General features: G+C 41.0%; 9 protein-coding genes, 1 long non-coding RNA gene and 3 other non-coding genes across 17 annotated transcripts in view; 5 read left to right on the top strand and 8 right to left on the bottom strand.

Annotated features, from left to right (window-relative positions):
- LOC139310159 (uncharacterized) overlaps positions 1 to 18,423 on the top strand; it is a 27,222-nt gene extending 8,799 nt beyond the window's left edge. The window contains exons 7-16 of the mRNA XM_070934320.1: positions 2,484 to 2,648; positions 3,032 to 3,077; positions 3,269 to 3,429; positions 8,051 to 8,421; positions 8,962 to 9,072; positions 10,886 to 11,104; positions 11,588 to 11,610; positions 11,869 to 11,984; positions 13,654 to 13,791; positions 16,395 to 18,423. Of these exons, the coding sequence (XP_070790421.1) occupies positions 2,484 to 2,648; positions 3,032 to 3,077; positions 3,269 to 3,429; positions 8,051 to 8,421; positions 8,962 to 9,072; positions 10,886 to 11,104; positions 11,588 to 11,610; positions 11,869 to 11,984; positions 13,654 to 13,791; positions 16,395 to 16,918 (1,874 nt within the window). The 3' untranslated portion in view covers positions 16,919 to 18,423. The remainder of the gene's footprint in view (positions 1 to 2,483; positions 2,649 to 3,031; positions 3,078 to 3,268; positions 3,430 to 8,050; positions 8,422 to 8,961; positions 9,073 to 10,885; positions 11,105 to 11,587; positions 11,611 to 11,868; positions 11,985 to 13,653; positions 13,792 to 16,394) is intronic.
- A 1,553-nt stretch (positions 18,424 to 19,976) lies between these two features.
- LOC139312148 (zinc finger protein 79-like) lies at positions 19,977 to 23,771 on the bottom strand. The gene is made up of 2 exons (XM_070936711.1): positions 23,703 to 23,771; positions 19,977 to 21,137 (listed from the first exon to the last, which is right to left on the bottom strand). Exons 1-2 carry the CDS (start codon positions 23,710 to 23,712, stop codon positions 19,999 to 20,001), a joined length of 1,149 nt encoding a protein of 382 aa, XP_070792812.1. The 5' UTR covers positions 23,713 to 23,771; the 3' UTR covers positions 19,977 to 19,998.
- A 2,249-nt stretch (positions 23,772 to 26,020) lies between these two features.
- TRNAK-CUU (transfer RNA lysine (anticodon CUU)) lies at positions 26,021 to 26,093 on the bottom strand. The gene has a single exon. It is a non-coding gene; the product is annotated as a tRNA-Lys (tRNA).
- A 339-nt stretch (positions 26,094 to 26,432) lies between these two features.
- On the bottom strand, positions 26,433 to 26,505 carry TRNAV-CAC (transfer RNA valine (anticodon CAC)). Its single transcript has one exon. It is a non-coding gene; the product is annotated as a tRNA-Val (tRNA).
- A 3,939-nt stretch (positions 26,506 to 30,444) lies between these two features.
- On the top strand, positions 30,445 to 43,077 carry TRIM41 (tripartite motif containing 41). The gene is made up of 6 exons (XM_070936698.1): positions 30,445 to 31,674; positions 32,236 to 32,331; positions 33,241 to 33,471; positions 36,158 to 36,180; positions 37,811 to 37,938; positions 41,604 to 43,077. Exons 1-6 carry the CDS (start codon positions 30,763 to 30,765, stop codon positions 42,122 to 42,124), a joined length of 1,911 nt encoding a protein of 636 aa, XP_070792799.1. The 5' UTR covers positions 30,445 to 30,762; the 3' UTR covers positions 42,125 to 43,077.
- A 4,378-nt stretch (positions 43,078 to 47,455) lies between these two features.
- RACK1 (receptor for activated C kinase 1) lies at positions 47,456 to 55,437 on the bottom strand. Its single transcript, XM_070936714.1, has 8 exons — positions 55,213 to 55,437; positions 52,878 to 53,049; positions 52,301 to 52,448; positions 51,457 to 51,552; positions 50,702 to 50,812; positions 49,645 to 49,785; positions 48,919 to 49,029; positions 47,456 to 47,592 (listed from the first exon to the last, which is right to left on the bottom strand). Exons 1-8 carry the CDS (start codon positions 55,319 to 55,321, stop codon positions 47,527 to 47,529), a joined length of 954 nt encoding a protein of 317 aa, XP_070792815.1. The 5' UTR covers positions 55,322 to 55,437; the 3' UTR covers positions 47,456 to 47,526.
- Positions 55,438 to 61,466: 6,029 nt separating this feature from the next.
- Positions 61,467 to 72,391, top strand: LOC139312155 (histone H1.1-like). The gene is made up of 2 exons (XM_070936717.1): positions 61,467 to 62,331; positions 72,382 to 72,391. The coding sequence occupies exon 1, from the start codon at positions 61,467 to 61,469 to the stop codon at positions 62,037 to 62,039; it is 573 nt and encodes a 190-aa protein (XP_070792818.1). The 3' UTR covers positions 62,040 to 62,331; positions 72,382 to 72,391.
- Positions 71,364 to 80,794, bottom strand: LOC139312153 (ohanin-like). The gene is made up of 4 exons (XM_070936716.1): positions 80,436 to 80,794; positions 77,996 to 78,090; positions 76,339 to 76,434; positions 71,364 to 72,606 (listed from the first exon to the last, which is right to left on the bottom strand). Exons 2-4 carry the CDS (start codon positions 78,066 to 78,068, stop codon positions 72,125 to 72,127), a joined length of 651 nt encoding a protein of 216 aa, XP_070792817.1. The 5' UTR covers positions 78,069 to 78,090; positions 80,436 to 80,794; the 3' UTR covers positions 71,364 to 72,124.
- LOC139312145 (butyrophilin subfamily 2 member A2-like) lies at positions 76,381 to 103,785 on the top strand. 5 transcript variants are annotated; one of them, XM_070936703.1, is made up of 8 exons: positions 76,381 to 76,467; positions 90,472 to 90,606; positions 91,721 to 92,068; positions 94,784 to 95,059; positions 95,508 to 95,612; positions 97,919 to 97,939; positions 99,662 to 99,694; positions 100,851 to 103,785. In XM_070936703.1, the coding sequence occupies exons 2-8, from the start codon at positions 90,540 to 90,542 to the stop codon at positions 101,363 to 101,365; spliced, it is 1,365 nt and encodes a 454-aa protein (XP_070792804.1). In that variant the 5' UTR covers positions 76,381 to 76,467; positions 90,472 to 90,539; the 3' UTR covers positions 101,366 to 103,785. The 5 variants fall into 5 exon arrangements, with proteins under 5 accessions (XP_070792804.1, XP_070792802.1, XP_070792801.1 ...); XM_070936701.1 differs by lacking the exon at positions 76,381 to 76,467 and adding an exon at positions 89,703 to 89,836 and having other exon boundaries at positions 94,817 to 95,059; XM_070936700.1 differs by lacking the exon at positions 76,381 to 76,467 and adding an exon at positions 89,703 to 89,836.
- Positions 103,786 to 109,644: 5,859 nt separating this feature from the next.
- Positions 109,645 to 110,118, top strand: LOC139312157 (histone H2A-like). Its single transcript, XM_070936719.1, has one exon. It carries the CDS (start codon positions 109,645 to 109,647, stop codon positions 110,116 to 110,118), a length of 474 nt encoding a protein of 157 aa, XP_070792820.1.
- A 13,194-nt stretch (positions 110,119 to 123,312) lies between these two features.
- On the bottom strand, positions 123,313 to 125,117 carry LOC139312149 (uncharacterized). The gene has a single exon (XM_070936712.1). The coding sequence runs from the start codon at positions 125,109 to 125,111 to the stop codon at positions 124,044 to 124,046; it is 1,068 nt and encodes a 355-aa protein (XP_070792813.1). The 5' UTR covers positions 125,112 to 125,117; the 3' UTR covers positions 123,313 to 124,043.
- Positions 125,118 to 125,201: 84 nt separating this feature from the next.
- LOC139312158 (uncharacterized) lies at positions 125,202 to 129,612 on the bottom strand. The gene is made up of 3 exons (XR_011599976.1): positions 129,518 to 129,612; positions 127,380 to 127,493; positions 125,202 to 125,416 (listed from the first exon to the last, which is right to left on the bottom strand). It is a non-coding gene; the product is annotated as an uncharacterized lncRNA (long non-coding RNA).
- A 10,318-nt stretch (positions 129,613 to 139,930) lies between these two features.
- TRNAY-GUA (transfer RNA tyrosine (anticodon GUA)) lies at positions 139,931 to 140,018 on the bottom strand. The gene is given in 2 exon segments: positions 139,931 to 139,966; positions 139,982 to 140,018. It is a non-coding gene; the product is annotated as a tRNA-Tyr (tRNA).
- Between the last annotated feature and the right edge of the window lie 2,223 nt (positions 140,019 to 142,241).

Here is a 142,241-nt window from a genome sequence, read left to right as displayed (position 1 = left end):
ATTACCGTGTTTCCCCGAAATAAGTGCTTGGCCTTATTTTTGGGGATGTCTTATTATTTTGGGGCACATGGAGCAAGATGGGGCTCTTCTTGCCGTCTTACCTGATTTCCAGCTCTCTCTCCCTAATCCTAACCAGAGGAAATGGCGGGGACCAACTGCGCATGCATTTAAATATTTTCAGGGAGGGCTTATTTTCAGGGGGATGCTTATTTTACCAAGAGCCTTGGTAGTACAGTGGTCTAAAGCACCCTGTTATTAAGACCAGCTGCCTGCAATTACTGCAGGTTCAAATCTCGCCAGGCTCAAGGTTGACTCAGCCTTCCATCCTTTCTAACGTAGGTAAATTGAGGACCCAGTTATGGGGGCAATAAGCTGACTTTGTATAAATATACAAAAGGATGAAGGCTATTGCTTATTGCTTAGCACATTGTAAGCCGCCCTGAGTTTCCGGAGAAGGGCGGCATATAAATCAAATTAAAAAAAAAAAAATTAGTGCATGTGCTCAAAAACCCGATTGGGCTTATTATCAGGGGATGTCTTATTTTAGGGGAAACAGGGTATTGAAAACTGGTATGAAGGAAATATTTTAATCTCCTTAAATATTGAGACCAGAGTTTACAGGAAAAAAAAGTCATAATAATTAGCTCTCAGTGGGGCTTTGGGTGCTGCAAAATAAATCCATAAGTTTCTACCTACTTTCTAATGCTCTTTTGTCTCTTTTTTGACTAGTTAACATGAAGAAACATCAAAAACCATCTCAGTGTCCACTATCCTAGCTGGAATTATGTACAAATTTTTGTAGCGATTTTTCAGCAGAAGCAACACTTCCACTGTACTAGCTTCTATAATCAGATGATGTCAAAAAAGCCCAGTGATCAGTTGATATTGCTGATAGTTCTCTTTGATGTATCCTTGCAAAGTGTCCATGGAGATTCTCAGTCAGGGTTGTCCCAAAAGTGCTTTTTCAAGAGGCAATTGGACTTTCTGATTTTTCTTTGAAGACATTTCACTTCCCATCCAAGAAGATTCTTCAGCTCTGACTGGATGGTGAGGAAGACTCTTTGCAGACAGCTAGTCATTTGCCTCCTTTTAACCTTCTTTCATTGAGGAATTGGAGCTGTGCTTTCTGAAGGATGTTTTCCGCTGAGTCCCTTCACTGTTGAAGACAGGCGCAGCCTGTTGGGGGATGAGTCTATCCTGTCTGCGTCTCAGACTGAAGCGAAAATATTTCCTGTAATCTGCAATTTTTCTGGAAATCCATTCATATTCCCTCACCATTTGAAGGGGGAATCATCCCAAAGCATATCGCTAAATATCTATGGAGATTCTCAGTCATCCAGGTCATGACAGGTGGGGACCCAAAGAAACGTCTTCAAAGAAAAACCAGAAAGTCCAGTTGCCTCTTGAAAAAGCAACTTTGGGATATCCATGCAAAGCCAAACAACATGCTTGGACTAAATTCAGTAATTGTTAAAACTCACTTGCTGTCCTAAACCAGCTTACTTTAAGAAAAGTGAGTCTGATCATGTGGTGACCTGCTTTACAACCATCATCAAAACTTACAACTGTAATAGGCAGGCTTCATTACGCTTGAAAGTCAAGGACTACCTGTACATCAGAAGAACAGGCTGGTTTGGTTTTTATGAGCAGCTTAATAAGAACTATGAATCCCAGTAAAAATGTGTATTTGTATACAGTCCATTATAGACACAGAGATACACTAGCAAGCAAACCAAATGTACACACCAAAACAAAGAATACTATTCTCCTTTATCAGATGCATGAACAGCAGCAATGTGTGGAAAGGATGGAATTGGAATTAAAGGAGAAAAGGAAGTCATGTTTATGTAGTTAGATTTGACCTGGATTAATGGAAGGGGTAAGGAACTGCAGTGGACAGAGGTGGGAGGTGTAGAGAAAGCGAGAGTTATATACATATATGAGATATAGGTGGATGGATGGGTGGATGGATAGATGACAGATAGACAGACAGGCAGACAAACAGATACTATATGTATGCATATTGCATCAGTTCCAGAAGAGAGTAGGCTTTACTGTCTACTTATATAGCTTGTCTTGTCAATGTTGGTGGAAGTGTTCTTGATAGTTCCTTGATTAGGCAGTTGTTTACTGGTAGCTTGTTTGTCTAAATTAGTACTTTCTTGATTGGGGTATTGTTGATTTCTTGATTGTTGGTGGAGTGTTAATATTGGTGTTAATCTCTGGTCATCTGGTGTTGATTGCTAACAGGGTGGTGTGTTTTGCTCTTTTTGTTTCCTTTTTGGTTTTTTTATTGTCTCTTTCAAATGTTACGTAGATGTTGTCTATCTCTATGTGCCTATTGATAGCTGATTTGTCTGAGTGCCAGGCTTCTAGGAATTCTCTAGGCTTTTGAGATTTGGCTTGGTGTATTATATATATATTATATAGATATATTAACCCCCTGCTCCTGTTTACTGTTGGATTTTTTTTGTTTCCACCAGATGTTCTAACACCTGTTAGGAAGAAGGAAGATTTGAGCTCTCTTATTGAAAAAAAGAGGAAATCAGAAGACGAAATAGCCAATGATGCTTTTGATTATAGCCCAGAGAGCAGAATGCATTCCTCATCATCTCAGCAGCCTGATAAAAGAGCACCAGTAGGAGATAGTAAGTGTATGACAATGGTTTCTCTCTGTATTTTGTCCAACTTTCTCAGTTTTCATTTTTTTAAAAAAAGAAAAAAATCTTACAAATGTTCCTTTGATATAAACAAGGGGTACAAAGGCTAAATTCCCCATTTTTGTTATGCCCTCATCCCTCTTCAGCTTAGTGTGATTGCCTATGGTAATTATATCTGCAGACATTAGCAGCTGATACTATTATTGAAAGCTGGTATGAAGGAAATATTTTTATCTCCTTAAGTATTGGGACCAGAGTCTACAGGGAAAAAAAACATAATAATCAGCTTTCAGCGGGGCTTCAGGTGCTGCAAAATAAATCCATAAGTTTCTGCCTACTTTGTAATGCTCTTTTGTCTCTTTTTTGATTAGTTAACATGAAGAAACGTCAAAAATCATCTCAGTGTCCACTATCCTAGCTGGAATTATGTACAAATTTTTGTAGCGATTTTTCAGCAGAAGCAACACTTCCACTGTACTAGCTTCTATAATCAGATGATGTCAAAAAAGCCCAGTGATCAGTTGATATTGCTGATAGTTCTCTTTGATGTATCCTTGCAAAGTGTCCATGGAGATTCTCAGTCATGCAGATCATGGTTGTCCCAAAAGTGCTTTTTCAAGAGGCAACTGGATTTTCTGGTTTTTCTTTGAAGATGTTTTGCTTCTCATCCAAGACTTATCTCCTCAGCTGGCACACCTCCAGTCATTTGCAATGGGCCACCGGCCCCTGCGTCTCACACCCTTCAACACGGCCCATTCGCAGAAAGAGGGTTCATCCTGGGTGTTCTGCCGCCCCCCCACCCCCGGTGACAGTTAGCCCCCAACCAATCAGCTAGAGGGGGTGTAATAGAAATCTAGTGAAAGGAGAGAGGTGTAAAAGAATTTGCCAAAATGCCTTCCTCCCCGCTCTCCCCCCCTCCTCTCTCCCCCCCCCCATACAGGGAAGAACAGTTGGTTTACTCAGAAGTAAGTCTCACTAAATTCAATGCTAGGATTGCAGTGTGAAATATTTGAATTTGAAATCACCTAGTATTTCAAATGGAACAGTTTGTTTACTTGGCGCAGTGGTTAGGGTGCATTACTGCAGCTACTTCAGCTGACTGCTAGTTCAGCAGATCAAATCTCACCAAGGCTCAAGGTTGACTCAGCCTTCCATCCTTCCGAGGTGGGTAAAATGAGGACCCAGATTGTTAGGGGGCAATATGCTATTTAGTATACTGTCTTTGATGTAAGCCGCCCAGAGTCCTCGGAGAGTGGGCGGCATAAAAATATGACTAATAAAATAAAATAAAATAAAACTCTTTAGAGGACAATTAATAGAAATTCAGCTAAAGGGGAGAGGTGTAAACATTTGCCAAAATGCCTTCCTCCCCACCCCACCCCCGGCCATCCTTGAAAGCATATTTAGACTCCTTGGATGCATCGGGAAAGGTTACACTTGGGAGGAAAGGGATGAAGAATTGCCTTCAATTAGATTTTGACCTGCCCAGGCAGGTTCTGTCTTGGACAAATGGCATTTTAGCAACTTTACCTGGCTGGGTGTCTTTTTAAGAGTCATAAAAGAGTTCAGACAGGGACGCTGTTATTGAGCGGGTGTAACTCAGTTTTTTCAGTGCTGTTTTAACTTAAAACCGTCACTAAATGAACTGTTTTAAGTTGGGGACCACCTGTATTATGCAACTCTCCCCAAACAGGTCAGCTCTTATCCAAGCTACTTTTGAGCATAGGTTTAGCATTACTTTGAAATAACACCAAAACTGCGTATAAAAGTGACTTTAGTTTGTTTTGTGCAGTCACTTGGACTGAGTTTAGTGGCGTTTCAGAATACTGCTAATCCAGTATAGCACTTTCCCACAGTAGCGCTCAACCAGTATCTCAATGAAAGTTTGTTTTTATATACCGGTAGTCGGTGAAAAATCATAACAAATTTGACCATTGCAAAAACAAAAGACTGATAGAAACAAGGGCTCCTGTTCAAAATGAGAGTCTATTCTATAGAGTTAGAATAAAAAAAAAAGCATTAAAAACATTTAAATATTGTTTCTTTATAGATTTTTTTTTCTTAAAAGTACTGCAGTCAATACAATTCTTTAATTACGGCTCACCTTCTATTCTTCAATAAAGATTACCTATTACGAATTTTGGGGAATTTGTCTTATTCATTCATGTCCTACTTATCAGATGATCTCAAAAAAAGCCCAGTGATCAGTTGATATTCCTGATAGTTCTCTTTGATGTATCCATTCAAAGCCAAACAACGTGTTTGGACTAAATTTAGTAATCGTTAAAAGTCACCTGCTGTCCTAAGTCAATTTACCTTAAGAAAAGTGATTGATGATTGTTTTCCTGCTAGCTGCCGAATTGGGTTAGTAAAGGTGAGAGATGTCATAGGAATCTACCTGCCATTGATATGCAATGTTCTCTAGAACAGAGGTTCCCTGACCCCCGAGCTGCAGAACCGTACCAGTCCGCAGCCTGTTAGGAACCAGGCCGCGCAAATGAGCAAAGCTTCATCTGCACATGTGTGAGATCTGGGTAAAGTGCAAAAAAACTCGCGCCCCCCCCCACCTCCAGTCCATGGAAAGATTGCCTTCCATGAAACTAGGCCTTGGTGTCAGAAAAGGTTATTCTTATATCCATTCTGATGATGGATATAAAAACAGAAGACAATAAGAAGGGGTTTAATATAGAATAGAAGGGAAAATTGGAATCTGGTTAAAATTAGAGATGAAAATGAAGGGTAAAATTGGTAAAAAAAATAGATGAAAATGAACACTATGGCAAAAAGGAGGTATAGAAACGGTAATTTTAGTTGTAAAGATTAAAAATTGTTTAAATTTGTTAACCGGCCAAATACTCTGATCAGCAAAAATACATTGTATGTTTGTGTGTGTGTATGTGTAAAAAATAAAGAAAAACTTTTTACAAAAAAAAAAAAAAGAACTTTGTTAGGAGAGAAAGCAAGAAATTCCTAGACTGGATAATTCAGAAATGGTGTTAAAAGGCATTGCAGTATTTTTGTGGAGAAAACCAGAAATCAAACCTAATGTTACCTTGTTGCACAACTGATAAAACTACACAAGTCACATCTGCTTTTGCATTTGATTCCTTAATGCATCTGCTCTGATATTTTTCTTCTGTTAACAATGAACATTCATATTCACTGCTTGCATTTAGGCCTCATTTGGCTGTTCAGGATAATTTATCTTAAACTCTTTGTGCTTTAGCAAACTTTGCAGTTCTTCCAGGCCTCCTGATATATCATCTTGTGGGATAGGTACTGTTATTTGTGTGTATACATTCTTAGACATTGATTGCCATTACTATGTAGGAATTAAAAAAATGCATTTCTAATTCCACATTTTTAGAGAAGCTCTTAAGCAGGAATCTGTTTACTATTCCTGAAGAGTAATGCCCTTGACATAAATTTATATCTCAGTTTTAACTATATTAAGCCAATGTTATCTGTCTTCAGTTGCAAAAAGTTAGCTAAGCTGGGGTTTTGTATATTCCTTAAATGCAAAGTCTTCTTTCAGTTGTGGCAGTCCCAAATCTGAGCAGTTAAAAAGGATCTTCTAAGGGACGTCATAGGTCTATAGGCTGTAGCACGGGTGTCAAACTCGCCGCATCACATTGCCGTCACATGACGTTTTGTGACGCTGGGATGGGTGTGGCCTGTGTGTGACGCATCCAGCCCACAGGCCACCAGTTTGAGACCTCTGGGCTATAACATATGATATGGCACCAATTCAAGTCTACATAAATTTGGGGTATAGTCTAAAGCGTTAATGTCGAGCCGGCTGAGAATTAAGTTTTGTTCCACCTTTTCATATTACTTTGTACAATAAAAGTATTGGTGAAAAACCAAAAATACACAACATTCTATATCAGGATCACTGCCCCAAAGCAAAGGACCCACTGATGAGTTAAATAAATAAAGTCAAGAAGTTGGTCATTCTGCTTTCAGCAAAGTTAGCCCTCCTGCAGCACCATGCCCACAAGCCAGCTGGGCTACATTTCTGGGCCTAACTCAAAATTACAAGCTTGAATTCCTTCTTGCCACAAAATGTGTGTGTTTGGAATCAGTTCAACTTCTTTTTCATAGCCTGCAGGGGCTTAATTTTTTCAAGCATGCTCTGGAGATGCCTTTCTAATGAACCCCCGAGAATGGAAGAAAATGACACATCCAGGCAGAAAGAGAAATTGCAGATTCTCCTATAGAAAGTAGCAAGAAAACAAGTCTTCTGAGACAGCGGAGTAACCAGGTTTTGTCTTCCCTGCCAGGAAAGTTTCAAAAATCCTATTTTATTTATGAAATTCATATGCTGCCCATCTTACTGTCAGAATGACTAATCCATCCACCGTGGACATAATTTCTATCAAACTTGCATTGTCTAGTGCAAGTAGCCCTTGTTTAGTGACTGCCTTATTTAGCAGCCTTTTGAAGTTATAATGGTGATGGACAAAATAAATAAATAAATAAACTTTATTGTCATTGTATGTGTATATATGGTATACACATACAACGAAATTTACTTGACACCCAAAGACCAGGTCCCACACACATACTCCCCAAACATACTCCCACCCACAATTCCCCACCCCTAAACCACCCAAACATCCACACAATAGACCAAGTAACACTGTCCAACAGCTCACTGATGGTGGCCCTTTAGTTCATTGTTGAGTGCAATTATAGCTCTGGGATAAAAACTATTCAGAAAACGTGTGGTCCGAGTTTTAATTGTTCTGTATCTTCTGCCAGAAGGCAACAGTCCAAAAAGATTGTAAGCAGGATGGGAAGAGTCTCTGAGAATGTTATGCAACTTTACAACCAATCCTCACATTTATGACTTCTGCAGATCTGTCTGAAGATCATAAGCACAGTTGTGTCTGTGTCATAAATATACATGTGGGTATAAGCCTGTAGAGATTCTCAATCATCCAGGTCATGGTTGTCCCAACTGGATTCTTCTTCTTTCTTCTTTCTTCTTTCTTCTTCTTTCTTCTTCTCCTTCTCCTTTCTCCTCCTCCTCCTCCTCCTCCTTCCTTCCTCCTCCTCCTCCCTCTTCCTCCTCCTCCTTCTCCTCCTCTTCCTCCTCCCTCTTCCTCCTCCTCCTTCTCTCTCTCTTTCTCAACGAAATTTAATTTTAATGCCGATCACTGACAAGAAAATTATTCTAAGTTGTCCAGTTGCCCACTGCGCACCGTTTCTCTGACATCCTTCAAATAGGGGCTAATATTTAGCACACGCTTTCCGTGCCGTTCACACACACCAGAGGGACCCATCCACCAATCAGACGCGAGAGGCTCGGGAAACGACTCCTCCCATCGCCCAGGTTGGTTGCAGAGGAAAACGAAAGTTATCTAGGAAATTTTGGGCGTTTTGAATGCGAAACGCTGCTCTTCGACCCATCCACCGCCGTTTTCGACCTCCGGAGGGTTGCAGTTGGAGCTGGTTGGAGGCGGAGGCCCCTGCCCAGGTGTTGTTGCTCGTCCAGAGCATGGGGGATCTGGGGAGACCCTGCTCTGGGTTTCAGAACAGCCCTGAAAAACGAACCTCCGAGTCCAGGACGTCGGAAGGGCTGCATCTGCAAGCAATCGAAGGGTTGTGGGGAGAAGCCCTCTGTGAAAAACATGGGGAGCCCCTCAAGGTTTTCTGTAGGGAGGACTGCGCCTTCATCTGTTTGGTATGCGACAAATCCAAGAAGCACCAAGGCCACCTGGTACTTCCCGTCGAGGAGGCAGCTCAAGATTACAGGGTAACAAACAAATTCACTTTTGCTGGCCTAGATGGGGCGGACGCTGCCACTCTTCCCTGTTTTGAGGTGGTGGACTTCTGCCTTGCTTGAGAGCCCTCCTTCTGAACTTGTGCGTTGATTGGATACTTCTAAAAATCTGGCATGGCACAATACGCTTAATTCTTGAGCAACACTATTACTGTATATGTGCTGTACAACCCAACCACCATATTATGGCTTAATGCGATGGTGATGGCAGCAGCTGGATTTCCCAGGACTACCTGTATTCCAGAGTATGTCTAGGGTACTTTGCAAACCCAGTTTAATTATTCTAGCTTTTCCCCCCTGAAGAAATCTAGATTGATGCCCCTTTTTACTTACTCTTTTCATGTATTCAAATTATGTTTATACTTTTACCTGTTATCTTATATATGCTTGACAAATAAACTTATGATTATGATTCGAATTGGTGTCCTAGAATTGGTTCCTTCAGTCCCCCAATAAAATCAGCTTCCAAAGTGATTTAGCATTTCAATAATTGTTGGGGAATAATCCTAACAGATTTTGTTTGTTCAGAAAGAGATCCAGATCAAGCTACAGAAACTGAAGCTGGGGAGAACGGCTGCTGAAGGATCAAAGCAGACTCAGGAGAAGCAAACGGCTGTGTATTTGGTAGGTAATTTGTTCATATACAGTACTAAGGAAAATTGTAGCAGTTTCTCTTCCCTGAAATACATTCCCAACTTTGTTGTACATTTCGTAAAATAAAAGAGTTTTATTTTGAGTGTCTGAAAAATAATCATGAACAATTTTTGTCCACTAATGCAGGTTTATAGCCTATAGTTGCATTATTTTATTTTTATTTATTATTTTACTTTATTATTGTTGTTGTTGTTATTATTTTATTTTGCATTTGTGACATCATGGCTTAGCAGTTAAAGACACTGAGTTTGACAGCTGGAAAGCTGACAGCCCAGGTTCAAGACCTGAGCTCTGCAACTGGGTGAGCTCCCGTTCCCTGCCTCAGTTCTTGCCCACCTAGCAGTTTGAAAACACATGAATGCAAGTAGATGAAGAGTTACCACTTCAGTGGGAAGATAACAGCATTCTGTGTGCCTTTGGTGCATAGCCGAGCTCTCCACATGACCACGGAAAATATATTTGGACAATGCTGGCTTCCTCAGCCAAGAAACGGAGGTCAGCTCTGCACCCTAGAGTTGGATAGGACTGGACAGGGAAACCTTTATCTTTTCTTTTCTTTCCATTTTACATCTTGTCTTTCCATTAGGAAAGGTGGTTTGCTTGAGTTTTCATCCTGTGAAGTAGGTGAGGCTCTAGTGACTGATTCACCCAAATGAGTTTTGTAAATGTGTAGGAACTTGACCCTGAGTCCTTGGTATCGCATTCTAACCAAGGGGTGCTTGTCTTTCCAGTTCAATGTAATTGTAATATGTGTCTCTCTCCCCATGGGGAGAACAGAAATCTGCTTAATCGTCCCCCTCCCCCCATGCATTCAGGCACATAGAGGTAGTCCTTGTTTAACAATCAGTCATTTTACGACCATTTGACTTTTCAACAGCCATAGGTCAGGTGCTTTATGGCTTATGATGCCCCTCCACCCTGCGTTCATGTGACTGCTTGTTTGGCAGGCCAGCATTACAACTGGTCAGAGAACATTCTGCAGTAACATAACTGATTTGTAATGTTTTTTGCTGATCTCTGGCAATAAACACTCATTCAAATGAATGACTTCTCTTAATAGCCATAGCGTTCACTTAACAACTATTGTGAAAAGGGCTGGAAAAATTACTTTTGGTCACATGGGTGCCTCGACTTCCAACCACAAAGTCTTACAACCTAATTCTGGGCTCAGTTATGGTTATAAGCTGAGGGCTATCTGTAATGATAGGTATTAGCAATATATTGACCAATTTAGTATTATTTAATAATAGCAAATTATTAAATATTGAATTTAATATTTTTCATATTTAATAATATTTGAGCAGCGGCTCAGTGGCTAAGACGCTGAGCCCTGTCGATCGAAAGGTCGGCATTCAGCAGTTCGAATCCCTAGTGTCGTGTAATGGGTTGAACTCCCATTACTTGTCCTAGCTTCTGCCAACCTAGCAGTTCGAAAGCATGTAAAAAATGCAAGTAGAAAAATAGGGACCAACTTTGGTGGGAAGGTGACATTGTTCCTTGCGCCTTTGGCATTTAGTCATGCACATGACCATGGAGACGTCTTCAGACAGTGCTGGCTCTTTGGCTTTGAAATGGAGGTGAGCACTGCCCCCTAGAGTCGGGAACGACTAGCACATATGTACGAGGGGAACCTTTACTTTCACTTTTAATAATAGCAATATTGTGATATGGTGGCAATGCTCCCCAACATGACATAATATGCTGGTGCTGAAGTATATGGTTAATTATACAGAAACAACCTTTGTCTTGTTGACTTTTTATTTTCTTTCTCTGTCGACTGCAGGAAGACATCAAAGCAGAGAGAAGAAAGATTGTGCAGGCGTCCCAGGAACTCCGCTTGTTTCTAGAAGAGCAGGAAAGTGGCCTCTTGGCTCGGTTGAGTGACCTGGAGAAGCAACAAGATGAAAGTAGCACCAGACTTTCAAACAACATTTCTTTTCTCAGTGACCTAATCTGTGAGCTAGAGAAGCACTGTCAGAGGCCTGCGGGTGAATTTTTACAGGTGGACATTCTAAGGTGGTTTTTTTTAAAAACATAGATTGTTGAGGCTGTTTCTCCCTGAACCTAAGCATCTATGCAAATTCACAAAGCAGATTATCATCTTTGCAAAGATGCTTATGTGGCAAAACAATGATGATAATCTGCGTTGTGAATTCAGTCATAATTTCAGTAGGAATTTGTGACACTGGATTTTCCCAGAATCCTCCTGACAGATGTTCTTTCTTTACATAATAAATCCAGGGAGGTAGAGCTTCGAACCAGACCTCTTTCTCCTCAGTGGAATATTTCTAGGCATTTTAGGAGGAATTTTGCTTTTAGGAACCCCTTCTTGCTTCAGATTATCTCCTTTAGGTCCCTTGGTTATATGCTATTTTTTTTCTTAAAAAAGAAAAAAAGAAACTTGTGAAATCCTCCTGAACAAAATTGTTCTCTGATAATTTTTTTCCTCTTTACAAAGTAACTCAAATGTCTCTGGTTTCTCTAGGATATCAAGGAAACTTTAAGCAGGTATGTGATTTATAATTTTTTGGGGCTAATAATGAATTTGAATGGTTACAGATCTTTTTTTAAAAAAAATCTTTATGCTCCTCTGTGAGCTCTGTCTAGCAGAGAGGAAATCCCTATTCTTTCTTTTAAAAAGGCCAGAATAATTTGAAGACAGTCTGCCTGTTCTTCTGATTTTTCTCTTACCAGATGCTTGGAGGCAGCCAGACATCAAGGGAAACCACAGAACTAAAATAGTTTGGGATTTCTCTGATTTCCTAGGTGTGAAAAGGGTGAGCTTCTTTGCTTCCAAGAGAAACCTGTTAACCCGGAAAAAGATCTCAGGGCCATCTCTCAGCAAAGTGGTCTATTAATGGAAAACTTCGAGAAATTTAGAGGTACGGAAGCTATATAAGAAATACACATTTCTGTAATTGTAGGGTAAACCTTGTTCATATGAAATGTTCTCCTCCAAATAGGGAAAAAGTAGAGAGGGTGGAAAGAAGGAATAGGTTAATTCTTAGGGCTTGCTCTAGATTCGATGAGAATTTCTACTTCCATGAATACTGAAAGAAGTTATGGAGGAATAACAGAAGTATTTACATTGAAATGTCCATCTCACATCGTCCCAAAGTATTATGATAATGTTGAGGGCAGTGTTTCTCAACCTTGGCAACTTTAAGATGTGTGGACTTCAGCTCCCAGCCAACAAGATAGCTGGGAAATTCTGGGAGTTGAAGTCTACAGTTCTTAAAATTCCCAAGGTTGAGAAACATTGGTTGAGGGTATTATGGAAAATTTAAATGGCAACTCCTGATATTGACTTACCATTACCCAAGACGTTTTGCAAAAGGTCCATTTTATGGATGGATCTGCTGTTTCGACTGTGAAAATGCTGTTTTAAGCATTTCAGTACTGTTCTTAGCCTGCAAGAAAGAGTTTTGACGCTTGTTTTATACTCAGAATATATCCAAGAAAAATATTTTGCTCAACCTGAGAACTAACTCCTTGAAAAAGATGATTGGAACAGCAATTACAAGAAAAAGAGAAATTCTAAAAGAGGAGTGGGTCCACGGTAGCCATCTCCTTGAGGATGATTTATGAGGTCTTGTTATACTTGGGGAAACAGGAGATTGTACATGTCTTACTAATGATCTTGTGGCAAGCATGTGGCAAGATGTTGTGCAAACAAATCTCAATTTTCAATTTTCCTTTTCTGGAGCAGAGACAGAAAAAATTAAAGCCAATCCACATGTTGCTGAATTAAACTTCCCAGCAGCATTACCCAGCATGGCCAGTGATGGGAAATGCTGGGAGTCACAGGTATCCCCACTTCAGCTCTGGAGCATGGTTTGTGGGATTATGCTATCTTTAAACAAGAAGTTTAAAGACATGCGCGGGGCTCCCGATGCCACATTTGATTCTTAATTCCATTCCCCAAACAGCTAACAATATCTTCTGAAGAACTCTGGTAATTTTTTGAGCAGAAATTCTCTGAATCTTTCTAATTTTTAGATTCTTTCTAGGCCTTTATAAGGGGACGCGGTGGCTCAGTGGCTAAGACGCTGAGCTTGTCAATCGAAAGGTTAGCAGTTCAGCGGTTCAAATCCCTAGTGCCGTGTAACGGGGTGAGCTCCCGTTACTTGTCCCAGCTTCTGCCAACCTAGCAGTTCAAAAGCACGTTAAAAAATGCAAGTAGAAAAATAGGGACCACCTTTGGCGGGAAGGTAACAGCACTCTGTGCGCCTTTGGCGTTTAGTCATGCCAGCCACATGACCACGGAGACATCTTCAGACATCACTGGCTCTTCGGCTTTGAAACAGGGATGAGCAGCGCCCCCTAGAGTCAGGAACGACTAACACATATGTGCGAGGGGAACCTTTACCTTTACCTTTTAGGCCTCTATGGAGATAGATTTTTAAACTCTTCCCACTGGGAATGATGGATGGATTGATGGATGGATGGACAGACAAACGTGTGTGTGTGTGTGTGTGTGTGTAAAAAATGCAAATTCTCCAGTGTGCTCTTGATAGCAGGACCAAATCTTCACCCTTTTCTCTTGTCTAGAATCACTGATGGACGAATTGCCGAAAAGCAAGATCCAAAGGCTTAATGCTGTCCTCCTGAGTCAGACTGATCAGCCTGATCAGCCCCAGACTCTCTGGCCAGGATTGCACAACGATGGCCTGAGAGCAGACAAGAAAGGTGATGCTGCTATCTTTTCTTAATTTGGTTTTTTTTCCCCCCTTCACTCTTGCATACCTTTGGAACTTGCAACTTGGGTAGGATTAAAAGTTTGCTGCTTCTAAATTTTGGAGAATCTTCATGTTGTAGAGATGCTCCCTGCAATGCTGCTTTTCAGTAACATGGCCTGTGGTGGGATTCAAAGTTTTTTACGACCGGTTCTGTGGGTGTGGCTTGGTGGGCGTGGCAGGAGAAGGATACTGTAAAATCTCCATTCCCACCCAACTCCAGGGAAAGGTTACTGCAAAATCCTCATTTTCTCTTGATCAGGTGGGACTTGGGAGGCAGAGAATAGATGGGGGCGGAGCCAGTGGTGGGATTCAAGTAATTTAACAACCGGTTCTCTGCCCTAATGATTTCTTCCAACAGCCAGTTCACCAAACTGCTCAGAAAGTTAACAACCGGTTCTCCCGAAGTGGTGCGAACTGGCTGAATCCCACCACTGGGCGGAGCCAGTCAGAGGTGGTATTTACCGGTTCTCCAAACTACTCAAAATTTCCGCTACCGGTTCTCCAGAACTGGTCAGAACCTGCTGAAACCCACCTCTGAACATGCCCCCCCCCCCGGCAATGAGACCCTACCTTTGAATGATGCAGTGGCATGAAGTCAAGTGACTGGATGGGCTCCTTGCAAAGAGGAGGCTAGGCGTGCTTTGAGTATTAACTAAAAGACGCTGTTTCTTGCAAAGCTAAATACATTTCTTTACAGGTAAATGAGCACACACTGTGCCTGGCCCCAAGGCAGGCTTCATTGGGAACTGCCAGATCTGGAACTTGATGTAGAAAGCCTCTGATAGCTTAAGGCCATGCTTAATATATCTTTGGGAGGAGCTGGAAATGACCCGGCTTGTATCACACTTTGAGTCAGCTTTTCTAGGGAAAGTTTAAGGTGGTTAAGAAACAGAAGGATGAAGTTACTGATTTCTTTGTTGTTAAGTTTATTTCTGTGTTGTGCTTAACACTATGAAGCTGCAGGAGTGATTTGTATGTATTTCCTACTTTAAAGGGTAAGCAATTTAAAAAGTAGGCCTATTTAACAGTGGTGAAATCCAATTTTTTTTACTACCGGTTCTGTGGGCATGGCTTGGTGGCATGATGTGGCTTGGTAGTCATGGCAGGGGAAGGATACTGCAAAATCTCCATTTCCTCCCCTCCTGGGGGAAGGATATTGCAAAATCTCCATTCCCACCCCACTCTGGGGCCAGCCAGGGGTGATATTTGCCGGTTCTCCCAACTACTCAAAATTTCCGCTGCCGGTTCTCCAGAACCTGTCAGAACCTGCTGGATTTCACCCCTGCTATTTAGTCAAGGGGTTAAGGCACCAGGCTAAAAATAGGGAGACTGTGAGTTCTAGTCCTGCCTTAGACACTTGGGTAGCCTTGGGTCTCTCACTCTCTCAGCCCAACTCACCTCACACAGTGATCGTTGTGGGGAAAATAAGAGGAGGAAAGAGTATTAGGTGTATTTACCGCTTTTCAGATAGTCCTCGACTTTCAACCATTCAGTTAGTGACCATTTGAAGTTAAACACACCCTGAAAAAGAGAGTTGCAACCCTGATTCAAAGTTCTGACATCTGTCCTTACATATCACATCACCATATTTTGGACACTCAGCAACTGGCTCCCATCTATGGCCATTTGCAGCCACATGTTTGTGATTTATGACGTTTTAACCGACATTTGCTTCCAGTATCCAAAAAAATGCCCCATAACGAAAAATAGGTTCATTTAATGACTATGGCATTTGCTTAACAACTGCTGCGTTTGTTTAATGATCATGCAAGAATTGTAAAATTGGGTGCGGTCACAAGTTATGACCCACTTTACAACTGAAATTGCAGGCTCAATTACGGCTGTAAGTCAATGACTATATCTGTTTATAAAAATAATAAAGGCAGGATAAAAAAAAATCTTTAAAAATCACATGGTTTATTTTTCGCAGAATAGAATAGAAATAGAAAGAATGGAATGGAATGGAATGGAATGGAATGGAATGGAATGGAATGGAATGGAATGGAATGGAATGGAATAGAATAGAATAGAATAGAATAGAATAGAATAGAATAGAATAGAATAGAATAGAATAGAATAGAATAGAATAGAATAATGGATTGGAATAGGAATGGAACACTTATTGTCACTTTAAATATACCCTAATCAGTATACATTAAAATGAAATTTCATTGCATACAGCTCTCATAGGCTCACCACCTCCAATATACACTACATAAACATGACTAAATAAATAAATACAAAATTATGCATATACCCACATATATTATTTGACTTGCAGAAGGGTTGCAGGAGCCTCACCCTGCTTAAGAGATGATTGAGAGAAAGATTAGAAGATGCAGAGGTCAGTAGGTGATATCCAAAATGACAACCGCATGCCAAGATTGTGCGGTTGATACTGAGGCTAAGCTGTTGGGCAAATGAACACTCACTGTTGCGTGTGAGCATTTGCGTGGCTTTCCTGGCAGGAAACAGCGGTTTGGATTAATTGGATAATTGAGAAGTCAGGTTGGAGCCGAGAAGACACCATTACCCTTTCTCTCTTTCTCTCAGTCTCCCCAGTCAGCGTGACCTTAGATCCACGTACGGCCAATCCCCATCTCTTCCTCTCCTTGGATCAGAAGACAGTCACGCACCTGGATCAAGCACAGGCCTTGCTGGACATTCCTGAGAGATTTGATGCCGAGTTCTTTGTGCTGGGCTGCGAAAGCTTCTGCTCTGGGAAGCACTCCTGGGTGGTGAACGTCGAGCAGGGGCAGAACTGGGCCATTGGCATCGCCCAGGAGTCTGTGAGGAGGAAGGGGAGCCTCAGCCTCAACCCACAGCAAGGCATTTGGGCAGTACAGCAGTGCTGGGGCCAGATGCAAGCCCTGACTTCTCGCTGGACTACCCTGTTTCTGCTCAGGAAGCCCAAAAGGATCAGAGTACATCTGGATTACGAGGGAGGGTGGGTGGCCTTTTTCGACGCAGAGCTGGATGCTCCCATTTTTACTTTTCCACCTACCTCGTTCAAGCAAGAGAGGATTCACCCTTGGTTCTGGGTGGCATCTGGATCTCAGCTCACTTTATGCCCCTGAGATTATTCCAGGCATTTGGGATTTCAGCAATTTGAGTAATCTTGTAGAATATTCAGTGTTGGGTTGCTCCCGGTTCGGTCCGGTTCTTGCGAACCGGTAGTAATGGCGGTGGTAGGCTCCGCCCACCTGCCCTGATGTCATCACTGATGATCGCATGCGCAGAACCCGTTGCGAACTGATAGTGAAGTGGAACCCACCCCTGATAATATGGGACATAAAGCAGCAATGTGACAATGGAACTACTTTGGTTAACTGTGTCAGCAGACAAATGATTACTTTTTGAATTTTTAGTGAAGCATTAAAAGTCACTGAAAGCGCCACTCAGGGATATATTTTAATGGAAGGAGTTGCAATTGTATAAAAGGGCTTTTGACTAGCAGAAAGTTCTGATGGAAGGGGAAAAAAATAGCAATTTGAAAATTCTTACATAGTTGGACACACTTATCTCCCAGGAGAGATAATACCACTCTGTAGCAGAGTGCCATACCACTCTGTAGCAGAGTGCAAAATAAAATAAATGTGCTGGAGTGGATGCCTAGTCAAAATACAAAACATATGTTTCTAGTCCTCATGGCTGCGCTTTGGAAAAATTGCGAGATGGCAGTTTTAATTAAGAATTTAGAATCAAACTGATGGCTACCTGTCTTTTTGGCAAATCTGAAGTCAAAGCCTTCAACAGAAATTTCTGGGACATTGTAGATAATTTATATACCCATCTCCCCTTCCTCATGTATTGGGGGCAGAAGAGCTTTGTGTCTTGAAACTCCTACATCCTTCCCCTCCACTCATTTTCTTCTGCTGTAGAGGCTTCCTATATCTATTCCAATGCTGAGATTTCTGTGTGAAGTAAATTGCATCTCAACTACTAGTAGAATTTGCTTTGTTTTTTTCTACCTATTTCTAGGAAGTTATCTCCACATTGAGTTGGAAATAACATGTAAATTTTAAAAATGAATCATGCAAACAAATACAATCATATATCCATTTATGTGAGGCTATTCCATTGCACAATGCATATATTCGGGCTGTACTGCCATACAGCTGATGGGAGTTTTCTGGTTACAACGTTTAACATTTTTTGTTAACTAATCTGGCACACAGACATACTTACTTTAAAACAAAAATCCATGTCACCACTGTGAATAACACCAAATTGCTTCAAAACAGCTACTTGTGCTTCATTTTGCAGTGTTGATTCACTATTATTTGAATGACTATTTTTGTATTGCCTTGATCTAAAAACATGGAACGGAAAATGGAGGAGGAAGGGAAGAAATATTGTGTACTGCACAGTTTATATATTGCAACATCTCTTTCTAAAGAGGGTCTTCTATAAGACCAATAAAAATTCAGATGCATCGTCACTGGTTTCATACATCAAGTAATGAGTAAGAAAGGCTGACCTATCTTAAGTGCAAAATACAGTGCAATAGAGTAAGGTTTGGATTTTGCAACAGATAATTTAATCCATGAGATAAAATCATAAACATATATATTCAAAACAACATTCTCCTTGTATGTGTGGTTATTTTAATGCATTGTAAAGGCTCTCCAGTCTTGACTATTGTCAAGAAAAACACCATTTAACTAAAACTCTGATCCAATGGATACTTAATTGGGCCTAGCCATCTTTTGCAGTTGAAAGACTAACATATTTATTGCAGCATATACTCATTATTTCAGATATCTACTTTATCAAGAACAAGAAGCAGTCATGGAAGTGTATGTAGTAAAAACTTCTGCTGGCAAAATGAAGTCAAGATTAAGAAACAAAACAGCTCTCAGTTGTCACAGAGCAAAAATAATTATGGAACTCTAATAAAAAGATTGAAGTCAACCAGTACTTAAGACTAAATGGCAAGAACTTTTGAGTAAACTAGGACCCTGGAATAAGTCTACAATTTTAAACCCATGTGGCCTGTATTTCCACAGTGGTGGTGAGGTTTACAAGTTCAAAAGGCAAAATTGATGACTGAAGCCATGGAGGTCTTTGAGATATGTATGTTTCATACATGAAAATTCAGATGCCACAATTTTTAAGTAAGCCATCCAGAATGTAGTGCAGCCATCTGGATGATGGGAATTATTCATAACTGATCAACTTCTGTAATAATTACTACATCTCATAGAAGTAAGTAGCAATGAATTCAGCCACTGTATTTGATAAAGGAGTAACAAAAATCAGGGCACTCATACATTTAGTTAAAAATACAATAACTTTCCTTTAAGACTATTTTTCAGCTTTAAAGTTTTATTAAGACGAGGGGAATGTGGTAAATGGAATGTTGTTATTAAAAGCCAGCTGGAGTTCTATTTCTTTTGAAAGTAGATAGCTGATAGTACATTTGTATGTGATCTATAGAAAATAGGTGGATGTCAGTTCAAATTATTTCTCTGTACCTTTGGTAGGCAAAAAACAATTAAAGCTCTTCCTTCCCACTTCAAGGAAAGTACGTTGTCTTTCAACTTTAGCTTCACCTGTAGATTTTAGCAGCTCAAGAATATAACTTGATTAAACAGCAACAATATCACAAGTTTATAAATCCTCATTGTTGCAATAAGCTTAAAAACGTGCTTCATAAAACAAATAGAAGTCAGAAGAGGGCTAAACAATAGCCAGATAATAGTATCTTGGTGTTGCAGCTGTTTTTGCTCTTTCTACAAAAACAGCTCCAATTACATCAACAAATGTATACCTTAACTTCCATTAGACATCCTGGCCATGTAACCTATTGTCATTTAATGAATCATTTGAAATCTCTTGGAGCGGAATTTTCTTTTGTTTTCATGCGTGGCGTAAAAACCCACAACAGTCTTACAGGTTTATTACCTGTAATCAATGAAGTCCCAAAGGATGGGATGAGATTTTACTCTCCTGTAAGGAGCACAAAATAATGGAGCCTTCATAATGTAGACCAGGAGTCTCCAAACTTGACAACTTTTAAGACTTGTGGACTTCAACTCCCAGAATTCTCCATACTGGCTGGGGAATTCTGGGAGTTGAAGTCCACAAGTCTTAAAGTTGCCAAGTTTGGAGACCTCTGATGTAGACCTTCAACAAAAAAATATTGCAAAAGAGCTCATCGGGAAGACACTATTTGTTGTCCCCTTGGAGCAGGGACATCTGTGTCAGGATTTTTCGCAGCGCTTTTCATGTGGACTCTCCGATGGCTAACCAGATGGGAGCTTTGGTTAAATCTCTTCCCACACTCCGGACACTCATAGGGTTTCTCCCCTGTGTGGATCCTCTGGTGTTTGTTCAAGTCTGAATTCCGGACAAAACTCCTCCCGCACTCCAGGCAGTTGAATGGCCGGTCTCCCGTGTGCATCCTCTGGTGTGCCAAGAGGGCTGAGCTGTAGCTAAAAGTCTTCCCACACAGGAGGCATTTGTACCGCCTCTCTTCCTGGTGGGACTTGCGATGGACCAGGAGCTGATGGAGCATGCGGAAGGTTGCTGGGCAGTCAGAGCAAGCGTGCAGCTTCTCGGTGTGCGTCTTCTGGTGGGAGACGAGATGCGACTTGTGACCAAACCGTCGATCGCACTCAGGACAGATGTATGGTTTTTCCCCCGTGTGGGTCCGCTGATGGGCCGAGAGGTTAGAGCTGGTGCTGAAGCATTTCCCACAGTCCTGGCACTCGTAAGGTTTTTCCCCCGTGTGAGTCCGCTCGTGGGCCCGCAGCTGGGAGCTCTGCCGGAAGCCCCTTCCGCAAATGGCGCATTTGTACGGCTTCTCCCCGGTGTGGATCCGCCAGTGCTTGATGAGCACTGAACCTTCGCTGAAACACCTCCCACAGTCTGAGCAGATGTAGGACTTCTCTCCGGTGTGGGTCCGGCGGTGCACAATCAGCGCTGAGCTGGTGTTGAAGCTCTTCCCGCAATCAGTGCACTTATATGGTTTCTCCCCAGTATGCAGCCTTCGGTGGGTTAACAGGCTGGAACTGTGGCGGAAGCTTTTCTCGCACACGTCACACTTAAACAGCCGGTCGTTTGGATATATCTTCCGAGGGCTGTTCTCGTAGTCAAAACAAATCTCTTCTGTGAAAGGATTCTGATGCATGTCCAGATCCTTCTTCAGAGTTTTCAGTGGTTTAGATTCCAGGAAATCTTCACTTTGCTCAGATAATTTTTTTGTTGGCTGTTCCACATCAACCAGCAGGGCATCCCTCGGGGGATGGAGAGATCCTTCGTTACCTTCTCTCTTGATCCAGTCTTCACCTGCTAAAAGGAAGAAAAGCTGCCCATCGGTCATTTATTCTCTACCGTGAGGTCAAATGGAATCTGGGATTTTGATCCCAGAGGAACAAATAGGGAGCCAATGTGAAAAAAAGAGGGGAACTTAAATCTCTCCCTGCACTCAAGGCTTTGTATGTCTTATTTGTGATGGAGATAGTCTTATGTTTGTTAAAATTATGTCAAAAGAAACATCACTGCCCTGAAGGCAGTTACAAAGTCTAGCTCCAGCATACGTATTCTATTTCTTTTCTCGTTCCTTTAGTACCAAACTGCAAGGTTGAGACAACTGTTGGACTGCTGGTTCTGTGTGTTCAAAGGGGAAATAAAAGCCATTTACTGTACATGTACTAAATCCCATTCTGGAGGTAGGCAGTGATTCATGTAAACTCTCAGACAGGATGGAAGGGAAAGAGCTGGCCATGCAGTGTATAACACAGACTAAAATACCATATAGCTATGGTAAAAAGAGTGTGCGTATATATTGTTCTTTTTTTTTAACATTTGTCTTACTTGATTTCAGGGTCTACTTGCCTAATTCACATGGCAAAGCCATGAATGCATAATGAGAAAAGGGTCTGTTCTTTAGCCACTGTGTTGCAAAGCCTGATGCTGTTTAGACCTGAGAGTGACTGGCCTATACTCACCCAAATGGTTTCTATGCTTGAGGGAGGTTTAGAATCTGGATTTCCCTATTCTTGATGGGGCGTTTTGCCTAGCAGTCAAGAAGTTGGGCTTATCGACTGGAAGTTTGAGACCTGAGCACCATGCGACGGGGTGAGCTCCCATTACTTGCCCCAGCTCCTGCCCACCTAGCAGTTTGAAACATACAAATGCGAGTAGATAAATAGGTACCACTTCAGTGGGAAGATAACAAGAGTTCCATGCGCCTCGGCATATAATCATGCTATCCACAAAACCATGGAAGCATCTTTGGGCAACGTAGGCTCCCTAGAAACAAAAAAAGATGAGTACTGCTCCATAGAGTCGGACATGACTGGGCAAGGAAAACCTTTACTTTCCCCCCCTATTTTTAGTCTAGCATCTTAACCACACCTTGCGTATGTGTATGTGATTGGCTTTGCCTATGCATGTATTATTTATTTATTTGGTTATTATTAAGCCTATTTGTTCTTGTTGTGTTAGATAACAGAAAGTACTGTATACCTTGCTAGGTACTCTCAATGTGTTAAACCAAAACAACCAAATACACAAGCTTAGTGCAATGCAGGAATTTAATGCAATTGTGATTCAAAGTTATCTGTGAGAAACTACTGTTATCAACTTCTCATGATTTAGAAGAAATATTGGATTGAGTTTACATATCATGTGACGTATTTGTTTTCAGCATGTTGTAAGAATCTCTGTGGGTCTACTATACTTTATGATGAGGGTAGCCAGCCCACTGTTCTACAATTGTTGTATAATAATTGTTCATGTTGCCAAAATTCAGTGGCAAAATTGCTGACTCTCAAGAGGGATGAATTTTGGCAGAAGAAGTCCAAAATAACATTGGAAAATCTATGACAAAACATACTTGTTTCTACACTTTAAGTCCCCAAACAACTTTGAAAATGGTCTATGATGTTGAAATGTAATGAGAAAACGGCACATTGCAACTTTATTTCTGGAATGAAAACATTGCAATATTGCTGGAAATGGATTCACCAAATCTCTGGGAAGCAAATCACTCATCTCCAAATTCAATCCCCATCTAATTGTATCAAAAATACGGGATTGATCGCTCAACCTATGGGGATTTCACTGAATCACAGGTCACCTTTGGCAGATCACTGTTTGAACCATTATGGTGGCTTGACATTTAGAACTATCTTAAATGGTTCTTTCAACAGGCTTGGGGTCCCAGGGAAGTAGGGAGCTCCCAAGGCAGCTATCTGTGTACAGCTGTAGGTCCATAATCCCGCAGTCTTATTTATACCTGTGTTTTAAATGCCTTAAATTTTTTAATGGTTATATTATTTACTTGATTGCGTTTATTGTATGACGCTGAGGGTCAGGTATGTGAGATAAACGGCTATATAAATTTAATAATCTTTTCTGTACACTGAGAGCATATGCACCAAGACAAATTCCTTGTGTGTCCAATCATGCTTGGCCAATAAAAATTCTATTCTATTCTATTCTATTCTATTCTATTCTATTCTATTCTATTCTATTCTATTCTATTCTATTCTATTCTATTCTATTCTATTCTAAACAAAGGATGATTTCATCCAAATTAAAAATTAAAGGAGCAAAACACTCTTGCAAGGGGAAAGAAACCAACTCCGGTTCTATTTTTCCTGAAATGGAAAAGCGAGCATACATGTCACAAAGAAAAGGCTCTCCCGGCTAGGTTTTTCACACTCTTTCCCCCAGGTTTTCAATCTTTTCTGCCTTCGTGCACACAGCCTAGAAGCCACCCCGAATCAATAAGGCAACGGCCAGCGCAATGCTCCATAATCATCTCTTTCTGGGCATCCCATTCCTCGGGAGGCACCCGGAAAGTTGTCCAGGCCCCTGCTTTCCTCTAGCCCCATCGCAGGAACTTACCGGGCTCCATGCCCAAGCGAGGCGCGCCGCTTTAGCAGACTTTCAATCCCGAGGCGGCTGTAAACCGCAGCGCCGGAGCGCCGATGCCCATCTCGGAGTCACTTTCCGTCCAAATTCTTGCGGCCTTTTGTGTTGCCCCGATAAGCATGGTGGGAAGTGTAGTCTGGAAAGCGAAAAAAAACGGGATGCCGCGAAAAGGCCCTCTGGGTAGTGTAGTTCTGCGTTGCCCAATTAACTAAGCAAGGGTACCAATACAACATTGCACTTTGCAGAGATGGGGTATCCTAGTATTAGGGATCCTATTAGGGGAAGATGATGGTGGTAATGATAGTGAAACGAGGAACTTGGGGACAAAGACCCATCTCAGCAAGCCGGTCTCCCAAAAACTGCAAAACTCGCTTGTCAGATCTCTCCCCCCAAAAAAGCCACTTTATAACAGAGAACCTTCCTTGCAGTCATTTAGAAAATTCCTTTTCTAACCTTTTCAGCATCAGCAAACAACAATTTGCCTTTTTTAAAAACGAGGAATGCCAATGACTTTTAAAAAATAAAGGAATAGAAGACAGTGTGGGGAAAGAATATTGAAATGAAAGCATATTTAATGATGTTAATTTTCTTTTCTTTAGGTATATTTTATGTATATTCAGGGTGTATCAAAAGTGAAGCCCTATAAACAATGTTCCACAGTATATAAAGTACAGTACATGAAATTCATCACATTTCTATATTGCCCTTGTCACCCAAGTGACTTTGGGCAGCTTACAATACAAACGTGTCAGAATAGAAAAGCATAACTCAGAACAAAAACATAATTAAACGGTAGGTTACAGCAGATGTTCAAATTGTTTGGCATTTTCTTCTAAACACTGCCTTATTGGTTGGATGCATTGTTACTTATTTGTAACTTACTTATTTGTAACATGCATGACCTTGAAATATTCCTAACTACAGAACAGTAACATTTCCTCTGAAAAAAATAATAAAATATATTGTGATTAGATCTCCCCCTCCCTCCCTCACACACACACATACTCTCTCTCTCTTTCTCTCTCTCTCTCTCTCTCTCTCTCTCTCTCTCTCTCACACACACACACACACACACACACACACACACACACAAACACACACACACATTGTGTGTCATTCGGTTGTTTTTGACTCCTAGCAACCACATACTCCCAGTAGATAAGATTTTCTCCATAATCTAAACCTAACCTGGTGCGCTCATTATCATGTTTATCCCTTGTTGCTGGTCATCTTTTTCTCTTTCTTTCCACCTTTTCCAGCATCAGAACCTTCTCCTAAAAGTTGGATCTTGGCATAATGTGTCCAAAATATGTGTGTGCGTGTGCAGATGTGTGTCAGTCTGGTGTGTTTATACTGTATATTGATTGCAATGGGCTGTATGAATTTGCATATGGGTTTTGCAGCCTCTGAAGGGAATCTTGTGAAAGAAAAAAAGTTTCAGCACTGAGTTCTAGGAGCCTGAGGTGTAAAAAAATTCACTTTCAAAAACAGGACAAAGCACGAAAAGAAATAAGATACGATCTTAAATACCTTTTTCCTCTCAAAGTTCATCTGCTGTGAGAGCTTATGCTAAATGTCTTCTAGTGATTATTTTCGTCATTTTGGAATGTGACATCCAAGGAAAAATCTACAAACATACATTGATAAGGTGATTTATTTGGTTAGCAAAATGGAATATAGATCCAAAACCTGTAGGATCCAGTTTTAAGGAAGATGACTCTAAGCAGTGTTTCTCAACCTTGGAAGCTTGAAGATGGGTGGACTTCAACTCCCAGAATCCCCCAGCCAGCGCTGCTGGCTGGGGGATTCTGGGAGTTGAAGTCCACCCATCTTCAAGCTACCAAGGTTGAGAAACACTGCTCTAGAGCTCTCTACCTCAACTTGATGTGAGCCATTTATAATAAAATCGTTGTGTATCTGCGGTGGAAAAGCAGGAAGTAATGTTGCATGATCTGCTCTCGTCCCATGTGCACACATTTCGAGCATTATGGGGGTTATATTCCAGAACTGAGGCTTGCACAATTTAAAAAATTCTTGAAAAACGATGAAGCAAGATTAAGTGCGGAGTCTAATGAGGTGTACTCAGGGCAGAATGGAAAAGTGAAGAAAAACAAAATATAGTAAAGAAAACACTCCTATAACGATCTCCTCGTCTCCTTTATTCCCACCGTTGTTGCCTGAGCTGCAAATGATCGAACTAGCTAGCCCTTTGGAAAAATAAAGAACGACAGTATTCATTTATGGTATTTTGCTTCTAAAAAGTAAAACGAAAAGAAAAAAAAATTACACTGCGCCCAACGTGGGGCTCGAACCCACGACCCTGAGATTAAGAGTCTCATGCTCTACCGACTGAGCTAGCCGGGCTGTTGGGAAAGTTCTTTTCCAAAACTTTACTTAACATAAAATGTATTAATTCTGTATTTCTGAGTTCGTTCTGTTATACTGTACTTGTACTATACTTTACTATTGTACTACTACTGTCTCGGTAGATGATGTGAATCTTGACCAATATTGCCTTCTTTGGAAAATTGCTTCGAAGTTTAGGATGCAGCGTAAAATCAGCAAAAGACTATTGGAGCATTTTGTTCTGAATTACCATGAATCATTATATACATTATGGGAAAGAAGAATTTCCATTAAAGTATAGGCATCCGAACTATTGTGTTTTTAAGTTTATGTAAAAATGAAAGAAAAGAACATAGCTGTTTCTGCCCGGTTTCGAACCGGGGACCTTTCGCGTGTGAGGCGAACGTGATAACCACTACACTACAGAAACCCGCTGCTTCCTGCCCTTCCCCTATAACCTACAACACTTTAGTGCTGGAACTAAGCCCTTCGCAAAATGTTTTTTGTTTTCTTGTAGTTATGGTCAGCTCCCAGAGCGAATTGATAGATACTTTTAAAAGTATCCTGCAAACCAATTCTGGGAAGCAACCAGCCAAGATGGAATATAGAGGCTATAATCATCTTTATTAAGTCTCCAATAAAATCTGCAGGTACCCACAAGTACTATATCAAATATAAACAAGCTATTGCTCTTCTCTGGCAACATGCCTATTTCTGTAGGATCAGAGTGTTCAGTTCCATTTTATTTTTTTATTCTATTTACAGGCTTTATTGGGCACTGATATATTTCTAATACAATAAATGCAGTAGAATAGAATAGAGTAGAGTAGAGTAGAGTAGAGTAGAGTAGAGTAGAATAGAGTAGAACAGAATTTTTTTATTGGCCAAGTGTGATTGGACACACAAGGAATAATTAATATTGTGATATTCAAGTCTAAAATACATGTGAATGTAGGAAGTTAGCACCCACCCCTTTCCTGGAAGAATGAAATATTTTAGGAAATATTAAAAAGGCAGAATATTATGTTCCCCTGGTTGAGAAATGGAGAAACATGTTTTAAAGACAAAGCAAACCCCATCTTCCTGCCTCCCCCCCTTTGTTAATGGACCAGAGGCAGAAACTCAATCTTTGACAATAGGACCCATCTGCAACACAATAGCAACAGAGACTAACACAATGGGACTCATCTAGGACAGAAACTCACCACATGGCACATGGGAAGATTACATCAGCCAGCAAGGACCCCAACCCCCTGGGAGTCTGACAACCAATCAGGATACTCTTTCGGGGCCCCAGGAAGTTCAAAGTCAGAGAAAGCATAAAACCCGGGGACTCGCTGTATCTCGTCCCTTTTCTGTTCAGGAACTCAAGCCATGTGATCCTGTCCACCATTAAACCATCTTTTCAAGCAGTCTCCATGTTTCCAGTGTCTTTTTCCCCACTTGGAGCCGAACCCAGAAGGATATTTCTTCCTACATGAAAAAATAGGTTAAAATAGGCAGCATTAGTAGAACAGTGATTTATAAAGAGTTTTTCATAAATTGACCGGATCCACTGGGCTTACGATACATAAGGGAGGGGGAATAATTAATTAATAATAAAATTAAAATGCCTTTTTTCCTCCTGAAAGTGCCAAAAAATATGTTAAATTTTCAAAGCACATACAAATAGTCCTTGACATACAATTTGTTTAGTGATCATTCAAAGTTACAACAGAACTGAAAAAAAATGACTTATGGCTGTTTTTCACACTTACTACGATACTGTTGCAGCATCCTGTCACATGATCAAAATTCAGATGATTGGCAACTGGTTCATATTAATGACGGTTGCAATATCCCAGGTGTCAGGTTTCAATGTCATCTCAAATAAATTGCACTCCCAGACAATTAATCTTTGCTGAAATATTCCATTTATTGAGAATAACAATCTGATACCAACTCTGTGCAGCCGATACTAAGCCTTTGACCCCCAAAACCTTCCCTTTCCGTTCCCCAATTCTCATCTTCTTATTGGCCATCTTCCAAGTCACTCTTCCCAGCTCCAGCCTCCAACCCCAGGAATGTCCCCCTCCCATCCTATCTCCTCGGAGACATTATCTACAGAGCAAATAAATAGGTTAAAAGTCAAGCCTCTTCTCCGTCTCTTTATGGCAGCATTTGAATGCTGACACCAGGGTCATGTGATCCCCTTTTGCAATCTTCTGACCAATAAACTCAATGTGGAAGCCAGATTCATTTAACAACCATATTATTAACAACTACAATGATTCACTTAAAAATGGTGGCAAGAAAGGTCATAAAATGGGGCAAAACTCACTTAACAAATGCCTGTTAGCAACAGTGAAATTTTGGGCTCAATTGTGGTCACAAGTAGAGGACTACCTGTCCATCTATATTTGTCTAGAAGGGCTTATATGCCATTCAAGCCTAAAACTTTACAATTCCTGTTGCAATACAAGCTTGCAGTAAAACAGGCATGTCATGATAATCATACATCAAGACGACACTACACTACCTCACTTCCATATTCTCAATACCCCTTGCAACAACATCCAGAGATATTCATACTATGTAATTAGTATTTGGAATGTGACAATTTTGTTCCTTCAACCTGAAACAACGTTGAAAGGCAGCATGCCAAGATTGTTGTACATATCATTAAAATATAATATGCTTTATTTCCATTTTTATTCATAATAATGGTCAGATAATATAATATACTACTACTTAGTGAAGAGAAGGACCAGGGGAGACATGATAGCTATCTTCCAATACTTGAGGGGCTGCCACAGAGAGGAAGGGGCCAAGCTGTTTTCCAAAGCACCTGAAGGCCAGACAAGGAATAATGGATGGCAACTGACCAAGGAGAGATTCAACCTAGAAAGAAGGAGGAACTTTCTGACAGTGAGAACAATCAGCCAATGGAAGAGCTTGCCTTTGGAAGTTGTGGGAGCTTCATCACTTGAGACTTTCAAGAAATGATTGGACTGCCATTTTGTCAGAAATGGTGTAGGGTCTCCTGCTTTTGGGGGGGGGGGTTTGGACTAGATGACCTATAAGGTCCCTTCCAATTCTGTTAATCTGTATCTGTATCAAGATCTGCCTCCATATGAACACCTATTGATGTGATTGTTAAGAATCAACATTAACTTTGTAGGACATAGTCAACCCATCTGCCTTAATATATGTGCCTTGTTCAAAAAATGGTGAAGGGAGATGAAATTTTAAAAAGAGAAAGATTTTGCCACCTAGATTTCTCTCTTCCACGTTTTCTTGCTCATCTTCCGTTTTTTGCTTTGTTGTCACATGCTACAACTTTAAGGAGACGTAATTGCCTTTATCTGCTAAATGAGTTGTTCTAGGATTAGGGAAAACCAAGTATAATACATAAAAAAATGTTTATACAAGAAGTTGTCTTTAAAAGTCAAACATAAATCTGTAATCCAAAGATAAAACTTTATTCGGAAATTTACCACTGGAAAGAGGAGGAAGAAGAGGGGGAGGAAAGGAGGGGAGGAGGCCGAAGAAAAAGGCGGAGAGGAGGAGGAGGAGGAAAAAGAAGAAGGAATGGAGCAAAAGCGTAGTATGCAATAACTATGAGCAATTGGAAGAACTTTTTAGGACAGGGGTCTCCAACCTTGGCAACTTTTAGACTTGTGGACTTCAACTCCCAGAATTCCTCAGCCAGCTTTGCTGTCCCAGAATTCCTCAGCTTTGCTAGCTGAGGAACTCTGGGAGTTGAAGTCCACAAGTCTTAAAGTTGCCAAGGTCGGAGACCCCTGTTTTTGGGGGGGTTTTTCGAAAATAACAGCGCTCCCGTTGTTCAGCGCTCTCGAAAGTGGAACCCTCCGCAATCATAGAGACTAGAGACTATAATATAAAGACTAGAGACTATTATAGAGACTATAATAATGATAGTACAGAGCGCACCCAGACTTCCGGTGCCTTTTGTCGGAAACCTTGTAAAGCCGGATCTTCCGGCGTGAGTGTGACCATAGCGACGTCCGACATGGAAACCTCGGGGTTGTCAAAACCCTTATGGGCTTCTTCTTCTTCTTCCATTGGGCTCGTTTAAAGCGCCGCGTCCTTGGCCTTCCGCCCGTGGCTGCGGGCCGCGGAAGCCCAACGGGGGCGGCAGGCAGATCTCCGGGCGCGAAACTCAATCCGGCGCATTCCTTAGGGACACCAGCGAAGGGGGCGGGGGGGGGGGAGAGAGAGAGAGAGAGAGAGAGGGAGGGAGGGAGGGAGGGTGCCGTACCATAGAGAGGAGCCGGCCTAGAACGCCCTCTCGGGCTTTCCCTTTCACTTCCGGCGTGAGTGGGGGGGGAGGGAGGAAGGTGATAGTTTTGATTGAGTTCGGTCGGTGGGGGGACGGGCGGAAGGACTGTCAGACTGTCTCCGGCGGTTGTGACTCTTGAGGGAGAGCGAGGAAGAGGAGGGCGCGAGCTCTTGGGGAGCAGGGAGGGGGGCCTCGCAGGACCGGCATATCCCGGGCTTGGCCGAGCAGGCTGCGGGGGCCGAAGAGAAGCGAGCGGGTGTGCCGTCGCCTCCTCCCGAGTATCTTTGCGGAGGGAACTTGCGGGCGGCTAGCAAGCAGGGAAGGGGGACTGGAAGCCCTGGTAGGGCCGAGGGACACACTCGGCCTGTCGGCGTTTCTTCTAGTCGTTCGGGGCGTGGAGGCCTCATGGCAGCAGCAGTAGTAGCTGCGGGGGGCTCCGGCGGCCCTCCGAACCCTGTGGCGACCCTCCACGAGGAAGCCGTCTGTGCCATCTGCCTGGATTACTTCATAGACCCGGTGTCCATTGGATGCGGCCACAACTTTTGCCGCGTGTGCATCACTCAGCTTTGGGGTTCGGGTGACGACGAAGAAGGCGACGAAGTGGCAGCCTCTGGCTCGGAGGGGGAGGCGGATGATGCGGGGGGGATCGATGACCTGGGGCCCGAGGAAGACGGGGATTACGACGACAACGACCTGGAGGACAATGATTATTTAGGCGATGATATGGGCGACGAGGAAGAGGATGAGGATGAGGATGATGATGCATCCAGGGAGGAGGAGTACGATGATGAAGATGACGATGCCTGGGACGATGATGACAGAGAGTACTGGGACCAGGATATCTGGGATGCTATGGAGAATGATTTGTTTTTTGATAATTACGATGAGGATGAGGAAGTGATGGATGAAGAGCCAGAAGAAGAGGCGGAATATACAGTGCCGGCAACTCCACCTACTCCGCAACGGCAGTCTTTCACTTGCCCTCAGTGCCGCAAAACTTTTCCTCACCGCAATTTCCGACCCAATCTTCAGCTGGCCAATATGGTGCAGATCATCCGACAGATGCATCCACAACCGCTGAAGCCTGCCATTACGTCAGCTGATGTGGTGGAGATGGCAGCAGCAGGGGATTCCTCCCAGGCGCCATCTACTTTAGCTGCAAGCCATGCTCCAAGAGCCCTATGTGAGAAACATCAGGAGCCACTTAAGCTCTTTTGTGAGGCAGATGAAGAGCCCATCTGTGTAGTGTGCAGAGAGTCACGAAGCCATAAACACCACAGTGTTATGCCACTAGAGGAAGTTGTGCAAGAATATAAGGTATGGAATGCAACCAGATGGTGTAAATGCTAGTGTGTAATCTTGTTAAATTGGAGCCTTCTGTGTTATAAAAGCGTTTATAGTATTATAAATTTTGCCAGGCTTTGACAAACATTAGTGGTGTTCTAGTATAAATATAGAGTCCCTGCTTTGCCTATAGAAAAACCCCTGGGTGATATGTTTATGCAAATACGTAAATATAAATAGATCAATAACAGATACTCTTTTGAAAATTCTCTTATTTAGCTGCCCTGTAATTTTCTGTCAAAAACAGTATATAGTTCATTTTCCCCTTTAACTGTAGAAGCTACAAATTTAGGTCATTTAAGAGAGAGATGGGATTTTGTAGAAGCTGTATTGTAAAAATAGGAAATCTGTTTGCATCGGAGGTATCCAAATACAGTGTGGGAACTATGTTACCAGGACATGAGGATTTAATACTTATTTCTCTGAACATTGGATCTGAACTTCAAAAAAGTTTCTGCCAGCTGCTGTTTTTATGAATGTAGAACATAAATACAATTAAGTTGTGCCATTCTAGTTATTCTGGTTTTTTTTAAGGCTAAACTCCAGGGCCACTTGGATCCATTGAAAAAGAAACTGGAGTCAGTTCTGAAGCAGAAATCAAGTGAAGAGGAGAAGATAACAGATATCAAGGTAACTTCAATATTCCCTTAATTCTCTTACATTTCCAGTCAGTCTCTTGTTTGAAGGATCACCTTATTCTTAGTGTATATTTTTATTAATGAAGTTTGGTGAAGAGGAAAATGTCTTGGTCTTAAGAACGGATGGTTGTCTTTGCATTAAGAAAATGATTCTTTTGGGATTATCCTGAAGTCAAGGATTTAGAGAAGTAGAAATCTCAGATTCCTAACTGACATACCCAGGATTCTATCTGAATTTTAGAGGCCTGGTTTTAACTATAAAGTATATAGATGGCTTTATCTGCCAGTCATGAGAATTGTGCAATCCCATTCTTCTAAATATATCTCAGAGGATCTGCTGATATTACCTCTCAGTCTGAGGATATATGGGTCAATCAGTATTAGAATTGGTCTCGTCTTCTAATTTCTTTAGTATTCTTCTTGGTCTAAACAGAGATGACGTTAAGTAGAATTTCAGGTTCTGCCTAGGACAATGCTTAAAATAGTTGAAATCAGCAGAGCTCTCTGCAGAGTCATTTTTATTTCTTTTCTTGTAAACTGTATAATGATTGGGATTGTTTTATTGATTTAAAACATTCATACAACATTTATGGAGAAAGGATTTTAATGAATTCAATGAGGGTTGAATTATTTCTTGTGATTTTGCCTCAAGCATGAGTTTAAAAGTGGGAAAAGATTTTCTGTCTTTCCACCACAGATGGGTACAGATACGCGTTTGCCAGTTGTATAGATTGGTATGATTGCTGTTGTTTATAAAACCAGGCAGGATTGTCTGGTCCTGCTGCCTGCTAAAGAAGCTGACATAGATTTAATGTTCTGTGCCATAAAGTGGCACAGTCCCAAATCTTGGCTGTGTACCCTCTCAGTATTGCCTTCTTGTTCCTTTCTTCATCTGCCTCAGAACAAGATGAAACTTGATATGAAAGAGTTTGAGTCAGACTTTGAGCGGCTGCATCAGTTCCTGGTTGGAGAGCAAGCTATGCTGCTTCACCAGTTGGAAGATCGCTATGAGATACTACTGGCCAGCCAGAGTAGCAACATCTGTCACCTGGAGGAGCAAGGTGCTGCCCTAAGCCGTCTTATTGCAGAAGCAGAAGACAAGAGCAAGCAAGATGGTCTGCAGCTGCTCAAGGTAAAATCTCTTTCCCCAGTTGCCCGGATTCCTTTTTGTGACTGGTCCCAAGCACACCTGCTTGTTATATATAATTATAATAATTAAGAACAAACACAAAGATATAAGCCCTCTGATTGCTTGATCTGTTAAAAATAAGAATTTACCCTGTGGAATATACATTGCTTTAAAACCTATCTGGCTGGTTATCTAAATCAAGCATGATTTTAACAATCCTGATGGTAGAATACGAGCATAGCAATGATCTAAAAGACATGCCTAAAGAACAGCAATGTTGACATTTAGCCTTGAGAGACTCAGAGAGTAGATTTTGAATTTAGAACCCTCAGATTGCATTATTGACATTTGGCAGCTGAATTTTGGCAGCCTGATTTCCGACTGCTTTTCAGAGATAGTTAAGGGTAGTAGCGAGAGTAATTTGTTTTCCAAAAATGTCCCACTTCCATTATTTCTAGCCTAACGAAAGGGCCCAAAATATGGCATAATTAAATAGCCTTTACAAAAAGTCCGACCTCTCGGTATTTCCCATCTTTATTTCAGGAGCATGTCTGGGCATCTTATCAACATCTCTTACTGTATTTGAACACTCAACTGTTTAGTAGGAAATGGTCTATAACATGAATACTAAAATGCCTGTGGATTTTAAGGAATTTTTTTCAGTTGTGTAGGACAATTTCCTACAATGATTGTTTCTCAAGTTGCAAATGTGTTGAATTTAGTACATGTGATACATTATATGTTTGAAAACTGGAGTCCCAAATGAATAATATATTTGGGGTTTGTAGATATTCAGATATTCACTTTGGAAGGGGATTTGACTAATATTCTGTTCAACTGGACAGAACTGGAACTCGGAAATCTGTTCGGATCATTGCATTGAATTAGATGCCCCACACATTAGTTTGTATGATTTGGATGGTATTACACACATGTAGAAATGGCTTTTTTTTTTTTAGATCTGTGTTTGAATCAAAACAGGTTGGTTAGGAGGCAAGAGCTATTAAATGTGGGAGATAACAAAAAATCATTTCCATGCTAATTCATAGAGCAGGTAAGTCTTTTCCAAAGCTGGAGCAGTTCTGGTGACAGAAGAGGGCTGAGAGCCATAAAGATTTTCGGGGATCCTCTCAGCCTTCCATAAGGCCTTAAAGAAATGGGGGGTCCAGAGGTGTAACCGAGCCTATGCATTTGTTATGTTGATTTATGATTTGAATTTCTTTTTATCCTGTCTGCTGCTTCTGGGTGTTTTTCTGTTCTTTTTGTTTCTTATTCTTTCTTTTCATATTGTCAGCTACCAAATTTGAGATGAGCAGCCATAGAGAGAAAGAAAGAAAGACTGGCTGGCTGGGTCCCCATGATTTATTGATTAATACCTATAAGTCTTATAAGAAGTTCATAAACGATGCTCAAAGTGTGCAGGCCAGTTTCCCAGGGGAGGGCAGGAATGCTGATTATGTCAACAGTCTACTGCTTCTGAGCACCATGAGAAGCACTAAGTTAGGTGTCTGTTAAGCTTAGGAAAGGTGGAAAGAGAACTTCTAGATTACAGTTTGTAGGAGGTATTTATTTAAATAATTTATACTTAATCCTCTCACCAAAGACATGCTGGATGACATATAAAGATTTTATTTTTTAAAAAAAAATCGCCAAATTCACAGTTTATAAAATCAGGATATAGTATAAGGAGAGCACTTAAGACATGGCTTTTTCCCAAGTGTTGGGATAGTGTGAGGTTAAAGTGGAAGATAACGTGTGGATTACCTCAGGGAAGTATGGCAGTAGCATGTTTTTTCTATTTTTTGATGGTTGGTTTTATTCTTTTTTATTTCCATTATGTACATGTTGTTTTATGTTTGATTATAAGCCACCCAGAATTTGATTTAGGATGGGGGTCTGCAACCTTAAGTACTCAAAGAGCCATTTGGACCCGTTTCCCACAGAAAAGAAAACACCGGGAGCCACAAAACCTGGGTGGGCATGGCCAATTCGATGTCACACACTTCCACCAGTCACATGACATCCCCCCCAGTCATGTCTATCCAGCCGGTCATTAGGGCAGAGAACCAGTTGTTAAAAAACACCGGGAACCACAAAACTCTTTTGACATATCTCTCTCCCCTCCCTCCCTCCCTCCCTCCCTCCCTCCCTCCCTCCCTCCCTCCCTCCCACTCTCTCTGTATCTCTGTATCTCTGCCCTGGCCGCTTCTCCATCCCCCGTTGCCCTTCTCAGACCAGGCAAGGAGTGACGGAGAGGGGAGGGCGAGGGACGGGGCCAGCTAGTGGTGGGATCACCTGACAGGGAGCCACAGCAAAGGGCCCAAAGAGCTACATGAGCTACAGCAGTTTCATACTAAGAAGGCAATCACCTGTTTAAAGTGAATCATCCTGATATGCAATATATCTAGCCATACAGCCATACAGCGTCAAGGATCTGGGTAGCATCAGTCACATTCAAGCCAGGAAGGCTGAAAAGTAGTATTTATTCAAGGAAAGCTTTTTGACAACAAACACAAGATTTGGAACCCCAAGAAATCATACACACACATCCAAAAAACCAAGAAAACCCTTTCCAGAAAAAGCCCACAGGAAATTGTACAGAAAATTGGTTGTCTTCTTTCAATCTATTTGTGCTGTTTTATAACATTTGGTGTAGAGCATCCTAACCTCTTTTCTTCTTTTTCCCTAGGATTTCAAAGGCACTTTAGTCAGGTTGGTTGAATTTCTTTTGGTTATTTCTGGTTTACATTCCTGAAATTTGTGCTTCACTGTTAGCCAGGTTGTATCTGAAAGTCTCTTTAGAATTTAAGGGCTTTTCACAAATACCTTTGAGCCAATTCTGCAAATGACAGGTTGAATACAGAATATCTGGAAATCTCATCATATTGTCTTGTCACTTGGTTTGAGTTAGTATTAGTTGAGGGATTTGTACTAATTTCCCATCAACAGAAAGACACACACCTCAAAAAAATGGTATGGAAACTTGGGATAGATCAACTTGTTTGAAGTTAAATAGCACTGAGGTTGCTTAATGCATGTATGGCAGTTTGCCTGGGAAACCTAGATCCATTTATTTATGCTTGGTCATGAGAGAAAAGTATATGTGGCAGTATCTTAATAGTTTCAGCTCAAAAGATTGTGTAACTGATAACATGCAGCTATAATTATTTTACTGAGTCTAGCTGCTGTATCTATTAGACTACATTAAAACATCATTAGCAAAGTTAATTTAAGAAGCTAAAACTGTGGCTTTCCAAAGATTTTGTTAGAATATTTACTGGAAACCTGCTCACTTATATCTTTTCTGTAAGTAAGGACCATCCAGAAAATGCCTAGCTAATCTAGGATCCAGGGGAATTGCAGTGTTTCGGTACTGCTCTCTATTGTGGTCAAGGGTGGTATTTGTGGCTGGTTTGTTAATGTGGTTTGTTAATGTGATACACCTGACAGTAGCCTGCTAATCAACTGATCACAGTCCTTTCTGACTCTTATTGGGAACAGAATAAGTAGGTCCAGTGAAAAATCTTCATATGCATGTGCCCAGAATGGCTTCATCCTGTTGCAATAGCAATAGCAAAGGAACTTAAGACTTATCTACTACTTCATAATTCTTTACAGCACTCTGGAGGGTTTACAATGTCAGCATATTGCCCCCAACAATCTGTGTCTTCATTTTACTGACCTCAGCAGGATGGAAGGCTTAAGTCCTGTCAAGATTGAACTTAAAGCGTTGGGCAGAGTTTGAATGCAATACTGCAAATAGATTTGATGAGGGCCAACAAATCTTCCCCATGTTTTTTTTTTATTATTCTCCTACCATTTTAATGAATTAATCTGCTTGCTTCTTGTCCATTTCTGTGTGAAAATAATATGGAGAACTTACACAAAGAAGAGGGAGTCAAACTGTTCTCCAAAGCACCTGAGGGTAGAACAAGAAGCAATGGGTAGAAACTAATCAAGGAGAGAAGCAACTTAGAACTAAGGAGAAATTTCCTGACAGTTAGAACAATTAATAAGTGGAACAACTTGCCTGCAGAAGTTGTGAATGCTCCAACACTGGAAATTTTTAAGAAGATGTTGGATAACCATTTGTCTGAAGTGGTGTAAGGTTTCCTGTCTGGGCAGGGGGTTGGACTAGAAGACCTCCAAAGTCCCTTCCAACTCTGTTATTTTATTCTGTTCTAAATAGAGAAGTACTACTGTAGCAGCAGAGTTACCCTAGGAATAGACTTATCAGGTCTCACCTAGTATGTTGCATTTTCTGTTCTTACGCAATGCTTTTCTTGCTGGTTGCCATTTATCTCGTCTTACATGTTTGCTCTCTATATGGTCCCTTTGTCAGGTGTGAGAACATCACATTCCAAGATCCAGAAATGGTGCCAGTGGACACAGGAAAGAAATACCGGAACTACTTCCTTATAGATGTTTTAATGAGGAAGATGGAGAAGGTCTTTAGCAAAGCACCTCAAGGTAAGGAGGTAACTGAGCTGATTTTCTCCTGCAGTTAGACATGCAGAGAAAAATACATTTGATCCTAACCATGTTGTAAGGACTTGCCTCTCCTCTCTCTTCAAGAAAGCAGAACTATCACGCCCTCGTTGGAGTCTGAATCTGCAGCAGAAGATGAGCTGGAACAAAAACTGACAGCAAATGAGAGGGCAGCTCCGTTGGCCTTGGAAGAAACTGGGGAAGGGCAGAGTCAGTCCAGGCAAGGCTGTTCGGAATTAGTTAGGCCTGCAGGCAGGGAGGAGAGGCAGAGCTCAAGATGGGGAGTAAGAACCACCCTCTCCTGATGCAAGGGCTCAGAGAGTGCAGAGAAGGCATGATCAGTGCAGATGGAGCAGGCCATGCGCGAGGAGAGTGCCCCACCCAGCTTCACCAGGCACACGTGGGGAATGAGACTTAAGGAGATGCCGTGGGGAGAGGCATTTGTCGGGAACAAACGCTGAGTTCCTGAATTGTTGTATGCCAACATTTGAACTTGCCAAGAATCCTTGCATTCCTTGTTGGTGTTCTAGGCCAGGGGTGGGCAATTGTGGCTCTTTTACAACCTGTGGACTTCAACTCCCAGAATTCCTGAGACAGCTTAGCTTAGCTGTCAGGGTTCCAAATAACACCCCCAACAAAAGATGACTCTGAGGCTTGAAGTTCCTCAAAGTTCCATTTTATTAGAGATGTCATATTGGCACATCTGGGAAAACCCGAATCTGAAAGTTTCCAGGTTTTCCCCACCCAAAAGAAAGTCCCTTCCCCTGCACCCACATGTCCATCACATGATCCAATCAATGCATCATCCCAACTGGAGATGCCTCTCAGTCACGCCACTCCAGGTGCAGGCTGAACGTCCTTGACTCCCAGAGAAAAGAATGTTATTATGGCTAGATATCTCTACAACTCCATGCAATCCTCCTTCCCAGTTTCCCACAGCACTAATTGTGATAGCCCTGAAGATCCAAAGAAAAAGAAGGCCTCCAGGGCTGACAGGCTGCCCCCGCCCCCCAACCAATGATCGTGTCCTGCAATGAGGAACATGGGTTAATTCAATAGTTCCTAACCACCTCTCTCTATTCCCCCCCACCCCCAGAGGACCCTTTGGCTTATCAGGGAATTTGTCATGGAATTGCTTCACTAATCTGTCGGTCTTTACATCCCAGCTTTTAACCCAAGTAGCCTCAAACAAAGGGTACCCTTTCCAATGAACTAAATACTGTACCTGACCTCTATACAATCTAGAGTCTAGGATTTTCTTAACCTCATAATGGGTTTCCCCTTGCACCACTGTAGGCTTGGGCGCCGGTCGGGTCTGTGGCCTCAACCTTGAACCGACTGCTGGCTTTAGCAAACTGCAGTGAAAGACAGGATGCACTTTCCCTAGTATGCATGGGAGGTTAAGCTGAACTGTCACTGGGTTAATTACTTTCACTATTGGAAAAGGTCCTAGAAACTTAGGTCCCAGCTTTTTATTGGGCAACTTCAATTTTATGTATTTAGTTGATAGGTAAACTCGATCTCCCACACAGAAGGGGGACTGGAGAGATCAGTGTTTGTCCGTTTGTTTTTTATACGCCTCAGTGGCTTCCCTCAGCACTTTTTTGGTGTCTTCCCATCCCTTCTTTAGCGACTCCATTTAGCTAGAGTCATGGAGGAAGGTGGTTCTCTGGGCAGCTCGGGCATGTACTGCGTTGTTGTAAGCCACTTCTGCGAACAGCAGCAGGTCTGCCCAGTTCTTTTGCTGGTAATCCACATAACATCTTATATATTGCTCCACCATTGCGTTCGCTCGTTCCACAGCTCCATTTGTACTCAGAAAGCCAAGCTAAGTCCCTGAGTAGACCCGACCGATTTCAGGAACTCACTCCAGAACTTAGTGGTAAATTGGACGCCTTGCTCTGAGATTATCCGGTGGGGCACCCCGTGCAGCTGGTAAATCTGCTTGATAGACATTTTTGCCAGTTTCTTGCTGAGGGTAATCCCGAGCAAGCAATAAAGTGGGCTTGCTTGGAAAACAAGTTGATTACCGTCCAAATGACTGTATTCCCTCCACTCTCTGGGAGCTCCACTATAAAGTCCATTGTGATTTCTTCCCAGGGCCAGCTGGGGTTAGCCACTTGTTGTAGGAGTCCAGGAGGTTTCCCTGGTCTCATCTTCATGGTTGCGCAAGTGGCACAGCGTTTTACGCAGTCCTCTAAGTCAGCCTTTATCATTGGCCACCAAAACTGTCTTTTGGGCAGGTGCAGAGTTTTCAAGAAGCCGAAATGGCCTGCCAGTCGTGAGTCATGGCTGCGCTGTAAGACTTCCAGCCTCAAGTTGGTAGGAACATATAGTTTAGACCCTTTCCAAGCTAGTCCATCTCTCATGGTTAAAACATCTTTGTTGTCTGTAAGCCATTGGTCGGCTGGGAGCGCTGATTTCAGTGCAGCTGTCAGTTTGTCTTGCATGGGATCGGGTTGGCGTCTGGCTTGGCCCTTAATGGTGACTTGCGCTGCTTGTTGTAAGTGGGGGATGATGGCGTGGACGACTTCTTCCCTCTGACTATCGACTTCCTAGAAACATGGGAGCATTTGGGGAGCTTTTGGAGCAATAAAGAGGTTGTTTGAACTGCCAGCTGTTTGTGTTATCTCTGTGCCAGGCCCTGAGCCATCACAAGAACTCTTGAAGCAGGCATTATTTCAAAAGGAAACTTATTGAGAGAAAGTGATAGCAAGTAAAGCAAGGCAGGATCTGAAGTTCCCGCTTAAAACCATTAGGGAGGGGTTTTCTGCAATGTTTAACTGGACCATTCCCACCCTATTGGCCTTCTGAAAAACGGTGAAGACCTGGTTTTTCCGGCAGGCCTGGGGCCGTTGATCTCGCTCTTGCGATCCAGCGAGATCCGGCCATGAATGGTGTGGATGAGTTTAATGTTTTTAATGTTTTTAATTTTTAAATGTTTTTTATAATGATTTTAAATGCATTGTGAGCCGCCCTGAGTCTTCGGAGAGGGGCAGCATACAAATTGAATTAATAAATTGAATTAATAAATAATAATAATAAATTAATAAACCTATGTCCAGTCTGAGATGAGCCAATCTACAGGTGCGAAGTTGTGAGAACAGCTCAAGCTGAGAAGGTTATAAGCTGTTCTCAGGTGCCTGCTTTGCCCATTCTTTCGGAGCTGAGACAAAGCAAATGGCCCCAGGCCAATCCCGCCTCCTCCCTTTCACAAGCAGGTACATCAAAGTGACAGGTAGACCAGAAACAGGAAAGAGTTTTGTAAAGGAGCATCCAGGGCTCTCCTCCCTGCCAGAATGGCAGTGTCCCAATAGGGATCTAAGGGACCTGACAGATGTATACATCCATTGTGCAATGGAAGCTAAGAATTTATTTATTGTAAAAATGTCATTAGAAGAGGAATAGAAACTGTGCAGAAATAGCAATTCATATAATTCATGCTGTGAAAGCCTTTTCTTTTTATAGACTTCTACCCCAGGGTTTTGCAGGAGTTCAAATAGATGAGTGTTTCTCAAACTTGGCAAATGCTGGCTGGGGAATTTTGGGAGTTGAAATCCACATATCTTCAAACTTTGAATAACACTGTTACACAGACCAAAGTTTTGCTCCCTACTTAAACTGTTTTTGTCTTTTTTCTCTTACAGCGGATTTGACTCTGGACCCTGAAACAGCTCATCCACGGCTCACACTTTCCTCAGACTGTCACAGCGTCCGACTTGGGGAACGTTGGCGGGATCTTCCGGATAACCCAAAACGCTTCGATTCCGACTACTGTGTGTTGGCCTTGCAGGGTTTTTCGTATGGTCGCCACTACTGGGAAGTGGAGGTGGGGGGCCGGCGAGGGTGGGCTGTAGGGGCAGCCCGCGAATCAGCCCGACGAAAAGAGAAGTCCAGCAGTGGTTCCCACCAGAAACGGGAGATCTGGTGTGTAGGAACCAATGGTAAGAAGTACCAGGCTTTGACTACCACGGAGCAGACATCCCTCTGTCCAGCTGAGAAATTACGGCGCTTTTGTGTCTACCTGGACTACGAACGAGGCCAGCTAGGATTCTACAATGCTGAAAATATGGCTCATATTCACACCTTTAATGCTTCATTTCGCGAGCGCATCTTCCCCTTTTTCCGCATTCTGTCTAAGGGGACCCGCATAAAAATCTGCAATTGATGCCATTGCAGCTGTTACGCATAGCTGAATTTATCCCTTGAGGCCTCTGCTTCATCCCATCCCCACACCTAATTATGCTTGATAAGAGTTTCTCATCATCCTTGGACTTTGGTGGATTCCTTATCTAGCTCTTATTTTGGATTCCTTTTGACAGGGATTCTTCCCTTCGGTGAATTCAGTTTTGCACAGTTCTACTTCTCTGGTGCTTGACCAGGTCATGGATCTGACTTTATCTTAAATGGGTTCAGATCCATTTTAGCAAAAAAAAAAAAAAGTGCTTTCTCTTGCTCTTTCCTTATACCTTTGGGGTATGCTCACATGCCAGCTGATTATACTGTTCTCAGATAGTTGAGCCCCTGACCTTCAGAAGAGAAATTAGACCTTATTGAGCATGCAATTATAATGGTTGGTGGGACCTCCCATGGCTTTTTGACTTGGGTTGAGCAATCCAAGACTTGTTTTTGACTTTCCTAAGGATATCTAAAACTTTCTAGTCAGGCTTTGACAACTTAAACAAAATATAGACCTATGTGTGGTAACTTTTCTCTGTTTTGAATTCCCCTGATCAGACAAGTTGACTGTTCCAATATGTTCTTGGGGTTGAATCAAAGTCCATGCTTTAAGCTGGGATGAAGAACATGTGGCCCTCCATATGTTACTGAACGACAGTTTCTAAAAGCCCCAGCAATCATAGCCTATGTTGAAGGATACAGGAATTGTGGTCCAGTAACATCTGGAAAATGAATAGCCCCAGTGTTAATGTCTGTGCTGCTTTCATCAGAGCCCGGATTCCTGTAGCGCTCACAATAGCTTTGTATTTTAAAGTAACGATATGGAAATATTTTGACGGATTCCTAATGCTATTATTCCTCTTCAATTGCTCCAATGCCTGTATTCTGATTTCCTGTTTTTGCAATTTACTAATAACATTTAAAAAGAAAACACAAATGCAAGTTCTGTCCCATGTTCTTCTTTACACTGGTTTCATGTGATGTTCCATTTGAAATGTCTCTTAATCTTTAATGCTCTTTTCTATCTCTCCTGCCATTTATCTTTTCTAAAATGTCATATGCTGGCCATTTGGAGCAATGACAGTACCAAGTGCTGTTGAGCTGTTGAATGTCAGTCATGATTGTAGATGTGTGTGCTATCCCATCAGATGCTAAGATCCCATTATTGCTGTCTTACTCACCCTCTCTTTCTCTGCCTTCCCACCATCTGCTTTAAATAACTTAGTTTAGTCATTCACTAGTTTTAGCCTTCACGGTGGAGTCTTGAACTTCTGAAGGCTTTACCTATTCCAATCATATGTGGTTTTCTAAAAATTCTTTTTGGCTTGACAGAGCTGCTTCTGAACTATTTTTTGCTAAAAATATTAAAAGGAAATCTAGTTTTTTGGGAAAATGTTGAGAGATAAATAAATAAATGATTACATGTTAAAAAGCTTTGCTGTTGTGGTTTATTTGAATACTGAAAATGAGAGGATTATTTGAAATTATTTAATGAAGCGGTTCAGGGTTGTTGCTTTTTAATGATATGAAGAATTCTTAGAATGTTCTTCTGGAAGGACTTCATAATCCAATAGTTTCAGTTAAAACCAAGCCTAAGGTCTAGAGTAGAATACTGTAAATCTTGTTAACAATCCTATGATGTAGAGCTGAGTCTCTGCAACAGGTTTGATCATTCACCTACCGGGCAAATCCCAGACAAGGGCAAATATTTTTTCAATTGCACCGAGCAAAACATCGACTAGAATGGTCCTTGGAGGCCTTCTAGTCCAACCTCCTTACTCCATCCTGGACAATTGGTTGTCCAATCTTTTCTTGAAAATTTCTCTGCTCCATTGATTGATTGTTCTGTCAGGAAATTCCTCCAAATTTCTAGTCTACATGTAAATCCGATCCACTCGTTGAATGTATGAATCTCAAAATACACACAATTGTTTATGGTGTTAAATGTGATCAGTGTTAGGTTGTCTCACAAGTAAATCCGTATCTCTTTAATGAAGCCATCAAATATTTTGATATGTTGGACAGTGAATTAAGTTCAAAACTCATATCCTAAATCTAATCAGAAAGTATTCATATCACCATTATATGCTTTATAAAAAAGGATTGGGACATACATTTACCATGAAGGTTTTCTGTAATAGAAAATCCTCCCACCTGCCCCTATGTGGAAAGAGGACCTCACTTCCACAGTTTTATGTAAGTGCAGAGAACTCCATAGGTGAAAAGAACAAGGCCAAACTGATAGGTCCTTTGTCACTGCATTGTAGTTATTTATTCCAATGTTCTTTCAGCAGTTGCTCCAAAGGCTTTCTGCATATTTTTTTGCTCACTGCTAATTTCAGTGCAGTGTAGTCTTCTTGTTGTGACCTAGGCTCACTAAGTCATTACAAGACACAATTAGTCTCAAACCTACAGTTGCAAGAAAAAGTATGTGAACCCCTTGGGATTACGTGGAGTTTTGCATGAATTGGTCATAAAATGTGCTCTGAACTTCCATCTAAGTCAGAACAATAGAAAAACCTTTCCCAAGACCCTTTGCTGCTCTTTTAAGCCTTATGGGAGGAGCCAATCATCTCCTGGCCTTACTTCTGAGTCGCCCCTTTTGCTTTAGCTGCTCTTGCCTTCTGGCAGCTCTGCGCATGCGTGCACTAGGAACAGGCTCTTCCTCTTCCTCTACCTCTGCTGTCCGATTCTGCTGGTCCCATCTCTGCCTCCGACACAGAGCCCTCATCCAGGCCTTCCCCAGACTCCAGGAGTGGCCCATGGTCCTCCCTCACTCCGACTCCAGCTCCGCAGGTTGCTAGTGGACCACAACACTTCTCTTCCCATGTATTCAAGATAACCCCAGGGAGCCCCTTGAAGTAGCCTTTTGGGAAGATGCGCTACCTTAGCAAACTTTTGAGAGGGAATGTTTTGTTCACAAGTTTACAAAACACCCCTTGGAATTTAATTTCATGATAGCATGTGTCCTCTTGAAGAATCAGGATCTGGCTCTTGTAATGGAAGTGAGCTACTAGTTTCATTACCCTTGCCCATACTCGTCAGGGATTGGTAGATTTGCACACTCGAGTGCAACTGTTTTTTGGATTCTTTTTATTAGGATGATGTAGTTAAAGATTTTTTGACTATTATTTTATATCAAAAAGATTAAATGGGGGGGGGAGGAGAAATGGACCGTAAAGTGGACTACAAAAAATATGGCTTTATATGAGAAAATAGAAATAATGGAATCTTGATCAAATAAGCCGTTAGGAGACAAATGGGCACTGCTGTAATGATTTCTGGGGGGGTTGGGGGAGTGAAGAGCGTAGTAGTGGGAAATGTGCAAATATATGAAAAAGAAAACTAGAATAGAAGGGAAGCAGAGAAGTCAATGTGAAGGATTACTGAGCTGATTTCAGCCTTGCACTGCCCCCACCCAGGAAAGAAATTCAGTGGGTTTAGGCTCCCCCTTGTACTTTGGATTGAATCCTTCTGGAGTCAGGGGGATCCTGACATTCTGGCCATTGAACCGAAGCCCCCGGAAGTTAATCATTTGGCTCAAAAGACTCTCCAATCCCTGCTTGAAATGAAAGGGAGGCCTCCTTATTCCCAGGGAATGGGTGCTACCATTAAATGGCCCTTATTATTAAGGAGCTTTTCTCAATGTTAAAAAAAAAAAAAAACCCTGCATCGGGGTGGGCATCGGATGGCACCAGAGCAAGCAGCCAACATTCTGGTTCTGGTCTTTTCCTTGGAGAAACTGCCTGCATGGGAGGAACTGGCGGGTCCTTGGGCATTTGCAGGGACTCTACAGGCCTGACTGCAGGTCAGTGAGGGTTGCTCGGTTCAATTGGACCCCATCCCACGATTGTAGCCAGGATCCAATTGCAGCTACAGAAAAAGATGGGGAAAGGAGGGAAATCCCATACCAAATTATCTATGCATCCTCTCCAGCCACCAATAGACTCCTTCAAGTCAAGCCTGATTCCTTTAGTCACAAGAATTTTCTTGTTTAATACACAAGATTTGCTACTGCTGCCTTCTGCATTTCCCAACCCCCCCAACCCCCGCCAACTTCGTATTCTAGCTTACCACTTTGTATCATCCTGGTACTTGGCCAGTACCAATCCTAATTTTATGATTACCCAAGGTTAACTACATTTCATCTGCTAATCGAATATTTGTAGCTCAAGTTTGAACTGTGGGGTCCTTGGTGCTCTCTGGTTTTCTGGGTGACATCAACAGTTTCGTCTAATCGGTCCCAGCTTGTGTGGGGAGAAGTGAGAAAAGCAGTGGAGCTCTGAACAGTATCTGCTATCAAAGCAACCTTCTCTTTTAGCAGGAACAGATGTTACTTCTCTTTAGCAGGGTAGGTAGGTAGTAGCAGTTATTGTTGGAGGCCCTCTGCTCTTATAAAAAACACCTTGGAGAAAAAGTGCACCCAAGCCCTTAGGATGTATCTTCTCAGACTGCAATTGCTTTTAAAAGCACTGAAAATGTGAGAGTATGACATGTCTAGAAAAATCAAGGCTATTTGTCCGCTTATCCTCTGTAATAGATACTATTTCCTAATAGTATCTAGGATGGCCTAGAGGTGAAGATGCTCACCTCCTACTCGTAAGGTTGAGAGTTCAGTCCTAGGTACTCCTGGCAGATGTTTCTCAGGCAGCAAAGAGAAAATAAGCTGCTTGGACTCCCCATAGGCATCAGGAAGGACATCTGGTCAGTAAACGTTGCCCCCAACTCCACCCCAAATAAAGGAATTAAAGGATTGTAAAATGAATTTTTTTCCCTAATTATATCTAAACAGAGTCCTTTGCCCTTTTTAAACTGCTGTTAACATTCATTTATTTTGCTGAACTTTTTACATTAGCTTGGAGCTTGAACACTCTAAGATTTGAGGGCTGTCTTCCCAACTGTAGGGATAACAATGGTGGTGAATAAAGGTGTCTGTACAATCCCAACACTTTCGTAAAATGGCAAAATGATTATATGTCACTCTTTTTGTATGTGTGTGAGAAACCAAACGCATATAAAAAGCGGGCAGACCTTTGTCTTGCAGATCTGGTTTTACCATTCACGCCTTTCAGGACAACTGCAATAGTAAATACAAAGCCTTATTCAAGCAAACATTAATACAGTGATTATGTGCCATCAAGTCAGTATCAAATTTTGGGGAAGACATGAATTTCCTCCATGATGATCTGTCCCTATTGATCCTTCAGATCTTCCAAAATACAGTAAGGATCAGCCAAAAAACTACCTCTGCGGGGGAAAAAGGAAATAAATGTTGGATGTGAAGTTCCCTATTAAAAGCATGTCACTTCCAGCACACAAATCCTTGTTTCTTTTTAATTGAATGATTTGTACATAATAGTTTATGTCTTGTGGGTCAAAAACTGCGCTCTCTCATCTGGTCCCAATAGTGACTTGCCAGACACGAACCAGGTTATCTGTGTAGCCAGCAAATAGAGTCTGAAAGGAGAGGGAAAGAGAAAAAAAAACAATGTTAACAAAAGGATAAGGAGGAAGAAGGCTAAATGATGAAATGAAGGGCTGATTTAGCATCCTTGTGGTACACAGCAACGTTAAATCCCTTTTCATGCAGATGTTGTGCATCAACTGCTTGTGCTAAGCCCAGAAAAATGAGTCAAGAGAATACACTGGGACACATTATTTAAACCTGAAAGAAGTGACTTCAGTTTTGGTTTTTTGTTTTAAATTTGATTTATATGCCGCCCTTCTCCGGAGACTCAGGGCGGCTTACAATGTGCTCAGCAATAGCCTTCATCCTTTTGTATATTTATACAAAGTCAGCTTATTGCCCCCACAACTGGGTCCTCAATTTACCTACCTTAGAAAGGATGGAAGGCTGAGTCAACTTTGAGCCTTGGCAAGATTCGAACCTGCAGTAATTGCAGGCAGCTGGTCTTAATAACCAGCTTAATAACAGGGTGCCTTAGACCACTGTACTACCAAGGCTCAGTTTGAAGGAAGGATTTTGGGGGGAATAAAAGTGCAATCCTTCCTCTTTCTTAAGCAGAGTTGAAAGTGAGAATAAAAACAAACACAACCTGTAATCTGCATCCTGTGTGTTAAACGCTCCTGTGGATTGGCAGCCTACAATATCCTGGATGTTTCTTGAGGTCTAGCTCCCCCACTCATCTCTTAAAACATAACACATCCAAAACTAAGGGAAACACTAAAACTGCCCATTTGTCTACCTCAGGGATGGGGACCGATGGCCCTTTTATGACTTGTGGACTACAATTCCCAGAATTCCTGAGCCAGCCACGCTTGTGGACTTGCTGGCGCAGGAATTCTGGGAGTTGAAGTCCACAAGTCATAAAGGAGACATCTTTCCCCACCTCTCATCTACATCAACAGCTGCATGCTGTTAGTGCTCTCAGTTATTCCTGACATTTGCAATTCCCTCCCAATAAGACAAGACATTCTAACCAAAGCACTCTGCTCTCGCATCTTCCTGGGTAACGAAGTTTTTGCATACAAGGTAAGCATGCTCATGATTTCAATCCTTGTTCAATGATAAACTCAATGATTTTATTTACTTAATCATAGAAAGCATACCAATGATTTAGGAATGCAGAGACCAAGCATCTGGGATTTTTATTCCCAACAACAGCCCGTCCCTTGAATGATTCCCTTTCAAAGAGGGAAAGATCCTGCAAGATCCTTGCGTGCAAGTTCCCAACTCAAAGGTCCAGCTGTTGGTCAAGCCTCGCCTAGTGGAGAAGGCAATTAAATGGTTCCCCAGAGGCTGCTGGGATTCTCATATCTTACCTGCCCATCAGCAGACCAGGCCAATGAGGTGCACTGAGGGGGTTCTGCCTTGCTGCTGGTGGTGATCACTTCCTGTTTGAGCTCATCCACAATGATTTTACCTTCCAGATCCTGTGAGAAAATAAGAATGGAGACAGATATCAAAGATAGGAAACCCTGGCCTCCCTCAATTTCCAACTATACTGAGAGCAACGGGCTCAGAAACAGCCTCTGGTTTTCCACATGGGAAGTAATGTCAGATGGCATTGTGTGTTTCATCACAGCAAAAATACAACTCCTTGCCCTTAAGCTACTGAACAGACAACATAGTTACATAGATAGGTCAGAAACATACAATGCTAACTCAAGAGATGGCTTTCCCCATCATCAACAAAAATTAAGTATCTATTCTGGTATGCCCATGTCCTCTGATAATCCTTCCTTCCCATTCTTCTCTAGTTGTTCCCACTATGTGTCCAATTTTTAAGCCTGGGACAAAATTTACAACACTCTTGGAACTGGTATGACAAATAAAAGTCTACAGACATCGGAGAGAGACATAGATATCTCTCTGAATATGACACTAAGTGTTCCAGAAGGAAAAATCTTCTATTAATGTTAAAATTAAAGTTCCAACAGGATTTTTTTGGCCTTCTGCTTCGTATTTATTACTTTGAAACATCGACCAGGAGTTGTCGTAACTGTTCTTTTCACAGCATTTAGAACATTTTGGCTGTTTCAACATACCCATATCTTGATGCTGGGACCAGTGGCAGCACACAGCCAGTAGCGGTTTGGGCTGAAGCATAAGGCATTGATGATGTCCCCACCATCCAGTGTGTAAAGGTGCTTGCCTTCGTTCAAGTCCCACAGCATTGCCTGCCCATCCTAGAATGGAGAAAAAAGTCAAGAGATAGAGCCCACTTCAACCAATCGTTCTTCTTCCTTCTTTATAAAGTTGCAAACTTTCTAATGCTTCTCTAAAATTTAACAATCATATAATCCATTTAAAGATTCAAAACGCACGTTCAGAAATAAAGCTGTTCACCACACATCATATAATCCCCCTTCATAATACAATAACCCTTGAAAAATTCCCTCTGATGCTAAGAGGGAATTTGGGCAGCTCAGAAACAAGAGTGTGGATTATCTGCATGGGAGTCAGATGGCGCTCGTGTGTTTCATCACGGCTGAGCCAGATTTCCTGTAACCCTCAACCACCAAGAAAACAGCTAGGATGAAAAATGTCAGAGACTTTGCAAGTCACTAATTCCCAGCCTTCCCCCTGCCCTCTTAAAGACAAGGTACCCTATACCCAAAATATCCCTTTCTAAGAAAATCATTACCAAAGAAGAACCCAAGAAACTAGTTTTGATCCCTCACTATTCTTAGCTAGGAGGTGGTTCTCGCTGCTCATTCTAAGACCACTATCATACTAAAAATAATTATTCACAAGAATTAAAATGTGATGGCAGACTGAGCTACATCAATGAGGATTCCTCTTTCTTTGTTAAGGGAAAGAAATGAATTGGTCCAAGTGAAGACCTAAATCTCTCTCTTAAGGGATTCAGCATCTGAGCCAATAATTGCAGACATCTATTCTAAGGATGCAATTAAAAATATTGGGAGGAGTACTTTCTCCTTACATTTCCCAAGTCAAAGAGGAACAGGCTGTTAGTTCTAGCCAGATTCTTCTTCTCTGCAGAAAGTATCTGTCTAACCAAATTGCATTACAATTCCCATTTTTAAAAATTGGAAAAAAGGAGAAAACGAGATGGTCTTTTAAATCACCAGACTCACTTACCTTGCCACCGGAAGCACACAACGACCCATCAGGAGAGACAGTCACTGTGTTCAGGTAACCAGTGTGCCCAATGTGGTTAGTCTTCAGCTTGCAATTGGCCAAGTTCCAGACCTACAGGTTGGAGCAAATATAAGGAAGGTTTATTCATATTTCAAGGCATAAACTGCAAATGCTAGATAGCAGACATGACGTATATTTTCAACCTTTATTAATTTTAATCATTCTGCATTGTCTTTTTAATATTTTGTAAGCCACCCAGAGTTGCTGCAACAATACAATGGGTAGCATATGCATTTAAGAAATAAAATATAAATGCCTGTCAATAGGTAAAAAGCATTTTGGAGATGCCCAAGTTGTGTCTTCATGAAAAAAAATGCAGCATCTTCCAAGATAATTTTCAAGTGAAGAAAATTGCACCCCAAAAATAGTTTCAAATTTATTTAAGGTTAACAAAAAAGGAGAATCTGTAAACATTTACTGCTGGAGGATAATGGAACATGCTATTATTTTTAAATTTTTGCTTTTTTCAAGAGTCCCTCTTCAACAGATCTGATAGATTTATAAGATCATTGTACTCTCCCACCTGTTTGTTTCCAGCCTCCCTTCTCTGATATATAACAGATGAAGTTAAGAGATTCTACATTGTTTATAAATCTGCAAGGAATCTCTCTCTTTCACGATTTCATGGGTTGGAAAGGGGATACCCCAAATAAAAGGAGTACTGGCTGAAGATCCGAGGCAAAAATTCCCCTCACCTTAACCAACTTGTCCCAGCCACAGGAAACAATGATGGGGTTGCTGCTGTTGGGGGAGAAACGTACACAAGACACCCACTCAGAGTGGCTTTCGTCCTATGGGAGAGAGAAAAAGAACAGGATGGAAAAACAATCCTTTGGTGCTAGTTCACTAGCAACGTAACAAAGCTATCGTTTTTAAAATAACTCCACCTGTTTCATTATTTTAAACTATATGTCTTATCAAGTAATTGTATTTCCACATTCTCTTCCCATTACATTTATCCCTGCAAATTCCTACCTTCTCTGTGTGGTAGAAATTTATAATGAATGCATTCCTCAAGTAGTAACACGTCTTTACCTATGAAATTCTAGTAAATATACCACTACACAAATACCCTGTTTTTCCCAAAATAAGACATCCCCTGATAATAAGCCCAATCGGGCTTTTGAGAGCATGGCAATAAGGCCAAGCGCTTATTTCAGGGTTCAAAAAAATACAAGACAAGGTCTTATTTTCGGGGAAACATGGGTATTAACTAAGATGACTGAAAATTAACTGAAAGTATCACACTTCTCCAAAAACAACCCACTTAAATGCCAATGAAATTTCTCCTCCCTAGGATATATCCCAGAGAACCAGAGCTGCCTTTGAGGAAATGTTGCAACTTTGCTTGGTTGATCTTGCATTGAATAGACCTGTTTCTATTAACAGCTAATTTTTTTGGTGCTTAACAGGTCAGACATGGTTGTGAGCCAATAGTAAATGTATCTAAGACCAACTTCAGTGTCACCTAATTTAAAGACTGTCACACTAAGTGAGCATTAAGAGCATCCAATCCAAGAACTGGAAGAAGAGGCTTACTTGCACAGTGTACTTGCAGACACCTAGGGTGTTCCAGAGTTTGATGGTTTTGTCCCTGGAACCTGAGACGATCTGGCGGTTGTCGGAAGAGAAGGCCACACTCAGTACGTCCTTGGTATGGCCCACAAAACGACGAGTGGTTGTGCCTCTGAAAGGAAGTCGATTTGACACTTTTATTTCCTTGCATCGGAATGTGCTAGAAGAGGAGCTCTTGATACACAAAACTTCTTTCTGTTCTTCACCATTTCGCTGTTAAGAGCAAACCTGTCCTAAGTGAACTCATCCCTAGGGGTTTTAATTTATTATCAGTACATTGGACCAGTATTCATTTCAGGCTACTTAGCACTTGAATTATGCAACATATATAGTCTTCAAAACAAACCGAAATTATTTTTTCCTATTGCTACAATGGCAAAATATATCAGTGAAGCTGAGTGGAGTCTTTAGATATGTACTATCAGATTTAATCACTGGGAGTGCAGGAAGCAATCAGAAAATAGAAATCAAGAAGTTCACAGGAAGCAAATTATCCCCTCCTGAAACACAGAAGCCATTTTTATTTACAACTTGCACTCACGTAGTAAGATCCCAGAGGCGCAGGGTGCCATCCCAAGAGCCGGAGAGGGCAAACTGCCCATCTGAAGAGATGACCACATCACTGACAAAGTGAGAGTGGCCTCGTAGGGCTCGCTGGGGAATCCCATAGTTAGTTTCGTCTCTTGTTAACTTCCACATGATGATGGTCTTATCTGTAAGAGGACACAAGGTTACTCCTTATATTAAGTCTCAAACCAGGAAAATGCCCACAAAAGCAAAACAACTGATTCCCCCCCCACAACCTTCTGTATCTACAGTCCTGAATGCCATCCTGTTCCCAAGCTTAATTCTCAGGGTAGTGACAAAGCCCATGTGAACTCCACAGCTCAAGTTGCTAGTACAGCGGTTTTAGTTGATTAAGAGTTCCCCCTTGATCAGCAAAGGATTTTTCCTTCCACACATTGCTAGTAGAAGGCTAGTTAAAAACAATTTTCAACCCATTGAAGGGGAAGTTAACCCTTTGATGTAGAAGTATATTCTACATATATGATAAGTCATCACACAACATATTTTACACCAGTCTTTCTCAGCCTTGATGTGTGGAGTTCAGCTTCCAGAATTGGTTTGGGGCATGGCTGGCTGGGGAGTTGAAATCCACAAATCCTAAAATGGGCAAGGTTGATAAAACACAAGACATCTGCCAAAATTTTCCTTCTAAAAGTAAGCATCTTCAACTAAAAATGGTGTCACTTTAACCATTTAGGAATTTTCTAAATAGAGCTATCTTGATCGCATTTTCAACAGCAATTAATCAAGGACTTTCATATTCAAAAGTCTTTGCACATCCCTACTTATTCAATCAGCAAACTTAACATCCAGGACAGAAGAAACTCTCATTCCTTACACTGCAGCGTAAGTGTCCCCTTTTTCATCATCTACTTGTGCATTATAAAAACATAGAAATACACCCTCAATAGCAGTTTTTTGGACTTCCATCGTTGCAGCTTTCTAAACTTGTTACTTTATTTTTATCCAGCTTTTTGAAATATACTACTTAAGGTTGCAACCCATCTAATTTTTCCAGCAACCTATTTTCTCCACAACAAACCCATGGGGTGCGTTAAGCTGAGAGTGACTGTCCCAAAGTCATTGAGCAAGGTTTGATGCTTAAGGGGGTTATGAATAATTATTATCTCTGCTTCTTGGGCAGTATAATAGTGTGTTCTCTCAACCATGTCTACTTCAAAATTGTGTGGATTGGTCAATTCCCATCATTCCCCAGCCTGGAGAATTCTGGGAGTTGAAGTCCACACATTTTCAAGCCATCAAGGCTGAGAAACGCTGCTATAACCTAATGTCAAAGAGGCTAGACTCCTTTTGTTGGTGGAGGCATCAATATCATAAAACCTCCAAGGATGTAATTTCAGTTGCTCTCAAGCAAGAAATGAGTTACCCTAAAATGGAGTTGCCTAATATGAAATACTCACTGGAGTTTTCCTGTAATCCAGGACAGGACAATAGACACGGTGATCTCAGTAAACACTTGTGATCCCAGTTGTTTGATAATTGCTAGAACTGGAAAATAAAGCTTTCTATAGCAAACCACTAAGAAAGTTACTATATAAGACTTGGGTTTTTTTGGGGGGGGACGGACATCTGGAACACATTTGTCCATGAAAATCGTTGTTCTGCACATGATCACAAATTACTAGGGCTAAGCACATGCTCAGGCTTACCTGGCTCACCATTTCACATCCGGATTTTGCTGATACCCCTTGGAATTCCAACTTTAAAAAAATGCTTTGTAAGCCCAAAATCTTTGCTCCCTGCACTAATGCACAAAACCTAAGATTTCTAACAGCCACATCTTCCTGAATTGTGGGCCACTGCTAGAGTTTAAGCATGCTGCTTTGAATGTTGAGCGAACAAAACCCTAACAAAAACTTCCATTTTCTTTCTTGATCCTCTCCTGTCCCATCATAATTGCAGGACGTGTCTTCAGATCTCATTGAAAAGATCAGCAGACAATGTCAGATGTAATCATTGGGACGGATGTCTCTTCCCTAAGGTTTTGCAACCATCCCGCATTTTGAACTCAACACCCCCCAATAATTATTCAAATATTGTTGTAATACTCTTCCTATCTTCCCATTCTTTCTCCTCTAAATTGCCTCTAACCGACCCCGAACAATTTTCTCCAAAAAGAAAACCGATTCACCAAGTCGTGCAATCCCTATTGGCCTCGCTGATCGCCCATGCAAAAAAAAAAAGTATCTTTCACGGTTTCTTCCCCGTCATGGTTTCTCCCAGTCTATTCTTTGGGCCACCCCCCCTCTGCCCCACCAAATGGACTGGCCCGTCTTGCTCCACCTTACCGCGTGAGGCGGAGAGGATCATGTCTGGAAACTGTGGGGTGGTGGCGATCTGAGTCACCCAGCCGTTGTGGCCCTTTAGGGTACCACGCAGGGTCATCTGCTCCGTCATGGCGGCGGCTGAGAGACCTCGAGCTCCCGCGGCGGACGGAGGATGGCGTCGGATTCAGCGGAGGCCCTTCGCCAGGACCTGCCAACTCGCCCAGGCCTAGAGAGAGAAAGGAAGAAGCCGCGTCTTCCGGAAGCGGAAATGGTTTCTTTTCACGCGCTCCGGCTGCCGGGACCGTACAATATGGCTGCCTCCAGAGATCGCCTGCATATTTAAGCTGGAAAATTTTATAAAAACAGTTTCTAAGAGATACTTCATTATTAGCAAAAAAAACCTAATGCTTCACAATTAGTCAAAAATGTGTACGTCAGTATATTTGATTTATCAACCGGTAGCGGTTGACTTGATTTCCTATAAAGCCTATAAAAGTCGTAGTCGGATACTTAGCGCGCGAGAATCTCACTTATCGCGATGTTTGAGGAAGAATTTCTCCGCCTGTGGCGAGATTTTGATCGCCTCTTAGGAACTCTTAACAGTATAAAATACTGTAATTGTAACTGGAAGGCAAAACTTCGGGAAACTTCCTGCTGCAGAAAAAGTTATTGTTTGTTCCTTCCCAGTTTAGGGACAGAAATTTAGGAGGGCTCATTTTGAAGAGAGTTCTCCATTGGGGCAGGGAGACAAAGCTTCTCAAAAAGTTCATCTCTTCAAATAGCATTGTTTATTTATTTATTTATTTTTATTTTCGTCAAGCATGTATTAGATAACAGATACAAGTATAAACATAACTATGAATACATGAAATTGATACGGATAAAAGGGAACATTAGGACAGGGACGGTAGGCACGCTGGTGCGCTTATGCCCGCTCCTAAAGGATTATGTCAGAAATGGGATTTGAACCCACGCCTCCATTTGGAGGCCAGAACACCCAACACTGGTTTGGATCTCTAGTGTCGCATAACGGGGTGAGCTCCCGTTACTTGTCCCAGCTTCTGCCAACCTAGCAGTTCGAAAGCACGTAAAAAATGCAAGTAGAAAAATAGGGACCACCATTGGTGGGAAAGTAAGAGCGTTCCGTGAGACTTTGGTGTTTAGTCATGCCTGCCGCATGACAACGGAGACGTCTTCGGACAGCACTGGCTCTTTGGCTTTGAAACGGAGATAAGCACCACCCCCTAGAGTCAGGAACGACTAGCACACATCTGCTAGGGGAACCTTTACCTTATAGATTTAATCTATGTTGTTTCAGAAGTAATGCTCAAAGAGGATTTGCAATCTAGTCTAAGGTCATTAAAATCCACAGGTACCTTCAAACATAAAATAGCTGACGGACTTTCTGATGGTGGCACCCAGAGGTGAAATCTACTTACCTTCCTTACCGGTTCGGAAGTGCACAAGCAGACCTGTGCATGCGCATGTGCAGAAGGTAAAAAAAAAAACTTCCTGGTTTAAACCAGGAAGTAATGACACCTGGGCGGGTAGGCGGAGTTTTGCTCCGCCATCACTACCAGATCACTGAACCAACGACCAAGATCGCTACCGGACTGGGCAATCTGGCCCGATCTGGGAGCATTTCACCCCTGGTGGAATCCCACATTCTGTTATTAAACTGTCTACCATGGACCTCACCCCATTCCTAAGAAGTCCATAAGGGGGCGTGTATAAGTGCACCAGCGTGCCTACCGTCCTTGTCCCACTGTCCCATTTATTTGTACTCATTATCTGTACTCATATCCATGTTTATAGTTATAAAATATATATATCTTTTTTTCGTAGAAGAAAAAAAGCCCAGAAACTAGTGAATTGTGATTTCACTGAACTAGGGCTGCATAATATCTTGGTTTACGTAGGTAGAACCTGGCTAAAGAGAAATACACATAAAACCTATGAAAAAGAAAGAAAAACAAATATTGTACCTTTGCAGGGAGGATACATGAGATGAGGGTGTGGCTAACTGATAAGGCCTTATAAGGCCGAAATAGATCTATCTTAGTCTCCCAATGGGCAGCAAAGGGTCTGCTGGCTGCCAGAAGAAAAAAAGCCCAGAAACTAGTGAATTGTGATTTCACTGAACTAGGGCTGCATAATATCTTGGTTTACGTAGGTAGAACCTGGCTAAAGAGAAATACACATAAAACCTACGAAAAATAAAGAAAAACAAATAAAACAACAAAGATATACATACATACATACAATATATATATATATATATATATATATTATGACTCATCCCTGTAAAGGTCAAATATATTTCATAAAATATGGGTGTGGCTGGCCGATGAAGTCCAAAAAGACAGAAATAGTGCTATCCCAGTCTCCCATAAGTCTCAGAACAAACAACACAAAATGTCTGACAAGCCTGAAAGTGATGATTTGAGATATCATCCCACTATGGCCATTTAACAACTTGATCTACATAGGAAAAAACCCTGACTCATATATATATATATTTTGAAGTATAGTCGAAGAAAACTATTTGGTCTCTAAGAGTTGACAGCCACTTGCACATAATTTACTTTATAACCTTGCTTATAATTCATTTATTTTACCCTAATTTTATTTTTTTACAACTCAAGGTGGCCTACATACATAATACACCTTCCTCTTCCTATTTTCACAACAATCCTGAGGTGAAAAAAAAATCAAAACAATAGCAATATTAATAAAGGAAAATATAACACCGAATTGAAATGAGGAGTCCTTGGTTCTGAAGTTGGGGTTTTGGGTTTTTTTGGTAGACATTTCATTACCCAAACTAGGTAACATCAGTGCTAAACACTGACATTTTTATTAATGGAGTAGACCTGTTTCCACTACTTTTTAAAACCGGTAACAGGCAGATTAGAAATTTTTCATTATAAATTTCCTATGCCTGCTAAAATAGATTTATCTACCTTGGTATATGTGGAAAACAGGCAGCAGCACCCCTGTCTTAAATTTGGGAGCTTGTCCATTATTGAAGTTTGACTTGGGAGGGGAAGGCCTGGGCTTCTGCACAAGCCTGAAAAGCAGATGCTCTTTTTAAGAAATTCACTGATTGAAGTTAAGGTGTCCAGGCTTTTGTTCCTCAGCCTGAAAAGGGTTGTGCTGCTCCAGAGAAGAAGTGGAGAGAGGTGCCATCAGACTTGGGTGGAATCTCAACTGTTTCTTCCAAATTATTTTCAAAGTACCCACTACTCAGTACAGCATTCCTGTGAGCATCCACCACTGTAGCTCTGGTAAAGTGATTCAGTTCAAGAAAACTTCTGCTGAGTTGTGGGATTTCTTCCATGCTCTTCTTATCAGCCAGAGCAGCTCACCACACACAGCATTGAGTTTCTGTAGTGTAGCAGTTCACCCAGCAGTGAAATCCGACCGAATCTATCCGGCTCGTGTGAACCAGTAGCACCGGCGGCGGGAGGCTCTGTCTACCTGCCGGGATATTATGTCCCATTTTTGACCCTCTGCACATGCGCAGAAGAGGTGTGCGGGCTCACATTCCCGAATAGGTAGCGAAGGTAAGTGCATTTCACCGCTGAGTTCACCTCACAAACAAAAGATCCCTTGTTTGAACTCAGGCATATGTGTATATACCCAAGAGTGTAATGCAGTGTAAGAATTGATCTACAAAAAGATGTGCCAGGTATTTAAGCTTCCATTTATTATTTCTTATGGTCAAATGTAATTAAAAACTTAGGGTGTATTTATATATCATATATTCATTTCTCATAATTTTGTTTGGGAAAGTATAAGTCTGCAATTTTATACCCACCTTGGAGTAAATGCTACAAAATTTGAAATCAGTAGGAATGTATGGAGTTGAAATAACTCCAGATTTTAGATTTTAAGTTTCAATTAAAACATTTCCAGAATGATGTCAGTTGTAGTCCAACAGTATTTAGAGATCCATGTTTGTGAAGAAGTCGAAAATGAGTTTAGTTCTAGTCAGACTTAGGCTATTATTTTGGGGTCCCTTTTGTTCAAAACATCTTTCTATTTTGTTTAATCATAGTTTTTGAAATGATGCCCATTATGTTTAGACATTTCATTATCTGAAAATCTAGAAAAACTAATGTTGAGCTTATAGAATATAGAGCTTTCAAACACTATGGTTGACATTAGACAGGTGACTTCATTTTAACAGGAGAAAATGATTTGCAAGGAGTAAGAGTTGGAAATAGTAAGGGAAAACAGACACATAGACTTTTGTCATTGTATAACAACATAAACAGAGGGACAGATACTTGGGCTTTATTTAAGGTTATTATTTTCAATCTTTCAATCTTCCTTTTGAAACATAACTTCATATCATCACTGAAATATTTTGGAATAGATCAGTTTGTTTGAATATTGGTTAACATAGAATAAATGTATGTTTGCGCTCTTGGGTATCAGCATTATATACTATAGGTCTGAAATAAAATTGTGCTACTCAAAAATGTCTAATTATCCTTTTGAATGTTCATGTTAATTTCCTGCATATTTACTCAATATTGATTAATTTTTATGCATTGTTATTTTATGTCAGTGTCATTTAATAGCATTCAAAGGAATGTCTGCTCTTCCAAAATTAGGCATTGTCAATATCATTTTGTAAAAACCAAGAGAGAAATATATTGGTAGTCAGAACTGAAGAAGCTTCTTGGATGAGAAAGTAAACATTTTCAAGGAAAAAGTCCAGTTGTCTCTTGAAAAAGCACCTTCGGGACAATCATGACCTGGATGACTGAGACTCTCCATAGACATATATTGGTAGTAGCAACTCAGATATCAGATTTTGTTAAGTGGATATACTTAGGCACCAAATAAAAATGAGTTAGCCATCAGTTTAAAACATTATTTTTAGGTATTTTATATTTCTTCATATATAGTTTATTGAGTTTGAGGCTGCACAAATTAAAACTTTCGGTTAAAAACTGCTTCATTAATTTTTCTGTAATTAAAACTGTCATTACTGATAAAATACAGAATATGAATATTTTAATCTATCTTCTCCCTGTGAGCAGAGGACGTTAAACTATCATTAACATGCTAATCTGTGATTTAATCATGTTTACTGGATAAACTGCAATTATCAAAATAGTGATTATAAAACAGCAACTGGGTCCACAGAAAAGGCTAAGTCACAAATAAGCCACTTTACTGTATGTTTTCCTGTCACAAATGGATCTGACTTTCTGGATCATCTCAATAAACTGTAGTATAAATTGTCCTCTGCAGAAAATGGGATAAAATGCTGCTTTTAAAACATAGAAGTGTGTCCAATACCATGTGATCTTCTCTACAATTTATGCAGAATGTGTGAAATATTAGAAAATACTTTTAGCGCTAATTTACCTAAGTGGGAGGCTAATGCCTCCTACTAAGGCAGCATTTAACATCCAGCTGTCTGCAATTACTGCCAGTTCAATTCTCACCAGGCTCAAGGTCGACTCAGCCTTCCATCCTTTCTAAGATGGGTAAAATGAGGACCCGGTTTGTGGGGGCAATAAGGTGACTTTGTATAAAAATATACAAAAGTATGAAGGCTTAACGCATTGTAAGCCGCCCTGAGTCTCTGGAGAAGGGCGGCATATAAAAATAAATAAAAAGAAATAAGAATAAGCTCCACTGACTGCAGTGAAGTATAGAGAATTATGCTCTTAGGTGTCAAGCCTGTACCCATAGTAGGATCTGATCCTTAAATACACATGGATAATATCCAGCTGTTAGATTACAACCCTATGCAACTCACTATTCTTGAAAATTGTTTTTTTACCAAACAGGACCATTCTCACTGAGGAGAAAACCGCAGGAGGGTGAGATTAGCGATATGAAGAACAAAACATAAAACGTAATCTCCCTATCCTATTTTCTCCATAGTGAGACAGACAGAATGAGTCTGCCTTTCAAGTTCGTGACAATTCTAGCCGTCCAATAGTGACGTAAACTAACTGGCTGAATATTACCGCCGCCGCTTAGTGCGACGCACCTCCTCTTTCCTTACACCTGGGAGAGAAAAGCAGTAGAAGGCGGTGGAACCCGCAAATTTCTAAACCTCGGGTAGCCTTTCGAAACAAGCGAATAGATAGCAATGGTATCAAACGTTATTTTTTAAAGACGGCATGAAAGCTATTGGTTGTTGGATATGCTGAGGAGAAGTGGACCTGAATGAAAACTGACTTTACGAGGTCCTCTCCTACGGTGCGACAGTTACCTCAGGAAACAGAGAAGAGCAGCGGCGTTCTATGTCGTTACGTCAGACCGAGGGCTGTATATATTTACAGCTCCTGCCCAACAGTTTTCAGTACGGGCTTTCGGTGCCTAGCGTGAGAATGGTTCACGAAAAGCGGCAGGGAACTGCTGCTGAAACTTCTACCGCAAGTACTTCGACGAAAGAGACGGAGAAAAAGAAACGTGTTTCGGGCTCGCTCTCGCAATTGATTCTTCAGGTTTTAGAAGCTTGCAATTCCCGAAAAGGTATCTCGCTGGCTGCTCTCAAAAAGGCTCTGATCGAAGCTGGGTATAATCTGACTAAGAACAACGTCCGCCTCAAAAGGGAGCTGCGCAATTTGGTCTCCAATGGGGTGGTGATCCGTGTCACCGGCAGCGGTGTTTCTGGCTCCTTCAAGTTTGGCAAGAATCAGCCGCCGAAGTCGAAAAAAGCGACTGTCAAAACGGCCAAGGGGAAAAAGGAGCCTAAAAAGACCCGAAAAAAACAACCGGCAGTTCATAAACCTAAAGGTCTCCAGGGTCGTAAACCTTCCAACTCTGGAAGGAAACGTCAGGTGAACAAACGTCCTGCAGGGAAAGCTCGTTAACGAGGTCCTCGCTTTTGCTAACTACACAAAACTGTACAAAAGGCTCTTTTAAGAGCCACTCCGGAATCGCTGAAAGAGCTAATGACATTTTCGGATCAGGTTTTTTTGCAGAGTACCAGTAAACGACACTCTTTTTGAATGATCTCGGCTTAATAGTTTAGTGTACTCGGAAAAATCGAGAAGTTTTTAAAAAATTAGTAGCCTTTGATTATGCAAAGAAAACTTGTGTCAAATGACAATTACGGTTCTTTTTTTTCCTCTCGGAAGCCTCGCTATTTTCTTATAATGCCAGGTAAATAGGTGAAGGATTTTATGATTACAGTATAACTCAAGCATGTTAAATAGAATTTATAATACAGGAATGGAACTTAAAAATAATAGTTACTGGCTGATTAATCAGGTAGGTTGAATACTAAAATTGCAATGAGTAAATGCATTTGCTAGCAGCAAAGCTTATTTTTATGAATGTAGTATTAATATGGGAGAGCATTTTTTGGGAATGTAGTCAAGTGAATTTTTTTCTCACCAATATCAAAGGAAAAATAACTCGGTTTCATTCTTTCTAAATCAAGAGATCTTATTTCAATGATTTTGGTATCTAAAGTTAAGCATATTTTATTCCTCTAAAACACATTTTTGGCTCGTTCATGTTTAATATAGGTTGCTTTATTTGTTTAGATACCTGGTTAAAGATTATGAAGTAATGAAAATGGATTATATTAGAGGACAAACAAAATAACGTTGCCATATTTGAGGCACTTTATTCCAATAGCCCCTTATTGACGCCTTTTCTGTCAGTTTAAAAATTGGCAGCCCTTTTAACACAAATTTTAGTTCCAAAATCCTTGAAGACAGGATTTTGCAGATGGAGATTAAGAACGTTAACTAGGGTTAAATATGAGAAACGATTCTCAATGTAGCTTAAAATATTTTAGTTAACAGTCTGTCAAAGTAAAACGCGAGCCGCCATTGACACAATTCCAAGGAAGGTGGGCAAAACGGATTTGCTGAAGACACTATAAAAAATTAATTCTATCCGCCTTCAGATTGGCAGAACGGCTTTTTATTATCTATTCAGAAAGCGGAAATTACTAATCGAAACCCACAAACCAGATTTCTAGTCATAATTAAGCAACTTTATTATTCCCTCTTCGGTTATTGAAACATGGCTCTAAAAAGAACCTTTTTATGCCACAAGAAAACCTTTTAAGCTCTTGGGGCTGTAGCCATCGCTCCCTCTTGGCCAAAGCAGTATTTTGATTTCGTCACACTTTCAGGCCGTCCAATTTCCAGGGCTGTTTTTGGCGTGGATTTGCTGCCTAGGTCCCGCTGTGGGAGGAGACGAGAGCTCCCGGTCTAGCAGGAAAACGCAGATCTGCATGTAGCTGGAAGTTGTAGTTTATTCGACGAATTTTCTTGTCCCGGGCTTTTTTGACAGCTCTTAGATTCAAAACCTGGGCGCTCCTCTTCCGATTCACTTGGTACAGTCCCTTTTCGGAAAGGATTTTCTCCCCCCTCCCCTCCCCAAACCTACAACGGCGCCTTCTAGAGCCAACTTTACGCGCCCATTTTCCCTCCAATTTTCACCACTTCCAGGCAAAACAGCTCTCCTTTCTACAACTAACGGCACAATGCAAAAATAAAGCTTCCTTGAATGTCATTGGTTAAAGCCTTCTGAACGGGAAGCTATTTTATCCAATAAGAAGCAAGGCCCATTTATTGTTTCTGAGGGACGAAGAGGCGAATATAAGTGTCCCAGGATAATAATGTAGGATCCAATCTGTCTCAGTTACCGAACCTGTAAATTACTTAGTCTACCATATCAAAGGTTAAAAATATAATTCTGTATTAATTTTCCTCCTTCCATGGAAGATTTGGTCATATCCAAAACACTGCGCAGTAAAGCCAAATTAGTGAGGCTAAATAAAACAATTTTTTGTCTAAAACCAGAATAAAGGTATAATGTCACATCAGAACAAATACCATTCCTTTTAAACCCATTATCTATCTCATTCAAAATCCCAAAGGTGCTTTTTCAAAAGGCAACTGGACTTCCTTTGTTTTCCTTGAAGACACTTCATTTGTCATCCAGGTCTGACTCAGAACTAAACAGACAATCATGATGTGAATGACTGAGAATCTCCATAAACATCTAATTCAAAATCATTTCACAAGTCCACTGTTAACCCTATACAAGGAAAGCATTTTTATCCCACATTCCTATCAAGCAAGATCTAGTCGTTTGAGTCATTCCCAAGAACAGAAGAAAATGTCTTACATCAGAGTTTGCACCATGAAAATTCTGGGACTTAAGTGTCTACATCTGGAAGTTGCAAAGGTTGAGATGCAAAAGTTTATCACTTCAGTCAGCTGTATTATGTATTACTATTTGGATTTAGTAAACAAAAAGTGGCTTAGGCTTGGCTTAGCATAATTAATTCAATCATTATAGCTACAAACCAGGGTTTATGAATTAGTATCATTCAAACCCAAGAAACCATGATTTATTCAATAAATCATAATTAAATATTGACTCATGGAATGCATAACCATAATCAGTTTCCAGTAGAAGTTCTCCAACAGTCACAGTCAGGATTTCCCCCCTCAACCCCCCACCCCCGAGAAATTTAGGATCATATGTATTGTTCCACTCTGAGATACATTATTTTGTTCAAGATCCCTTTCTCATAATATACATGCAATCACCAAGCAGGCTATACCCAATACAGATATCTCTGTTTCTGTCTCTGTCTCTGTCTCTGTCTCTGTTTCTGTCTCTGTCTCTGTCTCTGTCTCTGTCTCTGTCTCTGTCTCTGTCTGTCTGTCTATCTATCTATCTATCTATCTATCTATCTATCTATCTATCTATCTATCTATCTTATCATCTATCTGTCTGTCTAACTTTCCTTTGATCCCTGCAGTTTTTCCCCTTGCCCAATACCCAATTTTCCTGCTTTTTTGTCCCATTCAATTCCCCCACCCTGAAGCCTCCCACTGAACAAATAATTAGAGGATACATTTTTTTCCTGCCCCACCTGGGTGTCTTGGAGGAGCTGACTTCACAGAAAACCTCTTGGATTCCAGGTATGTAACTTTCTTTTCTAACAATAAGTTCTATCAAACAACTTTACCCAGCATTTGTAACTCTACACACCCGCCTCCTACATACATTTGATGGCAAAGCAAATGACAGCATAGTCAAATGACCTCCTAGGGCAGTGTTTCTCAACCTTGGTAGCTTGAAGATGGGTGGACTTCAACTCCCAGAATCCCCCAGCCAGCAGCGCTGAAGTCCACCCATCTTCAAGCTACCAAAGTTGAGAAACACTGTCCTAGGGCCTAAAAGAACCTGCTTCCATGCGTCCTCTTTAAAACTGCCCTCCACTTCTGCCACATAATAAATTCATGAGCTGCCAACATTATTCAATGTTTTTAGTTTTCATTTTCTGCCGGAGCCTCTGTCTTCTCCTTCCATTTCCATTGTATGCTGTCCAGTTTGGGTAGAGCCCTCAGAAGGACTAATTTTGCAGGTGCGTCACACAAGCAGGATTTATCTCTCTGGGGCTTGCCAGGACAGCAGACTGGGTTAAATTTCTGCCTTTCAGAACAGTGGAAATTCTGGAAGGGAGAGTTATAAATTCAGGAACAAAGTTGAAAGAGAGTGAGCGAGCAGTGATTGGCTGGCATTCTCAGAATTTGGCCACTATAACTGAAGGGCCTACAAATTCAACATCATGGTATTTGTGGATGATGAGGGCATGTGCAAAAACTGGGTTCGGTTTTAGGATGCCAGGAATATTGTAATTTACAGAGGGAATTCACATCTATACGGCAGAGCAAAACATTCCAAGGAGGACAAAAGAATGCAATAGCTAGAGCTAACTTTTCCTTTTAAGTACGGTAGCTCCTAAATGAAATGCAGATTTTAAAACACTTTTGTAGGCCACTTTGTATGTCCTCCAAATTAAAGACCCTAGCTTGTAATTATGAAATAAGAGCTGTCGTGGTGCAGTGGTTATAATGCAGTACTGCAGGCTAATTCAGCTAACTGCCAGCTTCCAGCAGTTGGGCAGTTTGAATCTCACCGGTTCAAGGTTGACTCAGCCTTCCATCCTTCCGAGATCAGTAAAATGAGGACCCAGGTTGTTGGAAATATGCTGACTCTGCTTAGAAAGGGATGAAAAGCACTGTGAAGCGATATATAAGTCTAAATTCTATTGCTATTACCATGAAATCATCCATTATGAATGGAAGCTGAGGCCTTAGTTACCTTTATTGAATGTTTTGTGGTTCTAATAGATACAAAGAAGACATTTACTTTGAAGGCCTCCATCCTTGAGGGTTGGTTCTGTTATCTTCTCAGGACTTTTTCTGAATTGAATGAGGTCCTCCTTGGTGGGTGAAATGCAGCTCTGATCCGGCGACGGTTTTGTCGTTTGGTAGAGTAGGTCTTCACCCTTCTACAATGGGGTTTTTGCTTTGCAAGGACATTGTCCTTGTAGTAAGGGCTGACTTGCACTTTTACTGGAGGAGGAAGCCCTTTCTTTGAAGGTCTGCATCTTTTAGGAGCACTTTCGTCAAGAGAACTTTGAGCTGTCTTGAAAAAAGATGCAGCCGTGTTCTTGCAGTTTCTGCTGGATCTCCTTAAAACGGAAGCAGATCCCTGATTGGATTGGTGTGATTCTCGAAAAGCAGAATTACTTTTGCTACCAGCAGAACTTGATTTTTTAGCAGCAGAAAGGGCTCGTTGACAGAGATTTGGTGTTCTTTCAACAGATTTACTTTGGCTGGTGGATCGCCTTGATGACTTTTGGCCTGCTTTTATTTTCCGATGGGATCTCTTGGGCCTTCTTCTAATTTTTCCAGCCTTCCAGCTCAAACTCTTTGCTTCTTCGGCTTTTCCCTTTATCTTTTCAGAAGCACACATCCCTGCCTTCTTTATCCTTGCAGCTTTCTCCAAGTTTCTGGATATTTTGGTGATCTTTTCCTGGTACTTTCTGACTACAAAAAAACTTGAGCCATTGCCACATGTCATACGCACCAGGGCACCTTTAGACACCAAGGACTGTAGCTTCCTCTTAATTCTAGGATAGTGCCTCCTCACATCGTATCCCTTTGTACCGAGCACTTCCTTCAGCTCTGCAAAAGTGAGGCCATTGTGTGACTTACAGGATGCGATTGCTTCAATAATAAGCCCTGAGATGCTGGGCAAGGAATCAATGGATTTCCAAGGAATCAAGCTTTTCTTATTTTGCACTGAGTTTGCTACCATCAGGGTCTTTGTGGTGAAATTAGCAGTTTCTTTCTTTCTTTGACTGGACATCTTTCTTCTAGGAACTGGTGCCTGCATTCCTATAGGCATCATGTTCTCCTGGGTCATCATCTTTCTCATGGGACTTGTGCGTGCCTGCCTGCTGTTTCTCTGTGCCAAGCCTCTGCTGAGACAGAATCTTGTACTTGGTGTCTTAACTATATGTACAGCAAAATCTGACACAATGGAAATACTTCATCTGGCTTCTGTTCCTAGCAACCAATCACAATGCTTGCTTCTATCCTTGAGAACTCACCTTTCATAAACATTCCCTGCCCACCCTCACATTTTCATCCTATTCAAAAGTAGTTTAGACAGGGAAGCACTTTTCTACATGCCGCTGTATGACAGCAGAAAGCCTTACTTTTTTTGCAATAGCTTTTAGTTGATCACGTGAAGGAATGAAGAGCATGAAACTTTCCTGTTAATCATGGGGGGAGGGCTGCATAGGTCTCACTCACACCATAAGTAAAGACCCATCAGGCTACATGCTTTCAGCAGAAGCAGTGTTACACAAAGCACAGAAAAGGATCATAGTAAGACAAAGAAATGAAAAGTCTAAGGCAGGGGTGTCAAACTCTATTTCATCGAGGGCTGCATCAGGGTTGTGTTTGACCTCGGGGTGTGTGTGTGTGGGGGGGTGTAGCCAGGGTGGGCATGGCCAGTTCAAAGTCACTTGTGTTGGCGCCTATGGTGGCCTGAGCACTCTGCCAGCGAAAACGGGTTCCCGAGCTCAGCTTTCAGCTGCGACGGCCTCCTGCAACCCTCTGCCAGTGAAAACGGAGCTCAGGAGGACCGTCCACGAACCTCGCGAGCTTAGTTTTCGCTGGCAGAGGCACCGTGGGCTGGTCCTTTGCTGTTTCCAGGGTGGCCCCGCGGGCCAGATCTAAGAACCCTGTGGGCCGGATCCGGCCCCCGGGCCTTGAGTTTGACACCCCTGGTCTAAGGCAAAGAAAGGAAACATAGCTAAAACCAGTTTGTGGTTTGTGCCTTCAATTCAGTCTTGATTGCTGGTGACTGCCTGGGCCAGTCCCTGCAGTTTTCTTGCCAAGATTTCTGGAAGTGACTTATCCTGTTATCCGTAGTCTCCTGTTTCCTAGGGCTAAGAGAAGACTGGCCCAAGATCACCAAGCTGGGTTCATGCCTAAGGCTTGACTAAAACTCACAGGTCTCCTGGTTTCTCATCTGGTGCCATAACCACTATTAGACCAAACTGACTCTCTAAAACCAGTTTATCCGAACACAATTCATGATACTTCTCCATATCTTTTTATTCTTGTAAACCATCCTTGCTTCTCCCCTGTGGATATGTGAATTCATTCCTTGTCCTTAAAAAAAACCCACCTTCTCAACTCTCTTCCTGAGGATCTCATCAGTTCTGTCTTTACCTTCGCCATCCTTCAGATGCATTTTTTCTTCCTCATATGTTTTTAGAATAGAATAGAATTCTTTATTGGCCAAGTGTGATTGGACACACAAGGAATTTGTCTTTGGTGTATATGCTCTCAGTGTACATAAGGAGAATAAAATACATTCATCAAGAATAAAAAGATACAACACTTAGTGATAGTCAAGGTTACTAATAAGCTATCAAAACGTACTAGGAAACAAGTAAAAACAATATAAATTGAAAGATACAAACAACATGGTTATAGTAATAAGTGGGAAGAGATAGATACTAGTAAGGAAGAGAAGAATAATAGTAATACAGTCTTAATAAAATATTTGACAGTGTTGTGGGAATTAGTTTTTAAGCAGAGTGATGGCATTCGGCAAAAAACTGTCCTTGTGTCTAGCTGTTTTGGTAGCGTCTTTTTGAGGGTAGGAGTTGAAACAGTTTATGTCCAGGATGTGAGGGGTCTGTAGATATTTTCACAGCCCTTTTTTTGACTCGTGCAGTATACAGGTCCTCAATGGAAGGCAGTTTGGTAGTAATTGTTTTTTTCTGCAGTTCTAATTATCTTCTGAAGTCTGTGTTTGTCTTGTTTGGTTGCAGAGCCAAACCAGACAGTTATAGAGGTGCAGATGACCGTCTCAATAATTCCTCTGTAAAACTGTATCAGCAGCTCTTTGGGCAGTTTGAGCTTTCTGAGTTTGTGCAATATTTTTATTCAGTGTTTTTATATGTTTTTATTCTCACTATATGACCTCAACCTAATTAATTTGTACTGATTACTCACTTTTGTATTCAATTCATTCAGTTGGCTTAATGTGGTTGCCAAAGTATCCTATTTTCTGGATAATACATTCAACAATAAATGTGGCTGCATAGGCTGAAGTCATGCAAGCCAATGAAGAAAAAGCTGAGAAAACTAAGAGTAATGAAGTAAAAGTAACCAGGTTTAGCATGGTGTATCACTATAGGAGCTGGATTTTAATTGTCCGAATTACCAGTAGGTGAATTACATAAACGCAGGATCCCTGTAGAAGAACAAAATATGGATCCCTGAGTATTGGACAAAATCCTAATATTGTTATTCATGCAGATGATCTCATTTTGATCAGCCAAATAGAATGGTGATGATAAAGATTAAATGTTAAGTTAAAATACCGGAACAGGCTCATGAATTTCAGAAGAATTCTTTGTATTTAAGAATACTGATATCAGAGGTGAGGAACCTGTGAATCTCCAGCTGTTATTCTAAACAACAGTCCCTAACACCTTTCACAGTTGGCAATGCTGTTGGGAATTGTAGTTTAATGAACATTTGGAGGGCCATAGATTTTCTATGCTTGATATATGTCATCATAATGTGTCTTTGTCACAAGATTTTGTAAGGCAGGGGTGTCAAACTCAAGGCCTGGGGGCCGGATCCAACTCGCTGGGTGTTTAGACGTGGCCCGCAGGGCTACCCTGGAAACAGCAAAGGTGCAGCCTTCCCAAGCGTTGTTTTCATTGGCAGAGGCTGTTGCAGCCAAAAATGCAGCTCGGGAGGGTTGTGTGTGGCCCTCCCAAACTCCGTTTTCTGTGGGGGAGGGTTGCAGGAGGCCGTCGCATCTGAATACGGAGTTTGGGAGCCCTTTTCGCTGGCAGAGCACTCAGGCCAGCACAGGCGCCTCCGACAAGAATAATGTCAAGCTGGCCATGCCCACCCTGGCCACACCCACTCTGGCCCCCAAGGTCAAACACAATCCTGATTCGGCCCTCAATGAAATAAAGTTTGACACCCCTGCTGTAAGGAATCAGCTGAACTTTAGAAACACCGCAAAATACTGAGTTTAGCTGGCCATTATCTATATCAATAGCCAAAGAACAGATACCATATTAAGATTCTACCAACTATCAATTCATTTGTTAACTTCATTTTCCCCCAAAAATTTCATTCAATTGTGTTCAAAATTTTATTCAATTATTCAATTTTGCTAATTCTAGCAAAATTTCAGAAACCGTGAGACTGGTCCTGCCTTAGGAACAAAGCCAGTTGGGTGACCTTGGGCCAGTCCCTCTCTCTCAGCCCTAGGAAGAAGGCAATGTAAAACCATTTATGAAATCTTGCCGTGAAAACTCCAGGGACTTATATACGCATATGCACAACCCAATCAGGTTTCCTTGCTTAGACAATAAGAAGTTACTGTTCCAAACACAAATATGGCAAACATCAAACTATATTTTTGCTACCTGTACTTCAGCAGTGTGTTTGCTGTTATCTGGATAGAGGAGTTGACTGGAACTGTGCTAAGTGTAAACTAATCTGGAAATTACACAATTCACACGGTAATTTTATAACATAGTTGAGGCTGCAAAGTGACACAAACTACCTTGTCAAGGTAAATTAGGTTCTGTCTTTGTCTCACTAAGGAGAATCACTTTGGTTGTGGAGAATACCAAGCTTCTGTAAGGGGAATCAAAGTTACTCTGCATATGTTTAGGCTCATTTCCAGACTTATGAGGATAATGAAATGTTTTGATAGCCGTGAGTGATGACTTGAGTCAAGAGTCACACAAAACTAGTAAAGATCTAGATAGAAGCTTGCTTGTTTTTGGAGGGTAATAACCATAAATTGGAAGCAAATCATATTTAAATAATGAAAGTAATAAAATTGAGACTTTATTAGCAGTACACATACAATTCCTTTTGTCCACTTGATTAAACAGATTTGGTATATTACTGGGACGACCTTCAATGTGGCCTCGCCATAATTCCCTTCAAGAAACTTTTATGTCTCTAAGGGGAAAGGATGCAATATTGTTTATGCAAAGGAGTGTAAAGTGTATGGCAACAAACCCTTCTGTTTGGAATTTAAATGCTGTTGGCAGTTTGGGGATGGGGAGGGACATATGATACAGGTAGTCCTCGACTTATGAGCACAATTGAGCCCCAAATTTCTGTTGTTAAGCGAGACAGTTGTTAAGTGAGTTTTGCCTGATTTTTATGGCCTTTCTAGTCACAGTTGTTAAGTGAATCACTGAAGTTGTTAAGTTAGTAACACAGTTGTTAAGTGAATCTGGCTTCCCCACTGATTTTGCTTCTCAGAAGGTCACAATAGCTGATCACATGACCCTGGGCACTGCAACGGTCATAAATATGAGGCTGTTGTCAAGTGACTGTTTTTTGATCACGTGAATGGTGCAACAGTCGTAAGTGTGAAAAACAGCCATAAGTTATATTTTTGCAGTGCTGTTGTAGCTTCAGTCATTAAACCAACTGTTGTAAGTTGAGGATTACCTGTATATGATTATTCTCCCAAAGCCAGAGATTATTAAATGCTTGAACAGGCATTGCAAAGGTTGTGTAGAGAGAAGTCCCTTGTTTTAATCAAGAATTGTAACTCCTTAAAGATTTGTGAGTGAAACACCTCCCCCTAAATAGTAAAAGGGTACAACTTCCTCCCTATTGAAATTGGCCTTGACGGTAGTGACTTCACCATTCAGGTTAAAAATTACTTCCCCCCCATTGTAATCCAAAAAGACAATAATCTTTCCAGAGCTGTTGTGAGGCTTGTCAGAATCCAGTCCCCGAAGCCACCAGAGACCACTTTGCCAAATCCGTTCTTCGGGAACAAGTCTGAGATTTCCTTTTCTCTTCACAGACTTGCCGGCTATCCCAACAGCCCATTCCCTTTGTGTCCCATATTTCACTTCAAAGAAATGTTTCCCTGATTGGAATCCAGGAGACCCCAGTACACAGGGGCTGCTATTGAATCTCTCTGGATTGTCTGGCACAACTTGGGGGACACCCACATTTTCCACTGTCTTCTTGTCTGACGACACAACCAGTGATTCAAATGCTGTGTTTGAGTCAAACGTCACATCAGCTGCAAGAAGAAAGATAGTACATCAGAAGCCAAATCAAATTCTAGGTAAGTAACATCACTGAAAATGTCATTATCTGTAGGGAATTGGAGAATGACATCGGAAGCACACTGCTTCTGTTTCTGGTGTCATTGTATGGATGATCCTGGATGATCTCATTCCTGGACGATCTCATACTATTCATATTTCTTTTCTAATCATAACAATCATAAAATTTATGCCATGTCTTGAAATACATCTCCTCTTTATCTTTTATTTTCAATGTTAATCTATTCATTTCTGCACATTCTAAAATTTTCTTTATAATTTCTCCTTCCAGTGTGATTTTATCTGCTTTCCAGTTTTGTGCAAATACAATTCTAGCCACTGTTATTATATGAATAATCAAATATGTATCTTCTTTATTATAAGTCTTTTGTAGAAAGCCACATTGGAATATTCGAATAATGTTTTTCTTTCACTCTCTCCCACACTGATAACAAACCATTTCTTATATAATGTCTTTGGAAATATCCATGTATCAGGGATGAAATGCTCCCGGTTCAGACCGGATCACCCGATCCGGTAGTGATGGAGGCGGGTGGTTCGGAGAACCAGTAGCAAAAATCCCTGCCCCCCCCATGCCCAGCTGAGCCGCGGGATCATCAGAGGCTTTTTTTTTTAATTTTTAAAAGCATTTTTTCTACAACCTCTGGCAGAAAAAAATGCTTTTAAAAGTAAAAAAAAAGCCTCTGATGATCGCACGGCTCAGCTGGGATCGTCAGAGGCTTTTAAAAGCATTTTTTTAAACCTCTTCACCGAAGAGGTTGTAGAAAAAATGGTTTTAAAAGTTTAAAAAAAAAAAAGTTGGCCCACCCAGTCACATTACTCCCTCACCAAGCCACGCCCACAGAACCAGTAGTAACAAATTTTAGATTTCACCACTGCCATGTATCCTTTGTTTCCCGTACCATAAAAAGGCATACCAACCCAGTTGTAAATCACGACCCTCCAATGTCAATAGTCTTGTATTCCTTAATAAAATCCATTCTTTAATTCATTTTAATGCTGCCGCTTGATAATACAATTCCCAATTCAGAAGGCCAAACCCACCTCTAATTCTTGCATCTTGTAGCATTTTTATGTTGATCCTTGCTCTCTTTCCTTGCCACACATATTTCCACGTTATTTTCTTCAACTCTTCAAAATATTTTTTCTCCAGTTTTATTGGTATAGTTTGAAATAAAAATAATATTTTTGGTAATACATTCATTTTTATTAATGCTATTCTTCCCATTAGTGATAATTGCAAGTTTCTCCATTTCTCCAGGTCTATTTCAATTTGTTTTTTCAGTTTCTGATAATTGTCTTCCTTGAGCGTTGTACATCTTGATGTCAGATAGATGCCCAAATATTTCATTTTCTTCACAATTTGAATGTCCAGTTTCTTCATCATCTCCTCCTTTTGCTTTTCTCTCATATTTTTAACTAGTATTTTTGTCTTATCTTTATTGATTTTCAGACCTGCTACTTTCCCATATTCTTCTATTTGCTCTTATAATTTTGGCACTGTCTTTATTGGGTCTTCCATGATAAACATCGAATCATCCGCAAATGCTTGTAGTTTATATTCTTCTTTTTTGATTCTCATTCCTTTTATTTCCTTTTCATGTCTCACTTTTCTATTTAAAATCTCTAATGTCAATATAAATAATAATGGAGATAAAGGGCATCCTTGTCTTGTTCCTTTTCTAATATCTATTTTCTCTGTCATTTCACCATTTACCATCACCTTTGCCGCTTGGTCTCTATATATAGTTTGGATCATATTTATAAATCTGTCTCCAAAATCCATCATTTTCAACTGTTTTATCATAACTTGCCAATTCACATTGTCAAACGCCTTTTGTGCATCTAAAAATAACAACGCTATTTGTTTCTCTGAGTGTAATTCATAATATTCTAATGTGTTTAATATTGTTTGTATATTATCTCTAATTTGTCTTTTTGGTAAGAAGCCATTTTGGTCCAAATGTATAAACTCGTTTAATAATTTTTGAAATCTTTCAGCCATGATTGATGCAAAAATCTTATAATCCGCATTTAATAAAGATTTCGGTCTATAATTCTTTATCTGTTACAGATCTGTCTCTTCTTTTGGTATTAAAGTTATATATGCCTCCATCTTCTTCAGCCAAAAAGGTTTTAGAAAAAATGCTTTTAAAAGTAAAAAAAGAAAAAAAAAGCCTCTGATGATTGCGCGGCTCAGCTGGGCATGGGCGGGGGGGGCAGGGATTTTTGCTACCGGTTCTCCGAACCACCTGCTGCCATCGCTACCGGATAGGGAGTTCCGATCCAAACCGGGAGCATTTCACCCCTGTACCCACCCCAAATTAGAGGGCCAAGAAAGGCCACAAAATATCTCAGCTTCATTTCCCACTTTTCTCCTCAAAACTCACATTTATGAATAATGTATGTACAGCAGGGGTGGATTCTACTTACCTTTACTACCGGTTCGCAATGGGGCTGCGCATGCACAGAAGCTTCCTGATGACGTCTGGGTCAGTGGGCGGAGCCTCCCGCCGGTTTTACTACCAGTTCTTGCGAACCGGTCAGAACCGGGGGCAACCCACCACTGAGGTACAGTATGTAATGTATAATATTGTATGTTTAGGCACATATACACACATGTATGTGTGATATGAGCTGTGGTGGCGCAGTGGGTAGTGGAGTATTGTAGGCAAATTCTGCTCACAGCCTGGAGTTCGATTCTTACTGGTTCAAGATTGACTCAGGCTTTCATCCTTCTGAGGTCGGTAAAATGAGGACCCAGATTGTTGGAGGCAATCTGCTGACTCTGTAACTACTTACAGAGTAGTGTAAAGCGGTATATAAGTCTAAGTGTTATTGCTATTGCTATGACACAACAAATGCTGTGAGCCTCAGTTCTCCAATATGGTTCATTTTTACCACTACCCTTTTTTTGCAAGTAATTGATTACAGGCAATTAGTTTTGAAGAATCATTGTCAAAAAGGCTTCTGGCACTCAAAAAGGAGACCTGGGCTGCCCACAGTTCTGGGGTCACTGTTGCACTGTTTCTTATATTCTGCTAGCCCATTTAAGAAACTATTCTGCACACTAACTAGCAGAGGTTGAGAAACACTGCTCTAAGATGACAAAGCCTAGCAGATCTTATACCTCTCAAGGCCACGGTTGACTCTATTTATTTATTATTAGACTTCTATGCCACCCATCTCAAAAAGGTGACTCTAGGCAGCTTATGGTGTCAGAATAAAGGAAAATGCCAGCACAACTCAAGTGGACTTAAGGTTGTCTCTTTTTTAGATTACTGGGAGTGAAAGCAAAATCACAGGAATACAGTACAAAAAAATGTTTCTGGGACAGGTTTGCACTATAGTGAGGTGCAAGTCGGGAAAGCCAATGTTTGTTGTTTAAATTTTACATGACTCTGTTCTCTTTTCCCTTCAGAATAGATTTATTTATTTGATTTCTATAGCCGTCTCAACAAGAGACTCTGATGTTAGGAGAATTCTTGTTGGACCATACGAAGGAGGCCAGGAAATATCTAGCAACCCAAACTTAATTGCAATGAGATTGTCTGGCATTATTGTTCACCTGACCCAACTGATCTTGGGGAAGGACACCTACCTTTCTTCTCATCCAAGATGCTTTAAATTTCAGCAATATTTACCCTTTTCCCCCTCTTGCCAATCTTATTTAACTCATCTCTTACCTTTGTTCCATCTTCCAGGGGGTGAAGCCAGAGCCTTTCCACCATTTTCATGATCAGCAAAAAGGCATAGTGTGAACAGGAGCAAGCAACAGAGTCCTAAACATGGACAGAACCCAAAAGCAAGAATAGGTAAGGCATTGTTTATACTGTCTTATAGATGATAACATTTGCTTTACAGAAAAACTGGGCATAATTTAGGACTTGCTGTCATGTGTACCGTATAGATAGTCCTCAACTTACAATGGATTCCAAAACAGCTACTTACTACCTGGATTTGAAGTACCAACATCTGGATCCACCCCATCCTGTGGGCCAGATCCACAACTCTGCCCATGGTCATATGAGTGCATTTTGATGACCTTTTGCTATGACCCGTCATCACGTGACCACAATTTATGGTATTTTTAACAAAAATCAACATATACTTCCAGCTCCCGGCAAATAAGTCTCCATAACAAACAATGGGTTTGCTTAACAACTGTGGCATTTGCTTAACAACCATGGTGTTCTTTTTACAATCACTACGTAAGCCTTATGATTGCTACAAAAAAGGTAAGAAAATCGGGTGCAGTCACATGATGACCCGTTTAATGACCGTCATGACTTACAACTGAAATTGTGGGTTCAATTATGGACATAGGTCAAGAGCTGTGGTGGCGCAGTGTTTAGAATGCAGCATTGCAGGTTAGTTCTGCCGACTGCCAGCAGTTCAATTATCACCGGCTCATGGCTGACTCAACCTTCCATCCTTCTGAGGTCGGTAAAATGAGAACTTTGGTAGTTGAGGAAAATATACTGACTCTGTAAATACTTAAGAGAGGGCTGTAAAGCACTGTGAAGCAGTATATAAGTCTGTGCTATTGCTTATACCTAAAATGTCTTGCAGGTCTTGGGAATGTTCTAACTTCTATTTCTTGGTTAGTATATATAATATATATATTACAATATATAATAAATATATTATTCTGTTTCATTTGTTTGGAGGAGATATTTAGAGAAGACTGACTGATAAATGCACAATGGGATGTATTTCCTTTTCCCTTCTAAGATAAATCTGTCTCTTCCAGCAATCTATAGCAATCATAAGCCGAGGTGGCGCAGTGGTTAGAGTGCAGTACTGCAGCTACTTCAGCTGACTGCTAGTTCAGCGGATCAAATCTCACCGGCTCAAGGTTAACTCAGCCTTCCATCCTTCCGAGGTGGGTAAAATGAGGAGCCAGATTGTTGGGGGCAATATGCTATTTAGTATACTGTCTTTGGTGTAAGCCGCCCAGAGTCCTCGGAGAGTGGGCGGCATAGAAATATGACTAATAATAATAATAATAATCACGCCTTTGCCAATACATGAACAAAATATGATAAAAACCATATAGTTACTGTATATACTATGGCTCAGTGATGACCAAAGCAGAAGAAAATGTTTTGCAACATATGAAGGCATTATCTTTATATTTTTATCCCACGTTTTAAAAAATATATAACTGAAGGCAGCAAACATACCTAACGGAAGAGGAGTGTTTGATCACACTGGGGAAAAGTGTGTACCATATGATCAAAGGGGACACTGGAGTTGCCAGTGGAGTTTGCACAAAAGAGAGCTGAAAGTGTTGAAAGACCAAAAGCAAACCACAATCACAGGAATTTTTTTTTCCTTTACCTGTGAGCTTCCGCAGGACTTTCTTTGCTTGTAGGAAGTTCAAACTAAATTGGAAGCCAGCAGAAAGAGACATGACCGTTATAAACTCTTGTTCCCTACAGAAGGAATAGAGAAAATGAGTAAATGGTTAAATGGATTTAAAACTTAGTTCAAGTGAATCCAGAGAATGACATACAATGTCATCATTTTTTTTATTCTGAAGTTTTGCTGTGAGTGATCAGACACAGTTCGTTCTCAGATTTGGCAGATGACCAATAAATAATATTGTGAAGACTTCTGTGAACTACAAAAGGATTGAAATCCAAAACTGCCCTTCTGTTTTTCAATGAGTTGGTTGAACACTCAACCAACATTTCAAGAAGGATTGCAGCACAGGTTTTCACAGAAGGACATGCAAAGGGTTGCACAATTCCACATGACAGGTTCCAAAAAAGCCTTGTGTAACAGTTTATGAAGTCTCCTGCTAGAATTTTATCTGCTTGAGTGCAGGCAGTCCCCCATTTAAGAACGTCTGACTTTTAAAGACAACCTTTGGATATTAATGGGCTTGCCTGTTTCAAAATGGCAGACGACCGACTTATTACAGTACTTAAAATGGCAGATGACTGACTGGTAACATGAACTCACATAAAATGGCAAATGACATTCTCCTTCCTTGAGCCCACAAACCAATGAACCAATGCAATGCTTTCAGGAGCGTCATAAAGTAGTGTGTGTATTTTTTTAGTACCATATATAGCCTGTTTTCTATGGTTTGTGGAAGCATAGTGCAGCTTCAGCAGTTTGATAGGTCTTGGAAGACGAATGCCTTTTGCCACTTTAAGTTGGATAGCTTTGAGTTCAGGATGGTGAGAGATTGAATTCCAGTGGGTTCTCTTTGGATTGGGTTTTCCTTGCTAGAAGTCTGTTTCCTACATAACTTAGTTTTAAGGTGTAAAACAAAGTAATAAGTTTAAACTTAAAAAAACAGCTTTATTGTTGTTTAGCTCTGTAGTTTTATAAATTCTAATTAGCATTTCCTCATTTCTCCACCTTTTTAGGGGAAAGTAATGAATATGCCAATAGGAAATAGGAAAACAATAGGGGGAAAATTGGCATTGTTCAGAGTTTATTTTAATCACTCAAAATTTAAGCCACAACTTGTGACTACCAGTCCCAAGTTCCCAATTCCACTATCCCAACTTGTTGATGAGTACTGCTTCTACAGATAGTTCTCAACTTATAACCATAATTGGAATCGAAATTTCAGTCACTAAGTAAATGCAGTTGCTAAGCAAATCATGTGACTGAACCCATTTTATGATCAATTTTACTGTGGTCATTAATAGCAATAGGAATAGCACTTAGACCTATATACCATTTCACAGTGTTTTACAGTCCTCTCTAAGCGGTTTACAGAGTTAGCATATTGTCCCCAACAACCTGGGTCCTCATTTTACTGACCTTGGAAGGATGGAAGGATGAGTCAACCTTCAGCGAGTGACAATCAAACTGCTGGCAGCCGGCAGACATCAGAAGTAGCCTGCAGTACTGCATTCTAACCACTGTGCCACCACGGCTCTTAAATAAACCTCCTCATTTGTCAAGCAAATTACGTGGTCATTAAATGAATCACATGGTCATTAAGCAAATCTGGCTTCCCCAATCGATTTTGCTTGTCTGAAGCTGGCTGAGAAGATTGCAAATCATAGTCATGTGATTGCAAGACATAGCAACCTCTTAAATGCAAGCTGGTTGCCAAATGCCCAAATTCTAATCACATGAACACAGGAGTGGTGTGACAGTCATAACTTCAACTTCATAAGTCACATTTTTTTAGTGCCAGCATAACTTTAAGCAAACGGTCATAAGCTGAGGTCTACCTTTATTCAAATTTTCTCTTGAATAATTTTTCCTTAAGAAGATAAGACAAAACTATTGTGCAGGATTATGCCTGAAAATGATCTGGCATCTACACACCAACAGCTGAAGCAATTAGTCGCCAATCTCTACAAGGTTCACTTCACAAACGAATAGTTGAGCTGATGGGCAAATGAATAATGCTCCAGCCTTTTTCTTCAATCGTTTCTCTAGGATGGATGTCTCCGAACTTGGCAACTTTAAGACTTGTGGACTTCAACTCCCAGAATTCCCCAGGGAGTTGGCTAGGTGGGGGAATTCTGGGAGTTGAAGTCCACAAGTCTTAAAGTTGCCGAGTTTGGAGACCCCTGCTCTAGGAATTAACAAGGTAAAAGGCATAAATGCTCCCAGTTTACTTCAAAAATTTGAATAGTAATAAAATGCAGAGCTTTGTGTGTCAACAGCCGCAAAAAGCTATTTGAGCCCTTGGGAAATAAACGATCCTTTCCACATTCTATCTCCAGTCGAAGCTATTATGGGATTCACAAGCAAGGGTAAGTAATCAGCATTTCTGGAAAAAAGCTGCATTGTAAGATCTTACCTTCTTTTCTATTATGAGTCCTGGAGACTCTGTCTTCTTTGGATCAAATGATGTCAGCCCTTTCACTGAAGTCTCTTAAATACCCTCTCTGTCAAGGATATAGTTTCCTGTTCCTCCTTTTTTCAAACCAAGCCATGCAGCCTGTTCTTCAGCATTTTTCAACTGGGCATGCTGTATAGGAGGAAGAGGGGACCAGAGAGGTTGGCAGTTTGATCAGAGGTCTTAGATGATGCAATTCCAGGAGATGTTTCATGCTCACGTCAGGTTTCATAATCTTGAACACAGTTTAGCTGTTTAAGTATCTCACAGCAAAAATTAGTCTTTAAAGACCAGAGCACTCTGAACTCTTAATTCTTAAAGTTCTCTGGCTTTTAAAGACTAATACTTTTTTTTTTTTTTGCTTTAAGAGGCCCTAAAGATCTTACTTGTTTTTATCTTAAATAACAGAAGGTAGTTCATTCAGCTAGTCTAGTACCTAATGGTAGTATTTTTGCATATTCCGCATTTCTATGCTGGCTGTCTGGATGCCTTTAGAAGATAAAATATTAAGATTTAAGATACTTCATCTATATCGACCAGTATCTATCTATCTATCTATCTATGTATCTATCTATCTATCTATGTATCTATCTATCTATCTATCATCTCTCCCTCCCTCCCTCCCTCTCTATCTATCATATCTATCTATCTATCTATCTATCTATCTATCTATCTATCTATCTATCTACCTATCTAATGTATCTATCTTCTATCTATCTATCTATCTATCTATCTATCTATCTATCTATCTATCCATCCATCCATCCATCCATCTATCATCGTTCTCCAACCTAGTGTTCTCAATCTATATTAGATAATATCTCCCATTTTTTTTTCAACCAAACCAATTGTCCACAATGACTGAGGTTGATGGGAGGAAGGTAACAAAGTGATGATTTAAGTGTTCTAAGTTATAGTTTCTACGTTCATTGGCTGCTTTTAACTTTTTCCCACTTGTTTTCAAATGAGTTTTCTTTAACTTAGACTTCTCCATCTGCTGCTCACTATGTTGGGCTGCATCTGCAGAACAACTGGTTGAAACGTGGAATTTTGGGATCTGAAGTCCCAACACATCTGGAAACAACCAGCTTGGGAAAGATTGTTGCTTACATACAGGCATATAATTCCAATTCAACTAGCTCAAGGAAAATTGTTGGTGAGTTAACTGGATCCTCAACTTTTAAGTAAAGTATAAGAACTGGTTTGCTAGATATCGTTGAGGCTTTGTCAATAATCAAACATATTTTTAGGTTTTTTTCAACAGTTTTAGTAAATAATTGTTTTCTAATGTCTTTTGCAATGAAATCAATTATTTTCACTGCAGTTTTACGTGAATGCAATCCTATTCCCAGATCTACTCCATTTTTAATTTGAGATTCTATGTCACTTTCTATATCAGAAAATGGTCTGCAGTTTTGTGCCAGATTGTAAACTATATTGAATACTCAACTACCTAGTACTACCTAAATTCTTTTCTGTCATCTTGTCCAGTCCTTTGCACCCTGCTCACACTGCTTCAACTTCTCTTGCAAAAGATGTGAGCTTTGGATAAGAAGTGCTCTTTCATCTTTTTCCCAAGAGAGGCCTGTTGCACCTCTTTACTTTTCCCAGCAGCCTCTATTTCGAAATGTTTCCACTCCTTAGCTATGTGAACACTTTTTTTCTGATGCTCTAATGTCAAATTTTTCACAATACTTGCAACCTATTTTTTTTTTAAAAAAAACTGCCAATCTGTCGTATTTCTCCCTAAAGTTGGTGTATTGCTGCAATGTCCAGCAGTCAGGGAGATTATTTGCAATGTCCGAGTTATCGGAAGTAGTTGCTGTGCTCGTGCTGCTTTCGGAAGTAGTTGCTGGGCTCATGCTGCTTTCTCCAAGTTGGAGTGCTTGAGGTGGTTGTGACTCTGTTGGATCTTCCACTCTTGTTTTCTTTCCAAAATAAGAGGTCAAACTCTGTTGTCTTTTCATCCTGTTAGTGTTAGGCTACTGCAAAAACAAACAAACAAACAAACAAAAAAACCCAATGATGTAGTTTGGACTCGACTGTGATTGTAAGTTGAGGACTATAGGTAACGGAAGGGATCCGATCTGTTTTCACCCAACATTGTACAGTCTGTTTTCATCCATTGCTGTGGACAATTTGTAATGTACAAATACAAATTGTCTGAAATGGTATAGCAGGGTTTCCCACCTGAGCAGGAGGTTGGACTAAGATGGTCCCTTCCAAGTCTGGGTCTACTGCTGGGCGCATCCCTTGGGTCTTCTAGTCCAACTCCCTGTCCAGTTTCTTCTTGAAACCCTCCACTGATGGAGCACTTTCCACTGATTACAGGTAGTTCTCAGTTTATGATCCCATTGGATTATTGTTTGATACCCCAGAATTATTAACTTTGGTGGGTTGGCGCTGCCGGCGGGCACGGGCTTTTCATGGGTAAGCTAGCTGCGCGAGGCTGGGGATGGAGGGGGGGGGAAGTAGGTAGCTAGCTCATGTGTGCCACATGCTCCACGGCAGTGGGAGCTGCTGCCGGCGGGCCCGGGGCTTTTCGTGGCTTAGTTACCTATGCGAGGTCGGTGTTGGAGGAGGGGTACTAGCAAGTCAAGGCCAGGGATGTGGGGAGGGCAGCACAGCAGCGGCAGGCTAGGCCGGCCCGGGAGTCAAATCGACCAGGGCTTGCAGGCTTACCTGGAGGGAGATCAGGGCCGCGGCAGAAGGCAGGCTGCAATTGCGAAGTCAGGCAGGAAGGGTGGGTGAAGACGTCAGGCAGCAATAGTGAAGTAAGGCAACAATGTTATGGTGGGCGAAGTCAGAATGGCACGGCGAGCAGGCAAGATGAGGAGTGACTGGACGGGAAGGGGCAGGAAAAGGCGGAGCCAGCTGGTGGTGCGATTCCTCCAGAAGGCAGGCAGGCAGCCAGGGAGAAATGGGCAAGCAAGTGAGATGATTGGGTGGGGCGGGTGGAAAGGGGCGGGGCCAGGCAGAAGTCAGTTTTACTGATTCAGCAAAACTGGCCAGACTCATAACAACCGGTTCGCCCAAACCGGTCCGAACCGGTAGAATCCCACTCCTGGGCTGCTGCAACGGTTGTAAGCGTGAACAATGGTCATACATCACTTTTTTTCAGTTATTTTGTAACTTCGAAGGTCACTAAACAAATGGTCGAAAGTTGAAGATTACTTGCACTACACTAAGTCCAATAGAATGGACTTCTGTTCAGGTTCTTCTGTTCAAAGCTTTAAAAGAGGATTTCTGGTTAGTTCCCATTCAGAAAACATATCAAGTGCCTTGGCTATTTATTGAGTAATTAGTTTAAGAAACAAAATTGTCTGCAACAGTCAAAACACCAATTATCAGCCGCATTCTCTGGTCATGAAGCAAGCTAGAATAATCATTAACAGCCAAACAATACAACTTGTTCCGAGGGTGTGTACTCATTAGATTTAAAGAATTTGAAGCATTACCCATGAGCTTTTTGGAGTGATGGGAAAACTGAAAAAGGTGAATTGCACCTCCAAGTCTCATATGAAACAATTGGATACCATACTGAGTTGTCATGTTGAGATGCCTATACACCGTCAGCAGAATTATGCAGGTAAACAATTCAGGTAGCATGGTGTCGTCATCATCATCATCATCTATACTACAATCTATTATAATCTGAGACACTGTTTCTCAAGCCTGGAAACTTCTAGTTACATGGATTTCAACTCCCAGAATTCCCCAACCAACATGGTTTTTGCTGAGAATCTGGAAGATGAAATCTGTAGATATGGAAATTGTCCAGGTTGGAAACATTGATTTGGGGTATAGATCATTCTGGAGAATCAGCTACTACAGCCGTGATGGTGAACCTATGGCACGCGTGCCACAGGTAGCATGTGTAGCCATATCAGTGAGCACGTGAGCTCAGCTCCGCCAGCTGATTTTCGGGCCTTCTGGGCCCACCAGAAATAGGGAAACAGGCTGTTTCCTGCTTCCGGAGGGCCTCGGGGGGTGGTTGGGGAGGCTGGTTTTTTGCTGTCCCCAGCCTCCAGAGCCTTTCCAGGAGTCTGGGGAGGGCAAAAATGGCCTTTCCCACCCCACAGAGGCCAGTAACAGCCCGTTTGCCAACTTCCGGTGGGACTCGGGGGGGGAGGCCGTTTTCGCCCTCCCCAGACTCCTAGAAAGGCTCTGGAGGCTGGGGACAGCAAAAAACGGGCCTTCTGGTCCCACCGGAAGTTGGAAAATGGGCCATTTCTTGCCTCCGGGGGGGTGGGGGAAAGCCGTTTTCTCTCTCCCCAGACTCTTAGAAAGGCTCTGGAGCCAGGTGAGAGAGAAAAACGGGCCTACCGGGCCATTGCGTGCCAGGAACGGGAGGGAGTGGGGGGCACCTGCACATGCGTGGGGGCCGGGGGCATAGAATTATGGGCGTGGGCACGCGTGCGCGTGACCACCCCCCACCTCTCCTGACACGCAATGGCAAAAAGGTTAGCCATCACTGCACTATAGGATTCAGGAGAAGTCTGACTGAGAAAATGGTTATGGCCAATAAACACTTGACAGACTAAATCATATGTTTTCCGTCTACATCTTTATCCTACTTTCTCCTCTCCTTGTGGTGGCAGTCATTGAGCCTTGCAAGCCACAATGCTGTATTCATCTGGATCCCTTACAACAAGTGTTGCTTTATTGGGTACTTGGCAATGAGTCATTAGTTTTGCCAATGTAGGGAGAGAGACTGCTGAGAAATAATGTGGTTAAACGTAAGAAATACATGATCCTAGATAGGACATAGTACAAACTGGTCCTGATCTAAATTGACATCCTAAAGAGGAGGAGCAGTGTGTGTGTGTGTGTGTGTGTGTGTGTGTGTGAGAGAGAGAGAGAGAGAGAGAGAGAGAGAGAGAGAGAGAGAGAGAGGGAGAGAGTAACATAGCTAACTAGAGGGAATGTGACAAATTCCTATTTTCTTTTTGCATAGCACAACAGTGCCCCCTAAATAAGAAGACCAAGCATCCTGATTAAGAGCCACCGGATTTTCTTTCACTATTGTCATGTACGAATAATAATAGTGATGTATTGTCATGTTGTTAATCCTCTGATAACTGTCCACCATTAGACATTCACCCCCACCTTCTGAAAACAACCAACAAATGTAGAGTTGGAATGACTGAGATTGGTGGCTTGTTGCAACTGCCATACCAGGGAGTGATGAAAAGCAAGAGGTGGGTTCTAAAATTTTTTTACTACCGGTTCTGTGGGCGTGGCTTATTTTGTGGGCATGGCTTGGTGAGGGGGTAATGTGACTAGGTGGGTGTAGCCAACTTTTTTTTTTTTACTTTTAAAAGCATTTTTTTTACAACCTTAAGTGGTTGCAGGAAAAAATGCTTTTAAAAGCCTCTGACGATCAGGCAACTCAGCTGGGATCGCCAGAGGCTTTTAAAGGCATTTTTTTTTCCTACAACTTCTTCAGCCGAAGAGGTTGCAGAAAAAAATGCTTTTAGAAGCCTCTGACGATCCCAGCTGAGCCGTGCAATCATCAGAGGCTTTTTTTTTACTTTTAAAAGCATTTTTTCGGCCGAAGAGGTTGTAGAAAAAATGCTTTTAAAAGTAAAAAAAAAAAAAAGCCTCTGATGAGGTGGGCGGGGTAAGCGAGCAGCGACCGGGCTGGGGACCGGTTTGGGGGCGTGGCCAGCCAATGTTATTACCGGTTCTCCGAACTACTACAAATTTTTACTACCGGTTCTTGTGAACCAGTGCGAACCGGGAGCAACCCACCACTGATGAAAAGTCATTAAAAACTTACTGGATCTCTGGTTCCTTCCTTCTACAGCTTCCTTGTAAACTCCCCTGGGCCTTTCCTGAAAAATGTTATGAGATATAAGAAAGGGAGCAAAAGAAAAGTTGAATTCTAGCTCTTAATGGCTCAAGGTATGTGGTCAATTCAACAGATGTTTCAGGAACTTTGTGACAAGATCTTCAAGAATAAAAACAGGACATAAAGGTCAGTGGTGGGTTCCTCCCGGTTCAGTCTGGTTCCTCTGAGCTGGTAGCGGAGACGATATGACATCACCGAACCGGTTCTGCCCCCCCTCGCCCCCGCGTTATTCTTACCTTTTATTTGGCCCCACCCCCAATCTATTGCTGGCTCCTGAGTCCCAGCTGATGACTAGAGGGAAAAAAACTGTTTAAACTCTTGCCGCAGGGCTTCAAAGAGCCGCCCAACAGCTGATCAGTGTTAAAAGAAAACAAATGAGTAGACCGGTGTCTGCAAAAATAAATGGGTAGATCGGTACAGCTCTGCAAGCAGTTAAAAGCCTGGTAGACCAGTACCTCTGCTAAATCCTAAATAATTGTCACATGACCATCAAGCCACACCCACAAAATAAGCCACGCCCACAGAACCAATAGTAAAAAAATTTAGAACCCACCCCTGATAAAGGTGTATATAAATGTATCTATTTATTATATAAAAACAGGACCTGTTTATGTATTTACCTATTTATATAGCGCCAGTTTGGTCTAGGGCACCAGCCCAGAAGGTTTTACCATGGGTTTTATTTCCACCTCAGCATGACAACCTGGGTAATTTTGGTCCAGTTACTCTCTCTCAATCCAACCCACCTCACAGGGTTGTTGTTGTGGGGACAATAGGAGGAGGAAGGTGGGCTGGATATGTTCAGCACCTTATTTGTAAAAGTAATAGAGGTGGGATACAGATAAATAAATAAATCAAATCTAGCCAAGAAACAGAGCCTGCTGGCTGGAGAATTCTGGGAATTGAAGTCCACACATCTTAAAAGTTGCCAAGAATGAGAAATACTGCTGTAGTATGCTCAATAAAGGTTTAAAGCTGGAACAGTGAAAAGCTGCTGAAATTTGATAATTGCCTACAGTATTGTTTTCAGTGACCCTGAGAAATTCTATGTCCTTTTAATAGGCATATCGGTCATATAAATTCCTGCTTGTTGTTCATGTCTCTCTCCCCTGCTTTTGCCTACTCCTTATCCCTTGTTTGCTAGTTAATGTTTTGATGTTTAAAAAAAACAGACATTAAATTATGTTATTGAATATAGCTTTTATGTTATATCGGGAGCAAATTAAACTGTAACCCCAAAGGTGCTTTTTTAAGAAACAACTGGACTTTCTGTTTTTTCTTCGAAGACGTTTTGCTTCTCATCGGGGTGGGTTCTACTTACCTTCGCTACTGGTTCGCAACAGGAGCGCGCACACGCGCTTCTGTGCATGCACAGATTGTCCGTGTTGACATCCGGCCGGGTGGGCGGAGCCTCCCGCAGCTGTTACTACCAGTTCGCAAGAACCAGACCGAACCGGGAGCAGCCCACCACTGCTTCTCATCCAAGAAGCTTCTTCAGAGCAGAAGAAACATCTTAGAAGAAAAACCAGGAAGTCCAGTTGCCTCTTGAAAAAGCACTTCTGGGATAACCATGACCTGGATGACTGAGAATCTCCATAGACAACAAAACTGGAAATTACTCATAGCCATTTTTCAATACCTGTAATGAAAAATCATTTGTAAAGCAAACAAAACCAGCAATGAAAAGATTGAAACTGAGAGTAGCCAGGAAGGGAAGATAGACCATGGATTATGGAAATCAACAGGGACAGCCAATGTTGGATTTGGCCCAAAATTCAAATTTTGGCTCAAGTAGGAAATACCTGGAGATCTTGAGCCAATAACATTCACTTTCCTTAGAGGGATAGCTTGAGAATAAATAGGGACGATGCACATGTAAGTAACCCTTTCTCCAGGAATAGTGAGGGGACTTCACTAGAGAAGAACAATTATATGGTTTTTTTAGTCTTTTCAGAAGGACAGGACAGGATGAATGGTTTGATGAAAGGTCTCTAGCTTGAAGCCTGGTCACTAGTAAAAAAAAGTTGCTCCCAGACCAATAATATAAGCAACCCCCTGAGCAGTGGTGGGTTCCTCCCGGTTCGGTCCGGTTCGGCAGAGCCCGTAGCGGTGATGATATGATGTCACCAAACCGGTTCTCCCCCCCGCCCCCCCACCCCCCTCCCATGTTATTCTTACCTTTTATTTGGCCCCACCCCCAATCTATTGCTGCCTCCTGAGTCCCAGCTGATGACTAGAGGGAAAAAAACTGTTTAAACTCTTGCCGCGGGGCTTCAAAGGGCCGTCCTACAGCTGATCAGTGTTAAAAGCAAACAAATGAGTCGGGTCGTAAGTGCGAGGACTGGTCGTAAGTGCAAGGACCTTCCAGAAATGACTCTGACCAGCTAGCCACGCCCACCTAGTCACATGACCTCCAAGCCACACCCACAAAATAAGCCATGTCCACAGAACCGGTAGTAAAAAAATTTAGAACCCACCCCTGCCCCTGAGCATATGATAACCTGCCTATATTACTTCCTGCTTAGGAGGGAACATACTGTATTGTTCAGAGTATAAGACACACCTTTTCCCCCCTAAAAGAGGCTGAAAATTTGGGTGCGTCTTATACTCCGAATGTAGCTTTTTCGAAGCTTTTTTTAGCCCTAACGAGGCGCTAACAAGCGATCTTCCCAGCTTTGCCTGCTCCCTCCACTCTCCGCTGTGCTTTAACGAGGCGCTAGGAGTGAAGCGATCTCCATGCTTTGCTCCGACTCTCAGCTGTTCTTTAGAAGCTTTTTTTAGCCCTAACTAGGCGCTAGCCGAGCGAAGGGATCTTCCCCCACCTTTGCCTGCTTTTCACATTGCTGCTTCCTCTCAGCTGTGCCTTAGAAGCTGTTTTCTTATCCCCAAGCAGGGAATAAAAACCCAGCAAACTAGTGTGCTGAAGCTGACCAGACTAAGGACTCTAGCCAGATGAATACCTGGTAGGCAGGGTTTTTTCCCCCCCCCCTATTTTCCTCCCCGAAAACTAAGCTGCGTCTTATACTCCCAAAAATACGGTAGGTAGTTGCTTACATTAAGTCCTTTCAATTGAGAAGTACCGTAACTTGATTCCTTTTGCAACCCCCCCCACCCCTTATAATCATCATCTTCCCACACTGCAGATCTCTAAAAGTATCTCACTGCTGATGCTGATGCCACATCTGTAAACATTATGACTGGCCTGCCTGTTGGTGATTAGCTGAAGATGACGTTGGTTTAAAACCTGGCCTCTTTCCCATTTTCTTGTGCCTTCTGCTGTCTACTGATAAGTCAATGATAAGCACAAGAGAAGTAGCTTAACTAGGAGATTTTGAGAAATGAGATCTTTGCAGACAAGTTTCCTCCCTCTTTGCTCCACCATCCCCAAGACTCCTTCAAGCCAAGTGTGGGCTGGGTGGCGTCTGTCTGTTGAAAGAATATCTAGATCACCTCCCAGTCCTCTCATTTTTCCATTGCTGATTGTCAATGAAGGAAAAATGCGCCTACGGTAAGGAGGAAACATGTGCAGTTTACTTTTCTTCTAAGGAAGTACAATTTGGATGTGATCTAATGAGTGTTCTTCATTAATGAGGTAAGAGTAAGTACAACAACTGTTGACTAAATGTGTATCTGTGTGTATTTTAACATGTGTGTTGGATTCAGTTTGCCTTCTGTGTGAGAATATTTTGTTTCATGGATTGTCATACTTCAGTTCTAATACGTTGAGGTATTTATGGCCATTTTGAAAAATTGAATAGTTAAGCTTATAGTCTGTCAGAAAAAAAGCAACAGTTGCTTAAAATTTCTATCCAGTTTTACATTTCTTAATTTTTTACCTGACAGGAAGTTCCACACGCACTCTTTCATTGAAACTATTTCCTGACGATGAGGATGAAAAGATTGTATGCTAGTTTGATCCTAGGTATCCTAGTGATCCCAAACCATAATTGAGTATTTTAACATTTTCACTAATAAATTTAATTGAAAAGTTACATTATTCGGCATCTTTTGCCTAAATCAGCTGTTAAAAACCATTTGCCAGCATTTTGAACTATGCAATGTTATCTAAAGAAAAAGAGAATCATACTAACAAAATACAATACTAAAAATATTTCTTTTGTTTGTTTGTTTGTTTTCTAATAGTTCCTACATGCCTTGAAGACCAGAATAAGAAAACAAGGGAAGTGAAAACCTTCAGTTGTGTTTCCAAAATGAATTATTTCCTGTTTATTTTCACCACTTTCTTAGTTATTCTACTTGTTAACAATGGCAATCCAAGTAAGAACTTTGTGTGTTACTGTATTTTCTAAGAAATGTAATTGTTTTTATGTATTATATATTAAGAAGCATTTTACACACATACATACACACACACACACAAACACCGAGAGAGAAAGAGAGAGCAAGCGCTAAACATAACATCCCCCTATAACCTCACATTAAAACAAAGAGACAGTGTGGTGTAGCAGTTAAAGAGTTGGAGTGGCACTGGAGACACCCAGATTCCAGTCTGCCTTTAACTATGGGAGCTCAAATGGGCCGAAGATGCCATAGATATGCTTCCTTGAGTTCTTGAATGAAAGATGGCAAAGATGGGTGCCATACCTAAGAAATATATAAATATAACATTATAAAAATGTAGAAATAATTTAATGAATCAACATGGGTAACAAATCCCATTACATGTATATTGGGGGTTGTATTAATATCGATCTAATGAAAGAAGGAAGGCTGATCAATACAAGGATGCCCTGCTAACAGAAAGGTTAGGAAATGAATATAGGAAGCTGACATACAAAGTCAGACCCTTCGTCCATCTAACTTGGCATTGGGTTCTATCACACCAGTGGTGCAGATCTGTCTCTAGTGTTAGATCTCTCACACACACCTCTCCAGTTCTTACAATTACATTACTCAATTGTGCAGTGCGCTGTGCCCCTGCTCAATTCTGAAGAAAACCGGGACCTGGCATTAGATCCTTAATGAGAGTTCCAGTCAATGGTTTTGATGGAACTCAAGTTTATGTCCTGTGTGGATATGAAAATATACTACAGTGATCATTATCTGGGGTGATTGGCATCCATTCGCACAAGAGTCTTCTCAGCCTACCTGGAAATGTTAAGGATTCCATTTGTGTGTGTGCATATGTGTAAAGCAAGTATTATACTATTGAGCTATCCCACCCCTGTCCAATTTTTTTCTCTAACTGAGTTTGAATATGAGCTGAATGATTATCCAACAGAAACTCAACCCACTGTATTTAAGTGATGGATTAATAGTTCAGCCAACTATCAGTTGCTATTTGACATGATTAGATAAATTGCCTATATAATGTTGCTCCTTCAGTTGATTTGGCCATTTATAATTTTTATGCATTTGGTACATTTCACAGTACAGCTGACATTGCTTGGACCACATCACCCAATCACTGCCTCTCTGAGGGAGACGATTGTGCTACACTGTCATCTGTCCCCCAGAACAAATGTCCAGAATATGGAGATTACTTGGTTCCGCTCCCAAAATTCTTCCTATGTACACCTTTATCGCAGTGGCAAAGATCATCTGGAACAGCAGCAGCCAGAATACCAAGGAAGAACAGAATTTCTAAAAGATGGCATTGGGGATGGAAAGATTGGGCTGAAGATTTTTAACATTAGCCTATTTGATGAGGGACACTACCACTGCTCTGTTAAGAATGGGAGTTTCCAACAGGAAGCCACGTTAGATATGAAAGTGACTGGTAAGTAAAGGGCAAATCTTTTTTAATAGAAATGTGTAATCAAAATTGGCTCTAAAATCTCTGCAGTCATCAACCTTTCAATATGTTCTTAGATTGTGAGAAAACCAGGGCTATTAAGGTTTCTCCCCCAAAAATCTTTCAACCTACTTAATCTGTTTTTCTTGATGTTTAGAAGGAATAAGGGTTACTGTTCCATAATGTCAAGGTGGGTAACCATTTTTCTTCCAGTGGCCATTCATTTCTTTTTCACTTCCTTGACATGGGGACCAGAAAGTATGATTGGTTGAAACACTTAGCTTTTCCTTTTTCAATGTCAGCATTAAAAAAAACAAGCAAGCACAACATAATTGAATTTTCCAGATGTTTGAAGAGAAAATGGGAGAGGGGGCTAAATCATGCCACCAAAAATTGCCATTTTGCTACCAGTTTTAGACTCTGGGACATATGCAAGTCTGGACTGCTGCATGGGAAATCAGAAATCCAGGCAGTTCAAATGAATATAAAGGTTTATTGCAAGCTTATGCTGTCTACAAGAATCTGAACTACTAATAAAGGAGACTATTTGTAGCTCAGGGTTGAAATGAGCAGTCCTTGGTGCTCTCTGAGCTTGTTTTCTTGAAAATCTTTCATTACCCTAACTAGATAACATCATCAGTGCTGGAGTGTTAGTACTGATGATGTTACCTAATTAGGGTAATGAAGTGTTTGCAAAAAAACAAAAACAAAAAACCAAGCAAGTTCACAGAGCACCAAGGACCCCTGAATCTGAGCTACTAACAGTTGAAGAAAGCAGGCAGTAGATAAGAGTCAGAGGAATTCAAGGTGGGTTGGACTTAGATCTCTTGTGGGCACGAAGGGACTTAAGACATGTGATGCATTTGATTTCTCCCTTGGGCTCAGTCTGGTCATCTCCTACAGCTGCATTTTTGAGGGTTGATGTTTCCCCATCTGCTATAAAGCAAATTCAGGCAGCTACTTTTGGTAATAACTGCTGCCCTTATCACTCCTTGAGCTTCTTCAATTGTGACATCCCGAATATTTACCACCATTCAAAGCCTGAAATCTGGTCCTTTAAAGGTATGCAACCCCACTGATGACTGGCTGTGATACCTGATTGGGACATCCATATTCAGATGCAATATGCTTCTAATAGTGAATGCTGAGAAGAATTGAGACGTATTGTACTGTTGACTGCATGCTCTGTTTATAGGCTTACTAGAAATATCTGAAATGCTACTGCTGGAAGTTTTATCAGACCTGGAAGGTCTCATTTCATGTTCTTATGGTAGCAGTGTCTGGAACTGATTCAATCCACCATTCAACTTGTGTTGGAAGGAAAGGGTAGGATCGTTTTGACAGGAGGAGGAGGAGGAAAAATCACGCTTACTTCTTTGCCTTAAGAGGTAAAAAAAAATAGAGGCAGACAAATTGGGAAGTTGCCAATACTCATCATAATCCAGACATTAAAACGTCTCCGGAATAATAGTTTTAGTGTATGTTTTGCCTTTTATGCCTCATCTGACACCCAAAGACACCTGTTATACAGTATGCCAGCTTCCTATTGCAGAATTTAGGTTTTATACCTGGATTGGGGATGAGGAGGGAGATGGGGTGATGATTTTAAAAAAATCTAAATTATTACAGGATGAAGATTAGACTGGACAATCTTCTGATCCTACGGTATTTTTTAAAAAACAAATATTCTTTTATCCCTCAGTGTTGGATATCTTTCTGTTATTTTCATTATTATTATTATTATTATTATTATTATTATTATTATTATTAAGACTTCTATACCGCTTCATAGTGCTTTACAGCCCTCGCTAAGCGGTTTACAAAGTTAGCATATAGCATATTGCATATTAGCATTAGCATATTGCCCCCAACAATCTGGGTCCTCATTTTACCCACTTCGGAAGGATGGAAGGCTGAGTAAACCTTGAGCCGGTGAGATTTGATCTGCTGAACTGAACTAGCAGTCAGCTGAAGTAGCTGCTGTACTGCACTCTAACCACTGCGCCACCTCAGCTCTTTTTTTTTTTTTAATTTGATTTATATGCCGCCCTTCTCCGGAGACTCGGGGTGGCTTACAATGCATTAAGCAATAGCCTTCATACTTTTGTATATTTTTTTACAAAGTCAGCTTATTGCCCCCACAAACTGGGTCCTCAATTTACCTATCTTAGAAAGGATGGAAGGCTGAGTCAACCTTGAGCCTGGCAAGATTTGAACTTATTAATTGCAGACAACTGGAGTTAAATTACAATGCATTAGTCTGCTGAGCTATCCAGGCTCCTTGAACTGACTCCATAACTATTTGAACAAAGTAGAAGAGGAACAACTTCTGGGGGCCGAGAACCTGATTTAATATTTGGGCTGGGGCTGAAAGACAGAATAAATGGGACAATAACTCAAAGTGAATAGCACCTCATTACATGGATACAAATGAGGTTTTAATTTTCCTCAAATTTCTTCCCTCTTTTTGAAGATTTCTTTCTCTTTAAAAAAGAAACTTATTTTATTGCTTATATTATGGGATTTTGTGTGTGTTTATATCTCACAATGGCAGGAAGGCATTCCTCCGTTTTTCCAGCAATTGAAGCCAGAATGTCACCTTAGGGGTTTGGAGGTTGCAGATTTCCCTGGCTCTGCAGGATGCCCATCTTTGGAACAGCCTGAAAACGCTTAAAATATGCATGTTTGTCCCACATCTAGCATTAGGGCCTGCTCCTCTCCTTTCCATTGAAGGTTATCAGGACAGAGGGATCCGAGTGGTTTGTCGCTCCAGTGGCTGGTATCCAAAGCCTGAAGTCCTGTGGAGAGAGCTCAATGGGAGACTTCTATCTTCGTTGGCAAAAAAAGATTCACAAAGAAATGATGGGACGTTCGATGTACAAGCTGACATCATTCTAAAAGGAAGTTCAAACTTGACTTGTGTCATTAGAAACAGCCTCCTTGATCTGGAAAAGGAGTCAACCATCCACATAACAAGTGAGTCAATAAACACTGTTAATGGCCATTCTGTATTTTAGAAACTAGGCTTTGCAGTAATATGAGTTTGAAATTATGAATTCAGAATTAGACAAATTGGCAGCTGGTGCCCATGTCTTGATTAGGGCAAACTCAAGCTCAATGAAGAGTTATACAAGACATCTTTCCAAGAAGAAAATCTCAAATGAGGCCATGTAATATATTTCTTTGCATTCTCCTTTTTTTTTTTTTTTTTTTTTTTTTTTACTCTTGAGGACCAAAAGTTTGGGAAAATGTATTTATCTGAATCAGTGAGCATAGTGTGAATTTTGGATGTATGATTAAGGCATATGTTTCTGAAACATTCATGAATCATAGCAGAAGGGATAGGAAAGAGAAAAGCAGAGCATTTTCCAATATTTCAGGATTGCTTTAAAATGCATTCATCGATACTTCTTTCATTTTTCAGATCACTTCTTCCCCAAAATATCATCCTGGATAGTAGCTCTATGTTTTTCCCTAATGGCTGTGGTTGGATTCGCTATATTTACTTTTTACCTACTGAACAAATACAGTGAGTACATAGGAAACTGCCCTTTAACTGGCATAAAAGTAGTGTTAATGCACAGTTAATTGAGAGATAGCTCTGAAGTTACAGTAATTGTGTTTGGTTGGAATCGGTGTTTCTTAATAGATTGGAACACTGGCTAATGTTTCTTCCAAGGATAAATCCATAAAATCTTCTTGCCTCAGTGCAAGGATGGCACACTACTCTTCTTTGCTTGAAGCTTAGCATTCACCTGCCACTAAGAATGGTGTAAGATGCTCTGCTCCAGAAGGAGTATTTTCTCTAATATTCTGCCTCAAGATGCTACCTGCAGTCAGTATAGGGCATATTCAGGGAGGTAGCCTGAAATGATGTGTCCTATGCTGGCAATTTCATGGTTCTTCTAATCTGCTTCTTTAATCTGTCCCTCACCCAGTGGTGGGATTGAACTGGTGTAACAACCAGTTCGCTGAGCGCACATGTGCCAAATGTGCGCTCTGTGCACACACGGTTTGTTTCCAAACTTATCTTCGACTGCAGGCCCACATGATCGTCGGAGTGAACCGGTTCATTCTCAGCTGATCATCGGAGCAACCGGTTTTCCCGAACTGGTCCAAATAGGCTGAATCCCACCCCTACCCTCACCCCTCACTCCACTGCAAGGTTGACAGAATTTTGGCTGCAAGGTTGACTGAATTTTGGCTTACATAGCTATTGTTTCTCAATGGGTTAGTTAACGGTCCTTCTAGTCTTGAAATTTATCAGCCCATTCCAGACTGAATATGTAGAACTGAAAAAATAATGGAAAAAACTCAGCTTTTGTACTTTTGTAGTCTAGCAGGCAATTTTATTTACGTATTTATCATATTTGTGTAGTTGCCCATCTTACATGAAAGCGACACTGGTTGACATACAGCACTTAATTAAAAAAAAATACAAAAGCAGTCACAGTTAAAAATAATTTTAAAAAGGTACACAAAACAGGAGAGAATGATATTAACCATAATGATATTAAAGGAGCCATCACAAAATTCCCTCCCCTTCTTATTCCTTACTTTCTTTCCTCAGTTATGTTCTTAGGATAGTTTACAATTCCCAGAGGGATATTCAATTAATATTTACTTGAATTTCAGTTCCTCAACAACTGTATCTCAGCTGCATAAAATAGTTGACCACTAAATGGCAGCCAACAGCTTTAAAAAACGCCTTACACTTTGCTGCCATCTAGTAGTAGATTGGTCATCCAATTCACCCATTGTTTGAAGCAGTGCTTCTTAGATTTTTTAATCAAAGAATCTTTTTGAACTTTTAATAATAATGGAAAACTCCAAAAGACCTTTGTTTGTATAGGTTATATTTATCAATATTTACCATACTAAAATTAAAATTAATGCCTTTGTAGAATATTTATTTATTGAATCGAGTAAAGAGAACATTAAACCCATTACATATTAACGTAAATGTATTTCATGAAAAAAACCTACATTAAACATTCTCTATTGCCCCCAATTTTCCTTTTTTGTTTTAATTTTGTATTTTAACCTTTTATCTTTGAAATTTAATAAAAATTTCTTAAAATAAGAAAAAAAACATATTTTGTAACAAATAAAAGGCAATAATGAGAATGACTTTGTTTTAAAATTCTGCAAATATCTTCAATAATTGTCAAAGGGGATTCTTGGATCATATTTGAAAAGCCATTGGTTTAAAGGAATAACTCCCCCTTCCCCCCAAGATCAATCTATCAGCCGTATAACATGAAAGAAAACAAATCTTTGCTAGCTCCTGATTAGTTTTCTATTATCTTATATATTGAATGATGATTACGTTTAGCTGTTATTTTGTTCCTTATTATTTCTCCAAAGACTTAGGGAATACCAGTTGGCTTTAATTACAGATAATGATGGCAAAGAACAGAACAGGGTATTCTTTATTGGCCAAGTGTGTTTGGACACACAAAGAATTTGTCTCCGGTGTATAAGCTCTCAGTGTACATACAAACAACAAAGTGATAAATCATAAATTGTAAATCGTAAATACAGTCATAAATCATAAGACAAAAAACAAAGTGATAAATCATAAGATACCAATAGGAGAAGGTAATAGGAAAGATGAGAAGGATAACATGGGTAAATATCCTTAGACATAAGACCGTGCTGTGGGAATTAGCAGAGTTTAGCAGAGTGATGGCATGGGGGAAAACTGTCTTTGTGTCTAGTTGTTTTGGCATGCAATGCCCTATAGTGGCATGCTGAGGGGAGGAGTTAAAACCACACATTTACATTTTCTGCAGCAGTACAGTAATAAGATGTTTTTGTTTTCTTCTATTCTAGGAAAGCTGGTCACTGAACTGAGTAAGTGAGTTTCTTTTTCTTCTTCTGGTTTTCGAGAAAAATATTTGGGCCACAATCTAATACAGAAGTTATCAATCTCAATTCCAGTGAAATTAAGTATTCCTTAATATATAATATAGGTATTATAGGTGATTCGGTGTTGTGTCTTTCATGGGAAAGGAAGAATATCAACTTAATTATATTTTTGTAAAATTGTCACTCTGTGTAACACAACAGAAAGGGACAAATAAAAACCCGTAGCAAAATATCTGCTGATAGGAACAAAGTGTGCACTTCAGAAAATTACCAACAAGCAAACCAATTATCTCAGTCATGCTGGTGTGACATTCAGCATTTTCCATGGTTTCAAATAAGAGTCTTAACAAAAGTCTAGTCCTGTTATCTAAAGGGATTAAATTTAGGGTTTCCAATGTACAAAGCATGTAATTCTATTATTCAGCAATGATCACTCCTTTAAGTGAATGAAAAAAAATGTGTAATGCTTTAATTTTCAAACTGCTTCACATTTTTTTTAAGCAGAAACTTAAAAATAGAAATAGAAATATTGTAGGCATCAAAACTCCATTCTCTTTCCTGGGACAGTTTCTCAACCTCCCTGACAAATTATAGTAGATAATTACTAAATAGAAATAATCATTATTAAGGCAATCTTTATTGCTTTAATACCCCAAATATGACTCAGGTGCACCTAACAACATATTAAAACACAGGGGGGAAAAAACCCAATAACAGCAGAAACATAAAACTTATAAAGAAGAAATGCAATAAATGCTCATCAAGAACAATCTTATCTCACATCTAGTTTCCCATTCTCCCTGCCCTGGAGCACACCCAGGTCTTCAGAACTTTCTGACAGGCTGATAGAGTTGGCTTTAATTTAATCTTGGGAGATAGGAGGTTCCAGAGGGAAGGTCAGAAATTATACACTTCCTAAGATGGCATTCTTTAATTGCAGGGACCTGGACAGTGTCTTTTCACTTGGACCTGATAGAAAGAACATGAGGTCCTGCAAATAATCCAACCCCATGCCATTGAAGGTTTTATAGGTGACAACCACATGTCTATGGAGATTCTCAATCATCCAGGTCATGGGTGTCCCAAGGGTGCTTTTTCCAAAAGGCAACTGTACTTCTCCCCCCCCCCCCCGCCCTTTGAAATAGTTCAACCACATCTTGAATTCCATTTGTAACCACATTGGAAATCAGTGGAACTCATGGAGACATAGCATGCATGTATTGAGGAAACACCCATAACTGCTCCTACTGGCACATTTTGGACCAGATGCAGCTTTTAGATGATCTTTCAAAGCAGGCCCACTTAATTCACTTGGGAGATGATCAAGATATGAGTGATGTGAGCAGTGCCTCCAAGTCTAGGAAATGATGCACTGGTTCACAAAGTGGAGTTTGCAAAAGCCCTCCTGGCCAGTGCTGCCACCTCCTGTTCGAGCAGAAGCTGTGAGTTCAGGAGACCCCTGAGATTGTTGGGGGGAGGGGGGGCAGCAACCTCATTCAGAAGCGAAAGATAATGACAATGGTGATGATGATTTAAATTTGTATAGAAAAACATTGGATCCAGGAGGCCCTATTGGGCCTGCTATGTTCTAATGATGCAGAAAGAAAATTACTTTGTAGTGATTTTGAATAGTTTTTTTTATTATTATTATTATTTCAATATTAAACTGTTCCTTTGATTTATTTTAATCTTTAATCTTGTTTTTAGATTGGAGGAACATGGTGATACCAATCGAAAAAGGTTGGTGGCTGTCCTGCTTGTTATTACTCCAAAATGTAAATTCCATCATTGTTGTGCTAATCTCTGAAACTGAATGTTTTACATCAAGTTTTAATGAGATTTTTACTCTATATTCCAAAGAATTTTTTTCTAAATTCAAAAGTGTTGTCATGTGTTAAGTTAGGGTACTATCAGCCCAACTGCGTTTTTCAATGACAAATACAATACGCGTTAGTGGAGATTTTGATACCATTCTTTTAAAAAATTCTATGGGGAAATTTCTTTTTTTTTTTTTTTTTATAGCAGGGACTTACACAAGGAACTTCCATGTGGCAATATGTCAGTGAAGATTCTCAGTCATCCAGGTAGGATTGTCTGGAAGTTGAGTTATGGCAACTGGGCTCCTTTTTTTCTTGCTGAGTCATGTTGTTTGCAGAGGGGGTATTCAGCCGGTTCGGACTGGTTTGCGTGAACCGGTAATGGCAACCTGCAGGTGCCCCCCCTCCCGCCCCAGCACTATGCCGTCCTATTTAGCCATGTTTTCTAAGTCATGCATGTGAGCAAAGCATATGCGTGGAAGGCTGCGTGCATGTGCGGAAGGCATGCACGCGAGCGAAGCAATCGTGCGTGTGCACGCTCACATTTTTGGTGCGCGCCAAACTGATGGTAAAATTATGTGAAACCCACCTCTGGTTGTTTCAATGACTCACCTTCCAGACAATTCTACCTGGATGGCTGAGAACCTTCATCAATATATGGTTAAAAGTACAATAAAAAGACTTCCAAAAATTAGGCAGTAAGTACAAAATATTATATCCTTACTTATCTACTTAGTATATATTTAGATATCAAATATATTGTTTGTATTTTATTTAAATAACATTAATGAGATAACATTAGCCTATTCTGTTTAGGCATGAAAATACTACTTTTTTTTTACTGCACAATTTAGTCCAGGGAAGTGCCATTCATACCATCGACTAAATAGATCAAGGGAGACTTGGTGCAGCCTTGGAAATGGGTCTTTTAATGGGATAAGCGTTAAAAGTTGTTTCAAAATAAGATATATGTGCTGATCAATTTCTTCCTCATTATAATTAATTGCAGCATTTTCTTTTAGGTTAACCTTTCCTCCTCCCCTTCTTTCTCTTTTCTCATTTCTCCTTTTTCCTCTCAGCAAACATAGTTCTGGATCCAGAAACGGCCAGCCATGAACTGATCCTGTCTGGAGACCAGAAAACTGTCATACAGGGATTCATGTGGCAGAGCCTACCATACAGTCCTAAAAGATTTAATATGGAGCGCTGTGTCCTGGGAAAGGAGGGATTTTCCTCCGGGAAGCATTATTGGGAAGTAGAAGTTGGAGAGGATGGGTATTGGGCCTTGGGGGTGGCTAGAAATTCCATGAAGAGGAAGGGAAAGCTCATCCTTGTCCCAGAAGAAGGAATCTGGGCGGTGGGAAAAGACCGGATCCAATACAAAGCTCTTACCCTACCCAAGACCCCCCTGACTCTGAAGAAAAAGCCCAGGAAACTGGGAGTTTACTTGGATTATGAGATGGAACTAGTTGCCTTTCATGACGTCAATCACCAAAAGCATATATTCACCTTCTTCTCTGCTGCGTTCGATGGGGAAGTGGTCTTCCCCTTCTTATATGTAGGGGTAGGATGCTGGCTTAGACTGTGTCCTTGATGACTTTCCTTTAAGAGAGGTTCAATCAGAAAATTGAATGCAGTAGAGTTCATATTATATGGCACTAGACAGAGACAGGTAGTTCATTTTCCATATCATGCAAGGGCTGTAGATTGTCATATAGAGATCACTTCTTACTGCAGCTTTACAGTCATGGAAAGGGAGAAACTTGTGAGGTCTTGATTAGGCAGAAGGATGTCACTCACCTCAAGCAAGAAAAAGTTGGAGGCCAGCCTTTTCTATATTTTACTTACCTGCTGCTGATTTACCTCAAGTTGTTTCCTCTATCTGACCCCCACAAAGTAGATCAGGAATGGAGAAACAACCTTGGAGCGATAGGCTAAGGTGGTACATATGTGTTATTATGTGTATTAAGTGAGGGGGGCAACATTTTTGGCAGTCAGGGATTATACTCTAAAAATATATTTTTTTCCTAGCTTCTATGAGAATGACATCTTAGGTCGAATATGGTAGTGACATAGTAAGGAGTGAGGGCTAAAATGTTACGCCTTTATTTTTATTTTTTCAGGTTTGCTTTTAAAATAGAATACTGTATTAATGCAATGGGAGGCTTAATGCACCTACCCTGTGGCTTGTGATTTTGTTTTTTTAATAAAAATATAAAAATCTTGTTCTTATAATTCAGCAAACTAGGGGTTTGTTTTACACCATCATTAACTTTGAATGGTCGCTAAACAAGGCAGTTGGTAAGCAAGGACTACCTGCACTGAAATGACAGAATAATTGCATGCATGCAAGCACATTGCCACGAGGCAGAAAATGTTCCTCCTCTCAAACAACTCCATCTTTTGGGCACTCCTTCTGTTAATGCCCCTTACCCTGCCTCAAGCTGGAGCTGAATGACAGCAGGAAACTATATAATTTACATCCTGAGTCCTGTTTTAGAGAAAAACAAGATTAAGCTTCAAGAGGAAAGGGGTATTCATAGAATGTTTTTTATCTGATGAGTTGTGTCCTCCAAGGAGAATGTGAAGCAATATGGTGATGAAGTTCAAAATGGAATTTTTCTCCACAATTTTTAAAAGCAAGGGACTTCTGCAGAAGAAATGGTGGATTGAAGTTGGCTTCGTTTTCAGCAACGATTGCGGTAGAATAAAGAGCCAGTGAGTAGACCTGTTCTTCGTACTTCCTCTCTGGACAAAGAATGGACTTGAGATAGCCCACAAGTGCTCCATACAATTGCTTCTTGTGAGAAGGCTGCAAGACAACAGTCTCTGGAGTGTTAAGAGCTGTGGGAGATGCAGAAAAGCCAGTTTTGCTCAAACTGTGGTCATTGCCTTTAAAAGAACAGTGGGTTTGCATAGTTCCTTTTCAATTACTTTTGGAAATTGTTTGTTAACTGCTTTGTTGGGGGCAATATGCTGGCCCTGTAAACCGTTTAGAGAGGGCTGTAAAGCAGTGTAAAGCGCTATATAAGTCTAAATGCTATTAGGAACCTTTGGATCAGCAGGTTTTATAGCATTGGGTGAGTTTCCTTCAATCCTTAGAGAAAGTAGTTTTAAATACAAGCCTAAGAATTAAGTATTTTGGAATAAAAAAAAAGGGGGGGGGTGACTGGAACTTTGATTTAGGAAAGTTACAAATTGACTAAGGGTTCGGAATGTTTAGAAATAAGACTTTGGAATTAATTATAAGAATTCTTCCTGTTGGAAAATACTTTTTAAATTCTCTTAAAAACATGATAAACCAATAACAAAATAGAAGAGTCACCTGAATAACTTTTCTATATTGAATTTACAAAAGACTTATTAAAGTTTTGAAAAATTTTATGAAAAGGGAGAAAATAAAAATTAAAAGAAATCAACTTCTAGGACATTGTTTGACAGGACTAAAGATGGAGATTGTTAAAAGGAAGTTGGTTTATTTGATCAAGATTAAAATAGATATAGTATTATCTCTGGTAACCTTTAATGAACTTATGCTGATCAAGACTGAAAGATGAGACATTAAAGAACTTGTTTATAGATAAGATATAGGAAGAAGAAAGCACTTGCTATATTTTAAGGGACGATGATAAGTTGTTAAAATTGTTCATACTTGTGATGAGGGAGGAAGTCACTTCTTTATTTATCTTTATTATATATTTTTTCTTTTCTTTTCAATCTAATTTTTCTTTTTTTTTACATATTCCTTAAATATATTTTTATTTTTTTCTTTTCAATATTTTTATTTTTTCCTTTTCTGCACTTTGTATTTTTCTTAATTCATTTCTTTTAATTTGTATCATTTTAATTTTAATTTCTAATAAATTTATCACTTTTTTTAAAGCTAGCTACAAGGAGACTTATATACACCCACATAGGAATGGAAAATAGGTCACAAAAGATTGTTGCTATTTCAGTTGTTCCTCTCTTTGTTGACTTTTTAAGAAATAATAAATTAATAACTCAAAGAGAAAACTGTCCAAGTATGTTTGTGTGTATAGCTCTAAATGAAGCTTCATTCATTTGATATGCTCTGTCTTCATGTAATTTTATACTCTTAAAATATATTTTAAGTAACAAAATGAACAAGACTTTTTCTTTTAAATGTAAATACTTCAAAAATACAGGCAAGAGGCTAGTGAAAAGGCCTTCTTTGGGGAAAAATATTATTTGAATATAGCCAATTTTATACTATCAAGCTTACACATACTTGAGGAAGGTATAAATTAGTCAGGAGGAAATATGATCCTGTGGTATCTGGGGTTTTGTTTTTAGTTATTCCAAAGAGCAGTCTCTGAGGAGAATCTGTCTCTTTTGCCAAAACAAGCATATTTTTCAAGAAAAGAAATGCGTTCAAAGTCTGTGAATGTGTAAACCGATCTGGGTGGGAGACGCTAAAATGAGGGGAAAATTGTGTTTGATTTCCCATCTATTTGTCCAGTATAAAAACACACAATTCCTTGGAAATCAGCCAGATAAATAAAGAAGAGAAGCAACTGAGTACCTGAACTTTATTTAAGGTGGATGTGACAAGATCCATTTTAACACAGTATGATTTGGAGAAGGCACTCCTTACAAACATGTCTCACAATATTTCTGAATGAAAACACTTGATATTTGAATAACCAAAATGGAGCAGTTTCTGAAGAAAATTCACATTTGTAGAAGGGGGAAACCCAGGTATTAACATTTGGCATGAGTTCTACCTTTTTACAATATTCTGGGAATGATGGGAGTATGGATCATGTTAGTGGCAGAAAAATTAACTGGAAGATCCCACAGGTTCAATTTTCTGTTATATTACTTGTTGCAATAATATTTGCAATGTAGACTCACCGTGCAATTTTGCAAAGGGGCAGTACTTGTATCATGATGATGCAAAGCTGCTTTAAAATAGAAAAAAAAAAAATTAAAGCGGCTATAAAATTTATTCTTACTTGCATGCAGTTCTGCTAATACAAAATATTTGCAAGAAATTGAACATTCCACTTTTATGACAGCATAATGAAAAAAACAATTATTTATAATAACAAAAAGGTCTTACCCTATTCACAAATAATCAGAAGCATAATAATACAATCAAACCAGGAGAATGCACTGGGCATTGCATATATGCAATAATTTTTATTACAGGATTATATTTTTTATGTTGAAATTATGTGCATAAGAAGGAAACTAAATAAAAGGCTACAAAAATAAACTAAAAGGCTGCACAATTTGCAAGCCTCTAGGCAGGATGCAGTTGGCATAGGTATGTAGAGCAAATTTAGGAATTAAAAATAAAGATAATATCAAGGCACAAGTAGATCAAGATATGACAAATAGAAAACAAACATCAAAGGCAGGCTGTTTCTTGAGACTGCAATATCAACTGAAATGCAGTGTAAGGCACAACTTTGCACCAGAATAGGCCGCTAGAACAAATGTATGAGATACATTAAATTGCCTCTTTTTCTACTAAACAAGGTAGTAGAGAAGAGCCACTATTTTTTTTTCTCACAAAGGAACCTAAGCTGTAATCAAAATACATTTCAGACAGGTTTGAAACTAAGGTTACACACTCTCCATTTTATATGGAAGCTGCAATCCTACAGCTATCCCTCTTTCTTTTCCACCAAGCTATCCCATGGAAGCGCTCTTAATACAGGTTATTTTTCTAATATTTCACTAAATTGCTTTCAAAAACCTTTCAAATAATTACTTAATAAACTTTTTCTCATAAAAAGAAAATGTGGCTTCAGGACATCATTTCATGATGAAATGGAAATACATTCCATTAAATGGAAATACATTACATCATCCCTCTTTGAAGGCAGCTGACGAGGTAAATGTCACTGGATGAGATAGTTGCTCTCATTGGGAGAACATAGTTCTCAAATAACTCAAGCAGGCTTCCCTCAGTTTTAGATGCAAGGTAATACCGTATATCCTCAGGGTACATACCCAGTTGATTGAACATGGAGCAAATCTGGAATCAGAAAGCCAGGGTTTTAACAGGCAGCCTGTCATATCTATGTTTATCAATTTCCACATCAAAATTAGTAGTCAGAGCCTCCTTAAAGATAAAGGAAGATTGACCACACAGATCTTAGTGCCCTAATTTCCCCTGAAGCTATTAGCCCATTAACCTTTCAACTAATTTACCTCACAGGATTTTTTAAATTAGTTTAAACTCTCTGGAGAAAGGGCAAGATTAAAATGTGCTACATTTTCTGTCAGAATTACTATTTTGCCCTCAGTATTGAATTCTATTTTGCCTTCATCTTGAAAAGAATATTTTAGAAAGGATTTCAGTTTCCGGAATCAAATAACAGTTGGGATTATAGCCTAGACAGAATAAAGTTCCACTCCTCAAAATTACAGCAAATAAAATGCACTTAGATTTGCAGTAAAACAGATGATGAATAAGCCTTTTCATATAGCATGAAGAGGCAGAAGAATGCTCATTCTATTTTATTTGTATTTCACCTTTATTATGTTTATAAATAACCCAAGGTGGCAAACATAGTACACCTTCCGCCTCCTATTTTCCCCACAACAACCCTGTGAGGTGATTTGGGCTGAGAGAGAATGGCTGGTTCAAAATCGCCCACTGCCTTTCATGGCTAAGGCAGGTTTCTAGCCTGGTGTACTTTATTCTATAGATACATCTATTAAAACCCTATCTGTTGCTATCTCCTAGGAATCAATGAAGAAAAAAAGACACAAAACATTATATTAAGACCATAATTTGTTTAAATATCATAAGGGATGCTGGGAAATTATAGACTGCAATGGAGAAATCATAAATGGCTATAAAATGACCAGAGCCAGCTATAGGATGGACATTGTGTTGTTTTTTTAATGTCTCCTGGAAAACATTCAGTTTTCAGTCAGGTCAGACATTTTCAATAATCTCACCCCTTTTCTTTGGAAGATTCTAACTGGTGAAAAACAGAAAGACCAGAAGACGTAATTCACATGAAACTGAATAATTCCAGTGAATTTTGTTCTCCAAGTTTGATAAATTAAAGTGGGCAAAGGTAAAAGAGGACAAGACTCTTAATGATTGCTGTGGGAGGACATATATATGAAAAAATGAAGCTTCTCATGCAAATTGAAGTTAAATTAATTTATGCCCATTAATTCTCTTAATTCTCTGAAAACTACCTACCAGTAAACATGACCGAAAACCTATCCCTGTGAGAAGTTGGTTACCTTTTACAAAAGCTACTATGCATAAGGAAGTGAGCCAGTTTGGTCTAGTCATGAGACTGAGTTCTAGTCCTGCTTTAGGCATAAAAAAATAACTCATATGCTTGAGGAAGTTACACATGCTATTCCAGGAAAAACTGCAATGAACAGAATTTTTTATTCTGAAAAAGCGGTTTATTTTCTCCAGCTTGTCCAGTATTTTATGGTATGTGCCTTAAATCCAATTTCTTCTCACATCCCTCTCAACATTATACAACAACACAGAATTGTGCATTTTCCCCCGATTGGTGTTTTGACCAACAGTTAATAAACGATACTGCAGGGCAATCTCATGTATGTTTTACTTAAAATTCAATCTTTTTTTCAAAGTTTTCTGTCAGGTCCGACTGTAAAGGGGCAGACTGTAAAGACTCTCATGACTGAAAAGTTAGTACCAACGGGTTTTCTCCTCAACCGTCCTATTCCAATTTAATCTTTGAATCAGAGGTAGTTTGTATTCCTGCGCCTAAATAGATGGGTTTACTAAACTGATTTGACCACACTTCCTGGTTTACTGTTCGTCCGATCTTTTTTCTTTTCTTTTTTTTACCGTTCAGGTTCTGCCTTCACTATCCAATGCGGGAAGCAAGCAAAATCACCTACTTGTGATTTTTGTCTTAGGTTATTGGGGTTTTGAAGGGAATTAGAAATAACGTAATTTATAAAATGGAATGAAATGAAAATACTGTATGGAATTAGCTTAATAACAATACCTAGCCGCCCATTGGAAGGAAAAAATAGCTTATAAATAGATCGTTGCAGCTACCGGTATATCTTATCAAGTGCGACGGAGATAATGAATTTGTTTGGATTCGACGGAACTTTCTTAGCGCAGTTCTAGATTCAGCCACGGAGCCATCAGAATAGAGCTTTGTATTTCTGTACGTTGATCAGTTACATTTGGGACTGATCCTAATAAACAAATTCTCCATGACGCTTTATTGTATGTTAAGGCGGAGAATGTTACCCATAACGTAACCTAACATACTGATAACAAGCACATTTGTCATTTCTTCCCCGCCCAATTCTTTCTATTCGCATTGGTCGGTACAGTATTCTGATGAAATCTAAAAATTCCGAGAGGCACGTATAGTTTTGGGCCGGCATATTTTAGATCTCACGATGTTAATTAATTCGAAATAACGGATCCATATTTTCACTTGTGATCATGAAACTGTGGTGTGTGAATAAACACTTTAAAAATGAAAGCAAGTGAAGCGTTCTTAGAATGCGCCCACGGTGTCATTAAGAATCGAGTTCGCCTCAAATGAGACATCCCAGTTCATATTAAACTTGGATTCTGGTGGTAAGTTCTAATTGGCTTACAGTCAGAAAAACTGACCAATGAGAGATATACGAAGAAAAGTATGTAACAGCAAATGGTACTATGGCTAGCTTTAATAAGTATTGGTCAGAAAGTCTATATTAAGATTGTAATCCTACTTCACCGTCTGAGGGGAACAAAACCTCAAACAAGTCTTTCAAGAAACATTGTAGATTGTGTTGCATTTAATAAAACGGAATGCTTCAGGTTCATGTTTCAGTTCGGACTCATTTAATCATATGCATGACCCGCAGTTCCTAGTCAGATTAGCTTGCAAAATAACGTTTAACTGCGTTTATAAAAATGCTGATAAAGGAGAATATTTGTAGCTCAGGGTTGAAATGATGGATTCTTGGTGCTTTCGGAGCTTGTTTTCTTGCAGACATTTCATTACCTTGATGATGTTACCTAGTTTGGGTAATGAAATATCTGCAAGAAAATAACCAAGTTCAGAGAGCACAAGGACCGCTCACTTATAAAAATTTAGGATGAAAAGCAAAAATTTGGACATTAAACTAGGTGTATTTATTTATTCAATTTGTACTGCCATCCATCTCCAGAATGTGAAGAGTTTTGACTATATCTCCAGTATTTAGAATTTATCAAGAACCATAAGTTTTCTAGACATAGAGGTTTGATAAAGTAATCATACAAACTAGAAAGAGAAATATATTCTGTCAAACTGTCCTGCTTGTCAGCGTTTGATTTATAATAGGGATAGGGTTGTTAAAGGCAAAGAAGGAATTTTTCAAAGTGATGTGGTCAAAGTGGTTGGAGTTCTAAATTTTCTCAGCCGTTTTTTCTTTCCCCATTATTATAATTATATATTTATTAAACAAATTTATATGGCCTCCCAACTTACCTGTCGCTGTCAACTCATGCACAAAACTTCGTATGATTTCATATGTAGGAAGGTTTTAATCAAATGGATCAATTCTAAATTGTATGGTACTATGAACAAGAGCAAACATTTACAAAATATGTCTAAATTTTAGTATGGTAAAGTAAATTACTTCTCTCGCATATAATTAACACTGGAGTAAAATTATACAAAGAACATCAGAAAGGTTTTTTTCTTTAAAAAAAAGCCGTTATTTCGTTTTATTATATCGGTCTTTGACGATACTAGTCTCTTATTGGTTAAAATAGAACTCTTCCTATTGGTCTGCTCTTTTCAACCAATCGCAATAAGAGAAATGCGGTCAAGAAAGGTATAAAAGACCTTCAACTGCGATTGTTTGCTGCTGTTTCGTCTTGGGAGGCGGAAGAGTTTGAAGATGTCTGGCCGAGGTAAAACTGGAGGCAAGGCACGAGCGAAGGCGAAATCCCGCTCTTCCAGAGCCGGGTTGCAGTTTCCTGTGGGTCGAGTTCATCGGCTTCTACGCAAAGGCAATTACGCCGAGCGGATTGGAGGAGGAGCCCCGGTATATTTGGCTGCGGTGCTGGAGTACTTGAGCGCTGAGATTCTAGAGCTCGCTGGTAATGCCGCGAGGGACAACAAGAAGAGTCGGATCATCCCACGACACTTACAGTTGGCGGTGCGCAACGATGAAGAATTAAATAAGTTGCTGGGGGGAGTTACGATCGCCCAGGGTGGCGTCTTACCAAATATCCATGCGGTTTTATTGCCGAAGAAAACCGAAATTCTACATAGCGCTAGTAGCAGCAAGCCCACCACCAGCTTGAGTAAGTCTGCCAAAGTACCCAAAGTCGCAGTCAAGCCGACGACCGCTCCTGTTGCTGTTCAGTGAAGACAAGATAACAACCCTGCCCCGGGGGACAATACTGAGACCCAAAGGCTCTTTTCAGAGCCACCCACAGGCTTTTTGGAAGAGCTTTTCGCTGCCCTAAATAAATTCACAAAATTAAAATGTCCAAGAATGTTTTTAAATACCAATCTAAGGAATGTTAAATGAACCTGAACCCAATAGGAGTAGGCTTGTTAAGCTAGGTCTAATAGTTATCAAAGTTTAGTGGCAGCTTATAAAAAGTTGCAAATGGCCCTATTAAGCCTGGTCATGTGACCCAGAATGGCCCTGTTCTAAAAGTACTGTATCAAGCTAGACAAGTTGATCATTGAACAGTAATAATTCTTCCACTGCTCAATAAATTTAGTACATAGGTTGCCAATATATCTCCTTTTGACAACTGGTAATTTCTCAGGATTGAGAAAATGAGATAAAAATTTTAAATTGGTGTAAACATTTTATTTACAACCACATTCTAACAGCCAGTTTGGTCTACTGGTTAAGGCAGACTAGAAACCTGGTGTTTCTAGTCCTGCCTTAAGCATGAAAGTTAGCTGGGTGACTAGACCCATCGCTCTCAGCCCAATTTGCCTCATGGGGTGATTATGAGACAAAGGAGGGAGTGTTAGGTATTGCTGCCTCGAGGTTTTATAAAGGTGGGATAAAAAAATCCACTAACTTTGATTATCAAACGTACTCTTTAGTGATACATGCACAAATGATACAAACTCAAGGTACAAACTTGATTGCAGAAAATATGACTTCAACTGGTCAACGCCTGAAATGCTCTACCCGACTCCATTGGTTACATCCTCTAACCCTCACAACTTCAACCTTAAATTGTCTACCGTGGACCTCGCCCCATTCCTAAGAGGTCTGTAAGGGGTGTGCATAAGCGCACCAACATGCCTACCATCCCTGTCCTACTGTCCCCATTTGTATTTCCTTCATGTCCATGTTCATATTCATATCTGCTATCTTGTACATGCTTGACAAACAAATAAAATGATTGTATTCCTCTTCCTCAGCACACTCCTGTTCAACCAGGAGATCCTTGGTGCTGTCACAGGTCTGTGCTCCAAAAAAAAAGGGTTCTGACTTGCTCTTTTGACAGCAAGAAGAATGGGACAATCTTCTCTCCAGCAAAAGCAGCAGGTGAAAAAGTGTTAAGGTGCTGTGATTGGGCATCAAACATGTTACTCACTCCTCAGAGTCTAAATAATACAGATATATCAAGCCTTGACCCTGTCAAGATATTCTCTCTTTGCAAAGCTCAGATTCCCTTCTCTGGACTAAGGGGGATCCCACCCTTCCATTTGACTTGGTAACATCCTTGGTAACATCCACTGCCCAGTTTTCTTCTGTGGCTTTTATTTCTACCTCCTAGGAATGTCTTCCTGAAGCAAATGCTCTCAAAAATACAAACACATAAGGAATCAAATCAAATTTCCCCGAAGCTGGAGATGTAGTTGAATCTGAAGGGTGTGTGTGAAAATCCCCAAATTTGAGATCCTCCAATACCCATAAAAACAAACTAGTACACTAAATACATCCAAAGTTACTTTTGCAGATTAAATGCCCAGACAATATACAAAAAATGAGGAGTCTGGGAACACCTCTTTCAACTATCACATTTTATTAAAAGGCATAAGCTTTTTTATGCTATTTGCTTAGACGACTATTTCAAATGGTATTAAAAATAAGGTATTAACGTACTTTTGATCATTTTTATTTCCAGAAACCAAAGGAAAACAGGCTCTCAAAATGTATTTATGGTGTTTCTTCTGATGTTTCAGTACCACAAAGTCAGGCAGAATGGAAAATGTTGTATTTATATTTCATATTTCTTAACTCTTCTCCCTCAGAGAGGGGCTCTGGCAGTGGTGGGTTGCCCCCAGTTTGCACCGGTTCTATAGAACCGGTAGTAAAACCGGCGGGAGGCTCTGCCCACCAACCCCGACGTCACCAAAATGCTTCTGCGCATGCGCAGAAGAGCGCGTGTGCGGCTCCGTTACGAATCGGTAGTAAAGGTAAGTAGAACCCACCCCTGAGCTCTGGGCAGTGTACAATATAATCAATAAAATCAATTTAAGGTTAAAAAGTTTTAAAATTGTAATAATATAAAAGTTTCCAAAGGTGGAAAATTCCAAGATGGGGGATTAGTAGTTGTTAATACAGGTGTGTGTGTGTGTGTGTGTGTGTGTGTGTGTGTGCAAGTTTACATGGGGCCAGCCAGCCTCATGGTTGTGTAGGCCTCTGCCACCCCACCAGGCCTCACAGCTAAGTTTTCATCCCTTTACAGAAGGCTAAGAAATTGGGGACTTTCCTCACCTCTGAGGGCACAATGTTCCACAATGCAGGGGCAGCAGCAGAAAAGGCCCTTCTAGACCCCGCCAGTCAAAATTTGAAAGAGTAATATTTTATTTATTTTTAAAATCCAGAGACCAAGAGGCCTAATGGTTTGTCTACTACACGAATAAGGCTGCTGTTACACATGAATCAACTGCCGTTGATTCGTGCAAGAAGAAATGTTTAACAAAGTGGTTTATCCAATCATTTTTCCATGGTATATTTAGTATTATATTCAAACTACAATCTCTGGTTTTCTGCTTTCTTAACGAAGTGGAATCTTAAACAAAAAAAAAAATTGCCATAAGATAATGTGTTAGAGCAATAAACTACATAAATCCTGACTGAATTACAAATTTCTTGAATTCTGTTTGCTTGAATTCTGGCGTTCCTGAAGATTGAATGCTTAGAATAAGGCTATTTCTTGTTGTTTTGGCATTTCCAAAAAAGTGTGGTTGCTGAGAAACCAGCATGATGCTATTGCTCACTTGAGAACTTCATTTACAGCCCTAAAATTCCAGCTTTCGGTTTCAGTATACTTTTTAATTTATTAAATTTATATGCCACCCATCTCATTGTCAAATGAATCTGGGCAGCTCACATTTTCAATATTAAAGTGAACAGAAATTAAATAAATTAAAAAAACAGCATATTGTGTGCTATCTGTCACTTTGAAAACAACACGTTCATTTTTCTTTAGCCAGTTTAAACCTTCTGCATATAGTTAAAATTACTGATCTTTCAGGACATATCCAGAGAATGTTCTTAGCAGCCATTAGTTCTGTGCACATTTATTCTTTGCTGGGCAAAATTTCACATGCAAAGCTACTTCTCAACTAGGAGCACTGGCACAGAGACTGTCTTTTATTTTAAAGCGTGTGATCAATTATATCTTGAAATTAACAGAGGGATAGATAGAAGTGGGCAGCCAAGGGAATAAGAAGAATGGCAGGAGGGCAATGCAGTCAGATAATACACAGCACCTGGAGGCAATTTAAATTTTTGATCCTAAAAAATTAGAAAATTCAGTTGTGTCCAATACACTTCGTTGTGTCACATTCCTGTTTCCAGTAGTTACCTTTTTCCACAGTTGGTTTCAGGATAGAAAAACAAACAAGATTATATAATATAATGTACATACATACATACATACATACATACATACATACATATGCATACACATACATACACGCACACACAAACACACACACATAATTATATTATTTTTAGGATCAAAAATTTAGATTGTCTCCAGGTGCCATATATTATCTGACTGCATTTGCCCTCCTGCCATCCTTCTTATTCCCTTGGCTGCCCACTTCTATCTATCCTTCCGTTAACTTCAATATATAATTGGTATTATAATCACTTATATTATAATCTTTATAATATAAATATATTTGTCCATTTTCCCCCTTATACGGTTTTCCGTATCTTCGGTGCTATATTTACTAAAGTAGAACAAAGATTCATGGACAACTACAGCAAATCAACTTTCCACTTTGGCTTAGCTATATTGGCATATTTAACAACTCCATGTTCATCAAAAAGCAAAAAAGGAAACCAAAAGACCAGAACAGCTTTTTGCCAGCTATCAACCAGATACACAGGGATTAACACCAGGATTAACATCAGACAATCAATCAAGCCATAAACATTTCCCTAATTAAGGATCTGCCAACTCAAATAAACAATCCAGCCATAAAGAACCTAATCAACAAACTGTCAAGGAAAAAGCTACACACACACCCCAACACTGACAGAGCAAACCTCACACTAATATTGAAGATGTTTCAATATCCTGGTTGGTAATGAAATGCCCACAAGCAAACAACCAAGGTCAGGGAGCATCAAGGACCTGAATTCAACCTGAGCTACAGATATTCTCTTCTCTTGGTATTCTTCTCTTGGTACATATGGGCATCAAAGTCACAAATCTGTCCTTAAGGTTATGAATGTGCAAAGTTCCTACTGATCTAATTCCAGAGACTATCTTGCAGGAACAGGCTTTGTAGTAGAAATTTCACAACTTTTCCTTTAACTCAGGTGGAACACATTCAGGACTTGGAATTCCTCCGCCTTATATCTTCAAACAAGAAAACAGACTGAGTTTCAAGCACTTTGGTGATGAGTACATTCAACAAACAATTCTTGAAGAGTTGCTTCAAGAAAAAGAGCCACTTTTGTTTTAAAATGCCTTTTGTGAGGAGCTACAGAAGTTGCATGCAACAAGACCCTCTTATTCAGCATTATTGTAAACGTACAGTCTGCACTGAGGGAGGGAGATGAATTGGATGACTTGGAGACTTCATCCAAGTCTACGATTCAATAAAATAAAATAATGTACTGAAGCAGAGTTCAGGTAGTTCTCAACTTACGACCGGTTGTGTAGTGACTATTCAAAGTTACAATGGACCTCCCTGGTTCCAAAATTCCACCCTCCTCACGGTCATGTCCTCACCAGTCAGCATGCATTTATGGTGGTTTGTAGCATTTAGTGGTCAGATGAGCAATTTTACCATGTTTTTGCTAAAAATTGACATTTACTTCCAGTTTTCAGCAAAACCTGCCCATAGCAAACCATTGGTTTATTAATGATTGCAGCATTCACTTTAGATCACCACAAAAGTCATAAAATTGGTTTGATCACATTGGGGGCCCTGTTTTATGACTATCACAGTTTACAACTGTGATGGGCAGGCTCCATTACAGCCATAAATTGAGAATTCCCTGTAGCTAAAAGCACAGGAATAATTTAGGGCTAATCAAGACATTGTTACTGCATTGAGCTCAATTCTCTCCACACCAGGTGCCACTAGCTCTCCACAACCTGCCTGGTAGTACTGACTAATCTGGTCAGGGATCCAAGAGTTCCAAAAACAATGGTCATTGGCTATTCCAGCCTCAGCTCCTTTTTTTTTTTAACATAATTGTGGCACCATAGAGATGGAAAGTAAGACCCCAGATGACCGTCTGTTCTGCACCATGACAGAAACATTATGGTGGACGGAGATGACTCAAACATTCATAGTTTATCTAAATTCTTGCCATAAGAAGCTATCTAAAAAATTTAGCTTCTTTTGTATTGTTGGGGTCATTTTATTATTTTTAGTTATGTCATTTTGGAGTTTTCTTTAGATTCTACCTTGGATGTTTAAACTATTTTTGTATGCTATGTAAGGCATTGTATCTTTAGATTGCAGCAGAATATCAATGTGTTATAGATAAAATTTATTTATTTATTTTATTTATTAGTCCAATTTATATGCCGCCCTTCTCCGTAGACTCAGGGTGGCTTACAATGCATTATAGCAATAGCCTGCATGCTTTTGGGGCTTTCGGGGGCCCCTAAGCGGTGTTGTTCTATACAAAGCTGGCTTATTGCCCCCACAATCTGGGTCCTCAATTTACCTACCTCGAAAGGATGGAAGGCTGAGTCAACCTTGAGCCTGGTGAGATTTGAACTTGCACTAATTGCAGGCAGCTGGCAGCTAAGTGCTAGCACTTAACAGCACTTAGTCCACTGCACCACCGAGGCTCTTACTTAAAATTGCATAAGCTATGGTTTGTTTTAATTGTGCTTTGATTATAGGCTTCCTACAACATGCTTAGCCAGAAGCAAACCAACCACTTTCCACTTTAGTAAAGCAAGGTGTTTAGAAATTCAGGGGTAAAAATAATTCTCAGCTAGGCATGTTTATGCATGCTAAACATACACTTACAAAAATAGGTGACTTGGGGAGGATTGTGAAATGAGGGGCACTGAACATCCCTGCTGATGCTAGAATAAAACCCATTGCCTAAAACCAATGGGAATGAAATCCTCTAGGACATCATCACTTGGGAGAATTGTGTTTTCTGTCTGGCTTCTGTTGAAACAAAATATTCCCAGTGAGAGAAGCAAGAATGAAAACAACAGGTTGACAATTAATAGACAATTGCATCATCTCCACACCACAGAAAATTACATAAAAGAACATCAACCATCCATAGTGGCCAAAAGTATATAGTATATAGTGGGTATATAGGTCAAGTAAATGCATGCAGATTTAAGGGCTTATTTGTAGATTTTGCTTTTGGATACCTCCCCCCCCCTCCAAGTTAGAGAGTATTAATAGAATGAAGGAAAATGTCCCAGGATAATGTTGCAGGATCCAATCTGGGTCGCTCACCAGGACCAGAGGTTTTGTCTTCTGAACTTTCAGAAGTATGCTGGAGCCCATCTTTAGGCAAATTCTCTTTAGCAGTGTGTGTGCGCTCTTCTGTGTATGGCTGTTTTTGTTCCTGCTCGTCCAACAATCTTGGTAGCTGCAAAATTGCAAAAAAAAAAATAGCCAGGGAAGTGATTGAAGCCTGGGAAACAGGCCCCTTGTCAGTCAATAGGAATGCTGAATTACCACCAGCCTATCAAGCACTTAGAAGGTGAGGGCTGGGCAGCACAAACAAAGGACAGCTAATGACTTAAAAGCCAGCCATCAACTCACCCCAATCAACATCTAAAAAGCCACTCACAACAGGCACTATAAGTACCACACAGAGAACAGTACACACTCTGCTCAGGGGTGAGTTCTAAATTTTTTTACTACCGATTCTGTGGGCGTGGCTTATTTTGTGGGCGTGGCTAGGTGAAGGGTAATGTGACTGGGTGGGCATGGCCAACGGTTTTTTTTTTTTTACTTTTAAAAGCATTTTTTCTACAACCTTAAGAGGTTGCAGAAAAAAATGCTTTTAGGAGCCTCTGACAATCAGGCAACTCAGCTGGGATCGCCAGAGGCTTTTAAAGGCTTTTTTTTTTTCTACAACCTCTTCGGCCAAAGAGGTTGCAGAAAAAATGCTTTCAGAAGCCTCTGATGATCCCAGCTGAGCCGCGCGATCATCAGAGGCTTTTTTTTTTTACTTTTAAAAGCATTTTTTCGGCCGAAGAGATTGTAGAAAAAATGCTTTTAAAAGTAAAAAAAAAAGCCTCTGATGAGGTGGGCGGGGTAAGCGAGTGGTGACCAGGCCGGGGACCGGTTCGGGGGCATGGCCAGCCAATGTTATTACCGGTTCTCCGAACTACTACAAATTTTTACTACCGGTTCTTGCGAACCCACCACTGACTCTGCTAGAGAGAAGATGGGCTCCAGCATGAAAGCTCAGAAGACAAAATCTCTGGTCCTGGTGACCGACCCAGATTGGATCTTGCAGTATTAATAGAGTCCTGGATTCAGACACCCCTAATAAGCTATCTTGAGAGATAGGTTTCAATTCGAACCTTGGTGGCTACTAGGATTTAAAGAGTATTAATATATTTTGATTATTGATTGAAAGTCTTGGAGCTCAAGGACAAAATATGTACTTTGTTTCCCATTTAATTCTTGGGCTATTCCCCAAAAACTAAAGTGTCTGCATTTATTATCACGTCTCACAATGAATAACAGTTGCTCTTCTGCTGACATAATGCCATTCTTTTTGTCTTTACCTTCTTTAACTTTCTCTTTATCCTCTTCAGATACAGGTAGCCTTTGACCAGTGGTGAAATGTAAAATTTGTTACTACTGGTTCTGTGGGCATGGCTTGGTGGTGGTGGTGGTGGGGGGATAATGTGACGGCGTGGGTATGACCAACTTTTTTTTTTTTTTACTTTTAAAAGCATTTTTTCTTCAACCTCTTCGGCCAGAGGTTGTAAAAAATGCTTTTAAAAGCCTCTGACGATTCCAGCTGAGCTGTGCGATCATCAGAGGGTTTTTTTTTTTACTTTTAAAAGCATTTTTTCGGCAGAAGAGGTTGTAGAAAAAATGCTTTTAAAAGTAAAAAAACAAGCCTCTGATGATCGTGCAACTCAACTGGGCATGGGGGGGGGCAGGGATTTTTGCTACCGGTTCTCCGAACTACCCGCCACCATCGCTACCGGATCGGGCGATCCAGTCCAAACCAGGAGCATTTCACCCCTGCCTTTGACTTACAACAATTCATTTAGTGACCGTTTAACTTACAACAGCACTGAAAAAAGTGGCTTATGGTCTTTTTTCACATGACCGTTTCAGCATCCCTATGATCATATGATCAAAATTCAATTGGTATGTATTTATGACAGTTGTACTGTCCCAGGGCATGTGATCACAATTTGTGACCTTCCCAGCTGGCTTCCGACAAGCGAAGTCAATGCAGGAAGTCAAATTCACTTAACATCTGCAGTGATTTACCATATTTTTCGGACTATAAGACATACCTGAGTATAAGACCAAGATTTTGAAGAGGAAAACAAGAAAACAAATAATTTTTGGCCTCTGTCCGCGAGTCTGGTTTTTGCCCTCCCCAGCCTCCAGGAACACTCTGCACGCCTCCCAAACCCTCTGTGCATCCCGTTTTTGCAAAAAACGGGCCTGTTCTGGCATCCCAAACACCCCATGTGTCACGTTTTTGCCCTCCCCAGCCCCCAGGAGCCCTCTGCAGGCCTCCCAAACCCTCTGGGCATCCCGTTTTTGCAAAAAAATGGGCCTGTTTTTGGCAAAAACGGGATGCACACGGCGGGGTTTCGGGAGGCCAAAAATGACTGTGTTCGATGTATAAGACGCTCCAACATTTCCACCCTCTTTTTTGGGGGGAGGGAAGTGCGTCTTATACTCTGAAAAGTACGGTACTTAACAACTATGGCAAAAATGATTGTAAAATGGGGCACAACTCAGTTAACAATTGCATTGCTTAGGAATGGAAATTTTGGGCTCCATAAGTCGTGGTGATGAGGATTACTTGTACTTCAGTGGGAACTCTCTTCTGGTGAATGCCAGAATCTTGTTTGGCAACTCTCTTCTCCTTGTTTCAGCCTATAGTAGATTCCACACAGCTGCTTTCTGGTTTCTTCCTTTTCTAGCCCCAACAAACTGTTATCACATTTGGGAATCTCTTCTGGCCAGCTTTGCATGGAACTGCTGGAACTTCTGCTGGGCTGGATTACTAATTACAACTTCTTTACATCTTTCATTTTCATGGATTAATTATGTACCATCAAGCTATTGTCGTCTCTTAGCAGCCACATAGATAGGATGATCTGTCCCCTGCCTGGCTCTTCAGATCTTCCAGTGGTGTACCCATCTCCACTGTTTGAGTCCATCCATGTTGATGTTGTTTTCTTCTTTTCCTTCTAGCTTTCCCAGAATTATGGACTTGTCAAGGGATCTGAATTTTACATAAGGTGCCAAAATGTAATTTGAACCATTGATGCCTCAAGCGAGAACTCTGAATCAGTTGTTCTATGGTCCATTTATTTGATTTCTTGGACACCTATGACATCCTGAAGAATCTTACAGTAAACTTCCAAAAGCATGAATACTCTATCCTGCTTCTTCAAAGTCCAACATTCACTTTCATAGAATGTCACAGGAAAAATCCTTGATTACATACTTTTGATCTTGCTGGTAGACCTGTAGCCGGATATCTTTTCCATGGTTTTCACAGCTATCCTGCCAAGTGCTAATCTAGTTTTACTTTCACACACATCTCTAGTAATTCTCCTTCATACTTATCCCCTCATTTTTTGTTTCATCACATCTTGTGAGCTGTGAGTGCTCACTTTCTTTGGATTTTGTATCTTCTGATTTTTTTTCTTGCCTTTTTTCACTTTTCTTTTTACTCAACAGCCATCTTTTAGTTTAACAGAGTTGGAAGGGACCTTATGGACATCTAGCCCAACCCCCCGCTCAAGCAGGAGACCCTAAACCATTTCTGACAAATGGCAGTCCAATATTTTCTTGAACATCTCAAGTGATGAAGCTCCCATAACTTCTAAAGGCAAAGCTGTTCCATTGGTTGATTGTTCTCACTGTCAGAAAGTTCCTCCTCATTTCTAGGTTGAATCTCTCCTTGGTCAGTTTCCATCCATTATTCCTTCAGGTGCTTTGGAAAACAGCTTGACCCCCCTCATTATTGAAAATGTTCTCACAACCAGCAACTTCCTACTTATCCAGTAGCTATTCCACAAGGTCCCAACTGTCCCTGTTTAATACTTCTTGGCTCCTCTGTATCCCTGTATAGAACAAGACATGAACTGTTGGCAAGCTATCCCAACAGATGGCTAATGAGTTTGTTTAATTTACAGCAGAGCCATTCAAAGGTTCATTGAAAGAAATTGGTTTGTTCCCTAAGTTTTTTTTTTTAACTTTTCAATTTGGACTATTTATTTATTTATTTATTTATTTATTTATTTATTTATTTATTTATTAAATTTTTATACCGCCCCCTCTCCCGAAGGACTCGGGGCGGTGAACAGCCAGAATTAAAAACACACAATACGAATATTAAAATACATTAAAACAAAATTAAATTATCTTAGGCTTCTCCAATTTAAAACCCCGTTTTAAATTATGGTTTTGTGATTTCCTTGTGCTCTTTCACACACCAAACCCAATCCTGCTTAGCAACCATGACTAAGATCAATTGAACTGCTACTTGCTGTGATACATATTTTTACAATTATGATAAAAAAAATAAAAGACACTAACATTCAATAAAGAGTTTTATTTAGAATTTGCAGGAAGTACAGGAAATTCTCTAATTTAAATTGACATTGATTAGGGAAATCAAACAAGGGGGAAAAGTTAAGACATGTCAAAATTCTGGACTGGTTCAGTCAATACTTTAATTAATAATGTGGATGGTTTAAGTTAACGTGACATATCAAGTCAAACATTTTTTATAATTATTCTATAAACCATAACTAGAAATCCACGCAACTAAGCCAGCCACATAGAAACACTACTAATTCCAGTTTGATGAATTTTGTGCTTCATTAAAACCGATATCATATGTTACTCTGTTCCAAAATTGTGTATTTGAGAACAAAACAATTGTTGTAAAGCAGTTCTCCTAGCACCCTCCAAATCTGTTGGATTAAAATTTCCAGTCATTATTGGCAGATCCTGGATTTGAAGCAGTTCAAACAAGTCTGGCTATGAGATTTACAACAAACAGGAATAGAGGCCTTTCAGCTCTCTTAAATATTGCTTAAAAGTTCCCAACCATACACCTCCTTTCCTAGGTCTTTTAAATGTTTCCTTTCTCATGTTTGCTCCTTTTGCCCATCTTCCTAATTCTGTATTTTCTACTTACTCTCTTATTCAATATCTGAGCTACTAATTATCTAATTCTTTCTCTTCCACTAATCATTACGCTATCTATTTTTAAGAGACAACTTCAGTCCCAACTGGGTTGCCAATCTGTAATAAGAAAAGGCAACTATGAAGCAGGTGAAAGTGATTACAAATGTATTATTATGAATTAAATCAGATTGTTTTTGTCCTGCTCTGCTACTTTCTGAGTGACATTCCTATCCTGGTATTCAATGGTCAAATGGAACTCTCCTTCCAAACAATGACACCCGTTTTCAAGCAAAATTGATCAGAAATCCCAAGTTAAATAACCTCAAGGGAATTTGTGTAATGTCCCCTTGGATAATGGGACAAAAATGGGATACATCATAGAGTGGCTTGGAAGATGAAAGGCCTGGAATTTGAGGCAAAGAAAATGTCTATTCTCGAGTAAACGTAATGGCAGCTCCAAGCTTTGAGCCAAGCTGAGGGGTATAGTCAGAATACTCCATATAATTCATGTCTATAATTTTTGGCAACAACTCTGTAAGGTATGTGATTTATTAGAATATCATATTTATTTATGAGTGTGTTGTGCAGGCAATTAAGTAAACTGGATGCAATTTTAAACCAAGTAGTAGGAACACGGGACTAGATTGTGTCTGAAGGTCCAGTCAAGGGTCTCATATTACCTATAGCACATGCCTGGTTTGGATAGAAGAATTAGAGAGGTAGAAAGGAGGGCCACATAGGGTGGAAACAAAGCTCTAAGTACTGAGCCTTCATTTGGGGACATGAATCACCACAATGCAAATTATCTCTTTTCTGTTTGCATTCTATTCCAATACATAATAGCTAGGACTACTTCCCTGATTTCAGGACATTCAAATCTTGCAATGTGAATTGTTTTGTAATCCCAACAAAAAGCCTGCCAAATCCATCAGGGTTATTCCTCCCTACACAGAGTCTGAAAGTAAGAAAGAGAAAGAGAGTAAACTGCCTCAAGAGTTTTGAGTAAAAATATGCAAATGTGATTTTTCAAGATGTAGGTCAGTAATTTAGCACTGATTCCTGACCGTAAGAAAATTGTGGATTGCCTTTTGCAGTGTTTTTGAGTAACAGGGAAGGATTTCATTCCCCATAGACGTGGGGCCAACCTGGAGAGGTTTAAAGTAAACGTATACACATTCATGGACATCAGATGAACCACAGCTCCTTACTATAGTGATTAGATAGTTCCTTCAGGCTCTAGAAGTAGCTTTTGGTAAGAACCTAAATGACCATTTTGGGAACCAAGGGTAGACCAGAACAGCCTCTGGTCTGTTCTTTATAAGACATGTTGGCAGGAATGGGGTGGTGGGGAAAAAAAGACACAATATTCATTCATTTTCTAACTTCCATCACATGATGGGAGCTGCCATTTTAAAATATACCACAACGCCAAAGGACCGACATTCTACGAGGGAGCTATGGGAAATGCAAAGGGCAACTTCCAGCACCAATCAGAGGGCTGCTGCTAGTGAAGTCCACGAATGGAAGGCAACGTTCTTCAAAAGCTCTTTCCAGAGCTTCCCACCTTCAAACCTGAAACCAACCCCAGCAAAGATGTTGGGTTTACATGTTGCATTGGGCCAAAAGATGGTTTCTTTGGTTTTGGTACATTGTACTAATCTGGCCAAGTGTGGTTTATAGAATAAACCACAGTTGGCCAGATTAGTGCAATTAGTACAACTAATTAGTACAACATTAGTACAACTAATGAATAAACAGTGTTTTAGGGCACATTATGCTAACCTGGGTAATTGATGCCTGTAAAGGCAGCAGCCTTAGATAATAAGAAAGGTGCAGCATTAAGGTTGCTGCTTTCTAGGCAGGAGCACCACCCGCAGGAAGGCAACAGGAAACCCAGAGGCAGAAGACAGCCTTGGCCACTTGCTTCGGTCAAGGAGGAGCAAGATAAACTGGCTACCTACTATCAGAAGTGATCAATTGCATTTTAACCCTAGTAATAACAACTTACAGATACTCCTTGACTTAACAGCCACAAGTGGGGCCAGAATTTCCATTGTTAAATGCCAAAGATGAGTCATCTCCAAATCTAACCATTTTGCCAGAGTTATTAAGCGAATCACTGGAATTGTTCAATGAATAAGCAAAGTCCAGCTTCCCCCATTAACTTTGCTTGCCAGGCGTCAGGTGGGATCGCATGATCCTGGGACCCTGCAAAACTGTTGTAAATATATGCCAGTTGTCAAGCACCCAATTTTTGATCACCTGGGGATGCTGCGACAGTTGTTAAGTGCAAGGACCAGTTGCAAGCCACTTTTTTCAGGGTTATTATAACTTTGAATGGTTGCTAAACAAATGGTTGTAAGTCGAGGACTATTTGTATTCAGAAAAGAGGCAGAGAAAAGCCTGCTATCCTTTCCCCAACTTCTGTTCCAAGGGTTTTTTTTTGTTTTTGTTTTGATGTGTGTATGTGTGTGTGCAGAGGAGGATAAATAACCATTTATCCTACTTTTCCTGTTCTCTCCTTTCCAAGTATGTGCTAAAAAGATCCCTGATCTCCCGGGCATGTGGGTTGGACATGTACATCAGCTGTCTTTCTGGCTGCTGGTAAGATCTTGACACAGACCTCACCACCTCTTCCCACCCTTCCTGCTGAGGTTCCCCTTTGCTCTCACAGATGTTGTGCAAAATGCAGCAGGCTACAATGACCCGCGGGGCGTAGCGTTCTCGCACATCAAGGCGGGAGAGGAGGCACCGCCAGCGGCCCCTGAGCCGCTCAAAGGCATAATCCACCACTGTCCGGCAGTGGCCAAGTGTGCTGTTGAAGAGCTGTTTTCGGGAGTCCAACTGGCCGCTGTAAGGAGTCATTAGCCATGGCAGAAGAGGGTAAGCAAGGTCTCCTAAGATGACCGGCTTTACTTGCTCTCCCTCTATGTCCATTGTAGTGTTAGGACCGAAAGTGCCTTGATTCATGGCCCGGAAGATGGGGGAGCTGCGAAAGATCCTGGCATCGTGAACTTTCCCGGATCGCCCAGCATACACATCGATGAATTTGCCTTCATGATCCACCAGGGCCTGCAGAACCATGGAGTAATACCCTCGGCTGTTGATGTATTCCATGGCTCGGTGAGCAGGAGCAATGATAGGGATGTGGGTTGCATCAATCACCCCAATGCAATGAGGGAAACCTTTGGCTGAAAAGCCTTTTATCACCTCGCGGGGCTTGGTCAGAAGAACCACATGGTGATAGACATCATAAAGAGCTTGGCAAACTTCCATGACTATCCTGGAGACAGTGGAGCGCCCAACGCCGAAACACTCTGCTACTGAGCGGTAGCTATCTGGGGTGGCCAGCTTCCATATGGCTATGGCCAGCTGTTTTTCAACAGTAATGGGTGCCCGCATGTTGGTTGTCTGACGTTCAAGAACTGGCCTCAATCTGTCACACAGCTCCATGAAAGTCTGCCGACTCATCCGGAAGTTCTCCTGCCAAAGGTGGTCATCCCAATGGGGCAGCACCACCTTTTCCCACCATTCGGAGCGGCCCGGCTGCACCCAGAAGGCCCGCTCCATGATGTAGAGTTCATCTATCAGCCCAGCAAGAACCGCCGGGGACTGGAAGAGGCACGAACACATCATGGCGCGCAAAGAGTCAATGCTGGTTTCCACCACTGCTCGGAGGCGCACGGCAGCTGCATTTTCCACCATCTGCTCAAGCTCCAATAGGTCACGACGATGGCGGGGCAGAAACGTCCGACGGGTGGCCAAACGGCTGAAAAGTTGTGACTGGATCCCGACAACGGTCTTGACAGCAGCTACAGCAGCTGTGGCCACAGTGACGGCCGCAGAGGCCACCTTGTCACCGGCAATAGTAACTTCTGAAAGTCAGAAGAGAAGCAGGAGGAAACTTTTTTTAGACAACAAAGATCAGCCCATCTAACTGAAAAACTGTCCAGATTCTCAACTAGCACTTCAGCTGATCCTTTTAACACTCCACCATACCAAACAAGACCTCTGTGATTCAGCCAACAGAAAAAAGTGGCATTCTTTGCTTTTCTGAAATCATCTCAAGTAGCCTGATGATTTTTGGGGCGGAGGTCATCTTCTATCGCTTACAAAGACAGTTTATGTTTAATGCTTTATTCTATCCCCTGAACAAGTTATCTGCAAGTATGAGTTTGGAATTCCAAAGGTGCTTTTTCAGAAGGCAACTAGACTTTGAAGACGTTTCGCTTCTCATCCAAGAAGCTTCTTCACCTCTGACAGGATAGTGGAGAATGGAAAGATTTATATTCCTTGCAGACAGCTGGTCATTTGCTTCCTTTTAGAGCTGTGATGGTGAACCTATGGTATGGCACGCATGCCACAGGTGGCATGCATAGCCATATCAGTGGGCATGCCAGCTCAGCTCTGGTGTGCATGCACGCGCCGGCCATCTGATTTTCGGGCCTTCTGGGCCCACCAGAAGTAGGGAAACAGGCTGTTTCCTGCCTCTGGAGGGCCTGGGGGTGGAGGGAAAGGCCTGTTTTTCTTTCTCACCTGGCTCCAGATCCTCTCTATGCATCTGGGGAGGGCGAAAACTGCCTTCCCCACTCCCTCGTTTTTTGCTGTCCCCAGCCTCCAGAGCCTTTCTAAGAGTCTCTGGAGGCTGGGGACAGCAAAAAATGTCACTTTCTGTCCAACTGGGAATTGAGAAATGGGCCGTTTTAGGCCTCCGGAGGACCTCCAAGGGGACGGGGAAGGCTGTTTTCGCCCTCCCCAGATGCATAGAGAGGATCTGGAGCCAGGTGAGAAAGAAAAATGGGGCTATCGGGCCATCGTGTGCCAGGAGTGGGGGAGGGAGGGGGGGGTTGCACGCACATGCGCAGGGCAGGGCACATGGAATTATGGGTGTGGGCACGCACGCACGTGAACCCCCCCCCCTTTCTGGCACGTGATGGCAAAAAGGTTAGCCATCACTGTTTTGGAGGGTCACTGAAGCACTTGGAAGTTTATCTGGGTCCTAAGTAGTGCTCCTGGTTCCTGTAGTCTGCAATTTTTTGGGGAAATCCATTCCTACTCCCACACCATTTAAAGGGTGTTCATCCCAAATTGTCAGAGCTGAATCCTGTCAGAGCTGAAGAAGTTTCTTGGATGAGAAGTGGAACATCTTCAAAAGAAAAAACAAGAAAGTCCAGTTGCCTCCTGAAAAAGCACCTTTGGGACAACCATGGCCTGGATGACTGAGAATGTCTACAGACTATGAGTTTGGAATCTTTTATTTCACAGTTATTATACTGGGAGAGCCAGCTTGGTGCAGCCTTCCCAGGCTGGAAACTGGGAAACCATAATTTTTAGTTCTGCCTTAGACACAAAGCCAGCTGGATGACTTTGGGCCCCTCATTCTCTTTCAGCCCTAGGAAAGCAGAAGTGAAGGTGGCAAACCACTTCTGAAAAATCTTGCTGACAAAACTAAAGGGAGTCACCAGGAATCAACACTGACTCCAAGGCACTGAAAACAAAAAAACCCGGATACCAAAGCCATCTGCCATCTTAGCAAAATTTCAAACTTATTCCACCATCACTTTATAAGAACTCATCTGGCTAGCCGTGTAGATTTCAATATATCTACAAAGCAACAAGTTAGAGAAGTGTGAAATCTACCTCATCTATGGATTGGTATTAAGATTTGTCCTGTATCATTTTGCACTTGAGGAAGGATGCAAGAAAAACAAGAACCCATTCCTTCAAATCCTGGGAAGTCAATGATGGGCAGACTAATTATCCTTCAGCAGACAAACTCAGAATGATTCACAGTTATCATTTAAAAACACTGTTATGGTTTTCTATCCACTTCTTTACCTGAACTGGTTTCATTTCTCACTGTCTCTTCTCCAGTGCTCTGGGAATCTGGATTTTGTATTTCTTCCTCCTTCTCCATCCTGGATCTTAATTTAGACTTTAAGATAGGAAATCCTAAATAGAAAAGGATAGTTAAAAAAAAAATGGAAATGAAAACAGGTCAGAACTGCAATTAGACATGGAGACATTCCAGCAAACTTTGAGAATTTTCATGCATGGAACGTGCTGAGGCAATCATGGATTGTATTTTGGGAGAAATGTTATATTTCCACATTCTGTAATTCATATACTGTACATTCAGGGATTTATGGTCCTAATGTACATGGATGCCAGTTTGGGGGAAGGTTTGATCGGGGCACTGAAGTAATCTTTTAAGGGATTGGAGCTAGCTGAGACGGCAAAATTGTTTTGGTTAGAGACAACAATTTAACTATATTTCTTGCAGCTTAGAGACTGTTAGATTTCCTACAGGAAAAGGAGAAAGCTGAAGTTTTGACTTTGAGATTTAATTATATTTAATTTGACTAGAGAAATATTGCGGGATGTTAAATGGCTATGATTTTTCTATAGTTAATAGGTCTTTTATGTGTTAAAATTAAATTAAGAATGTATGAGTATTGTTTTTTGAAAGTTGGTTTTGAAGAAAGTTTTTGAAAGGCAGGGGCCATGCCGCGCAATTAAGATTCTGGAGAAAGATGATCCAGCAGGCAGGTATTAAAGCAAAGTCAGTGGTGCCCAGTTACTGATTTCCTGCTGTGGATCACCAAGATGAGTTCAAAACCCTCGCATTATAGGGGAGATGGGTGGCAAAATCAATCAATCAATACAACAGCAGCAACAACCACCAACTCTCACATTGTAGGGGAGATGGATGGATGGATAGATAGATAGAATGGATAGACAGACACACAGACAGACAGACAGACAGACAGACAGACTGGATGGATGCATGGATGGATAGAATGGATAAATGGATGGATGGAGGAATGGATAGATAGATAGATAGATAGATAGATAGATAGATAGATAGATAGATAGAAAGAATGGATAGACAGACAGGATGGATGGATGGATAGATAGATAGATATAGATAGATAGATAGAATGGATAGATAGACAGACAGACAGACAGGATGGATGGATGGATGCATGGATGGATAGATAGAATGGATAGAATGGATAAATAGATGGATGGATGGATGGATGGATGGATGGATGGATAGATAGATAGAATGGATAGACAGACAGGATGGATGGATGGATGGATGGATGGATGGATGGATGGATAGATAGATAGATAGATAGATAGATAGATAGATAGACAGACAGACAGACAGACAGACAGACAGACAGACAGACAGGATGGATGCATGGATAGATAGATAGATAGACAGATAGATAGATAGATAGATAGATAGATAGATAGATAGATAGATAGATAGATAGATAGATAGAATGGATAGATAGATAGACAGACAGAATGGATGGATGGATGGATGGATGGATGGATGGATAGGTAGGTAGGTAGATAGACAGACAGACAGATCAGACAGACTGATAGGCAGACAGACAAATAAAAACAGATGCGTGGGTGGATAAACAAACAAACAAATAAAACAGCAACAACAACCAGGCACAAACAGCCTTTGAAGGGAAGGCTGCTGTATCCCTCAGCTCTTGGCTTCTGCTCTTCAAATGCTGTGCCTTTGAGGCCGGGCATTTAAAGCGCAGCCCTAAGTAACTCCAAAACTGCGGCCTTTGGGCATCGGCAGACAAGCCTCCCCTGCCTCGGCCTGGGAAGGGGGGGATCTCTCTCCGCAGGCGATAGAGGATGGGAAACAGCCGCCACAGACGACTCAAGCGAGACGGGCTTTCCCACTCTATACAGTACAAAGAAAGCAGTTCCTCCCCATCAGGAATGCCCTGCCATTTCTATATAGGCGACGCACCGGATTTGCAAAGGCCGCTTTTTCTCCTTGCGCGATGCCTCCAAGCCTTAATTTGCGCCCTTTTGTTTATTTTCCTCGCTCCCTCCCTCCCTCCCTGCTCCCCGGAGAAAAAGGGCTGCCCGGGCTGCCCTCGCAGCCTCCGCCGCCAGAGAGGCGAATTCTGCCGACGGCTCCTTCCCTCCCTGCTTGCCTTGCGACTGTCGGACACAAAGGAAGCCTCCAGCTAGAGAAGGCGGCCGGCAGGGATCTCTCTGCCGGCGTTGGGAGAAGCGGAGGCTGCCGAGGTCCGGGAGGGAAAAAAAAAAAGAGCCTGGATTTGCACGAACGAGTCCGACTTCAGACCCCGGTTATGGTGGCGCTTGTTCTTCCTCCTTGCAGCCTCGGCGGAGCCCAGGCATCTCGGTTCCTTCCAGGTCCTAGAGGCAACGCTGAACAGGAAGTTTACGGCTGCTTTTGCAAGCCCTCCGCGGAGCCCACGGTGGCTTTGGAGGCCGCGCCGGCGATTCCGTCTCTCGCTCGGCTCCACATGCCACCAGGCCGCTGATTCCCAGCTGGTCAGCCTGGTTTATCTCTGGCGCTCCTTCCAGTCCTTCCAGAAAGCGCCAGCTGTTCCAGCTGTGTGGAAGTCTGTAGAGATTCTCAGTCATCCAGGTCATGGTTGTCCCAAAGGTGCTTTTTCAGCAGACAACCGGACTTTCTTGTTGTTGTTTTTTCTTTTGAAGACGTTTTGCTCCTCATCCCAGAAGCTTCTTCAGTTCTGACAGGATCTTCAGCTCCATTCCCTGCTATCCTGTCAGAGCCGAAGAAGCTTCTGGGTGGGATGAGGAGCAAAACGTCTTCAAAAGAAAAAAAAAAACAAGAAAGTCCAATTGCCTCCTGAAAAAAACACCTTTGGGAATTCCAGCTGTGTGGTGTTAACACTTGGATATGGTTTGGGAAGACCAAGGTTCACATCCACTCCCCAATTACAAACACTAGTCTTTAGGGCCGGTTACAAGCCACCCCAAAAAGCAATTATTATGGGGTTAGAATGAAAAGGAGATTTTCATGTAAAGTCATTACCTTGAGTCTCTGGAGAAAAAAAAAATGGGATGTATATCTCATAAATGGATAAAATGAGTGCCTGTCGTAATCATTACCTCCTGAGCGCTAATTGTGTTTCTTGGACCTGAGCAGACCTATAAGTCTTAGCTCTGAAAGGATGCACTGATGAAGCATTGTGCAAGGCATAACTAGAAAGAATTGGATGAGAAATTGGCCATCTGCGAGATGTAGTGTTCAAAGACAAAACACACAGTGGACTCAAGTGCAGTCCAAACTACACAATGGAAAACACAAGTATTTGCATGGACAGAGGTCTCCCTTTGTGTTGGCAAGCATAGGTGTGTGTTTGCTTTTGGTGTAGGTCAGTAATGATGCTCTATTTCTTTCCTGAAGCTGAAGGACCTCCAGTGTCAACAATGGTAGGGGATAGGCTTGGATAAGGTATCCTTAGTGAGCTCCCTCTTGTCATTATTACTACTATCGGTTTCAATTCACTGGATATGCAGTGATGCTAAAGATAGCTTCCTTGCCTAAAGACAGGATGCAGTATCTCCCTGTCATTACATGAACAAACTGCTAATATTTTTTTTCACGCTGGCGCTGTCAACAACAGATGCTGCATTACAGTAGCTATCACAACCACAGGGTGCAGCACAATCTAGTAGTTGTACAGTACCTACAGTTTTCCAGGAAATGACTCCAGCTACCCTTTATCACTCTGCTTAATGTGATGGTCAGCCCAGAAGATAACGTATACAAAAGCTTGAGCATGGCTGGCTGAGGAATTCTGGGAGTTGATGTCCACAAGTCTTAAAATTGCCAAGTTTGAAGGCCCCCTGATCAAGAGGACCCGGATTGTGAGGACAATAAGCTGACATTGTATAAAAAAGAACACTGCTTAGGGGGGCCCGAAAGTCGTACTAAGCAGGTATATACAAAAGTATGAAGGCTATTGCTTAACACATTGTAAGCCGCCCTGAGTCCCCGGAGAAGGGCGGCATATAAATCGAACAAACAAACAAACAAACAAACAAACAAACAAACAAATAAATAAATAAATAAATAAATAAATAAGATAATTCACTGTATAGATTTGCAGGACAGCAGGGAGATTTTAAATACAGAGTAAAATCCCACTGTTTTGGATATGTGACATCTTAGTACCTGGGAGTTGCCAAACAATACACAGTACAAGGGCTGCTAAATATCATCCAGGTAAGTGACTATGTGCCATCAAGTTGCTGCTACTCTTAGTGACCACATAGATTTCCTCCATATGATTTATCCCTAACCTGCTCTTTTGCGTCTTCCAACAGTTGCACCCATTGCCATGAAACTGAGTCTACCTGCTTTGCTACTAATCTTCTCTTCTCTTTCCTTCAACCTTTCCCAGCATTAGGGCCTTTTCCAGACAGCTGGGTCTTCCCAGAACGTATCTGAAGCGGAACAATTTGAGCCAAGTCCTTTGTGAGAACTTTTGGGTTGATGTTCAATAATAGGCTTGTTTTCTTGGCTGCTCCTGGTATCCTTAGGAGTCTTCTCCAACATCAAAAGTTGAAAGCATCAATACTCTTTCCTATGCTGCTTCTACAAAGTTCCACTTGAACTTCAAGAGGAAATACCGTGGTTTGCACTAGTTTGATTTTTGTAGGTATAGACATATCACGGCATTGGGGTATCTTTTCCAAGGCCTTCATGATTGCTCTACCAAGTGCTAGGCTGTGACATATTTTTGGACTGCTTGTTCCTTCTGGCACCATCTAGAGCAGGGGTGTCAAACTCAAGGCCCAGGCGCTGTATTCAACCCACAGGGTGCTTAGATCTGGCCCACGGGGCTGCTGTGGAAACAGCGAAGGACCAGCCTGCAGTGCCTCTGCCAGAGAAAATGGAGCTGGGGAGGGCCACCCGCAAAGCCCAAGATAAAAACCACTCACTCTCAACTCTATGTGGTCAGCTGTCCAGGATTACATATGCTTGGTGGACTCTCTTTCCAATCAGCCGCCAGCCTCTATTTTGTCTCCAGTGCCTTTCTCCCAGCTTGGAACTGAAGCAGATGGATATTTCTTCCAACACATGTCAATGAAGATGCAATAAGACCAGGGGTGGGATTCAGCTGGTTCGGGCAAACCAGATGCTAATTTTAATTTGGTTCGCCGAACCAGTAGTTGCAAGGATTGGCTGACCCTGCCAACCCCACCTTGCCCCTCCCAGGAGTCTCCATGGAACCCATTTTGGATGCCAGGTAAGTGCAGGGCTTGTGCGGAGGCTCTGGGAGGGCGAAAAACAGACCTACCGAAAGTACCGGAAGTCCAGAAACAGGCCCGTTTCCAGGTTCCGGAGGGCATCCGGAGCCTGGGGGATGCTGTTTTTGCCCTCCTGGAGGCTCAAGGAGCCTCCGGAACCTGGGGAGGGCAAAAATGCCCCACCCCCTGCCATGGTGCAGGAAGCCGACTAGGCCATGCCCCCATGGCCACGCCCACCCATCAACCAGGCAGAGAACCGGTTGCTAAAATTTTTCAATCCCACTCCTGAATAAGACCTAATTTGATCTGATCTACTTTGGACACAGGCTCAGGCACAAAGCCAGTAATCTGTTTCAGCCTCTAGCCCAATCCCATTTTCAGTTCAGTTCAGCTCAGAAATTGAACATCTTAAAATAAAAACTTGACTTTTATTGCCCCTGAGAGGTGTAAACCATGACTTATCTGTGAACCAAGCAAACTGTGGTTCAACAAGGACAATCCTTTCAAGGGTTGTAATAGGAGTAAAGGGAAGGGAAGGGGGGCAAGACAGGTTCCTATGTCTGAGTGGAGAAGCAATTTTAATTTTTTAAAAAAACAAAATCCCCGTTTTTCATTTGTTCTAATTTTCTATCTCAAAATGATAGTTTGAGCAAATGGTCAGAGGGAATTTCAGAAGTCTGCTTCTCAAGCATTGATTTCCATGTTCTGCAAAAACCAGCTATGGATTGATTGAATGTGTGAGTTTCAACGAATCATGGATAAGAATAAACCAAAGATCCAGCTACGGAGATCCTTCTCCAGTCCAGATCACTTGGCAGGATCTTCTGCTTGCAAGCTGGATATTGTCTTGTGCTATGCCTGCGCTCTACTCCTTACCCTTCAGATCTGCAGAGACACCCCCAGTCCGAGGTGGCTTCTCAGGCACAAAGCACAGCAAATGGCGATGGGCCAGGCTTAGTCTATTGTCCTCTTTATTTACCCAGTTGAATTACTGGAGAAGACTTAGCAGTTTGCTAGATTACGCAATGAACCAATTTTTTTGTGTTTGCACAACACACTGAACTATATGAAGCATCAAGCAAACTGACTTTCAAAGAACAAATCTGTGCTCAATCAAAGAGTTCATCCTGTTGTACAGATACATCTGCTAGGTTTTTAACTGAGTTGGGCAAGCATATTTTATAAATTCAGCTAAACTACATCAGACATTCTATACCCAAATGGTTCCAAAATATACATGCAGCTCTACTGTACTGTCATTTATTTATGATAAAAAAAATATACAAATAGTCCTCAACTTATTTTGTCATGTTTATGTAGTGTATATTGGAGGTGGTGATCCTTTGAGAGCTGAATGCAATGAAATTTCATTTTAAAGTATGCCGATTAGTGTACATTCAAAGTGACAAAGTTATTCTAAGTCTAAGTCTAACTTATGACTGGTTGCTTAACGACTGTTTGAAGTTGCAGCAGACCTACCTTGGAGCCAGGGGTGAAATCCAGCAGGTTCTGACAGGTTCTGGAGAACCGGTAGCGAAAATTTTGAGTAGTTCGGAGAACCAGCAAATATCACCTCTGGCTGGTCCCAGAGTGGGGTAGAAATGGGGATTTTGCAGTATCCTTCCCCTGGAGTGGGGTGGGAATGGAGATTTTGCAGTCTCCTTCCCCTGCCACGCCCACCAAGTCACACCATGCCCACCAAGCCACGCCCACAGAACCAGTAGTAAAAAAAATTTGGATTTCACCACTGCATGGAGCTACTTACGTGAATTTGAAGTTCCAAGACTCTGTCCCCCTCCCCACAAAGTGGTCACAGAATCGAATTTTGGATGCTTGGCAACATGGCTGCATTTACGGTCATTTGCAGCATCCCACTGTCACATGACCATATTTTGCAACAGTTTTGGTGAAAACCAGCACTTACTTTCATAATGAATCATTGCCTCAATTAACAACAGCGGTGTTCCACTGTTCACAGTGGGGTGTGTTGCCAAAATTGAAAGTAAATGCTGGGTTTTGGAGAAAACTTTGTAAATCATGGTCATGTGACTCCAGGATGCAGCAAATGTCCATAAATGTACTCTGGTTATGAAGGGGGGGGGGTTTGCGCTGTCACAAATTTGGAACTGGGTCATAAGTGCCTTTTGGGGGGGTGCAAGTCCATCATAACTTTTAATGGTCACTAAGTGATCCATTGTAAGCCAAGAACTACCTGAAAAACTAAACAAAGGGGATAAAATGAAACAGTGATTATTTAATTGGTATTAAATTTAATTGGTATTCTATTAGATAGAGCCTTGGTGGCGCAGCAGACTAAAAAGCTGTTAAGTAGAACCAGCTGCCTGCAGTTACTGCAGGTTCAAATCTCACCAGGCTCAAGGTTGACTCAGCCTTCCATCCTTCCGAGGTAGGTAAAATGAGGACCCAGATTGTGGGGGCAATAAGCTGACTTTGTATAAAAAAGAATACCGCTTAGAGGGGCCCCGAAAGCCAGGGCCGGATTTTCCTATAGGCTAACTAGGCTTCAGCCTAGGGCCTCAAGATCAAGAGGGGCCTACATTCAATTGTTAGCAAAATTAAAATTACACTTTCACTATAGGTGAAAGGGCCTCATAAGTGGAATAGCCTAGGGCCTCTTTTCATCTAAATCCGGCCCTGCCGAAAGCCCTACTAAGCAGGTATATACAAAAGTATGAAGGCTATTGCTTAACACATTGTAAAACGCCCTGAGTCTCCGGAGAAGGGCGGCATATAAATCGAACCAATAAATAAATAAATAAATTAATTAAAGCAGCACAGTGGCAAGGAACTTTGTATTTATGTACAAGGTTTCTGGTTCAAAACACAGCAAAATAGTTTGAGAGCCAATCTGGTATGGTGGGTTAAGGTTTAGACTAGAGCACCGGTGTCGAACTCAAGGCCTGGATGCCTGGCCCACGGGGCTGCCATAGAAACAGCAAAGGACCGGCCCACAGTGCGTCTACCAGCAAAAACAGAGGGCCCCTCCTGAGCTCCGTTTTCATTGGCAGAGTACGGCAGGAGGCCGTGGAGGCTGAAAACAGAGCTCAGGAGCCCGTTTTCGCTGGCAGAGGGCTCGGACCACTATAGACACCCCTGACATGAGTGACATCAAGGTGGCCACGCCCACCCCAGCCCCCGAGGTCAAATACAACCCTGATGTGATCTTCAATGAAATTGAGTTTGACACCCCCGGACTAGAAGGAGGGAGACCAAGGCCCTAGTCCCTTTTCAGTGACAGAAGCTCAGTGGAGGACTTTGGGCTGGTCACTGTCTCAGCCCAACTTCTTCCACAAGTTTGGTGCTAAAGGGAAAAAGAGGGAGCATCTAGGACTCCTCTACAAAAGGTGGGATATCAGCCAAATAAATAATAATTCAAAGTAATGAAAGAAAAAAAAAAGGATGTGGATTCAAGAACACAAGTTCTTACCTTTCTAGCCAGAAAATTGTCAGCATTCATGATAGACTTCAAACATTATACTAAATCATGATTTATTTAACCATGATTTGACCAAGCAACAGTAGCTGGCTTTACTTACACCTGCTGTAAGACTAAAACAATAGTTTACAAACAATGGTTAAATTAATCTAATCCCGTAAATTAAAATCCATGGCCTGAACCAAGTCATCGGATATCAAAAGAGGCACTGACTTTGAGGTATGGGATTGAGTCACTAAATCTCATTTAGTTTTAGTCACTAAATCTTTGAACTGCAGACACTTAAAACTGGATGCAAAATACAGACATTGAAGACAGATTAAGAAAAAGGATTTATCTGGGCACATGTTCAGCCCAAAAATTTGTTCTCTGAACTAACTTCCTGTGTAAATCTTTACCCCCAATCGTTTTTAATTTCAGATTTTTATTTTAGGAGGAAAAAAGTGATTTTATTCTCACTATTGTGAAAACACTGGGAGTCAGAAGACCTTGCTGACTTGCTACAAGTCACCTGAAGATATATTGGAGGCTCCAACTGGCGCAGAGTGCGGCCGCGCGGGTGGTAATGGGAGCGACATGGCGTTCCCATGTAACACCTCTCCTGCGCGAGCTGCACTGGCTCCCGGTGGTCTTCCGGGTGCGCTTCAAGGTTTTGGTTACCACCTTTAAAGCGCTCCATGGCTTAGGACCCGGGTACTTGCGGGACCGCCTACTACCACCAATAGCCTCCCACCGGCCGGTACGCTCCCATAGAGAGGGGCTCCTCCGGGTGCCGTCAGCCAAACAATGCCGACTGGCGGCCCCCAGGGGAAGAGCCTTCTCTGTGGGGGCACCTACTATCTGGAACAAGCTCCCCGCAGAGATACGGAGGATCCCGGATCTGCACACCTTCCGCCGCGCCTTAAAGACCTTACTATTTCACCAGGCCGGCCTGGCCTAATTTTCCCCTTCTTTTATAAAAGATTTTTAAAATTTTAAATATCTTTTAGTATTTATATATTCAATTTTAAATTGGTTTTAAAAGTTTGGGGTTTTAAATTTGTCAGGGCCAAAATTATTTAATTTGATTTTATTCTATTTTTTAAATTTTGTATTGTATGTGTTTTTATTGTTTGGCTGTGCACCGCCCTGAGTCCTTCGGGAGTAGGGCGGTATAGAAATCTAATAAATAAATAAATAAAATAAATATCAGTACATCCCATTTTTTTTTCTGCCCATTGCTTGGCTATTGCAGATTCTGCTGGGAATAAGAATATTCAAGCCTGGGATATATGTCATTACCATGAACATGGGCAGAGTGTGTTTTCCCTGATGCTGATTCGTTACAGCCTGTTCCTAGCAATCTGAAAAGCAAGGACTTTGTAGTCAAAAGGAATGCTAAGATTAAAATCTTCCAGGAAAACTGCATAACAAATTTCCTTTGAATTATCTGAGTTTTTAGAGACTGTATATGGTAGATGGGCAGGCTTTCCTTATTGCACACAGCAGCATCTCTGAACAGGCATTGCCTCAGAATGGCCACTGAGTGGCAGCAGACTGAAAAGAAGAGAAGGCTGGATGTTTAAAATGTAAATACTATTGGTAAAAATAGACACTGATGGAAACATATTGGGTCCATATTAGAATGTATGAACAAGCTTTGCTCATCTCCCTGCAGTCACAATCCATTTCCCAGTTCCCTACATTGTTTTTCAGATTTATAGCAAGCAAGTGGCTTATATAGCACCTTTATAGTTCTTTAAAGTAGCTGTATCTTTTTTTCAGAAATGACACCGAAAAAGAAAAAAAATTTGCAGAAGCATTTTCTTTTTTGTTGCAGTATGTTATGCAACCCTACCTCTCAATAATATTGGATATTTTTCTGTGGTATCACTCAATAAAATTAAACCTTATGTGTGCCCCAGTCATCATACTATACAAAACACAAATATTTACTGGACACTAATCATGGAAATGGTTTTCTATGGTTATCCCAGTTGCAAGAAACTCTCTGGAACGAGCTCCCCCCGGAGATACGGAGGATCCCGGATCTGCGTACCTTCCGTCGCGCGCTCAAGACGTTCTTATTTCATCAAGCTGGCCTGACCTAAGTTTCTCCCCTTTTTAAATGGAAATTTTAAATTTGGTCTTAAATTATTGGGGTTTTAAATTTTCAGCCAAATTATTTAATTCGTTTTATTTTATTTTAAATTTTGTACTCATATGTTTTATTCTATGGCTGTTCACCGCTCTGAGTCCTTCGGGAGTAGGGCGGTATACAAATTGAAATAATAAATAAATGTATGGCTGTGAAAGTTAGACCATAAGAAAGGCTGAGAGCCAAAGAATTGGGGCCTTTGAACTATGGTGCTGGAGAAGACTCCTGCGAGTCCCTTGGACTGCAAGGCGATCAAACCGGTCAGTCCTAGAGGAGATCAACCCTGACTGTTCTTTAGAAGGCCAGATCCTGAAGATGAAACTCAAATACTTTGCCCACCTAATGAGAAGGAAGGACCCACTGGAGAAGAGCCTGGGATGCTGGGAACAACTGAGGGCAAAAGAAGAAGGGGACGACAGAGAATGAGGTGGCTGGATGGAGTCACAAAAGCAGTTGGTGTGAAATTAAATGCCCCCTCTCCCCGGGGATGGTAGAGAAGACCTGGAGGAATGTTGTCCATGGGGTTGCGATGGGTCGGACACAACTTTGCGACTAACAACAACAACAATCATGGAAAAAATGGGGAGGCAGACAAAGGATTGATTTCTCCTTAAGTCTTAAATGATCTATAACATTCATAACTAGCCATAGTGACTTCAAAATGGTGAGATTTGCCTCACACAAACAATGGCTGTGCAGTTTGGACACACACTTCATTCTTTTGACTATGTTTTGTTATGACATTGAAGTCAGTATCCATTATTTAAGACATTGTAGGCGGAGAGTCATGTTACTCTTATGGGAGCAAATTTGTATTGAAATGCCTCTGATGAGTGTGAACTGGCGCAAGTTCACACTTTTGAATACATTTTGTGAGTCAGAAATGGCGCCACCAGATTTCTGACTTAAGAAACAAGTCCTCGGTAGTTTGGGGGTGGGGGTGGGGGGGGGAAAAGGGGTGAAAATGTAATTGTAAAACTTTTGCAATAAAAAAAAAAAAAAGAAAAAGAAACAAGTCCTCACTCAAAAGCAAAATCCGTGTCCAAAACTACACGTAGGTAATACCTTCGTTTGGTCAAGCCAAGGCCCCAGAAGTGCCTGCAAGCTTTCAAACTCTCCAGGACTACTGTGACGTGGACGCCATCGGGTCTGCATTTTACAAAGCACGTGTGAACAGGTTCCGAGTCAGAGATTTCAGGTTGCAGATGACTGGACGAAACTCCTTGGCCCAGGTAGGTTCAACCTCGGCGTTCTATCCCCTAGCAACCAATCGGAGGGCTCATGCCGGTCTGTAGGAGCCAATCAGGAAACTCGTTTCCAGCCAGAGCCGCAACTTTTTCTTTTTTTTAATCAAACTGGTTTGCGGTTTGCATTTTTCTTCTGGTCCCAATTTTCGGCTGTTGGTTTTCTCCGTTCTCACGTGCGAGCAAACAAACCAGTTGTGCTCCAAGTGTTTTTTTTTTTTAATTTCAGAATAAGCATAAACTCCTATCACAACGCGCGAAGATCAGACTGAGAAAACATAGAAACAAAAGGGCTCATTTTATTAAAAAAACCCGCATCCTTCGAGAAATACGTGGCGTCTAATCTAGCGTATCATACTTTTTAATTTTAAAAAGTTGCAAATGGGCAAAGGATAAGAAAGCGAAATCTATTCAAAATGTTCGGCTTCTGCTTTGCTCGACCAAGGAATTAAAATAAGACATAAAAAAAAAAAAAATCTCCTTCGAGCCGGAATCGAACCAGCGACCTAAGGATGACTCTAGGAAGCCTCTACAGTCCTCCGCTCTACCAGCTGAGCTATCGAAGGAACATGGCAGCTGCTTTGGGTCATTTCCTATATATTTCATTTAGTAGGAAGTGCCTAGAGATAGATACATACATATATATATATATTCATTTCTCTTATTTCTTTTTATCCAAGCATATTCCTACAGTGATAATAGAGTATATATTTTCTAATTCTAAAGCTAACTCACAGTCCAAGCATGACTGGCAATCCTGATGCAAAGCATCTGAGAAAATATAAAACAGACGTTTTCGGTTATGCACAGAATTTCACTCCGATTCATTTGCGAGAGTTTTTTTTTTTTTAATGCAATGAATAAATACAGGATTCGGGAGACACTGAGCCGTGGCTGTCACTGGCAGATGGTTTGAGCTGCGGGCGAGCAACATTTTGGGAACCACACGTCGGGAAAGGACGACCCAACTGAACCCCCTGCAGGAAAAGGTTTAAAAATGTGCCCAAGACCATATTAAGTGGCAGCAAGAAACAGATCTATATGCCTGTGCCTGTGGGTTAAACGAAACAAGTATTAATTGGAGAGATCCAAGGGAATGGTAAATCCAGATTCCCGGGAAACAACTTTAATATTTTAATTAAAACTTTTAATGGTAGGGTCTCCTGCTTGGGGGGGGTTGGACTAGATGACCCATAAGATCCCTTCCAACTCTGTTAAATCTGTTAATAGCCGAACAGCCAAACTGCAACTCTGTTTATCTAGCCACTTAACTGGTTGCCATTCCAGCTTTCCTCCAGCAGAGGGCGTGGCGTCAACAAAGCAGGAAGCCTCCGCGCCTCCCATGTGCTCGAGTGCAAGTATGCGCGAGTTCCCCGGCGGCGCTGCCCATCACCTGGCTTTAAGGTGCTCGAGGGCCTCTGAAGATTTGGGGCCCCTTCCAATTTTTTCCTTTAGGCTTTCCTGGCGTATATCACGCTTGCTTGGAAGCGAATATCAGTTTCAGCGATGTTTTTCAACCCTAGCCCTGAACTAACATAAAGAGCAGGGCTGTCTGCTCCCTTTTTTTGCCGAATCCACACGCGCTGCCTTAAATTCGGGGGTATTTCGTCCGATGACTCCCTAAAGCAGCGGTGAAATTCAGATTTTTTAAAATACCGGTTCTGTGGGCGTGGTGTGGCTTGGTGGGCGTGGCAGGGGAAGGATACTGCAAAATCTCCATTTCCTCCACATTCCTGGTGAAGGATACTGCAAAATCTCCATTCCCTCCTCACTCCAGGGGAAGGATATTGCAAAATCCCCATTCCCTCCCCACTCCTGGGGGGAGGATATTGCAAAATCCCCATTCCCTCCCCACTCCTGAGAGAAGGATATTGCAAAATCCCCATTCCCTCCCCATTCCAGGGGAAGGATACTGCAAAATCTCCAGTCCCTCCCCACTCCTGGGGGAAGGATATTGCAAAATCCCCATTTCCTCCCCACTCCTGGGGGAAGGATATTGCAAAATCCCCATTCCCTCCCCACTCCTGGGGGAGGATATTGCAAAATCTCCATTCCCACCCCACTCGGGCCAGCCAGAGGTGGTATTTGCCGGTTCTCTGAACTACTCAAAATTTCCACTATCGGTTCTCCAGAACCTGTCAGAACCTGATGAATTTCACCTCTGCCTTAATGTTGTCTGCTGGGGCTGCGAAGGGCCAACCCCTCTCTACGGAGTTGACCTTCCTATTCTCCCTCCCCTTCTTTCATTTAATTACGTGGTAGGATTGTACAACTATTAAGTAGCTTCAAGTTTATTATGTAGTTTTGGGGGAGGGAGGGCAGATAGGGAGGGATATTGCCCAGTAGGCGTTATAAAGGCTGATTAATTTATCAAGTTCAATCTGAAGCCAACAAAATATATAAGTAAGTTCTCCAGCTTATGCTTTGGTACCGGAATACCAAAGTTGGAAATGTTTAGGAGGAAAGTAGTTGGGACTATATGGCCGAGGTAACCAAAATGAAACCAGAGACTTACCACTTTCTGCCAATCCAATTTATTACTAATATGAATATCACCAGATGGCGTATAGTCAAGTTGATTATATTATTACCACGAGGAGATGAAAGAGCTTAGTTATAACAGCAAAGACATGACTTAAGAGTTGATTGTGCAACAGATCATGAACTGATAAAAATCAAGCTCAAGCAGGAAAAAAAACAGCCAATCATTTTTCATGATATGATCTTGAGCATATGACTCATCATTATCGGGAGGGGGGAGGGGAAACAGGAATCACTTTGAAGTTCTG

Source organism: Pituophis catenifer, unplaced genomic scaffold (assembly GCF_029215685.1).
Source record: "Pituophis catenifer annectens isolate HBS135680 unplaced genomic scaffold, rPitCat1.0.hap2 SCAF_2, whole genome shotgun sequence".
Classification (NCBI taxonomy): domain Eukaryota; kingdom Metazoa; phylum Chordata; class Lepidosauria; order Squamata; family Colubridae; genus Pituophis; species Pituophis catenifer.
This window is presented reverse-complemented; position numbering and strand designations above follow the sequence as displayed.

Excerpts from the sequence above, each read along its gene's own strand:
- RACK1 (XM_070936714.1), bottom strand. The coding sequence starts at position 55,321 with ATGACGGAGCAGATGACCCTGCGTGGTACCCTAAAGGGCCACAACGGC. Across the intron at positions 51,553-52,300 it reads TCTGCAAGTACACTGTGCAA|GACGAAAGCCACTCTGAGTG; the intron begins GTAAGCCTCTTC and ends TCTCTCCCATAG. Across the intron at positions 47,593-48,918 it reads CCTGGTCTGCTGATGGGCAG|ACTCTATTTGCTGGCTACAC; the intron begins GTAAGATATGAG and ends CTCTCCTTTCAG.
- LOC139312157 (XM_070936719.1), top strand. The coding sequence starts at position 109,645 with ATGTCTGGCCGAGGTAAAACTGGAGGCAAGGCACGAGCGAAGGCGAAA.
- LOC139312149 (XM_070936712.1), bottom strand. The coding sequence starts at position 125,111 with ATGGAGCGGGCCTTCTGGGTGCAGCCGGGCCGCTCCGAATGGTGGGAA.
- LOC139312155 (XM_070936717.1), top strand. The coding sequence starts at position 61,467 with ATGTCGTTACGTCAGACCGAGGGCTGTATATATTTACAGCTCCTGCCC.
- TRIM41 (XM_070936698.1), top strand. The coding sequence starts at position 30,763 with ATGGCAGCAGCAGTAGTAGCTGCGGGGGGCTCCGGCGGCCCTCCGAAC. Across the intron at positions 31,675-32,235 it reads AAGTTGTGCAAGAATATAAG|GCTAAACTCCAGGGCCACTT; the intron begins GTATGGAATGCA and ends GTTTTTTTTAAG. Across the intron at positions 36,181-37,810 it reads TTCAAAGGCACTTTAGTCAG|GTGTGAGAACATCACATTCC; the intron begins GTTGGTTGAATT and ends TCCCTTTGTCAG.
- LOC139312145 (XM_070936700.1), top strand. The coding sequence starts at position 89,815 with ATGAAGGAAAAATGCGCCTACG. Across the intron at positions 95,613-97,918 it reads TTACCTACTGAACAAATACA|GAAAGCTGGTCACTGAACTG; the intron begins GTGAGTACATAG and ends CTTCTATTCTAG. Across the intron at positions 99,695-100,850 it reads GGTGATACCAATCGAAAAAG|CAAACATAGTTCTGGATCCA; the intron begins GTTGGTGGCTGT and ends TTTTCCTCTCAG.
- LOC139312153 (XM_070936716.1), bottom strand. The coding sequence starts at position 78,068 with ATGTCTCTTTCTGCTGGCTTCCAATTTAGTTTGAACTTCCTACAAGCA. Across the intron at positions 76,435-77,995 it reads AGTCCTGCGGAAGCTCACAG|GACTCTGTTGCTTGCTCCTG; the intron begins GTAAAGGAAAAA and ends GTCCATGTTTAG. Across the intron at positions 72,607-76,338 it reads CCCTGGAAGATGGAACAAAG|CTGATGTGACGTTTGACTCA; the intron begins GTAAGAGATGAG and ends TTCTTCTTGCAG.